Raw genomic sequence first — 141,582 nt, forward strand, 5'->3', positions numbered from 1 at the left:
CCAGGGAAATTCAAGTTCAACCTTCTCCACCAACACTTCTCTCTTTATTACAGTCCCTATAAATCTGATTTTTAGAAGAACACAGGAGTGGAAGGGCTGGGTTGGAGCCCTGTCTTTGTTGCTTGGAAGCTCTGTGACTTTGTGTGCATTGCTAACCTCTATGAGTTTCAGTTCCCCCATCCATAAAAGAGGGGTTGAAATACAAATCCTACAAGGTAGTTGCAAGGATTAGAGGATAACTTTGCATAATGTGTAACATGTAATAAACACTCAATAAAAATGTGTTCCCTTCTAAAATTGTGCCACTTAGACAGACCTGCCTCGGAGATATTGCGGGTTTGGTTCCAGACCATCACCATAAAGCGAATATCGCAATAAAGCAAATCACATGATTTTTTTTGTTTTTGCCAAATATATAAAAGTTATGTTTATACTATACTGTAGCTTATTAGGTGTGCAGTAGCATTATGTCTACAAAGTACTTACATAATAATTTTAATTTTTTATTGCTAAAAAAGTGCTAAACATCACCTAGGCCTCCAACAAGTCATAATTTTTTTGCTGGTGTAGGGTCTTGAGTCCACATTGATGAAAACCCAGCATCCTCAAAATGCAGTAACACAGAGTGCGGTAAGAACAGGTGTGCCTGCGTGGTCTCTACCGCCAACCTAGTACTTTTACTGTTCTCTGTTTTGTATGCAGAGACCCTGACTTCTTAACCAGGCGGAAATCTTCCTCAAGGTAAAAATTTTCTATATCCTCATATAACCTAGAACAGTTCTGAGAAAATTGTAGAATCCCAAGCTGTAGTTAATATGTTTTCTTCTTAATTATTTCTCAGTAGTAATCTGATTGATATTCATTGGTTGTCTGCTTACCAGTTTTAACCTTTTAATAAAGTCTGATGGAAAGAACAATTTTCATCCTTCTGCCAAGGAATTCGTAAAAATAGGACTTTATTAGGACCATGCAGAAGACAAGGCACAGAGGAGTCTATAAATAGCCCCAGTCCCAGAAGGCCAGCAGCAGGGCTTCAGTCAATATCAGCGCCAGCAAGCTCTTAGAAGGTCAAAAACGACTGACCCCAGCCAATGCAAGACTAGCACAAAGCATCTTCCAGGGAGGGCGTGGCCACCCTTAGCGTACATACATTCTAACATGATGGCTGCATTGGTAGAAAACTCTGTCTGAGTGAGCCGTTATTTTTACTCCTCAATCACTTTCTATCATCCTATTATTTTTGAATTCCTCAACATGAATTTTCCATCTGAAATTACACTGTTCATTTGTTTGCTAGTGTACAGTAGTCCCCCCTTACCCAGGGAGGGCACATTCTAAGACCCCCAGTGGATGCCTGAAACCAGGAATGGTACCAAATCCTGTATCTACAGATGCTCCGTGACTTACAATGAAGTTACATCCAGATGAAACCATTGTAAGTTAAAAGATCATAAGCTGAAAATGTGTTTACTACACCTAACCTACCAAACGTCATAGTTTAATCCAGTCTGCCTTAAATGTGCTCAGAACACAATATCCAAACATGCTGGCGACACAGTACTCTGTGGAGTATCAACTGTTTACCCTCATAGTCTCATGGTTGCCTGGTAGCAGCTCACTGCCCAGCATCACAAGAAAATATTGTACCACATATCAATAACCCAGGAGAAGATCGAAATTCAAAGCAGGCATCATAAAGTTAAAAAATGTAAGTTGAAACATTGTAAGTTGGGGACCATCTATACGATGTTTTTTCCTATGAAGTTTAATATATAAAGTAGGCACAGCAAGAGATTAATAATAATAACTGATAATAAAGTAGAATAATTATAACAATATATTGTCATAAGAGTTACGTGGATGTGGTCTGTCTCAAAGTGTCTTATGTGCTGTTCTCACCTTTTCACTTAAAGGGGCACTTTACAGCTTTCGTTTGGCATCCGAATTGCCAGCATTGGTATTTGGGGATCCTTGTGAAGTAAAATGGGGATTACTCGAACACCAGCACTACAATACCACGACGGTCAACCTGGTAACTGAAATGGCTACTGAGTGACTAACCCGTGAGTTATGTACATGGTGTGGTGACACTGAACAGAGGGATGACTTGTGTCCCAGGCAAGATGTAGTGGGACAACATGAGGTTGCATCATACGGCTCAGAACCCCGCATGATTTAAAACTTGTGAATTGTTCATTTCTAGGGTTTTCCACTTAAGATTTTCAGACCTCAGTGGACCGTGGATAACTGCAATTGTGGAAGCAAAACCACAGATAAGGGAGGGACTAATATATTCCATATCAGTCTCCCCCTAGACCATGAGCTCCTCAAAATCAAGAATGTATCTAACAGTTTACTGCTTTAGCCTCATCCAACAGTGGTGCTTGATGCAGAGTAGGCATTAAATATTTATTGAGTTGAACCAGGTGAATCAGGAAAGCTGGCCACAGGCATGGCCCTTTGTGGAAATCAGATCTCCAACGGACCATCATAAGCAGATAAGCTTTGTGGAAACTTATCCTTGTGGCTGGGTGTCCTTCGGAGGACAGCTCTCCGTTAGCCTAGCAGATGCAAAGCGGCACCGCAGAGCCTCCCTGGGTCCTCAGCCCAGCAAGAACTCCCACAACTGGCATCTGCCACACAGCTCCGCCCGTCAGCCTCAGCCCTCCGGTCTCTCGCTGTCATTTTTCTTCTAAGCTTATTTTATTGACTTTTAAAATGTGATTTCATTCTTAGCCTGTTGTTCCTTACCTCTGCAAAAATCCTGAGCATCCTTCAAAGCTCAACCAAGTTCTGCCTCCCCAGTGACAACAACCCTGCCCTCACCTCCTTACACGGAGCACCTTCTGGATTTGCAGAGAGCACCTTCCAGCGTTTTCCTCACATGTGTGTGACCGCAGAGAAGCGAGCCCTTTCAAGAAAGAAACAAGACATGTATTTGTTCTAACTCTCCCTCATGGGTAAGGTTGCTGGCAAGCTGGTATCTTAACGGAATTTACATTAATCTGTCAAAGAATACAGCATGAAGAACAATACACCCTTGTTAACTAAGGCCCCATTAATTTGGAGTGAATGATAATTCAGCCACGCAACCACTTTGCACTATCCTTGAAAAATCAGTTTGGTTGATTAAACTCAGCAATAATAATGAACACATGTTGAGATTCAATAATAGGCCAGGAATTTTCCTAGTCATTGTGGATGCAAAAGGAATGAAACAGCTTTACCTAAAGAAACATGAGTGAGGGTGAAGCACCTTAACTTATAGGGGAATAGCCCTTCTACAGAACTTGGTATATAATAATATCTAATAGCCCTTTGTATGTAGCCAGTGGACCAATTACAATGAATTTTCCCCATTCCATTTGAGAGAACTAATTGGATAGAGCATACTCTTGACAATTCTTTGTTCAGTTTGTGTTAAAATAAATATTTTATTACTTCTTAGTTACAGATAAAAACATATGCCATAATTCAGATGGAACCGATTTGGATTATTCTAATTCTGTAAATTTTCTGTGCCAAATACTCTTCAATAATTACTGAAATTCTTATTCTTACTAGTAAATGACAATATAAAGATTTCTAAGTCAAGTTTGCTACTCATTTGATGATTACCCAAAACCTCAAACACAGACCCATAAACGATGTTTGGTGTGTGGTATGCTGCTGAATCAGAAGGAAATAACTGTAAGCTCCACATGCTAGGTCTACCATTGTAAAGTCAAAGGCTGATTAAAAGATTTCCAAATAGAAGAGTCTTTCCAAGCCTTGAGGCACAGCGTGCCCAGAGAGCCTACCAACCATGGCGGTCCCCAGTCAGCCATTGTCCCAGCTGTGTTGGCAGCAGTCTGGTGGCTCACAGAATTGACTAGCATGCCCCTCTTTGAAGTTACTTATACCCAAAGCAATGATTAATTAAGGTTTTGCTCCCCTAAACCAATTTCCATTTCCAGCGAATGAGTCTAGGTGTCCGCAAGTCAAGTCCCCCAAATCAAGCTGTAGTGAAATGGGTCAGTGGGCTCCCAATGTAGCTGTCCACCGGGAAGCAGTCCAGGGCAAGGGTAAGAACAGGAGATTCAAGTCCTGGCTCTGCTGCTTCCCAGCCCTACTTAAATACAGATGTGTCCCAGTCTTCATAATCCCAGAGTCCCGTTCACAAAACAATACTTCCTGCCCTGTCCTCATCTCATGGTTGCTGCAGGGTTCGAGTGAGATAATATGGGAACATGCTTACATGTGGAAGAGCTATAGGCACACTACTAGTCTTTTAGAAGTCATCACTTTGTGCAAGACAACTCAAAGACAACAACTGCAAGACAGTACCCCGTGCTGTGGTGAGACATTCAAAGGAGAGGGCATATAGTTATTAAACACACGAAGTAAATCCAGCCACAGAGGCGGGCTTGGCTCCACCCCAGGATGGATGTATCCTCCTTAAGATGTATCTTCCTTCCCAATTGTTCCTCATGGGGCTGACGGGGCCCCAGAGGGACTCAGTGTGAACTGTGGTCAAATTGCCAACTCAGTCACTTGACACCTGAAGGCCTTGGTCAAGAACTTAACCTTTCGAAAGCTTATTTCTGGATCTATAAAATGATGATGAACATAGTACCTATCTGACAGAATGGTGGCATGACTCGATGAGACAGTAACGTGATGTCTGGCCCGTGGCTCAGTTGAGGGCAGGTATCAGGCGCACGAGAGGAGGGCTTCTCCAGCTGGTCCGCAGGTGAACGGCCCACTGCAAGGATCAGACCTGCTTTCAAGTTTCTACTTCCCCCTCTGACAGGCCGATTCTGGGTAGTTCGCTCGATATCTGCGGAGCTCAGTTACTACTCATAAAATGAGGATGGCAATGTTTCCTTTGTGGGGTCTGAATAAAGATCACGGAAAGCGGTGGAGATGAGCGCTCTGTGCTCATCGTGAAGCACAGGGCACACACACGGGCTGCTGCTCGGGTTACCCAAACAAATGAACACACCAGAAACAATGGCAGAGATTTTATTCAGCGGCTTTCTGTGCTTGGCACTTAGAAACAGAGTTCCGTGCATAAGGGCAAATTTTTATACACCTTTTCTTCATACATATTTTACATACCCTTTTTATTGCCCCCTTTTTTAATATTCATAATATCGAATTCCCCACTAGGCACATAAATACATTTATCTACAACACCTCAAAACCAAAAATCTTAATAATATCTGTATTATTTTAATTGGTATTATTTGCATTTCCACACCACTTAAAAAGTTTAGCTTGCACCAAACGCCACTTGCTTTTCTTATCATTAAAGGATTTGAAGGGGAAGGGAGAGATGAAGGCAAAAACCCAAACATCAAAACGCAATGAACTATCTGATAAAACTGGAGGTCTAAGGGCAGATGGAAGGATGTAGGAGGCCCATTGCAATCCCCTGGAACATAACACGATTTCTCCAGCCACAGGGACATTGGGGCAGTGGACCCAGGCCAGGTGTCTGGATCCAACACACAGAAGGCCAGGCTTCTATTCGTCACCTCTGTGCTTGGCTTCATGTGTCGGGCCCCAATCACTCTTCCGTCTTCACACCCCACCCCCCAGTGTCCCTTCCCTGCCAGGCTGCATGCTCTGGAATCAGCACTTCCCACGTGGTGCACCCTCTCCCAGATCACAACGGTCAGGGCTGTGGGATCAAGACGCGTTCCTTGCCCGGTCCCTCTCACCATTGCCCTTGACCATGCATAGTGTCCCAGAGATGTTTACTCCTCAACAACGCCGTGATCCTCTCAATAACCTTCAGGGGGGACAGGGAAAAACAAACCAAAACCAAATTTCCTTGGTGAATTAAATCTCTCAACATCGCTCACACCGCCTCTGTCAGTCTTGCTCTCCGCCTTTCTCTTGCCTTCTATTCTTTCTCTCTCTCTCTCTCTCTCTCCATCTTTTCACAGGACCACCGGAACGTCAATGCTAGCATGCTGAGTAAGGACAGCCAAAGTTTAAAAGCAATCTTCTTCAAGAAGCCAAGTCCAGTTGTTGTGCTGATGTCTTTCCACCCTCACAGATGGGAAGGAGTTCCGAGATACACGGTTCATTCCGGGAACAGGGTAAGCTGCAGGGGGTTGGAAAGCGGGCAGCTGCTGCTGGCCCGGTCCGTCTAGAGTTGTACACAGACATTGTCCATGAAAGCACCCACTCCGGGCCTCCCTCCACAGAGTTCACCCAGTTCTGAGTCAGTGTCCATGTATGTGTGTGTGTGTGGACATGTGTGTGTGCATGCACGCATGTATGTATGGGTAGGTCTGCATGTGTGTGTGGCTAACTTTTCATGGCTGCTAAATGCTAGCATCTCCTTTAAGATTATTATAAAATGATTATTCAGTTTCTTCAAAGGCCACTCTGGAGTAGACAATGCTTTATAAAACTAAGCTTTGGGAAGACAGGAGAATGGCCACTGAGTCAGAGATGATTCCACCGCAAGTATGTTTCAGTGGCTTAAATGTCTCCTGCTGTTCTTGGGTATATGCTATCCTCCTCCAGAAAAAAAAAAATGCAGTTCCTGTGTTTCAAAGCCATTGGGCTCCCAAAGAGGAGGATCTGCCCATGGAGGCCCCGGGGCCTTGGCTGCTGGAGGCTCCGCGGTGCTCGGACTGGCCATTAAACCATGTGTACGGACATCTGGGAGGAGGAGCCGGGGACCGCCCCGTACTGCCGGCCATCACAGGTGTTAGCCGCCTGCTGGTTATTGGGTGAAGGGCTGATCATATGCATGCTGTGCTCCATCCCCGTGGGCAGGTACTGCCTCTCTCCGAAGGCCCCATTGGAAGGCGAAGAACAAAGTAAAGTGCTTTGAGAGGCGCTCAGTTTCTCTGGGCTTGCAGCTAGCCTAGGGGAAGTGGGGAAATTGTATCCGTACAGATTGTAAGGGTTGTGGAGAGAGAAGGCATTGTAGGAGCTCTGCTGCATGTGGCTGCCCCCGAACATGTGTGGTGATGAGGAGGTGGAGGCTGCATTGCCTGCCTGCATGACATACTGAAACTGGGAAGTGGGGAAGGACCCCAGCTGGCCCCCGTAGGCTTCCATCTTGCTGTTGCTAGGCAACGAGGGCGGAGTTGGTATTCCTGAGATCAGGGATGGAGTCCTCTGAGGCATGAAGGTTTCAGAGGGCTGAGTGGCTGCAGCAGCGCCACTCTGGAGCCTGTTGTAGCCACTGTCACTCAGCCCCGGGTAGCTCTGCAGGGCAGCCATGTTGCTTCGGGCACAGGGTGGGTAATCAGAGAGGTTCAGGTTACACAGCTGGCTCTCTCGACAGCCCACGTTGAAAGTGTTGGGGGCCAGATGAAAGGTTGGAGGAGAACAGGATGGAGATAAAAGATGAGAAGAAGCTGAAGGGGATGGTGTGCCAGTGCTGGAGGTGGTCGGGGAGGTGCCTGTGCTGCCCCCTGAAAGACAAAACATGAATTCCCTTAAGACAGAGGCCTTTTAAGTTGAGTCTGTCTAGGCCAGATGCAAGCCACGCCGGAGGTACCCTCAGATGTCCAAGATGGGCCGCCCTGTGCAGAACCGTTGCTTTCTCTTAACTCAGCAAACTTCAGCTAAGTGATTCCACCTGTGTGTGTGCAGCACACCCTCCACAGGAGAGGATGGAGAGGGTGGCAGCCAAGAACACAGAACTCTTGTTTGTCTGTGAAGTGAGTCTTAGTGAGTCTTGTTTTGTAAAAATAATAATAATAAACCTCCTAAACTTTGCCATTTCTTGCCATCAACTTCCCCTTCCAGTACAGACCTCTGGTAGTCAACATTAAAAGCCACTAGCTCAACGTGTCCCGTTCTCAGCGGAAATGCATTAAATATGTCTTTTGACCTGGCACTGTTGCTTACTTCACCATATTTAGTCTTCCAGCTACAAATGTAGGATACCAAGTCCCAGGGTCTTAGTCTCAGAAGAAACACAGCACTTGGGTCAGGGTGGCCAAGTCAAGGTTGAAGCCTGGGAGGGCTGAGCAGAGGGGCCCAGGGGTGGGGCTTGGGGGGTGGGGTTGAAGTTCTGTCATATGAAAGACATTATGAGCACAATTACAGGAGCTAGATGAGGATAAAGCAAAACCAGCCCAAAATGAAATCATTATGACCTGTAGGCTCTGCCAATCTCATTTATAAAAGTCCGCCCCGTCTCAGAGACTGGGACAGATTGTGAGTGGAGTCTTCGGGTCTGGGATGTTTATGAGGACAAGAGCCAAATGGGTCATGAAGGCCAGAGATCTGCATTCTACTCACAGCTCAGCTCCGTGAACCAACCCCGCCATCTGGCCCTAGGTGCACAGCTTTCCCCTCTGGGCTTCCATTTCCTTCTAGAAGACGAGGACTTGGGTTTGATCAGTGGTTCTCAAGCAAGGAGAAGCTGCAGGCTTTAAAAGCTGTTCAAGTCCCAGAATCCCACCTCAGACCAACTACATGAGAATTTCTGAGCATGGGGATTCCGTGTCCATATTATCTTAAAACTCCCCCAAATGATTCTAATGTTCCCATTGAGAACCAATGGAACAAACCAAATTCCTTACTTCAAAGTACCCGAGTAGTGGCTCCTCAACTTGAGCATGCTTGAGAATCACTGGAGGGCTTGTTAAAACTGGAATCCCTGAGCCCGCCCCCACAGTCCCTGATTCCCTCGGTCTGGGGCAGGGCCTCGGAACGTGCACTTCCAGCAAGCTCTCAGGTGAGACTGATGCTGCTGGTCCAGGGAGCACTCTTTGGGTTAGAGGACCTCTAGGTCCCTTTCAACTCATGAAGCTCCTGTATCTGAAAGGGTTGCTCCCATGACCTGTGGATATAGACTTGGACTGGTGGCTGATGCTCCAAAAGACAAAGGGTCAGTTCAACACAACCTGGTTTAGCCTTCGGGTAGTTTAAGAAGGCCAAAAATGACCTTTGCGAGCATCCCCTTTCCTGGGCCAGGAAGCAACAGTGCAGCATCCACTTCCGGTCTCCCCACTGGAAACTCAAGACAGCAGCGAGTGCTGGGGCTGAGGGGTCTTTCATTTGAATTCTCTGGAATGAGCAGCTTCCAGGTCTTCCATGGGAATCTCCCATGGTGGAGTCCCTCCTTCAGGGCAAGACTGGGAGTTCCCCAGAACTACTGAGACCCACGATTCCCCACGGAACAGAGGGCATGGTGCCCTCCGGGTCGTCCACAATTCAGGAAGCGACTCTTAGAACCTGAGCTGCTGTAAAAGGGTAAAGGGCATTTTCAGTGAAGAGAAGTAGGAGTAAAGTTTTTATTATTGAGGGAACTGTTAAAAAAAAGAACTGGAAAGCTATCCAATATCGGGATTGAGAAGATGCCATCCCTAGAGTGCCCGGGAGGGGGGTCCAGACGTGCAAAAAGGGAGGCAGACACCTCAAAGAGAAGCCAAAGTTAATTTCTAGCAGGAAAACAAAGGCCTCGGCCTACATCTACAAATACAGTAGCAGTACTGGGTGCAGAAATACAAATTTAGCTCTTGATAGTTTTCTTAGAGTTAAATTTTTCAGAGCCCAACTAATATTTCTTCCTTGGTCAAAAGGATTTCCCCAATGACTTTCCAAGGTAGAAATGGATTTAGTTATAAATAGCTGCCGATTATAGAGTCATTTCAGGAAATTCTGCTTCCTTGTTTTTTGTTCATGCCTAATATTCCTTTAAGAGAGGTAAAAAGACTCTTAGTAAGAGATGTTCAACCATCTCTAGGCCACACTGGAGGAAGAAGAGTTGTCTTGAGCCACACAATGAATACACAAACATTAACAAAAACTGATGAGCAAAAAAAAAGGTTTAAGTAAGTTTATGATTTTGTGCTGGGCTGCACTCATACCCATTCTGGGCCACATGCAGCCCACTGGCTGGACACCTCTTACTAAGGTCAACATTGTAAAAACCTCCGGAAGACCTAAGTCAGCAGCTGGCCCTGGTAGGAAGAGCACCAGTCCCGATTCCAGGTTTGCCGGCACCCACCCAGCTCATGCCCACAGGCCAGGTGGGCTACCTCTAAGTCCTCTCATCTGTGAGGTGAGGGGCTTGAACTGATAAGACTTCAGTTTCTGTTTTTTTCAAAATCATATCTGTGTGTGAGGATTCAATGGATGCTAAACGTGTCAATGGCCAACAAGAAGTTCTTTCCAGGAATCTCAGTCTGGGAAGGGGAGGCTGAGAAGGATGAGAAAGAACTTCTCATGCATCTGGTCCCTCTGAATGCTCTGCCCACAGGGCCCTATGGGTAGCTTGGGAGCTCGTTTTCTGCAAGCCTGTGGTTCCTCTTAGAGGCATTCTACACATTTTCCTTGTCTTTCACCCTAAATGCCATGAGCTTCTGTGAAATAAATGCTACGGCACAAATGGAGAAACCTGACTCCAGCTGTAAAGAGAGTTGTGTTTTATGAGCTATGTATCTGGTCTCCTCGCTTTGAGAGTCCATCCTCGTGCTCCCAGAGCGGGCGTTCATGCAGTCCCCCAGGAGACCGCCTGTTCAGCACGCCGCACTGTCCCGTCACAGGTCCGCTCCATCAGCGCTGGGCCTCGCTCTGCAGCAGGAAGTGCGGGATGGGGCAGATGACTTTTTACAACTCTAAATGGTTTTCTCGGATGGCCCACAATGGAATGAATGGTACTGATTTAAGGCCTCAGTTGGTTTCACTACCCAAAAAAAAAATCATAATAATAAGGGAACTATTAACAAGTTACAGGGATTTCTGCTGAGCAGATGAGAGGCACATGTTAAAAAGTTTGTAGTCAGCTTGCTTTGGCTTTTAAATGACACTCACTGGAAATGAGACTTGGTGGCCTGCTGAGCTGCAGGGGGTGAGAGCCCCCCCACCATGAAGTAGTGTTTGAAGGGGGAGATAGCAAACCTGTGAGGACAAGGTCATAACGTTTCCATTCGCATTGAAGAAATGCTCTGATGCACTTGAAGTTCTCCATGCAGGTAACAGCGAGTTTTCAAAGTCCGCATAGAGAAGACTGTGCTATGCATTTTGCAGAGAAGCAAACAGAGAAACTCAGAAGTCTTTACTCTCTTGTGATCTAACAACTTGTCAGCTGCTGAACAAGATTGGGAGTGCCAGCCAAGTGCTAAGTACGCAGAAGGAGGCAGGCTGCCCTCCCTGTGCATTTCAACACTTGGCTTCCTGGAGGCTTCTCCTCGCAGAGGAGCTCAGGCAGAGGGAGAGGCCAGGCCGCCTGACACAGAGGGGTCAGAACTGCGTCTCGGAGAACAGCACGCCTCCCTTTCCTGCGGCTCATCCCCTCTCTACCCACCAGGTCCAAGAGCTCAGGGTCTCCATTTAAACGTCATTTAATGATGAACGTGGTTTACAGAGTCAAACCAACCCAGTTCCAATTCCAGCCGTTGTCCTGACCTTAGCAAATTAGCCTTTCCATATGAATGGAATTGTGAATATCTACCTGGTAGGGATTTTAAGGAAATAGATGAAATAATATATATTACAAAGTGCATATAGGTGTTAACTGTGTGTTTCTTTTCCTCCTCCTTTGTAGGAGTGAAGGGAGGTGAAGGGAATCTTGGTGTGTTTGGGCTCTGATGGGACGGCTGTCGGGTGTTGGCCTCTGTCCTGGGAGCTGAGCATCGTGGCCTTGCCACTGGTGAGCTGTGTCACAGGCGGATGCCCTGACGTCACAGGCTCAAGGGGCCTCTGTGGCTGGGAATGACAGAGCGCTGGGCACACAAGGGCTCTCTATGGGCCCACCAGGGCCATATTGCCAACTGTGTTCCCCCTCTGAACCATCTGCCCCTCCCCCCTCCCCTCTGCCCCTATGGACACAGATGCCCCACCTCTCTCCATCTCTCCTCAGATCAAGCAAAGCAGAACGGAACACAGACAGGCCGACTGGTCTCTTTCCCCAGCGGATTGGGACCACTGACTGTACTCAGAGGACTTAATCCACTTCTGGGAGGTGATCGCCATGTAATGCCCATGACTTACTTATTTTATAGCTGGAAGTTGGTACCTCTTCACCTTTTTTGCCCATCACCACCCCCTCGCCCCCAGCAACCATCAGTTTGTTCTCTGTCTCTGTGAGCCTTTCTGTTTTGTTCTGTTTGTTCTGTTTCACAGATTCCACGTATAAGTGAGCAGGGATACACAGCATAGGGAATATAGCCAATGATATCAGAATCACTTTGTATGGTGGCAGATATTTATTAAACTTGTCATGGCGATCACATTTGTATATGCAGTAATCACATTGTAAGGAATATAAATGTTGAATCACCATGTTGTACACCTGACACTAATGTGATATTTTTAAAAATATAATGCCCTAAGTAACCAAAACCTCTCTGGCATCCCAAGATCAATCCCTTACCTGTCCCACCCCTGCACCCTATTTTATTTGAGGACTGAAGTGAGAAGGTGCTCATTAAAATTCAAATTTGACATCAATTTGCTCCAATATTCCAGGCTAACAGCCAAAACAACCAAAAAGAATACATGTTTGGCAGTGATTCCACATGAGGACAACAGCCTAGAATATCCTTGTCCACCATGAAGACAAGCGAAATGTGACCATGCAAATCCTGAATAGCAAACCTGCTGACTTGTGCATCTTTAAGTTGATCACTTCCAGACTGTAATACAGAGGCTTTCGCTTACAGCTTCCTTTTGGGTTTATTTTGTTGTGCTGCCCCCTCACAAAAAAAAAAAAAAAAAAAAAAAAAAAAAAAAACACTTGAAAACAGTAAAACAAAACCCCATCTGGACTAGTAAAGAATAAATTTCCATGTAATTACTCGGTTCCACGAGCCATACTCTTTTCTCATATGACGTGATGGCATTTGTCCCTGAGGAGCGCTGACTCACTGTGTATCTGAGACGCCTTCTTTGCGGCTTTCGAACAGATAAGAGGTAAAAAGTCAGCCCCCGTGGGCTGATTCCAGGGAATAAACCCAGTAGCCGTGCAGTTTAATGATCCCAGCCCTGTTCGTACCAACCAAGGACCTATCTACCCTTCCTCAGCGCCCTTCTCAAACTGCGGGTGTGAAACAGTAGAGCACTAATGAAACTGGGTGGTCTCAGTCTTAGAAAGACTCTGCATGCATCCTTCTGCCTGAAGTTCAAAGGCATGCATTGGCCCAAACCTCTTCCCTCTAAAACAGCTTTTAACGTCATTGCCTGGTTCTGAATTTTCACTTTGGTCCCTCTGCTTCTTCTATGGCCCTACTCTATGCCTACCAAGTTCCTAAGTGGAGTGCCCCATTTTCTTCACTTGCCACAAACTTGTTTCTCTGCCTTCCCTTCTTCAGTGTGCATCTGCTGTTGTTATAATTTAGACCGAATCAATCTGCTTGCGTCCTGGCGTTCGTACCTGGTTTCCCACTGAGTAACACCCTCTCTTCCACTCTCACCCCTTTGCCGGATCTCCAGGGAAAGAATGTGACACATGCCAGGACAATCCAGGCATGGTGTTCCCTTCCTCCAGGGCCACAGCAGTTGGTTCAGGGGACTCAATTAGAGTCAGTGAGACTCCATGAGATTTTGCGAGAACCCTTAGGAAAGAGGCACATGACCTTCCCCATCAGAGTTAAACCTAAAAGGATGCAGGTCCAGGGCTGCTGGCAGCTAAGTTGCCACCCTGGGGAGCCTGAGAGTGAAGTGCTGACATCTCAGAGGAGGGTGGTGGCAAGGGAGGTCAGTGATGTGGATGGACTTAAGGACTCTTGATAGCTGGAGCTGGTAGGGGAGAGGAACCTCCAGGCAGACGGAAGGATGGGGGTGCCATCCTTCCAGGAGAGGGCGCCAATCTGTGCCATAATCCCTGGATTCAGTTTTGGACACACTGAGTTTAAGGCTTTGGGGACAAAATAGAAAATGCAAGGAATAACTGTCAGTTTCAGTGATGGAACTGAGAGTTCTCCAATCCCTGTCACGAGCTCCTCAAGGGCTTTATTCCTTATCTCAGTGATAAATGAAATTGGCTACTTTGGGATCCTTACAGTGATCGCACAGTCATTCAGAGACCGCAATCCATTCAACCGCCCTCCTTTCCCAATCTCTTACTAGTAGGAACATGCTCAGTAACTGATTCCTCTCACGACCACCAACCTCTAAGTAACGCCAGATCTCCAACCAATAGAGACCCTCGTCATTCTCACTGTTAACTACCTGACAGGCATTAGAACACCCGACGGTGGTGACAACTGTCTAGGAACGGCTGCTGCCAGGTGAGGAGAGGGAGGGCTTCTATCCATGGCGGGCCTGTCCCCTACTTTCCGCGGGTGCAGACATTTGCCAGCTCTGGGGTCACAGGTCCTGGCGGGCTCCTTTTAGCACAGCAGTTGTCAGAAACACTTTGAGGCACGGCTCACAAACGCTCTCTCGGTTTTGGCTGTACAAGTAGCTCCGCTGACCACATCAGCATAAGAAGAACATCTCAACCCCGTCAGAACAACAGAATGGGACTTGACAGCTGGCCTGGGCTGTTATTTCTTTTCTTTGGCCTCTGTATTGTCTTAGCAAACTCCCCAAGTGTAACTTAGTTGGTTAGTTTGCTTTGTCCCTGTCACGAGCAGCATTCAAGCAAAGCCATCCATGAATTATCATTTCTGTCTCTGACTGTCCACAAGTACAAACTCCCTTGCTAATTCTATGGGAATCTGTCTGAAGGTCAGACCATACACTTGACTTCATTAAAACAAAATATGGACTGATTTGGAGCTAATGCACAAGTTGTTGAACAAGAAACCACCCACTGGAACAGTCAACTAAATTGTATGAAGGTTAAATTTGTTTATTTTTAGAGAGAGGAGAAGGGAGGGAGAAAGGGAGAGAAACACCGACGTGTGGGAAACACATCGATGGATGGATGGCCTCTCGCGCGCCCCAACTGGAGACCTGGCTTGCACCCAGGCACGTGCCCTGACCCGTACTGAAACCTGCCAGGGCCAAACTAAAGTTTTTTTTTCTAGAAAATTGAAGTTGTACTAAGTACGAATGGAGGAAGATACTGTGGTCTGGTGGAAACTGTCCTGTCAAGTAAGAGATCCACTGCAGAGTTCTCAGCTCAGTTCTGCCGCCACTCAGCTGCAGATGCAGCACTAGGCTGCTCCGTGCCTCGGTTCCTTTTTGTGCAAAAGGCAGAGGATAATGAATCCCATGCATGCTTCCTATGAGCAAACACAACTATATAGAACACCCATTCAATATGTCTTTAAAATCAGAGGGTTTGGGTTTTTGCAAAAGTGTGGTTCATTCACCTAAGGATTTTCCTTGGAATTTTATCAACAGATGGATCTTAATGAAAGAGAAACAAAAATAATGCAAGGATGCAAGGGCAGGATGAAAAAAGCATCCTTAACCTCATCCAAGCAGAGAGCTCACGCAGCCCCCAGCAGCAGCGGCACAAAACCGTCTTGAGCCATGTATTCGACATGCCAGACGGTCCTGTGCATGAGACAACGAGGTCATATGGACACCTTGGTGAGTCAGTCCTTGCATGGAGGTCAGGTTCAGCGCCACCCCGCCAAGACTCTCCTCACTAAAAGGTGATTGCTACACCATCAGTCTGCCGCTGAGGTTTCCTCTAGAAGTTCACCACTGCCTACTTCTTCCAGGACAGAAAAACAGGCCCACACAGATGGCTGCACCTCTTTTCTTCATGTCATGAGTGATACTGTCCAGAGTTCCTATAACCCTTAGTCCTTACGGGAAGAGGGAATGGGTATTGTTACTTTTACCTCCTTTGTTAACGTCAAGAAACCAAGCCACATATTTTTTAATAATGAGAATCTGGATCAAGTTCAGTGTATAGTTCAAAAATGTACTTCAATTATACTATTTAATAGGGTCTTGGCTTTTCCTCTGGCCCATCCCACTGCCATATGTATCCAATAATTCAAGCTCATTCTCCCCCTGCGAGTTGCTGAGTAAACGTGACGTTTTATTTCGAAAGTTCAGTTTCTCTTTAACTACGGTTTGCCAGGTTTCACCAGTAAGTCTCCATATCAATAAATTTTCAGTGGAACCACCATGAAACCTGCAATACGTACACCTAAGCTGCTCCCACGCCTGCCCAGTGGCCCCCCAGCCAGGTGAAATGCTGTCAGCAGCCCCAACACCACTCCCCATCCACACCCACACACAGTGGGGGGTGGTGCCCCAAGATGTAATCACACAGTGACCCTGCCTCCCTGAGCCACAATGCCACCGTGTGACCTCATTCATCGTCCACTGGGTACTTCCCAGGTGCCAGGCCCTGCAGTAAGTCTTGGGACTCGGCAGTGAACACAGTGTTACCACCAGCACCTGTTCTCAGGAACTGCAATATCTCTGCCAGCGCCTTCACACCAGCCTCCGTGATACCGATGCTGCTTAGCGAGAGCTCGGAGAGCCCAAGAGGAAGGCAAAGGCCTGTCAGCAAGAAGCCATCTCAGAAATACACAAGGTCAAGTGTGTGTGATGCATTTTCATTTATAAAGCATGTTTATATGAGGGGCCTCAGAAAAAGATCGTCACTTTTTGGTGGGTGGGGCAGCTGGGGCCCAGACACCGAAATAGCTTGCCTGAGATTACATAGAGCTAGTGACCACCAAGGATAAGGGCCCAGACCTCCTGACTCCCCATAAAACCTCTGCCTCAAAAGGGCCACACAGGCCTAAAAGTGACACGCTGAATATTTACTCTCCTGCTTCTATCAAAGCTGTATGGGGAGCAAGTCACTTCCTGGGGGGGGGGGGGGGGGGGGGGGGGGCTTCCTCGTTTCTTCCACTTACGGAAAAAGAGATAGAAATTCTGAATTGTTTGCCTTACCAGATCCCAGTGAAGATGAACGTTTTGAATCATCAGAAAAGCAGTATCTCTTCACCCTGATTCACCTTCCCCTTAGTCTCCATACACAGAGACACAAGGGGATGTAGGTGATGGTGATGATGGTGATGACAACCACCGCTAGCATGTACTGAGTGCTCCCTATGTTTTTAAATGCATTATTATCTCACTTCATCTTCACAGGAATTCTATTACGTTTCCTCATTTTGCAGATGAGAAAATTAAGCAGCATAAAGGATGAGGGACTGGACCAAGTCCGCAAAGCTTGGGGGGAAGAGCAATAGGAGCCTAACCCAAGTGCCTATGCTCTTCATCTCTATGTTCGTCTTAATCCATGAACGGTGGCATTTTGGTGGAACAGAACAGGCTCAGTCTATCATTTTGACTGGTGTCACTTTTGAGTAGGACAAGACTGGAGAGGGGAACTCAGAGGTGCCTGACTTGGTGGGAAACTGTCACTCTGGTACCTGATGAACAGGGGAGTCACTGAGCCCTCTGAGCACGTGGCCACCGGTTCCCCAGCCTGCGCCGCAAGGGAAGAGATGTGAGAAACTGGGTGAAAAGCACGGAGCAGGGGCACAAGGGAGTCTACCTAGCCCATCACCTTGAGAGGTGTGTTCCACTGAAGTAGAAAAGGAGACAGCATGAGGTACAGACCCAGGCGGGTTTACAGAGCCCACTCCTTGCTTTCAGACCCAGGGCGATTTATTCCCATCGTCCAAAGCCAGGTTTTTTCTCATCCACAAAACTAAGAAAACCTATAAGGCTGCCACGAGGAATGAATGGAGTTATCATGAGGATCTCTTCAAACGCCAAGAGCATTGTGAACGGTTGGTGACAGAAATGATCCTCTCCCCATCGTCAAAATCGTGCCTGCATAACCTCACTTTTAGGAAGGCAGAGGGAGTGTGGGGTGCGGGGGGGGGGGGAGGCGCTGCCCAGAACTGGCCTGTTCGCACAAGTGGCGATGCTTTTGTTATTTGCAGAGCAACCAAGTTCTCTTCGTTTCGGGGAAATCCGGCTCGGCTGGGGGCCAGGTGCGCTATATTCAGTTCAGCTCTCACTCCCTCCCCGGCCCTACTTCTGAGCAGAGGCCCTGCCAGGGCCTTACCTTGCTGCTTCTGCATGGTGGTGAAGTCCTCAAAGGTGAGTGTGCGCACAGGGGGTCTCCAGAACGCATAAGTCTCCATGATGGCTTCCAGTCCAGTTCTGCAGGGAGAAAAGCCAGCAAAGGAAGTTGTAAATAACCCAAAGAAATACACTGACTTTTTTACCGATCCTGGGTGGTTTGTCTGGCAAGTGGTCTGGTACGGAGGCATGAGAGACAGCACCACCAGGAAATGAGTCTGGCAGAGCACAAGGCACAGATGACACTAGGTGGCAGGAGAAAGAAGAAATGAACCCAATTCAGATGATCTGCAAACAAGTCATAACTACGATGGAACTTCACTCTGACCTTCTTCAAAGGAGGTCTGGTCTGCATGAAAGAGAGAACACGTTAAGGTCAGGGTAGCTGATATCATGAACAGGGGTGAGCCCAGAGTAGCACGGGCCATCCCTGGCACAGGGCAATGTCATCATCACTACAGAGTGCACTGACCCAGCCTGTCCCAGAGTCAACCCCACCACTGGGTACGTGCAGTCCATGAAACTGACAAGCAGGGCAAGAGAAATAAAAGGTGAGGTAAGCAATCAAATACACCTGAGTTTCTGTTGGAACAAGAAATACCTACCTGAAGGTGAAGAGAGGGATTGACCCCAGAAATGACACCTCAAGCAAAGAGACCGATCCACTTCTGCAAATATTTATCTGTATTTCATAATCTAATAATCAAGCCGAACTTTGAGGGTCAGATACTCGGGACTGTCAGACTTCAGGAAACAACCAGGAGTTTGCAGATACATTACTTGAAGGCTTCTGTTTCATTGATATTGGAAACTCCATTCATTGAACTATGCACGCAGTCCTACTTTACCCTTCAATCAATTCTCTCTGCACCACATCAGTGAGGTGTTGATGGATATCAATTTAACATAATTACCCAAGTTACCTCAGACATACTCTTGCTGATACTCCATATGGTCAAAAGAGAGTATTGTAGTTGGGGTTTCCTGTAAAGCTTTGAACACATATCCTGACATTTGAGCTTTCTTTAACATTGACTGCTTCTACCTAAATGGAGGAAGGGCAAGTTCAAGGACAGTGGAGGAGGCTGGAGGAGGAGGGGAGAGAAGTGGCACCAGTCACTGGAATGTAACGTGCTGTCCTTTCCCGGAAAAGACAAGCTTTCACTCTTGAGATGAAACCTAGGCTGCCTTTCCAACTCCCTAGGTAATGCATTTCCAGAATTCTCTATAGTCTTGTGTACCGGGAAGAAAGTGAGAAGTTTTATTTTTAAGTGAGAACAAATACTCTTTCCTTATAAATGACTCTAAGATCCCCCGAGGTTCTTCTCAGATGAGCTCCTGATATACTGATTGGCTCTTTGTGTTGGAAAACCTCCTCTCTGAACAGGCCTTACGTGCACAGTTAACTTTCTAAAGTCTTCTCTGGAATCTTGGAGGCTTTAAATACACCGACGTTGGCAAATCGAACTCTGTATTTTTAGAAGAGGTGGAGAGAAGAGGGTGTTGCATGGTGTTTATTAGCTGTTAATCTGTTAAAAGTAGGAATAGAAGACATCTCCACCTAGTCACCCTACGTTAATGCTGAATACAGTAAATGAAACTATTTGTGGAGAGAAAGAGTCCCAGCAGTTAGGAAGTTCAGAATAATAAGGGGCTAGGCAGGTAAAGCCACACGGAGCCCTCTGTTCTGGAATGTTAGTGACCCATGAGAGTATCTTAGGGGTCCCTTTGGGGGCATGGGAGGCTCATTGCCAATGGCAACATATTTATTTTTCTACCTCCTATTCCATTCTTCCCAAGAGCATGCACTGGTGATGATGACAAAACATTAGCTCAAGGACAAAGAACAGTCTCTTCTCATTTCATAATAAGGAGGCACAAGATTGCAAAGTACCAGTAACACTGTGATACACTGCCAATATTATGTTCATTAAAGAAAGAGAAAATGAACTTGGATTTCATTTTCATAACAGGCAAAAAGACTGTGGCAAATGTATGAATAATTTTATTTGAAGCAGTCAGTTCTGTATAAGAGAGTGACCATTTACCCAAATCTAAAAATCCAACTGAAAGACTGCGTTGTAGAATCGTGGATTTAAAAAACAGAGATATTGGGTGTGGTCAACTTCTACTTTCTATGACACCATCTTGGGTGGTAATCCAGCCTGTGTTGAAGTATTTCCCAAGGAAACCATTCAACTTTTTGACTATTCTATTAGAAAGTTCTTCCTGACTTTGGGCTGAAATCTCTAACATAACTTTTACCCCCTGGTTCCATTCCCAATGGGTAAACAGTGAGAGCGCGCAACACTCCCACGCCCTCCACAGGAAGACCTGCCTCGGCCGTGGAGAATGGAATGGATAACATGCCACACAGGGATGCACCCACGACCATGCAGTTCAGGGACCTGTCACAGCCAGAGCTATTCTGATGATGGAACTGAGGGGCAGGGGCCTTGGCTGCCCAGAAATACTGGCTAAGACCACACATTCCTAACAACGCTTTATGAATCCATGGTGGATCCATCTCTCATAGATTTATCCCAGACTTTTGCTGAATCTATGTATTCAGAATGTATTTCTTCTTAGAAAAATGAATCATTATTTGTTTACAACATGCCACATCTTATTTGTCCTCAAACCACATTAAGCTTCACCAGCTAGATCTAATCATTAGCAAGGACCAGTTCTATATATCAGGACTCAGAAAAGCGCCACGGCGAGGTAAGTATTACATAATCCACCTCCCTCGGCACTCGCACGTCTGCCTGGGATCCCATGACTTTCTATGTCCCAGCGCTCAGCACACTGCCTGTTACATGGCAAGATGTCAATAAAGATGAGTCATTATTCCACAAACTTTAACCAGCATTCATGTTTCAAAGCCTAAGATTTAGGAAAACAACTTGATGTAAAATCAAGACTCTGAAGACAGAAGGAGTCCTCTAGTCCTGGGGACTTGGGGATTATTTCTATTGCTGATGGTACCTTTCTTGACTCAGGTCTCAGCGAGGTTTCAGTTTTCCTTTGGTTTCTCCCATTCCAGTCACAGAATTTCTGACCTTCGACAGAGTCTGAGTCCCCTAGCTACGCCGGTCAGTTCCACCCTCCTCTTCTCTTACAAGAGTCTTATTACAAACCACCTATTAACACCTTTGGCCACTTGGATGTCTTTTGTAACACACTGTTTACTTATTCATCATCATTATCTCCTATTTTTTATCTCAAGGTTTTTAAACATGAATGCCTAACATTCATGGTCTAACACATAAAAAAAAGTGGCCTTAGGTAACCACATATCATTAACATGCTCCACGGGATGAGCCACTCTGGGTTTGTTGCACCCCAGAGCCCTGATGTCATCGCTGAGGTTTCCAATCAGAGATGATCACGCTGGCAAGTGTCCTTCTCTTGCTTACTTTTCCCTGTTTTCTCCAGTGACAACAGAGGCCATATCCAAACTGTTTTTGTTCAGCCCTTTGGCTGTAATCACCTCTTTGCTTTCCAGGCCTTTTCTCTTTAGACTTTTCTTCAGTCTGCTCCCTGGCCAAACCAACAGAAACTGCTGAAGAGGCGGGAGAAAAGAAAAGAGAAGAAGCAAGCCAAGGAACTCTTGCAAACTTGTGATGTCTTGAGAGCAACTGATTGGGAAAAATAGCCAGACTACACAGAAATATTCTTCTAACCTTCTCATTCAAAAAAATTGCTGGGACCATCCATTTGCAGTTCAGCAAATATTTGATCATTATAACAATTACAACTATGGTCATGAACCTATTAGGTGGCACACCAATGCATGGTTCTGCTTCTTATTTGTCTTGAGATAGAGAGCTACTTTTATGTTTCTTCTGCTTATTTTCTCTGTAGTTCTGCCTCTTCCCCCACCTCTTCCCCCGTCCTATTTGCTGGTAACAAAGGGAACAATGCTAGGAGTTGATAAAACCATTGGTCATCTCTCAATAGAAGACAGTCAAGAGCTAAGGGAAGTCTACTGATCAAGATCTTGAAATCATAAGGAGTTATCTAACAAGGAAAACAATTATGCTAGGTTCAGGAGATATGAATGTAAAAAAGACACAAGATCTTCATCCTCTAGGCATGTCCTATTCAACAAAAAGAGCACACACAAATGACTAATTTCTGAACTATGTAATAAATGCTACACTGAAGATATGTAGATGCCATGGAGCACTGAGCAAGAAGTATTAAATATGCCTGAAAACCCAAGGAACAGTCCATAAAGTCCAGTTATTTAAGCTCCATATTAAAGGGTACTCAGCAGTTTTTTACACAGAGGCAGAAAGAACTTTCCGGGTAGAGTCAACACTGCATGCAAAGACTTGGAGGTATAAAAGAGAAGCCATGTTCTGGGAAGTGAAAATAGTTCCTGGTGACTGAAGCTGTGGTGCAAGATGGGGTGGGGGATGTGGGAACATCACGGATGTTTATTCCACATTAGCTGCTTACACTTTATCCCATGGGCAGCACTGTGCCTCTGAACGAACTTCCTTTCTCTTCCTGTTCCAACATTGAAAAGACACGAAACACGAACATACTGTCCTGTGAGATCTCATTACTGTATCTCAACTGCTAAATCCTTTTTCTGAGACTGCCCTTGGACCACCAAGGTGAGGTCAAATCTTCTACACAGCCTTCTCCTTCGCTGGCTCTGGAATCGGCTCCTACATCTAGATACATTCCTCTCAGTATTTGTTGTCTGGGGATATTCTTAAAAGACCACCCATCAGATGGGAGCAAAACTGGCACAACAAAACAAAGCAAGCCATCACTCAAAACTTGGTTTTGGATGGTACAATAAGTAAACCTACGTGATTAATTGGCTGTCCCTGATGTGCTTTGCAATGGTTCGAAAGAGCAGGTAGCTGTCCAATGGACAACCGCTCAGAGTTGAGTTGAAATAGCATCTTATGCAGAGATCCCGACTTGGGAACCCCATCCCTTTGAACAAAGTCAGTCCATAAAGAGTTCTCACTGCCTTGGGAAGCACAATGAAAAAGCCATGAAAACACAAAGCTAGCTGACTGAAATATTAAGTTTCTTTGCATTTGAATGAATTAGTCTAACTTGAATTTGGTGATGCTGACCCTAGACTCCAGTTGTCCTACTGAAGGAGGAGAAGCTCAGGGATGTCAAAATAGGGGAGCTGCCAAGCTGGATGCTGATGCGGATTTCACCCCCAAAGGCACTGCTGGAGCGTTTCAAAGAGGTCACTGCTGGTGTCACAGCAAGTATGTCAGTGGGAAGAAAGAGGGTGTCCCTGGGGTTTCTGCCATGCAGGCAGCTTCTGTCCCTTTCAGCTGCTGCCGGTCTTATAAGGAGCTCAGACATGAGCACAACGCAAGTACCACTGAAGAGGGCCCAGTGTGGACTCCACATTCCTGACCACGACTTTTGCCCAGCACCGCTGGGTCCCTTCATATTGTAATTAACTCCTCATAAAAGATGACAGGTGAAAAAAAGGGGGGTGGTAATACTGAATCACACGAGGGGCAGGTCAGCATAGTGGTTAAGAACAGAAGCTCTGGACACAGACCACCTTGGTTCAGAGGGCAGCCCGGCTGCTTATTAATGCCAACTCGGCCATGTGATGCAACCTTGCCACACCTAAGTCTCCTATCTGTAAAATGGGGGCCATGGTACTGCTCCCTCCTGTTACTTAATAAAAGCAGATTGATCAGAGGCAAAATACATCAAAATAAGAGAGAAAACAAGGAAAACTTGACGACCACTGGTCTAACTGGAGCAAAAGAAATCCCTCCAACGGCTCAGGTGGCGACTCACAACCAGAGCAAACACTCTTACTTCACTGGAATTCGAAGCTGTGTCCGCCCTCTGGCTCCGGATCTGATGCGGAGGGATCTGTGTGTTACCTCATTCCGGTTCTCATTCTCTCCTCCAAGGACCAAAAACGTGTCCCTCAAGCCTCCGTAGGCCTCATTATCTTGCAGATATTTCAGACTCCAATATGTTAGCCATTAAAAAGACGTCACTCTGTTAGATGACACCATCGCTGGGCAAGAGCCATAGATAATAAAACAGCTGCCAACCTTCCTTGGCAAATGCGCATGGCCAAAAGGACAATGGTGGAAAAGGTTCATGATGGAGGAGGGAGAACGAATAACAAGGCAGAGAAAAATGTTAAATACCATAAGCCAGGGGACATGATGAACAGCTCTGGCCTGGATGCACAGGAGGAGTCTGGCAGGGGGCAGCTGCCTGAGTCCAGTACAGGGCCAGCTACCTTGAACTGGAGATGCAGTTGCGCCGGCTGGAGAGGGAGTCCAGCGCTGATTACTCCCATAGCTCTGCTCAACGTCACTCGTGCCAGGGATAACAAAAGAGTATGCAAAATCAGCGGAGGCTAGAAAGATTGCCAGGAAAGAACAGGAGGAGATTGGCTGGAAAAAGCACAGCCAATGGCTCCAGGGAGAACAAATGAAAATACAGAAATTGAAAGTGAGAGGCTTAGAACGTCGTGCTGGTGGAAAGAAGACAAGTGGTCAGCTCATTGGCTCTACGCTGGCTACCTGAGCCTTCAAGAGTGACAAGGAATCCATGGTGGTTTTCTGTTTACTAGCAAGCTGTGACTAACAGAGGAGTGTGACATCATTCTCTGGATGCTGTCCCTGCTGGATTTGCAAATTCTGAAAGCTACGAACTCACTGTTCTCAGTTCTACCATCAGTAAAATGGGCACACTGATCCAGGACCGATCAGCTTGGAGATGACAGTGGACAGCTTGCACCGCAGATACTATATGAAGTGATTATTACTCTTATTTGTATACTTACAATTTAAATGACTAGAAATAAATACCAGGTTAAACTGTATAAAATTACTGCCATTTTATCATTTTGACCTACAAATGTAGTAACTTTTTAAAAAAATTTAGTAACTTTTTATGTTCAGCTCGATAGATAGATAAGAGTGTAGACAAGATTTCAGATACTTGGTTATAACAGAACTCTACTAACGGATTATAACTGAGATTCGCCCTGCACCCTTTCACCCCTGACCCCAAAGAAACGTCATTTCTTGTGGGATCTAAGCAAAGATGAGCTGGCCCAAGGCCGATGTCTAGCTGACTTTTCCTTTTCCTATCTTCGAGCTCCAGCCACTCTGCTCCCTCATCTCACAGGCCTCTCGCTGGCTGCACACTCCTCTCCAGGGGCTGTTGTGAGGGGAGGCTGGGCCTTGACTGGGGTTCCTGTCTGTGCCCAAGGAGATGGTTTCTTCCTCCATGAACACAGCCTTGGGTTAACAGCTGCTTAAGACGGAGGCACAGAAATGTTCTTTACTCGCAAGTGTTTTCCCCACCACCAGGAGAGACCCCTCCCTTTGGGTTGCATGTGAGTCTTGTTAAGCATCCTCTCCCAGCAAGCAAATCCATCCATTCCTGTAATGCAATTAATGGCTCCACTTTTAGATCGCCACCCCCTGAAACGTTATGTAACAGGATACCAGGCACCCGGAAGGGCTACCACCAGCCACGCTCCCCGCAAGTGGCAGTGTCAGCTGATGATCAGCTCAGGCTCAGGTTGATTCCTACATGGCATCCTTCGGACCCTATTGTTGTCTCAGTGAGGGGCGACCTAGTGACACTATTAGTCCATACGAACCAACCCCACCATCATTCAGGGCCTGCCACCGGCTCCTTTCTGATTGTTCCAAGTTGCAGAATTTAAGTATCCCGGCTCAAGCCTGCAAGGGTGGGCTCCACAGAGAAAAAGATGCCCTCATGAAAAGCGACACCAGCTCTCTGAACTACAGAGGGGCCGCTCCACCTGGGACCTACCATGAGACCATGGCAGTGGCTTCTGGGGCAGCATGCCCACTGGGAGCATGGGGAGGAAGGCACATCACGTGGGACAGTGCCCCTAGCAGTTATCTTAGAGGCAGTGAGGCTGGGAATCAGGGGGAAAGCCCAACGTCAAAGACCAAAGTCATATACTTGTGACACTTTTAAAACAAGTTCATAGAACCTCTCACTCCCCACACAGATCAAATTTTTAATCCTCTCCTTTTCATGTATGTGTTTGCTTTGGAGGAAGTCCCTAGGAATTATATAAAATTTCCCAAGCTGACTTGGGCTTTCTCTAAAATCTTGGCAGCCACCCCTAACAGGAACAAGGCTCTCACACTAGATGTGGGCCAAGGGCCCCCGCAGAGTCCGCTCCTCCGGCTGCCCCCTCGCAGTGCAAGGTCCGCGGTCAGAATGCTCCCTCTAGCTGAGCACGGTGGGCTGTCCAGGCGTGCGGACGGTGCACCTCCAGAGGCTGCTTCTTGACCACGGGACTCAGTGCAAAGACTGTTGCTTCTCTCCAGCTTCACCACCTTTGTCTTCTCTTTGGCACGGGTTCCCCATTGGGGTGGCACCCCCAAGGATGTAATCTTCCCTCTCAGCCTGCTATGGAGTGTCCTTTCTCAGCCAAGCCTTACTCTGCTCGGGCTCAGCCCCTAAGACCCCTTCTTTCCTGAGGCCCCCGGACTCTGAGGCAGACTGGGCATCCTCCGTGGGGCTGAAGGCTGCGTGTGTCTGATCCGCAATGAGGGTGAATCGGTGTCTCACAGCAGCAGTCTGGCTCAGACTGGGCTCAAAATTGCCTTTAGTCTTTCAAACTAAGGTTCTTTATAAACTCACTCCTTTTTCCCTCTTTATTTGGAGTCCAACACTAACTCCCCACTGTTGCTGTACCTGACTCGCCCTTGGCTTAGGGGAAGGCTTTCTCACTCTAGAGTTCCTGACTTTTAATTTCTCTGCTACGCCCCGACTCTGGGTGACTTTTAATTTCTCTGCTACGCCCCGACTCTGGTTACTGTTCTGTAACCAAACGAACAAGTATTATTTTACTCTGTACGCCTAGCACTATAGGAAAAAAGGACCTAAAAATCGAAACCTGAAAAAGGTATAGTCCCATTCCCAAGAGCCTATGTTCTAGCTGGGCCAGAGCCCCAGGACACGGACCACAGGGCAGAAAGTCACCGCAGGGTGAAGGGACCTATTTCCCCCCAGGAGCAGGAAGGTGCTGCAGTGTCCTCCTAGCAGGCGAGCAGCTCCCAGAGGGAACTCTGGGTACTGTGCCTGGTTAGAGGTCTGACTACAGTAAATATCATCGACCTGCTCCCCACCCAAAGCCAGTCTTGGACCACATCATTTCTCTATCCTCACCTGTGGACATATTATCATCGTTTTTAGAGAGAGAGGAAGGGAGAGAGAGAAATATCAATGCAAGAGACAAGCACTGATTGGTTGGATCACATAATTTCTGACATATCTAGAAGGAGGAACAATTTCCCTCTCATTGCAAAGACAAGGTCTGGAAGCAACATCGTTCAGGGTTTCCACTCCAAAAGGCCCAGGTGTCTACTACTCTCCCCCCCCCAACACACACACATACATGAACACAAACATGTACATGTGAACACACACGTGCACTCTCCTTTGGTGGAGACTTCTCATCAGGGACATAGTTACATGGGAATGAAACAGGTCGAAGCTCCACAAGTCAAGACTGCAGGGTGGTGACCTCTTACACTGAGGCGTGTGAACGACGCTTCCTAAAGAAGTAGGGAGAACTGTGACAGGCTGGGATGCTGGGGACGCCACAGGGCTGACACTGTGGACTCACTGGCGCTCCTGCTGGGGTTCTGGAAGGCCCCGTAAATAGCATCTCTTGTCCTTATTTGAACACAGAACAAATTCCAAGAGGGACCTAGGAGCCTGATGCAGTGGAGACCAGAACACCAGTGTGACTGCTAATGAAAGTGTCTGGAGACTACGGCACAGGTGTGAAGGCCGAGTGAGTGGGCCAGAACTCCCCTGGAATCAGTGGGCTCCCCCAAACTGGGGGCCTCCTCTGCCGGGCTTACCATACAGCAGAGAGGGCCCAGAAGGTCAGCTCTCTGCAGGCGAGCAGGTCCTGGAGAAGTCCTCCTCCCAGGCTCAGCAATGCGATCAGTCACTCTGGTCCCCATCGAGGGGAAGAGAAAGTGACGGGGCTAGAAGCCAGGAGCATTTCTCCAAGGATATCACTTTGCATTAAAATACGAAGAACAGGAACTAAGCATCCTCACCCCAGCCACCCTCAGAGGACACCGCCATCAGCCCAGCCGCAGGAGAGGGCTGGCACTGCCTTGACAGGCTCGTGGGCCAAGAGACTGACAGAGGGCATCTAAAGAGACCGCTGTGGGTGGCTGTGTCCTCCCCATCTGTCCCCTCACATGCCTCCCTGCCTGGATCACGCCGGGGTAGATTGAGATCAACAAACCTGAACGTGTTTTGGTTTGAGGTTTGGCAAATTCTGTAACTCCAAAGTATTCCACAAATGTTTTGTGTTCTGCAAAACCAAAAAAACACCAGCCAAGTGCTTTCCCCCCTAATTTTTAAGCCCATGTGTTTAAAAGGAAATGTAATCCGTATGTTTGGGGTACATTTATATGCAACTCGACAAACCATGCTCATCTGTATGAGTCATTTGATGTCTAACAGGCAGGGGGAAGATCACAGATTTGTAAGAACTCGATTGGCTGGTTGGAAGGCAAGGAACTAGGCTCTGATGCTGGTACAGAACCACCAGGAGATTTATAGACAATCCTCTACATCCCCAATCCTTCCCCCATCTGCGAAATGGCCTTGATAATTCTTGCCCTCATGAGACCCTGCAGGCAGCTAGCAAGGATTAAACTGGTATAGCCAGGTAATGTGGAGCTTTCCAAGGAGAAAATACAAGGGCCACTGTACTTGCGCCAACAAGTCTATTTTAGCCTGGCTTCCTGGAGGCCGGAGGATAAACTGGCTTCTACCTTTAATGATCCATCCTTGTTCCATTTAGTGAGACAGGTGACTTCAGTGTCATTGTTTCGCCTGTTAGGGAAGTTCGGCCTGACTTCCTGTCCCCCACTTGGGAACCCCATGTTCACGGGGGTGGAAAGAGAGGATGACAGTGTCCTGGGCAAGTGCGCAAAGACAGGCAGAAAATATTCGGGTGGTTTTATTTGGAAAATAGAAGGTTCTGGGTACTTGAATCATATCTTTAAACAGATGAAGGGTTTTTAGAGAAAGAATCCTGTTCTCCATATCTGTTGAACATAAAGTAAGTCCGGTTTAAACTGCTGGCACAATAGAGCAGGAAGTGCACAGGCTTTGAAGTTGGGCAGCCTGGGGCTCTGGTCCCTGCTCTGGCCCCACTGCGTGACATCGGGGAAGCCGCTTAAGCTCTCTGAGCCTCAGTTTCCCTATTTGTAAAATGCAGGTTGTTTGAAGATTGGAAGGAATAGAAGTAAAAGGTCTGGAACACAGTAACTGTTCAATCTCAGATAACTTCAATAATTACTAATATTACTTAAAATAGCCTGCAGGTTTTAATAGGATTTAATGAAGACTTTCCATACTCTCAGAAAAATAACTAGATAAAGCACTGAAATGGGCTAATGGGGATCCACAGTTCTACTTCCCTGGAGTCCTTATGAAGAGCCATTCACCAGGCAGAACAGAGTTGCAGAGCCCTAAGCTATTCATCAGCCTTAAGGGCAAAAACAGCCACAGGATGTTTGAAGGTCCCTTTTGCCCCCTGAGGACACAGGAGGACCTTGGGGTTTGAACCGAGATGTCATGACAACTTCCTAACCAGAGGCAAATACTTCAGGATACACGGCCACATTCTCAAGCCCATTAAAACGGGACTCCAACTCCCACAGCAGAGCTCCAGTGCTGGTCCATGCAGCCGATCTGTTCTAACTTTCTGTTGCAGGCCATGCCTCTGCAAAACAAGGACTCCAGTGGGAGAGTAAAGCAAAGAAAAAAAGAAAAACTTTGGTGCACCAAAAATAAACACTCCAAACGCCACTGGAGAGACGGAGAAAAGAAAAAGACCGTATTTGAATAACTAAAGACAGCAGGGCTGGCTGGCCCCAGGACACACAGAGTCAGGTGTTGAGAGCAGAAATTCTTACCTTCTAGTCATGGACCTTGTTGACAATCTGAAGGAAGGCTACACAGCTCTCCCTAGGAAATGCACACCTGCTCACCCACACACAATTTTACTTACAATACCTGGAAACTCACAGAACCCCTGAGACCCATCCCTGGACTCCAAGCTAAAGAGCTTAAACACCCTAGAGGGTTCGCTTCTACGGTGGCTCCTATCATGAACGAGGTCCTCCGTGAGCCCAAGTTCCCATCCTGAAAAGGATGCAGCAGGAAACAGCTCACAGGCACACAGAAACTCCTCAGCACAAAGAGGACTGTCCCTCTGAAATGAAAGGAACAGCTATTCGTTCTTCATTGGCTAAATTCTGAAAGCAAAGGCTTTTGTCTTATTTAAACAAAGACTCGTTGAACAGGAAAGTATTTGGCCTGGAGTCCATATGCCCGAGTTCTCATTGAGCTGTATCACCAACTAGTTGCTTGACCTAAAACATATTATTCAATTTTGTCATCTGCAAACTGGAAGTTTAAGTGGATTTTACTTCATTCAATGGGTGTGACCTTAAAGAATTCTGAGGTAAATAAAACTTTATAGACATCTAAACGTATTTCAAATATATAATAAGGGTTTCATAAAGAAGTGTCGTACTTTCATAAATCATTTTGTAAAGGAAATGATCACTACAACCAATTTTTATCAAAAATCTGGATTCGAATATAAGGGGCCACAGTTTATGAAGTGATTCTAAATATAAAACTAAATATGAAAACTCTTGCAGAGAAAATAGCAAAGGTAGCTCCTGACAACCCGGGTCATTCCAATATAAAGAAATGCCCCCAGTTTGGAAAATGTCTTAACACAAAGTACATAGTTCTCCCAAAGCCTACACCTTTGTAAGAATTGTATGTCACCTTTGCTGTTTCAGTGTGATGTATGTAAAATTAAATTTTCTGATTGAATAACCTTGGATCAATCTGGTTTCCCTGGCAATTCTGGTTCTCTTCTAACTCTCTGTGGGGAACCGGTTTTACATGTAATTTTAGATAGGAGGGATTCAGAGAGAAGAAAGAAGAATTAGCTAGAAAAACACTCTAGTCTCAAAGGCCATTGACAACAGGAGCAGAGTCCTATGCACGGCAGCCATTCCTAAGGGCCTCACTGCCCAGCAACCTACTCAGGACGGTGATGTTAGGTCACCCAGAGGGTGGTGCTGTAGAAACCCTCTTTATTAAAGCAGAAAACATCTAATGTGTTTTGGAAATATTTCCCAGAAAAAAAATGGTTGCTTTTTTTAACAAAGTTATAGTTCTCAAAGGTTAATAATTTTGTGAAAAATTTTACTTGTCCACAATTACGTGTTTTCCTGATAATGAGATATCACTGTAGGTGCTGTAGGCACATATAGATGCTTTTCAGAAAAAGTAGCAATCTTTTGATGATAATAAATCACATCAAATGTGTTTTAAGCAACTGGATTACCAAGTATGATATAGAGGAAACTACCATGAGGGATTTGATCTGCTAGTTTAATTAAGTGTGTTCAAGAACCTGGATAATTCAGCCTTTGGCAGGAGCGGCATTTTCCCTCTTCGATCAGCTGCCTCTTTCTCTGCACAGTGGCTTAACATGCAGGTGTTTTCCAAAAAGCAGGAGCCAAATGCCACCAATGGGATGTGGCAGGGATCATGTCATATAGGAAAGAAATGCCCATGAGTCTCTTTCCCAATTGTTCTTACCTGTTTCTTCCAGAATCTCTGAATCCTTTAGCAAAAGGGTTCCGGTCAATTTTTAATCTGGTGATCTGGAAACCAACAAAAAAACGTGAATTGTATTTTCATTAATGGACTTCCTTTTCAGTTGCTCCTTAAAAAAATAACAACAATCACTCTAGTAATAACAGCTAGTGTTTTTATTAAGTTTCTTTTTAGTTGGAGATTTACATTGAAGTTGATACAGGACTAGGGCCTGGCACACAGATGTCCGACCCACCTGACCCGTATCGCCCTAAAAAACAAGGTTTTCCCAATATGACTCCGTAAACTCTTTTTTTACTCACCTTTCTTGCCTCAGATGGTGATAAACAAAACAAAAGGATTGAAATAGAAAACTGGGTCCATGGTACATGACATACAGGAGGTCCCTGAAAAGTGTTTATTGAATGAAGGAGTAAATAAGTGAGTAAATAATGAATGAATGGATTCAGCCAACCCAACCAGGTGGAATAACCATGACAACTTGCTCACCTAAAGGATTCAAATCATTAACTGCATTAACCATTTTACTTCAGTTGTGCCATTCCATTACAGACCTGAAATGGTCTCATAAAAGACACAAGAAGTAGCTATTCTTTTGTCTAAAAATGTGTGACTAGATTGGGCAGAATGCAGTGTGCCTCTTCCAATCTCCAAGGCTCACAAGAGAATCAGGAGAAATGAAGAGGCAGCTTCATAAGGCTGAGCAAACCCAATGCAAACTGCATGGCCCAGCTTAAACAAGTCCTTAGGAGCCATCTGGTCAACCTCCACTCAGTGCATAAGTACCTATCTCCTCCTGTCCTAGCTCCGTCAATCTCTGCAGTGTCTGTACATTTTATCCTGGTGCCTCTAAACTAGAACAAGCCCAACCAACAAACTCCATATGCACTCTAGTGTCTCTACCTTCAGTCTTGGTCATGGGACACATTTCAATAACTTCATATCTAAACCTGATGTTAATGACTTACTACATTCAAGTAGTAGATATCCAAGCAATAGGGGTGGGGGCTAGGGAGCTCGGTAAAGAAGGGAAGGCACTCTCAATGAAAAGTAATTCTAGAAATAAAGGAATCTCCTTATTTGAGATCATCCTTTTTTCCCCAATAATTGCAGAACTTATCACTAGGATGTTCAAGTTTTTTCCAATGTTGCAAATCTTCCATCAGAATGGAATTTCCCAAAGCCACAGTCTTTAAAATTCAACATGAGATTCTGATAAACAAACTTGAAAGTACTAAAGTTATTTTTCCCCTCAACATTCCTTGCCTCTAGAATGGCATACTAATAATGTAGCACTAATAATGCAGCAAAAGCAATTTTACATCTATTTTATAGACCAGAGCAGGAGCCTGAAGCTTTCCAAAGTCCACTGTCTGCCACGTGGATACTGAATTGAGTTTAAAGGCTGTCACTGTGTTCTGTTTTTGACTTAAAATCAGTTCTTTCTTCATAATCCACAGCAATAAACCCCACACCACATTTTCTTTTCAAGTTAGGGTTATAATATTTTATTTTCTCTTTCAAGTTGGCTTATCCTGTCTGTCTCATTTATGATAGGGGTTTCTGATATATGATTGTGCTGCTGTGTTTCAGGGGCCTCCTAAGACCCTGTAAATATAATGACATTCTATATCATGGGCCTGGGAGAAATGGTTGAAAACCTATTTCCCACAATTCACTGGATCTTGGGCGAAGGGGCCTGTACAGAGATTTAATAGGCAAATGCCACCAAATGTTAGGAAAAACAACACCTCTATACTTGTTTCAAAGCTTTTAATGTGAGATTCAGAGAACTTTATCAAGAGTGTTGTTCTAGTACTCATTATGGATTTATTATCAAGTGTCTTTTGTGTGCAAAGTAATGTGATAGGTGGCACAGCTGGCAGAATGGTGGACAGTCAGTATGTGGTTGTGTATTGGCTTTCCCCCCAACCCAAGAAGCTTATAACCTAGAGGAGAAAAGCAGACATAGACACTAATAATCACAATGTAAAATAGGAACTGATTAGGTTTGCCATAAAGGCAGAGTGCCATGGGAGCTTAGAGAAGGTAGGGATTAGTCCAGCTTGAAGGGCTCTGAGGTCTCACTTTGGAAGTAGCACACGAGCTACATTTGAGTAGTTAATTTTCAACCCTACCCCATAATTACGTTTATCAATTAGACCCTAATATGCCTGTCTGTCTCTATCTCCCACCATAGACCTGGTCACCATCATTCATTGACTAAACTAAATAACCTTCACACTGATCTCCCTTCTTCCACTCTTGTCCCTGCCCAATCTCCTCTACACAGCAACCAAGATGGTCTTTGTTAACAAGTCACTGGACTGTGTCATTCTTTTCTGTGGCTACCGCTATGCTCAGAATGCAGCCCAAGCTCCGTGCCTGGCCTGGCAGGACCAGCCTGCCCTGGCTCCTGCCTACCTCCCTGTCCCCACCCACATTCCTCTGTCTCTGGTTCATAGGCTCCAGCCCACCTGGGCTGCTCTCAGTGCTGGAATATACCAAGCTCACTCCCTGCTCAGGCCCCTCACACTCACTCTCTCCAGACAAAAACATTCTTTTCTATACTCTTCATACAGCTGACTCCTCCTCTTCCTCCTAAGTCTCACTCTAAATGTTACCTCCTGAGAGAGGTCCTCCTTGAACACCCCTCCAAAATAGCATACCTCTACTCTCTTGAACTGCATCCTCTTTAATTCCATCTTGGCTCTTAACCCAGTTGGCAATTATACATTTATTTTATTGCTCACATATTTACTATTTGTCTCTCCCCTGGTCTACTGGTAGGAACACTGTCTACTTTATAGACCATTTTATGAGGCAGAATATAATATGACGTGCTATTCATGCTCAGTAAATATTTGTTCAATGAATGAATGAGTAAGTAAAGGATTATGTAGGAAGCCGGGATCGCCAATCCCAAAGCCATATCAAGCCTTAGAGACTATACACCAAACAATTTCCTCAATCCTATTTGCTTTCACCATAGGCAATACAGACAAAAGTCTTAAATGTCCTTCCAGTGAGAACAAGGTCTATTAGCAGCTCCCTGTGCAGCCAAAGATTTTCTACAGGAAAATCATGCTGAAACTCGGTTCAATGATAATGAGGAGACATAGAAAATACAGAGTTTGTGAAAGTAGTTTTCTTCACTAGTTTTATTTCCATAACCTTGCACTGATTTGTATTATCTGACTTATTGAAGACTGTGACCTGTGAGGGGGTGGTTGCTGGCCTGGCGCCATTCATTTTAATCATTTTCACTGACTTTTTTGCCTACTAACATAGAGGCAGTTAATAAATGAGATATTATCCCCCAGAATGCACAATGCAGACATAAATTGCACAACCCACAAAGCAAACGAAATCTTGAGTATGATTTTACAGAACCAAGGATGCAAGGCTCTGCCCTAATAAACACTCTCTTAGTCTTACTTTTTGCCATATTGTTTGAAGAGTTTAAATTCCACTGGAATTTAAGAAACCAAACCTTAGCCTGTGTGAAAAAAAAAGTTTTTACACTGATTTGATTGGAACGTTAGGGTGAAACTGGCTCACTAGTTTAAGATATAATGAGTGACTCAGAAATCCTATTAGATTTGCTTACACAAACCTGGCTGTGGTTGCTGACTTTCTAGCTGGTTCATGGAGCCAATTCTCATCAAGAAATAAGACTGTGTTACCTGAGGAGAACGGGGCTGTATCTTTTTGAAATCTAGTTTCCTGTTTGGGGGGGGGGGGGGACCCCTCAAGGTTCAGCAGGCTTTTTCCCTTAGAGAAGACAAAGATTCTGTAATGGAAATTTCCTGCTAATTCCAGGAGGACATGTTGGCGTCAGCCTCTTCCAAGAAAAAGCATAAAGTGTGGAGTCACCTTTATTCCAACTTCTACCACCTTATTCTCCACGATGAGATTCTGGGCACAGTGCACCCTCCTCTCTGCCGCAGGCTGGCCAAGTTGGCACTCTGAGAGCAAATAACGGTAATAATAACTTCAGTATGCTAGCAGCCCCAGGAGTCCATGGGTCAGTCAGCAAGGGTGGGAAGAAGAAATGGGAAAGGGGGAAAGAAAAGCATACGATGTTTCATGAAATAGAAAGTCTTTCTTCATACTTCACTATTTATACCCAAAAAAGCAGAACCACAGATACATAAAGAAACTGGTAGTAGAAGAGTGTCAGCTAATCATTCATTCAATCATTTTCTACGGATATATCCAGAGCTCTGCACTATGGGACAGACACAAATGTCTTAGAATGATGGAGATGAAAGTGTCCTTCACCTTGACTGGTGGCTTCTGGGCTTCAAAATTTCATAGGCCAGCCCTGGCTGGTATGGCTCAGTGGACTGAGCACTGGTCTGTGAACCAAAAGGTCATCGGTTCAATTCCCAGTCAGGGCAAGTGCCTGGGTTGCAGGCCAGGTCCTCAGTTGGGGATGTACAAGAGGCAACTGACTGATGTTTCTCCCCCTCTCTTTCTCCCTTCCTTTCCCCTCTAAATAAATTAATAAATCTTTAAAATTTTTTCATAGGCCAATTCTACTTTCCCCCTTCCAATTCAAATATCTTCTAATATTTGAAAGATCAACATTGATATTCCATTTTTTATTCTACCAAGTGAAGAGAGTTAACACCTACTCTCTCCTGTCATCATTAGTTCATAAAATACATGAAATTTTCACATCAAAAAAGTAAAAAGGGCAAAATTTTTAAATGTAGGGTCCACTAAAGTGAATGTTTGCGCATATAAAATGCTTGCATCTATCTATACTGTCTTTATTTTTCCTCACCTTTTCAGTGGACCATAAAAATCTTCCTCATTGACTGGTGACCAAGAAGCTCTGACTCAGACCAAACCACCAACTCGCAAATGAGAATACTGAGGCAGGGGGATTTGTGAAAGGCAATACTCTTGACCTGGTGTTTCCCACCATGTTGCATTATTTTTTTATTGAATGTGCAACCATTGTTTTCAAAAAGCTTAAAACATTAAGAGGAAAACTGGACACACACAGGTCAGCAAGTGAGAGGGTCATAGGAAAGGTACCCTCACTAATAGTTCCACGAGGAAAGCTCATTTGCAGCTAAAAATGTAAGGAAGGTGGTACGAGATTGTTTGTGCACCAAACTGAAAGAACAGAAGGAATCTAAACAGATAAAGAGGAAGGGAACGGGCATTCCTGCAGAGACGACGGCACACACAAAAGTAAGGCAACTACGAAGTACAAACAGTAAGATTCGGACCAGATTACTGAACTCTTGGGGATACCTAATGAGAATTAATGAAAAATGAGCCTAGACATGTAGTTGGTAATCAGCCACAGAGGACCTTAACTGATAGGCTCAGGATCTTGGTCTTGGCTCCCAAGGCACTGAGGATTCATGGACAATTCTTGATACAGAAATGATGCAGTCAGAGCTGTGCTTTTGGAAGACCCAAGTGTCAGTGAATACATGTGATGGCTGGGGAGACAATAAGCTTGCAGCCCAGGCGACTCTGCTGGAAGCTATCGCAACAGCCCAAGGTGGGGCAGGGCCAGAGGGGTAGGCCACGGGATGGGGAAGTAAGGTCCAGGACAAGAGCAGAAGCAATGAGATTAGAAAGGAGCAAATATTCCATCAGTAGAAGAAGCAGAGTTTAATGGTAGGTTGGATGTGGGAGAGCCCGGTGTCCAGCCTGGGTGACAAGACAGAAGTCAAAAGGAAACACAGGCTTCAACAATGGAGAGGACCAGGAGGAGTCACAAATGAATAGTATAGTTTGGAGTATTTTGTTTACCAGCAACCAAACACCATGCCCTCACCTCTCAAGTGTGGACTCACTAGAACTGCATTGGTCTAGGGTATTGTAGAGGTTTAAGCAAGTGTACAGACATGGACGTTCATAATTTCCAATACTGGAAAATTGTGTGTCAACTACCTCTGTTCGATAACAACAAATTGCTCCCAACCCACACTAAAAGCATGCAGGAAAAAAGGAAGGAGAAATGATTGATTCAGAGGTAATGGAGGAGACCTTAGAAAGTAGAGGCCAGCTGCTCATTTTCTTGAAGAGTAAATCTGAGCCCAGAAAGAAAACGTGACTTGCTCAGAGGGGCACAGGTAGCCAGTGGACAATTTAGGACTAAAGCCCAGGCTCCAAATGTCGGGCGCACTGCTGTGTGCGGACAAGACTCTGCCTTCCCTTAGGAAACTGGTAACCTTGCCTGCCTCCCTCTATTGTCCTTTCTTCACTGTGTTCCTCCAAGCAAGCTCCTGAGAACAATGATCCGACCACTGGCGTTTTTCCTCTTTACTCTCATAGAACTCCTACCCACCCCCCTAAAAAGACGTATAAGAAGTAAACAATTTTGCCATAAAATATTAACTGTCCTCATGCTGGAAGATCGAGGGCAATAAAACTACAGTAATCAGTGAATGTAGCTCACAAAAGAGAACAGTTTATGCTACCTGGCCTCTTTGAGACAAGCCTGAAAATGATTGTTTAGCTCACAGTTCTGACTTACAGGATTCAGGCCTCGAGGTTCCTGGGGGAAAGGGCTGAGGCTAGTTTGCTTTGTTACAAGTCACTGCATTACATTAAATCATATCTACACAGCCAAAGGGAATGTTAAACAATCATGCAGGTTGATTTATCCAGGGACAGGAGGCTTGTTAAGCAAGCTGTTATCTTGACTTCAAAATGGGCAGAACTGAGTATGACTCATCTATTTTGAATGTCTGCATATCATGAATTCACCAACCTGACATGAGAACGGAGAGATCAAAGTAGTTACCTATTGATTATAATTTCTTCAAGAGCCAAGGCGGCTCCTCCAATTCCCGACAATCCCCTTTCTCTTTAATGAGCAATTTCTTTAAAACAGCCTCTACTCCCCACTCTCCTTCAGGTCTGTGTGGACCTGGTCATTCAGCAATGTCAGCTGACTGCCACTAATTAGATGCCAGGCTGGTGTCAGTGACTTTATGCATGTTCCCTTGTCTAGTACTTGTGGGGCTGGGACATTTCAGACCAGGAAACAGGTTGAAAGGGGGTAAGAAAGTTGTTCAAGGTCATATAATTCATCACTAAAAAAGTCAGAAATTGAACCAGGTATGTCTGTTGCCAAATCCCATGATCTAATCACGGTTTCCTGCTCTCAGAAAGCTGCCATGGCCCCACCCCAGTCCATGTATAGACAAAATATTTATACAATAAGAATGTACCCAGATGCAGGAAAATGCCTATGAGAGAAGGCCAAGAAAGAGAAAGGGGTTTTGGGTACCCATGTGTGGTTTTCTTTCATTGTCACTGTGGGCTGTAGCTTTCTAGGTTCAGCCTGAGTTACCCTAGAGACCCTCCTAGCCTCTAGAACTGATCTCAATGAGCTCACTCGTCACTGTTCTAGTTTGTCCTACAAACTAAATCTAAAGTTGTAGAATTTATTGCCACATCTCTGCCTTTGGGAATAGTCTTGGAATAAAATCCAGTCTGTTATTCAGAAAACTGAGACTTGTATTTTCCCTCTTCCAACCACAGTTAATCTCAAGGTTCTAGTCACTCCAAAGACTGAGTCTATGTTGCCGCTCTATCTTGTGTCAGAGCCTGAAACACCTTGATGGTTTGAGTTTTCTGTAAGGATCCTCCACAGCCTCTGCAATTGTACCATCTAAGGTGTTCGAGAGTATTCAATGGCTTTTAAATAGTGCCCAAAGCAAACTAAAGCTCTTCTTATACTTTAGATCAAACATGGCATTCACAAGGGAAATCTGAAAGTTGGAATGCGTTAGAGCTGCTGGGAAAACTTAACATTTACCAGGCTAAGGGGTGGTTGTATTTCAAACTCCTCTGAAGGTAAGAGCATCCAAGGACCCTTATTGAGACATATCATGAAAGATAGAAACACTCTTCCTGTATGAACCCACTATATAACTCGCCTTCATATAGTAAGCACTTGATAAATACTCAGTAAATAAGTGCTTTTCCTCCACTTCTTTCTTTGTCAGAGCACTACACAGAGTATTAAATACAAAAGGGAGTGAGTATCATAGTGTGATTTCATTTTGCTCTAAGCAGGTCCAAAATAAACGTACGCAAACGTACGCTTCAAGCAAAGAAGCAAAAATATTTTGTTTCAAGGAAAAGGATTCATTGCAAGATCCTACTAATTAGGCAATTTGCCAAAAGATGGAATGCAATTTAATTTTTAAAAATGATATTCATATGTACCGTTTAGGGAATTGCACTAAATTAGATCATTTGTATATCCAAAAAAAAATCATTGTTCAGAATGCCCAATAATTCCAGACTTGGTCTCTCTCCCCCTCCCCCACCCACACGCCTCCTACCATAGTCTGGCTAATTCAGAAATATATCTCAACATTAGAAAAAGCATAGCTCATCAAGGAAAACTTCCCTCATTCTCCCCCAAAACAAGCAATACCTTGTCTACATCTATAGAATGTAGAATTGTTAAATTACTCTACTGTATTATCATTATATACATACATGTCTTTCATTCAACTAAAACTCTGTTTAGGGAGAAGTCTTAACCTGCTCAACTTCTCTACTAAGCATGGAATATTATCAGTTCTCACTCAGTATTTATGGAATGAATGGACATATTACTGACATTAAAACATATAGATATTAGGGTGTAACTGGTGATCACAAATAAGTAAATTTAGACTGAAAGTGCAGGTGAAGCTGTAGGTCTTAAATAGAATTTTAGAGGCCTGGTGAGTTTAATGCAGCCAGGGGCAGAAACCCACGAAAAAGGGAAGGAAGGAATCAAGCCCCAGTACTAGCCCGTGATGAAGAACACGTGCCAGGACATGGCAGAGATTGCGAACACGGGTACGAGTACAGAGAGATATGAAGATGACTTAGGAGGTTTGCTCCTCTTGGGCAAAGATCTTGTCTCTGATCTAAATCTAGACCATGCCAGCTGCCACTAGGCATTCCTGCCTTGTCATCACCAGTGCCTTGGGAGCCCTGCAAGCCCGCTGTCTCTCATTCCCTGCTCCTCGGTGCCATGGACAAAGACTAAGCATTTCTTACCAAAAGCCTGAATAAGCTCATTTAAGAGCAGATACAGCAGGAGACTCTCAAAGGCGGACTCTTACCTGCTGGTTCTGATAGGCTGTGACTGTGGTGAACACCGTCTCGGGAAAGTTGAACGTTTTCACTCCATCCCCAACGGGGACAGGTTTGGTGGGTGAAAGGTCGCTGCTGAAATCCTTGCGAATCACATGAACTCGGGGCTGGTATTTGTGCATGGAGTGCAGAATGATCTGAAATGAGAAGGGGAAACATGAAGCCAGCGTTGGCTCTGAGGTCCCTTCGTCTTTTCAAGCTCTCATGCAAATAAAATCACAGAAAAGAAGCATTATACAAAGAGCACAGATGGGGGTAAAATGGACAGAAAACCAGAAACCGGTGTACTTGCCCACAGCAGGAAGGACTCAGTGAGCGGGGAGCATTGCATGGAGCGGTACAGCACAGCATCCCGATCACGGGATGTGGAGGCAATGTTTGCTTTATCTGAGTAAATACCGAATGACTGTGCTGCTACCTGTAGACATCACTCCATTGAAAGGTCTCAGACGCTCCACCACATGACAGTGACTCCCTCCTGCTCTGAATTTGCAGCACGGGCTCATGCTATCTTTAAATTCTATGGGCCATCATTTGCACTTTGTTAGTGAATGAATACACAGTCCCTTATGTCAGGCAAGACTGAGTACTGTGTGTTCTTCCTTCCTCAGAAAAATGTCCTTTTCTTCCAGAGAGGAGCTACGGTTTTAGCTGCCCCAATCTTCCCATTGCTCCCAGTGTGGACCCTGTTGTTCAGTGAAAAGTCAGTGGCTGTTTTACTGCAAAAAGTAAATTAGTAGCACCAGGTGCTCCAATTACGCCTGGAAAGCCTTAGGGCCTATTCCTCCCTTATAAATGCAGCCAGAATTGATAAATTCTCTTGACAATCAGCCAGAACTGTCACATCAGTTGTTTCCCTGTGAATTGTTCTACTGCATGTTGTGCTTTCCTCCACCACTCTCTGATTCGCCCCGTGTTTCTGTCCCCGAATGCCCCCCCGCCGCCCTGACTACACCGTCAGTGCCGGGAGCAGAAGGCTCCTGTCTGACAAACACCACCTGATGCGTAGCAGACGTTTGCCAAATGTTAGATGTGTGATGAATGAAATTTCATAGGAAGCAAAGAAACATTGATGCTTACTTTTTAAAGGTGACTCAATAAAGGCTTTTATTGTATCTGTTTGCCAAAGCCTGGGGCCAGTCAACTCTAAAGCAAAAAGGGGACGAGGGAGGAAGAGGCAATTGGGATTCTTTGACTCACATGTCCTTGATCATCCAGTTCATTGTTGGTCAGCTTGAGTTTGTCAAAACTGACCACCTGTCTCATCCAAGTGTCTCCAGAAGCTAGAGAATCGGGGTGTATATAAACTCTCGGAGGCACGGGGGAATCGGCGTTGCCGGCCACCATCCACTTGGAGCTGTGATACACATATCTGAGAGAGGGAAAGAGGAGAACTCAGACACATATGCAGAGAGGGAACAGGAACCCAGGAAACGAGCAGGGGCGGGAGAGAAGGGACAACGAGATGACAGGAATGGAGAAGGAATGGAGATGAAACAGAACACAAAGGAGAAAGGGAGAAGGGCAGGTCATGAGGCAAATGAGACAGAGATGGAAATGGAGGATGAGGTGGGGCGGAGAGAGCAGAGGCGTGTTGTGGTTAACGATCAAAGCTGCAGCTCTCACAAGGAAAACATTCTCACAGCCTTGTTCTTTCTTCTCCCTCTCCTTGCCTTGCACCCCTGTGTGCACACAGGCAGCCTGAACCCACGTGGCCAGCTATGGAAATGGTATTTTACTGCAACCTTTCACCTTTCAAATGCAAACCATATAATCCGTTGGCCACTTGTTCAGGATTTGGTTCCTTATTAAAAACATCTTCCATATTGTCCTATAAAACACAGCCATGTGCAGAGACCCTCCAAGCAGCTCACTTGTTAACCATTTCCTGGCTGAAGATCCCAATGTTGAAGCATTTCTGTGAACATGGAGGGCCTTTGCCTTAGCAACCACCCCCAGAAGCACCGCCAAGTCTTCCCAGTGAGTATTCCCTTTGATGAACCTCATTTTGAACATCATTGTCCACCATATTATTCCCCCCCCCCAAAAAAAACACTGGCAATGAGATGTTGTTGGTAGCAAAGGAGGTCAGTTTTCCAGACTTTGCCAATTCCCCTGTAGTTCTGAAGAGTGCTCTCCATGGATCTGACCCACCCTGTTTCTCAGCAAGGGGGCACGTGGGCCCTGCACCCTGGCAGACGGAGGCACTCAGCCCAAATCCCAACACCCAAGTTCCCCTAAACCAGATTAGAAACCTCTCCGCTCCTAAGTCTTGCAGTCAAGGCCACTCCTCTCTTGGCCAGCTCTCTCGCCCCAGCACGTTAGCCCTGGTCTTTGCCATCCACCTCTCTCCTCCAAATTCATGGGTTTAAGGCCAAATTCTCAGACACTTCAAAAATAAGCCATGGCTCATTGTTCAGACTGAGATCTCAAAGCATCAATTAAGCCACAACTTGTTTCAAACAAGAACTACATGTAAGCCATCTGAGAGACACAGAGACTATGTTGGCTTTTCATGACTTTGAAGGAAAATTCTTTAACAAACTCAATCACAACCCATATTAATGAATAATAAATCACCCTAGTTAGATGTTCTTCTTGACCCAATTCTCCTATTCTCCTCCACCCTCCACAGGATAATCCACCGGATACATGATTGAATGTGCTGCACTGGTTCACTTCTCCTGCCCCTCTTCAAAACAAATCCTTTTAACTCACTTAGAATTCATAAACCAAGTCATTCAATATGTGAATCACTTTTGATGTTAACTGAATTCATTTTAGCCTTACAATCCATTTGATTTTTGCTACCCTGGCAGACACTACACAATCCCACTCTCCCCAGTGGGATTCCAGACCCACCATTACTGAGTCCCGATTTCCTGCCTCTGGTGAATTTTCCTGCCCGGTGCTCTGCCACAGGCCACTGGCATGTCCTCCATCCTTATTCCCTGTACAGTGCATTATACAGTGCACTGGTACAATGCTCCATCAAATGAGTTTAGGGGATAGTTATGGAATGTTCACGATACCCACAATTCCACATCCCAGAGCCCTTCGTTACCTGTATCTTTTATTGTCCACAGGCACAATGTCCATTGCTATGTAGTACTGCTGGTGTGGATCCAGACCGGTGATTTTCACTCTCATGGCAGGAAACATCCTCCTGTGCAGGGGAACACAGCAGGACGCTGAGCAATCGGAGGGGCAGCAGCAGCAGAAGTGAAAGCTCAGCAAGTCTCTTCTCATTAGGCACTTTAAGCACAACGAAGTCCAATGGCCTCTAGCTCACAGTGCAGGCTGATTTTTTTCACTTTGGAAATTATCACTATACAATATGCTGAGGGCTTACCTTACCTTGACCTATTTGATGATTCACACACTCAAAGGGCTCATAACATATCCCGCTTTATAATTGTGATTGGGTAGGCAGGTAGGTAGGTAGATAGATAATGTTGTATATCCACCCATACATTTCCTATTAGACTATAACATTCCTGAATATACTTATATTCTTATACTTAACACACTTGAGTAACTTATAGTCATCTTACTCTCTAAGTAGCTAATCAGAGTTGATTGGTTGATTGTTACTGATCATGAAATATTTCTGACTGATTCTATTTGAAAATGACCACTCTAAAAATAACGTCTCAAGACAAAGAAGAAGGGAGGCGCTACCAGTTTCCAAACAAAGGGCCATCGAAGGCTTTTTTTTTTAATGCATAAAACTGTAGAAAAATTTCTGCAAGTTCTCAGGCTGTCAACATGTGTGTCAGAGGAAGGACCCTGTGGAATAGGGAGCAAATACCAAAGGAATTCTCGTGGCCTCTGGGCAATACCTTGTTTCTACCACAATGGCTTGTTAAACTTGCCAAAGCAAGCAAGGTCAGGATATGGCACTTTACAACTACTCTCATAATTGAAGAGGGAGCAACCCCAAAGAGGTATTGTGTTTCAAGGAGGCTAGAATCAATTTCACTGTTCTTCTTTAACCATAAGAAAGAAGAAAAATATCAAGCTCCTTTCTGAATGTCATTCATTTAGGAGCCAGACATAAAAAGTGCTTGGTTCAAAAATTTGGATTGCCCTGAATGTTCTGTAGGGTACTTGTACACAAAATGCTATGTTAAGCTTAACCATCTGGGGCCATTTAGTCGAGCTGGGCAGAGCACGGTGCTAATGAGGTCAAGGTCACAGGCTTGATCCACATACGGCCTAATTGGCTTTGCTCCATTTCATGACCATAGACCATACCCTGGCCCCAGACAGCCATCTTGCAAATGTGCACTGGTTGTTTATATGAGGGGCTTTCTGTGCTAGTCACACATTCTACCAAAAGCAACTTAAAAAGCAAATGCCCTCTATAGTAGGTTAGTGCCATCATAATCATATTTAGGGACCGCACAAGAGGGACTATAGACCTTTAATAGGGATGGTGGCTAATTCTTAAACATTTGCAAAGAATAATATATAACGATTCCTTCTTTCCCACTTTATAACTTTTCAGAAGCTTCCATTGGTATGCTATTTTAGATTTTTCCCTCTACCCTCACAAATTTAATTAGAAAGCCTTACATTTCAGTCTTACGGTGGGCTAAATTTGATGGTGGACTACTCATAACTGCTAAATCTAACGATTAAGCATAGGTTAGACACCTTGACCCACTAATTCTTTACAAAAATTTGAGAACCTTCATCTATAGATCTAAATATAAATTAGTGATTCCTTTCTTAATAGAAATGACTTACAGTTGCCCAGTATGTATAAATGGTTGGAGAGCATTTTGCTAGGGATGGAGAGAAAGTCCTCTCACTTGCTATCTGAGATAAGAAAATGTGGTTCCCTTCGTCTGTGGAGGTTTGTCACATTGAAAGACATGAATTTCTTTGCTTGTTGACTTCAAGGAAAGGGATTAGATGTTTTTAAGTCAGTAACCTGTTTTGTCTGGAACATTTATGTGACCTTGGGTAGAAAAGGTACGTGTCTCTGCCCAGTACCCAAGTTCTAAAATGAATGAGCTATGTGACTTTGGATAAGTCATTTAACCCAATCACCTACAACACAAATGCAAGAGACTAGATAATCTCCAAAGTGACTTCTTGCTTCAAAATTCTAGGATTATATTTGAGTTCTTTTCTTAAAAATGTATCAGAAATTATTTTTTCTTTTTGTATTTTAGCCCAGAATATCAAGTGAAGTTACAGCACCCTGGGGAAAAATTAATCTTCCATATTTACAACATGAGACGTGTTTGGTTTTATTTTTCTAACTAAATTTAGGCCAATTCTTTTGTCTTCCAAACCCATTAATCTGTACAAGCACCTCTGTCCATGGTGCTGATTACACAGATTATGTTGGTATATTCAAATTAAGAGCTTTGTAGACAGCAGTGGTTCTACAAACTGGAATCAACAGGATTCCAGTTTGAGGTGTGAGGAGTAGATGGTGACTGAACTCTCCTGAGCCACAAAAGAATAGAGAGTCACACATAACTAACATTAACTAAGAACATTGAAATTGGAATTCAAATTGAAAAAGACACTACGTAGGAAGGAAAAGGAGGTAAAAAGGAAGAAATCAACTAGGGGAATGGGGAGGGGGTGAACAAAGTTCACAGAAGAGAAAGCCTTCTTTGCATGTTTCTGAGTTGTTCCAGAGTGACTTGAGCAGAGTTACATGTAGCAACAACAACACCTGAGGCAATCCAATATGGAAGCAAAGAATGGGATTTCTAAACCTAAATAAAGGGATATGACTCAAGAACAAACTGGACGTCTGTACTAGGAATATCTGGATATAGAGAGTAGTATAGAAAGACAAGAGTAGACTGAAACCCAGGCAGCAAAAAGGAGATGGTACCAAACATAATGCTCCTTCAAAGTTGCTCCTCCTAAGAAGCTTTCTAATAGTTTTATTCACTGCAAACACTTAGAGAAGGAAGAGGGTGCTAGAAGAGAAAGAAAATGAATATGATTTCAGGTTCATTTTAACCTCATGTTTTTACGGTGTCTCATTATATCGAGAGGTTTCTCTATATTCATCCATGTGCACTGGACCTAATCAAAATATTCTTTTACTTTAAATGTCCATCTTCACAAAGACAGCTTATGAGCACTGAGGTAGGTCCTTCTGGTCCCCATGACACGAGGCTGTGTAGGTTGGCTTGGAAAATGGGAAAGCTGCCTTACTGTTTTAATTTCAATGAACTATCCCTATCGACTCAAGAAGCACAGCCCCCATTTATCTTTATTTAAATCACTTTTATTTTAATCCAAGAGGCAAAAACTACAACTGTTTCCTAACAGTGGAGAGTTGTAAGTGGTTGAGACCGTAGTTGTAGAGCCAGAGAGAGTTGTGCAGAATTCTGGAGCTGCCCTTTATTGCCCGTGTGGCCTCAGGCAAGTTAATTAGCTTCTTCCAGCCTTCGCCTCCTCATCCACGTATGGAATGGTCCTCTCCTACCTCACAGGATCCCTGTGAGTTTTCAGTAATGCAGTGTATGTTGTGAGTATCCAGCACAAACAGATCCCTAACAAAACAGCGTCTTTCAAGAAAATTAAAAGATTCCAATGAAAGGGGAGCTTCATGAAAAGTTGATTTCAAGAGAAAAGTGTTTTAAAAACTTTTATTATGCTACATAAATAGTTTTGCAAGAGTTTCCACCAGGTTGCCATTAAAGTTTTGTAAGAATCTCAAGCCCACAATAAAAAACAATGGATTGACGAGCGGGGCTCAGAAGATAAACCAAGGCCAATTCTAATCAAAAACAAAATTCTTACAAAAGCATCTGGCTGCTTTAAATGCCTTAGAAGGTGCAAGCGGTTGCTTGGGAGCAAACTTTTTCTACGTTGAAAACGTTGAAAACCTTGGATGGCCAAGCAACACTTGCTCCGGAAGTCAGTTTGGCTGTTCCACACTCCGGACCTCCAGTGTTAACTGAAGTACATTTGTAGACAGAAAACGTCTGCAAGAGTGGAAGTGATTTAGGTCCCAGTGGCCCTTGGAGGAAAAATTGCAAAATCACAAAAAGCACAAGACCCCTCTGCCGGGCTGTCTGGGTGTAAAAAATGCAAGCGCACGTGCCTTTGGCTTCACTGATGCTACCTACCACAAATGAGTGAAAAGAAGCAGTGTAACAGCTCCAGCTTTGGCCTCTGTTCTTTGATGGTGGCCCTCCAAAGGAATGTGTCCTTACCTGCCTGCTTTGGTGATGATCATCTCAGTGCCAATGTCATGGAACCTCTTCCAGAGGTCAGCACACTGCAGCTCCACCTGAATCTCCTCCATGGAGGACATGGCGGCAGGCACAGGGCCCGCGGCCCCAGGGCCCAGGTCGGCGTGAGTATCAAAGGGGCAGGAGGTCCGCTCAGTGAGCACCTCGGAGTCTGAACCAGTGCTCTGCTCGGAATCTGCAAGACAAACCATCAGGCCTCAGGTGAGAAGCTGCAGGGCACCCCCACGACACCCGGGCCCGAGAGGGCGGGAGGCGGAGAGAGCAGCATCACGGAGTGGGCGAGGGGAGAACAAAAGGAGACTTAGAGCTGGGAAGCTCCAGAGCGCAGCACGCTCAGGGTATTTTATTATTTTTTTTATGGTTTGTTTTTGTGATTTATGACCTTCTTTCAGGTTTCGTGTTTCCAACATGACATCTGGCATTTTAGTAAGTTTTAGCAACAGCTGAAGAAAATTGGTCCGCAACAGGCAATATAAAGAGTGCTAATATCACCGTGTTGCAGGGCTCGAAGCCAAACTGAGGCAACAAAATAAATAAAGGCCATATTTTAACAACAACAACAACAACAACAACAGACTTTAGCTCCAAATCTACATTAGACTATTTCACTTGGGGTGGGGTTGGGGGTGGGGGCCAGGGCAGATTCAATGCTAACAACGACATGTTCTTGAACTCCATCCTACTCAGCATCTCTGCCCATCAGCCAGTTACTTCTAAACACAGCAATTTTCCCTCCACGTACATATATCCTGGTCATCAAAAGTAATGAAACGTTGTTTGGGATCTTTAGAAGCATTTTGTTATATATCTGAGTAAATGGCTTTTCCTAAGAGTTCAATCAGGCCATTTTGGATGGAAAAAAAAAAAAAAAGTCCATTGTGAGGCAAGGATATAAGCATATGGAAAAAGTTACCCAAGAAGGCGGTTGAAACAAAGGGAATAAATGAGTTCAGGAGACACCTTGATTGGTTTCTGAAGTATGGGCAGAGGGGAGGGGTGATCCAAACAGGAAGGTAGGATTGAGAGCAACCAAATAAAAAGCTGGCATGCTGGGCCAGATGGTCCTTTCCGCCTGTGTCTTCTGTATGGCTGGAGGGGGAGGGGCGGAGCGGGTAGACTGATGGAGAAGGCCAGCATCAGATCTACCAGAGAACTTTCTGTAATTTTAAAACTTTACTTTCAGGGGCCCAGTGCCAAGAATTGTATCTCTTAAGATTTTCTAAACTTGGATTAGCTAGGACAATCTTCTTAGGTCACATGATACTTTGAGACAAGCCTAAGATCCTGTTTCTCTCAGCCACCCTTAACGTCTGATTGCTTCCCCCGGAAACAAACACATTCATAAATAAAGGTTGGAAACAGCAGTGTCCTATGCTGACACCTGACTTTTCCATGCTGTCAAAGGTCATGACCTCTTGGGCATCAGTCCTGGACACCAGCAGGGTGGGGGAAGGGTGGCACAGAACTCCAGGCCACCTTGCTGCTGTGCTCACTTACCTGTAGCAGGTTTCCAGGCCTGGGGACAACCCAGCCCACAGTACCTTTATTTTTTTTTCCCTTCTGGCCCTGTGAAACCTAGGCAGCATTTCTGGCAAGAATCTCCTGCAGTTTCGCCAAAGCCCACAGAGAACAGAGTGCCATTCTCTGCATCCTCCCCAATCCCTCGTCCTTTGCCTAAGAGAATGAACCAAGCTCCTAAATAATAGGGAAGTCTCCGGCCACGATCTTTAGTGCATCCATAATCACTAGTCCTGTCACCATCTCCACCAAAAAAAAAAAAGTTTTATAACTTAGTTTTACATGTCCAAGCATATAATCTTATACCCTGGACTTAACAGGAGCTACTAATTTTGGTCTTCTTCAGGCGAAAGTGGAGCTACTTGTCCCTGAGAGCTGCTGCAGTGGGCCCGAGGCCTTCCTAGCCAGGTCGCACAAGCTTTTCAATAGCAGAACCATGACGTCATCACGCGCCCGGCCAAGCGCAGTGATCCCCACCCTCGGAGACGTGGACTCCCAGATCCCATTTTGTTTCTGTGATATGCCAACAGTTTTTCACTTATCACAAACATTGTGAATATTAAAAAATTGCTCAGCAAGAATTTTTTAAATAGGCTTCTCCTATTTTTTTCTTCTTTTTTTTTTTGGCTATGAAATCTCCTTGCCATAGAGTGCTATGATTATGAAAAAGTTGGAAACAGACATGGTCAGTGGGGCCCAGGAGAAATTTTGGACCTTTGATTTCCCTACTGTGTGTTTGGGAAAGGGGAGGGGAGGGAAAGATACCACTGCGCTAATGTGATAAATATTTAATGGTAGCCAAACAGGTCAGGGTTGGAACCAGGGCTATGGCTGGAGAGCTAGGAAGTCAGAGGCTGTACTCTGAATTCACTGTGTCATCTGGAATAAAATGGACACTCAAAATGTAACAGTAAACAGATGAATGAATAACCTTGGATGAGTCCCACAACCCACAATGGACCTGTTTCCTCTTCATGCAACTAGAAGGATGGAACTGAAAAGTTTTCTAATCTCTTCTACTACTGATGACTTGCAGAACTATGAATCTTCTCTAATGCAACTTTCAGTCATAACCCCGGCAACCTCAGTTAGAAGCATCACATTTAAAACAGTTTTGGCCAGATGAGTCAAATGAAGAAAAAGACTAAGGGCCCAAATCACATCGCCATAGGAGTTAAAGAATTGAATGGATATTCTGGTTACAGTTTCAACCAAATCAGACAATAAGCACCTATCAGCACGTGGCTTCCTATGAGGTACCGTGTAGGTAATCTGAAAGAGAACCCCAGACCTTGAGAAGTTTCGCAGCTAGTGTGGGTCAATTACATGTTTACTGAGTGCTTACTATGTGCCCACTACTGTGCCAGCTTCTGGGAAATATCGAAGTACATGATGGGGACCAAGAGGAAACTGGCCACGCTGACGAATAATCAGAGACGAGGACAAATACTATCATACAGTTTTCCACATCATTACATATAATCTTGTAAGTCTTATAGGAATGGAGAAAAGAGACGGACCCAAGAAGACTGGAACAGTCCTGGGCACCCGTGGTTACTGGAAGGAAATGGACAAGTCCGTGGAGGCACAGGCAGTGTCTGCCCACGAGGAAGATTTCCAGAGACAGTTATCTGTTTCCCAGGAAATACTCTGTGCTCCTATCCCTCCCAAAATAGAGCCCAGGTGACTGTTAGACACAAAATACAGGCAACAGCCCACATCTGCAATAACACAAATGCACCATGTAATGTTCCATTCTCAATTGTTTCTTAGATATCATAAATTGGAAATAAAATTAATATCATATTTTATACATTTTTTAAAAACTCCCAGAGTAGTTAGGGCTACTGTGACAGAAGCTACTTACAAAAGCCTTAAAATAGTAATCTCAGAGTCAAGACCCACAACATAGGTAAAATAAAGTTTATAGAAGTAAAACACATTTCTAAATCAGGGTTTGTGAAATATTTAGGCTAATCAGATCCATTATTTCAGCTATCAATCAGAATGTATAATCAAGTAACCTACGTCATGAATGTAAGAAATGCACAGCAGGTTATTTCAATCAAATCGGGGCATCCACTCAGAAATATAATCAGTCCCCCGAAGACCAGAAAACACTTCTGTGCTTTCAAGTTCTTTTATTCTGGGCAATTTGTGACTTCCTGCCTTCAAAAAATAACCATTAGGAACTCACTGGAATGACCTGGAAAGACTTTTCAGTTATCAGATGTCTCCTGTGAAAAGTACTTTAACAAGGAGAATTTCAGAAAATCAGGAGCATAAGTGATAACATTACATGTAACTAAAGAATTTCAAGGAGAAAACTTAGGGAACAGGCGCTGCACCGGTTACAAGTCACCGGAGGGCATTGCGTGGCTCGAAGGGTCAAACCAACATATTTATAGCCATCAAAACAATCCCTAAAAAAAGAGATTCTAACCATCAGTTCATAGTGTCATTCATTCTCTACCCCTGACCTATCTGGTACGATTAGAATGGATACTCAGCTCCCACAGAAAGTGGGGTTTAGCTTAGAGCAAGTTCAAGTCTCAATTCATGCAAAATACTAGCAATTATAAAATAGTTTAATTTATATCTTATACATTATCTAATATGTCCTTCCATTTGATGAAGTAGACGTGGCATATATTTTTATGTCCATTTTGTGAATAAGAAAACTGAGATTAAGAAAAATTGAAAACAAGCCCTGGCTGGCGTAGCTCAGTGGATTGAGCTCGGGCTGCTAACCAAAATGTCACAGGTTCGATTCCCAGTCAGGGCACATGCCTGGGTTGCAGGCCATGACCCCCAGCAACCACACATTGATGTTTCTCACTCTCTTTCTCCCTCCATTCCCTCTCTGAAAATAAATAAATAAATTATTTTTTTAAAAATTTGAAAACAGCATGGCCTAAAACAGCGATTTTCTACCTGTGTGCAGTGGCACACTGGAGCACCTCAAGAGTTTTTAAAACATACAATACCTGAACATTTAGTTGGGGGCACTGACCTACTTTCCCTTACATTGTCAAATGAAAGAAATGTCAACAGTCCACACAACAAGAGCCATGCAGTGCAAATGAATCAAAATTATAGTGATTTTTTTTTGTCAGATTGGCAAAAAAGTTGCATTTTTTTTTTGGTGGGCCACAGAATTTTAGTAATCAGTTTATGTGTGCCATGAGATGAAAGAGGTTGAAAATTGCCAGTGTACAAGGTAGGGCTTCTGTCTCCTGATCCCACGATCAGGTCTCCCCGAGTTCACACGAGGCTCAACCCTCGCCAAAGCAGCCCACAATCCTTAAAACTTCTCAACGAGTTTGACCCTCCTTACAACTGAAATGGCTGAACATGTTTGACCTTGGCCAAGTCACATAGCTATTCTGGTCCCCACATTCCTCGAGCTTTATAATCCAGCACAAGCACATTTAATTAGGGGTGTTATAAAGCCCCTTTTCAGTGTAATATTTAACGATGGACCAGCTCCAAGACCAAGTCTAACAGCAGGGAACAATCCACAGGAAGTTGACTCGGTTGACATGTATAGAAAATGCCTGACCTACATATACTTTGATTTAATATCAACATTAGACATTATTAAAACTAATTTCATGGTCTTCCAGATGATTTTCATCCCCGCATAATGAATAATTTTGAAGAATCACTCATTACAACAGCACATGGCACACATTTCATCCAGAGGCCCGGCTTCCTTGCCAGGCTTGGGAAGACACATCACGAGGTCTTGGTTCCCTTGCCTTTACTATTTACTTATCTTTAATTCTATGTCCTTATCTTTACTATTAGGGACTAGGGGAAGCTATCTTCCTGGGCAAAAAAAATATATGTTTATGTCTTTATGATAAAATGGAACCTAGTGACTCTGTTGGTAACAATATGAGTGACTTTGGACAGGGAGATGAATATGAGCTCACAAGAACTATCTCAACCGAAGAGTTAATGGTCGGTATCTACTGAGCGTTTACTATGCATCCGGCACTCTAAGACTTTCCATACGCAACATCATTGACTAGAACAAATCTAAGAGCTGTTATTATTTCCATTTTATAGACTATTGACAGCCAAATCCAGATTACATCAGTTCAACCTCCTAAGGATTGCAGGCATGTGAGACTGTATTTAATTCTATTTTTATTTCAACAAACATTTCTGCTTTGTGTAGATCAGGTTATATGGTAATAGACCAAGACAGATATAACAGGTACTTGCTCTGAAGGAGCTCACCATCCTGTAGGAGAGACACAAAATGATTAAAGACCAACTGTGATAGGTGCTCTGACAGATGTAGGAGCAAAGCGTTTATGAGCTTTGAAGAGCAAGCAGTCAGTGATGAGACGGTCAAGAAGACCTCACAAAGTGACATTTGAGGATAAACTTGAAATGTAAGTTCAATATGAGCAAGCACAGAAATTATGAGGACAGAACTTAGGATAGTGGAAGTAGTATGAGTAAAGATTTGTCATTTTCAACAAACAACGAGTGCTGGCGGGGATGTGGAGAAAGGGGACCCCCTGTGCGCTGTTGGTGGGAAGGCAGGTTGGTGCAGCCAGGGTGGAAAGCAGTATCGAGATGCCTCAGAAAATTAAAAATGGATCTGCCTTTTGACCCAGCTATCCCACTTCTGGGAATATATCCAAAGGAACCCAGAACACTAATTTGAAAGCACATAAGCTCCCCTATGTTCATTGCAGCATTATTTACAGTTGTCAAGGTATGGAAGTAGCCCAAGTGTTCATCAATAGATGAGTGGGTAAAACTATGGGGCATTTACACAATGGAATTCTACTCAGTGATAAAAAAGAAGAAAATCTTACCCTTTGCAATATATGCATGGACCTGAAAAGCATTATGCTAAGTGAAATAAGCCAGTCAGAGAAAGACAAATACCCTATGATTTCACTCATATGTGGAATCTAATGAACTGAACTAACAAGGAAAATGGGGACTCATAGATGGAGAGCAGTTGACAGCTAGTGGGGGTGGGACATTAGGGGGTAGAAAGATCGAGCAAAAAGGAAGAAGGACTCATGGACATGGACAACAATGTCGTGATTGCTGGGGGGAGGGGTGTATAAGGGGACTAAATGGTAATGAAACAAATTCAATAAAGATTAAATAAAAAATAAAAATAAACACATATGTGTATATTTAAAAAACAAGATTTGTCATTGTTAGGGAACTAATAGCACATTGATATGGCCAGAGCTTAAAACACATAAGGGAACAGGAGAGGTGAGATAAGCAATGAAGGTGGAAAGTCAGGTTTGACTCAGCTCAATGGCTACTTAACATTTACTGTGTACCAGTTATTCTTCTGGATTTTTGACACATCATCAGGGATAAGAACAATAATCCCTGGCCACATGGAGTTTATATTCTAGGAGAAATTTGGGTGTCATAATACGGAGTCTAGACTTTATTTTCCTTATACCAAAGTTTTCTTTTAAGCCAAAGGGACGATACTTCTGTCTTCCTTTCCAGCCATGAGTTCCATAAGCTGAGTCGAATGCTTTGCCACGTGCCCTGAATGATTGGCATATGATCGCCTGGTTTCACTGTTGAAGACGGGTGATGGAAAATGACTGTAGAGTCAGATAAGAGATGGAGAATTATCTGAGATTAGATGCATAGTGCCCCTTCCATAAGACTGAACCTCAGCATCATTTCTTACCCCGAGGAGAAAATAGTTTGAAACCAAGGAGAAAGACCCAACCCACATGATAAACAAACAGTTGTGGTGTTTTTGCTCATTTCTGTTTTTTGCCGATACCTGGGACCTGACCACATTGAGTGGTACTTCCTATCTGACATGGGTAGGACAACCACTCCTCAGTCTACTTCCTAAGTCCCAAAGTGTCTAAACCAACACCCCCACGGCCATCTCTGGGCTTCCCTTCATACCTGGACAGACATCAGAAGCTTGTACCCAGACAGTACCCTCTGTACCAGGCTCAAGGGAACTCCTCTTTCCAGAGGACCTCTGCAGTGGAAATTGGTTCTGGAACGTCAGATTGTATCAGGGAGCTTAGAGCAATCGGGTGATGAAAGTTTTCATAGAGTAAGTCTAAATATGGCAGAAGCAGAGCATTTGGCATTGACCTGAGTACGGACTGAGCCCAAATTTGATACCCCATCCAGAGCTTCATGGGCATGAACTATAACCCAGGCTGGATTAAAATAAAATTATGATGATAGCAAACTCTCAGATGAGCCTGTTAGGTGATTAGTAATGGAATGAAGTCTCTGAGCTCTCCATGCCCTCCGAGTTCTATTTGGGAAAAAGGGGGAGGTAACCTGAAGCCTTCAATTCCCGTGCCAGTAAGCCAATTAAGGGGAGTAAGAGCACATATCTCTCCACCTGACAACCAACACCTCTCTCGGTGACACACAGAACCAGAGGTAGGGCCCAAAAGTCATCCCCAAGGTCTAGAAAGAGGCTTTGCAAAGAAGTGGCAGCAGTCATTTTTATATCTATTTCTGTCGATCAGATGACTTAGTGTCATTAAAGGGTCAGCCTCTCGAGCTCCAGCATGCTTTGAAGGTGGAAGCAAAAAAAGGGGGGCAGGGGAGAAGCAACAGGCACTACACCAGACAGTTATCCCCGTTGTCTCAAGCAGTTTTCACAGGAACCCCTAGAGCGTGGGCACCATGCTGCCATTTGAGAAATGAGGACACGGGTGCTTAGCGAGATGAAGGTGCTTTTCTCACATTACATAGCTGGGAGGTGTCAGGGTGGGACTGAGTTACTCTGACACTAGAGGCGACACTCTTGCCACTGTACACTGTTGCCCATTTTCAGAACCAGGTCTGCAGAGCTGGGTGCTCCACTGACTCTGAACTTGGCAATGCAGAACTAATGTTTAGGCTGCTCAGTCAGAAGATAGCTCTATCGAAATGAAAACACTGTCAGTTCTTTTGGGACAGGAGAAACTTCAAGCCAAGGTCATATGGGACCTTGTCTTTCTCAGTAGCGTGGTAGTTATGTTCATGAATCACTGAGGTCTCTTCATGAAGTTAACGTAATTTAGTAAGTAAGTACAATGGTAAAGGCCCTCTTTTGCTGTATTTCATTTCCTGTCCCCAGGTCCCCCTGGGTAAAACATCCAAATGTGACAGATCACTGGAGACCACAATCAATGTCAAATCATTCTTTTGCTTTATATTAGACCATAAGCAAAATAACATTGGAAGGTACAAAATCACATCGGAAGATGTTTGCACTTGGAGAAGTGTGTAATGACCGCACTGAAAGACACAAAAGGAAGCTGAAATACTTCCTACTTGTGCAACATTTAGTTTGTTTAGGCTTAACTCAGGTCAGAGTTCAGGGCCCAAAAGTTGTTGATCATTTTAAATGGATATCTGTGCTTAAGGAGAAGTCATCTGATAGTACTGTATGTGAAAGTACTTTATAAACAGTCAAGTATCAAATTAACATATAAGGTAATCTGCCAATAATCAAGTTAATCAGGAAGACCGAGAAAAATTGAGGATACCTGTAAGTTCTTGAATTTCTCAAATGGTCCTGATGTCAAATATTTTATTTCCTCCTCCCCACAAAATTTAAATTCTTAAGATCAACCTTTGGTTCAGAAAACATTCCTGATGGAAGCACAGAAAGTGAATAAATGGAGTAAACAAGAATCGGTCACAAGCCACATGGCAATATTCTGTGTAGATACGTCTTGCACCAGAGGTCCTCCAAAAGTCAATGCTAACGGACTGGGTGGTCCTCAAGATTTACCTGCCAATTTCAGGTCAGCAACTATCAACACAGGCCCCTCCCAAGGCTCTTGACATTTTTTTCTGGAAGAAGTGACACGTTAGCTCATCCCCAAGCCAGTGCTTGTTTGCTCTTGGTGAGCACAACCACTTGCAACCTCCCAACACCATCCCGACAGCCCCGCCATCAGACGTCTACCACAGTGGTGCTTAAATGGCCACGAAGTGAAAAGGAAGCCGCCCCCAAGGCCATAGAAGAACTTGCCCTACACCTTGTAAGGATATTCTCACTGTGCACCAATAATAAATAAACAAATTTATGCTAATAACCTAAAAGGAAGAACTAAACAACCAATTGCTAAGCAATAAGTGTAATTTAACCACGACTTCTGGAGGCAGTCCCCTTTGGGGGTGGCAACTTCAAACATGTGAGTAGGACATTGGAGCACAGCCAGGAATATGCAGTGCCTGTCAAATTATTACTCAGGGGACCACCAGCTGCACGTGGTTTAAAATCCACTCAATTCATGAAGCCAAACCTTGAGGACCATGCTGTTTAATGACTATAGGAGCTACATGGCCGGCAACTATATAACTGCCTCCCCAGGATATTTTCAATTCCTCCACTCAATCAATCATTTATTCCACAAATATTTACTGATTATGTAGTCTGGGCCTGGCAATGCATTAGGTACTATAAGGGGCACGACACTGAATAAAATATGATCTATGTCCTCAGGAACTTACAAAACCCACTTAGGAGACAGCACAAGTCAATAAATAAGCTAAGGAAATTAGAACTGTCAAAACCCAGCATGGCACATAGCACGTTGAGGGTCGAGTTCTAAAGTGCGCCTCCTCTTTCCAACAGTCTAATCTTGAACAAGTTGATGTTCTTAAGCCTTAGTTTGATTATTTGTAAAATCAGATGAGTATTTCCACTTTGTGAAATTTTTATGAGTCACTAACAAAGGATGTGTCTGTGCATTTATATAAATACTTTATCAGTAGGGAACTTGTATAAAGGACCCATGGACAAAGACAATGGTGGGGAGGAGTGAATGTGGGAGGTGGGGGTAAGTAGGGCAGGGGCGAATAATAGGGGGGAAATAGGGACAACTATAATTGAACAACAATAAAGAAATACATTGTCAATAGTAAAAGGACTATATGAATGCTAATTTTCATGTATCATTATCTAAAAGAAGTATCAACAAAATGCTATGGGAGGGCTCCTCTTTCAGCCCAGGGTCTTCTCTGGGCCCGATGAAGGGATGTCTGCAAGATGAAGAGGCAGAGGTGCCGAAAGACGGAGAAGGATCTTCCAGGAAAAGGGAGTTTTACAGCAGAAGCGTGGCAGTCAAGTCTACCAGATGGGTTTAGAGAACAGCAAGTAACTCAGACCATGTCTGTGTTATTCCTCTTGTATCCTCAGCACCTGTGGATACTGGTACAAAGGTATCACTCAATAAAATGTACTGTACACTCAATACACTCAATAAAATGTTGTTTTTGTTGAATGAATGAATGAATGAAATGCTGTGTGCTTGGTCAAGCAAATTAAGAGGTATAGGTGGAGAAGAGCTGGGAGGGAGGGTAAGCCGAGCCAGATGAAGAATCTGCAGCGTTATTCTTCTTCTGACTTTCTATAGGAGATCAATACATCCCTAATAATGAGGCATCTTCACTGAGTGCCATGTTCCCAGTAAAATCCCAGAAAGGTCACCTGCACACGCAATCTAAACTACTAGAATCCCACTACCCTTTCCTCCCTCGACTGTGAGTTGTGTTAAAACTGATTGGCAGGGTCTGCCCTGCAATCTTTCAGGGACGTCAAACGAGTTCAGTGAATTCCGTCACTTCCATGAGTAGGAGTCAAGGTCAATCATCTAGAAAATTCTCAGATAGGTGCCTGTGGTCCTGAGGGTAATTTGGACTTTCTCCCCGAGTGCTAGAGCTGGTGATGCTGTCAGGGGTGTGGCGGAGAGGGTGGCGGTGATGTCCTCTCCTTCAGAAACCCAGTGATGCTGCGCGCTCTGTACCCCTGGGGTCCCTACTGTCTGCAGGGAAGCTGCCAGGAAGGGGAAAGGGCACACAGCTGTGTGACCCTGGGCACGTGATTTAACCTACCTGAGCCAATCTCCCCATCTAAACAATAGAAATGCTGACGGCTCGCAGTAAAGCCCCTGGCACACAGTAGGAGCATATTAAATGTTTGCTCCTTCCACATTTGAAAAGGAAGGTGACCACAGGGGTTAGATCTTTCTCAGTCATTTTTCTGTCCATATCCGAGCGGGAAAAAGAAGATTTGTGTTCTTTTAGTGGAGAAAAGCGAATCTTAATACTGAAACATTTAAACATGGAACTGGAAAAGATGGTATGCTGAAAGAAATAATTATGGGCCTGGAGCAAAAACTGTCAAAATTGAGTGATGTTAGGAGGAGAAACAGCAGGAAGGCAGGAGGTCAAGCAAAAACATAGTGAAAATGGCAGCTAGGGACGCCTGTTCGTGAGTGGGTCTACTTAAGTGACGCTCTTCGGGCTCATGGCGGCTGCCACACGGTATGAGAAGGAAAATGAGTAGAATCTGCAAGAATAGAGAACAGGGTGGTCCACTGAAAAAAAGCTGTATGCTGGATCTTCAGTGAGGAAATGGGGCCAGGAAGCAAACCCCAGCCTTGAGCGGAGAAGCAGAGAGGTCAACCTTGGCGGATGAAGCAGCCCAAGAACCCTACTCCATGAGAGATGGGAAAGATGGGCAAAGGGCTGGGAGGCTGCAGGGTCCCCTGACTCCAAATTGACAGTCTTGTCAAGAGCACTCACCCTCTGGCTCAGGAGGGGGTAGAAAAGGTCTAGTACCTAAGGGAGTCTCTGAGAGCACGAGGGTGAGGCCTGACCGAGAGTCGGGCAGTACAACCCTATTTGACAAGTGAGATCCTTGAGCCTTAGCCAAGATAACATGCCCAGTAACACCCACCTAGAAGCATCAGAGAGAAGAGAAGAACCATGGTCTTACTCCAAGCCTGACCTTACTCACCATCCCACGCCACCTTCAAAAACCCTGAAATCAAATGCTTTGACAACAGAAATGAACTCACGTTGGGGGCACGGGGCAAGTGTTGAGAGTGAAACAAACACCCCAGGTGGACTGTATTCATAGCGGTGTCTTTCTATTTACAACTCACCAACCCCAGCTTGGGACGCTTGCAAAACTTAAGACTCCCACCCTCACGTCCCATGTCACTGGACCCTTCCAGGAAAAGCCCGCCTCTAGCCTCTCCTGCCTCCTTCCTTTCTTCCAAAGCCCTCCCCAGAAGAGAATGAGTTGTCCAGGGAAGCCAACGCCCAGGCAGAGTTTAGGTGATGGCCAAAAAGAAAAGGGTGGAGCGTGGTAAGGGATTGCCTAGCACTGTCTTCCGTGTAAAGACTGATCTGGGGATCCCACAGTCCACATGTCACTCCTACCTCCTTGCCTGGAGTCATCGTGGTCAGCTCGCGTACTTCCACTCGCTCCTGACCCAACACCGTGGCCACTGCATGACTCTGTTTGTCCCCCGGGCCTACCTACCTTGAAGGGTCAGAATGACCATGGAAGAGCCAGTGTCCTCCAAGTGTGTCAGCGATTCAGAGACTGATCACTTCTAAAATAGCTGAAGCGCGGTTGGGTGTCGGCCGCCTTCCGAAGGAGTGGCGGTGTTGCCGAAGCAGCAGCAGGAGCTCCTTGCCAAAGCTGCTCCTACCCTCCTCCCCATAAGGCTGTGCACTGCCTCTGCCTGTCCCGGCTCAGGAAGATGTCGAGGCCAGGGGCTGTGGCATTTAAGCACTGTCACAGTTCCCACTCCGACCCCTGTAACAGTGCCAGTTCAGCATCTGTCATGATGACCCAGCCTGAACTGTATTTAGAAGCTTCGGGCATGGCACCGTGTCCCGGCCCATCTCAGAATGACAGGAGATTTCCTGAGCACCTGGGCTCATGCGAAAAATCCCCGCTTTTCATAAAGCTTGCAAGGCAAGTGAGGATAATGGGAAAATCAACCAGAAAATGGGTTTAGTGCTCTCGGTTCATGGCCTATTCTTACAAAGATCAATTTCCCTGGAATTACATCCAGAATCTACCAGATACCGCCAGTCAACAGAAGACAGCCTGCCCGTGACACTTGGCTTCCAGTGGGACAGTGCAGAGTAACTCCCTTCATCTTGGCAGCCCCTATGCCAGCCTTGAAAGTAGCTTGCTGGAGGCCAAAAAAATTGATAAGGGATTCCTGGTTAGGGGTGAGAAATAAAATAAAACCCCATTCATTTGCATTTTAAGGTAACCTCCACCCAGGCAAGCAGACTGACAACCACACAAAACTGATGGTGTGGGCTCTCTGTGTGGAGGGGCGCTGCACACAGTGGGTCTAGGGCCTTGGCTCTGTGGACCCCAGGAGAAAGAAGGGCTTTTTCCCAATTGACCCTCCACTCTCAGCCCCACCGTCCCTGACCCGAGCTCCCTGCAGATCCCCTGTCCTGTAAAAGGCACCAGTGTTTGGCCTCTCCCCATTTCTGGGCAAGGGCCCAACATTCAGAGAATGTGGTTTTAGGATCATGGCATCTAATCCATTCAAGGATTATTTTCCCCCTTACTGCTCAGATGGGCGTGTTAATCATCACCTCCCTTTGTTCTGCAATAAATTCAGCCTCGCTAATTCCAAACCTCTATGCATCACTGAAGTTTAAAGATGGCGTTTTGGCAGGTCAGATATTTAAAATCAATAGACCACCAACCAGTCAAAAATCTTAAGTAGTTTTAGGAACATGTGGAAGTAATTTTTTTTTTCCAAGAATTCACAAGTCTGGAGGATGAGATCTTATTGATGGTGTGTGGGCTGTTGTATATATTAAAGTATTACTCATATACCATAGTCTACATGTAATCAAAATGGACTCAACAGTGAGGGCAGATCTTCCTTATCATACCAAACATCACCCATGTTATCAGATACAAGTTGCCGTGGAGGACACACTACATAGCATCTTTAAAAGAACCCCCAAAAGACTGAGAAAAGTGTTAAGCGATTAACTACATTTGTAAAATGCAAATGTGATAAGCTAGGGAATGTCATAGAAGTCAGAACTTTTGTGGGACATTGGCTATATACCTACATCTTCAATTAAATCATCTCACCTGCATGCAATGAAGCTTTTGGAAAAGGAAAAATTATTCTACAAAATATTAATTTAAAAATTTTTTAAACAAATTTCTTATTAACCTAAAGTCAATGGATGGGCCTTGGGAGTTTCTAAGTGGCCTAAAGTCTTAAGTTACATTTATAGGAGCTGGCATCTGGCTGGGAAGAGGGTTACGGTGTTTCCGGGGTTCTCAAAGGAATCTCTGACTTGAAAGAGGTGAGAACCACCGGCTGACGAGGCTGACGAGGCTTCCTTCCCTGGGACAAATGTCCCCTCCCCGGGCTCCCTTTTGCTCTAATGTAAAGCATTTCTCCTCAGCCAGATATTTCCCATGGAAAAAAAATAGTCCAAAGAATACAACACAGAATATAGTATTGTATCTTAATAAAAATATATTCTTTGTCTCTTTCAAGAAGCAAGAGGCTGAGTTTTCCAGTGGGTGTGAAATGGCGCTAGCGGACCACCCAAACCGTCTCTGTGCGCTCTCTCAGTTCCTGCTTATCTGTATTTTAACCACATATGCGTGCACGTATAAATGGGCTTGGTTTTTTTACTATAATCCATAGCAAGTCATTTGGGGAAGTAGGGGGTTATTATTACTATCTATAATCACTAATGAAAATTATTCATAGTTATGGATATAAATTATCTTGAAGTGAATGCTAATTGCTGCGTTCACTCTTCCTGACACCCTCACCCTCCTTCCCTCTGCCTTTCAGAAAACGTCAGCGGCCCAGGAACCTGGGGCTTGCCAGGCTGTCTGTCTCCATGTGTGAAAGGGGCGTGCAAGTTGGCTATTGCGGACACACAGTGCAGTCCCCTCACCGGGGATGTGCTCTCGGTGCCTGGTCCCCACACCTCCCACCTCTGCCCCATGCCAGGTCCTCTCGGGCAGCTCCTCCAGGGAAGCTGGGCACAGTGAGAAGGTGACGCCACCCGTGGTAGGACTGCCAAGGCTTTCCTAAAGGCCACGCCACTGAGCCTGCCCTCGAGAACACTCTGGTGAGCTCAGTTTGTTTGCTGCTGAGAACCTCCCTGCCCGCAGTCTATTTTTATCACACTGTGACGCAGAAGCCTCTACTGTCATAATAAATAGGGGAAACGCTCTGTTATCTATCATTCTATGGTGAAAGGAACCCTGCATTCGGAATCACAAGGTAGGAGTTTGAGCCCCGGGGCTGACCTTGGTCTGACCTTGAGGAAGCCTTTTAATCCAGCTGAGTCCCAGTTGACGCATCTGTGGAAAGTGTTTAAGGAATCCTACTGCTTACCCAACTCAATGAGTCCTCAGCAGGGCGAAATTACGGAGATGAAAGCACTTGGAAAACTGTAAGTGCCTTAGAAATGTACGTTATCAGCACTACATTTAATCATTCAACCCACAGAGACTCCTCCCTGTGCTCCAAACATCATGCTAAACCCACACTTACTTCACGGCGCCCATTAAAGACAGGAAGCTCAGACACACAGAAGCAAGTGGTGAAGTGAGAAGGCCTGCCTGCTTGCAGGGAGCCTGGATCCTCTCCCTCCCTCCTCCACGCCTCCCCACAGAGCTCACTTCATCTGCTCCCACTGAGCAACTACTGCCTCGCCCTTAAAATGAAGGTTATAGCCCTGGCCGGGTGGCTCGGCTGGCTGGGGCACAGTCCTGTACACCAAAAGGTTGTGGGTTCGATCCCTGGTCAGGACATGTGCAACAGGCAAACGATTGATGTTTTTCTCTCACATTGATCTCTTTCCCCCCTGCCTTCCTTTCTCTCAAAAAATCAATGAATATACCCTTGGGTAAGAATTAGGAAAAAAATTTTTTTAATGAAGATTATAATCCCTAGTTCTTATAAGACAAAGAGCTAGACAAAATGGCTTCCCCAGCATCTCGTTCCATGACCCATGATTCTGCTAGATGTGACCAAGGTCACGGGGCACCTAGTGGTGAAGTGGGGGCTAGCACCCAGGTCCACTGACCAACTGGACGCCATCATGTCATTGCTGCCATGGCCTGAGCACCTGCCCAGCCCCCATGGCAACCCTATGGTATGACAAGGTCCTCAATTATCAATGAGACATTGCAGAACAATTAGGGTCTCTCCCACGGTAAGTGTATTTTACTGTATCCTGATTCTCTGTTCATCAAATTATGGAGCATCTCTTCACTGAGCAAGCAAAAGCGCCCATCCCCTAATGGTGGAGGCAGATTCATTCTTACAATGGTCAGATCTCAGTCCACTCCCAGGGATCTGCCCAATCACACACCCCTTGATATGGAGGCTACTAGGCTGTAGGATACTTAGCCAAATCGCTTTAATCATTACCAGAGACGGGAGGCTCTGTTCAATCCCATGGCAAAACGCTTTTGTGCAGGGCCCCTGGGATTCCTTGGCCTTTCGCTCCTTGGGTGTGAAATAAAGGCTGAGCCCAGCAAAACCTCAGGTTTCCCATCAAGTTACTCATTGTCCCGAGGGTCCAACATCCCTGTTTCACCTCCCTCTGGGCCTCCATGTAGCTCTTCTCTCAGCGCTCACCTCACATCTCAGCCCCCCGGAGTCGCTGCCATGGAGGGACTCGACTGTGTGTACACCTTTCCTGAAACTCTACAGGGACACGCTGGTGAAGCATGGGGCTGCTGGTGCTCCCCTTAAAGGACCTTCTGAAGCAGGCTGCCTCTTGCCTCAGAGGAAGTGACTTCCCTTCCTTTCCCCGAGACCCTCCCATGGCTGGGGCTGGGGTTACACATCTGGATCCAGTTCTCACAAAACTGCTGTCCCTGGAGACAGCTGTTCTGCTAACTCAGCGTTTAGAAGAAGGAATGTGGCATGTTTCTTCTCATGCTCCCAAACCAAAGTACCTGTGAAGGACTTCCTTCGTGTCATTATTTACAGTTTAATTATGAGCCAATATGGTCCAAGATAAGATATGTCCTCTTAGGCAAAGAGACTGAGTTTTAACATATATGTCAACTCTGGTCATCTGATGGGAACAGTTGAGAGCACAAAATTAGAGTACGAAGACCAATCCAAGCTTTGAGAGAAGAGTGCCAGATTGATTAGTGATGTCTGCCATGGGCACAGGGGTGGGGATAGCACCCTGCATGTTACATACTCACTACCTGACTCTTTCCAAGGTTCTGCTGAAATGCTGCCATGCATGAACTGCTGCGCTGTCCCTCTTACCTGTTTTAAGGTGATAAAAGCTATTGTGTCGCTGTTTATATTTTGTGCCATTCGTTGCAAGTGGGCCAGGTTCTCCGGAGGCAGCAGCGAGGCCACTAATCCCTCCCCTCCAGCAGTAAGGTCATCATGTTCTCGGACTTCCTCTTCTCTGACACAGTTGTGGTTTTAATGGAGAACTAATGTCTTCATCAGTATCTGTGCTATTTCACACTTCATTTCCTTCCCCAGCTCTTGGATGAAAACCATCCGGTCCTGGTGATTTACTTTGTGAGAGTTTCTTTCAAGTTTGTTCCCTTCTCTAGCGTGCCACGCAAGTGTTTTCAGGGCTCCAGCTGGGGAACACCCCACCTTGAACCATCAGTGTGTGATCAAGTCACCCAAGAAAGCCCAAGGCCCTGTCAGGGCCCTGGCAGGAGGCCCTTAGCTGAGGCCTTTGCATCTGAGGGCCACAGAAGCAGGTGCTACCTTATCTGCCTCTCAGTCAGTCCTGGTTCAGTGGCTCAAGGTGGCCCAGATCGCCAGGACCCACAGAACTGGCAGCAAATGGGAAGAAAACATAGATGCTTTGAAATTGTGACCCACAACTGTGATCCATCTCCAGATATCTCCTTGAGTTTCACAAACAATCTCAAAGTAAGGACGGTCCTAAACTTCTTTTACACATCCTGGAGTTGTAGCAATCGCCCAACCCTGATTCTCTAAGACAGCCATCATTTCAAATATTCCATTCTGTGGTCCTTGAAACACACTGGCCTTTAAAAGATATAGACAAGCCCTGGCTTGTGTGGCTCGGTGGATTGAGTACCGGCCTGTGAACCAGACGGTCACTGGTCTGATTCCCAGCACAAGCCAGGGCTGTGGGCCAGGTCCCCTGTGGGGGGTGCATGGGAGGCAACCACACATTGATGTTTCTCTCTCTCTCTCCTTCCCTCCCTTCCCCTCTCCAAAAATAAATCAATAAAATCTTTTTTAAAAAAAGATATAGACAAGAGATGATATCTTAATATCTTGCTTGAAATACCATCCGTTAGCATAAGTACACAATAAATGCTTCTAATTTAGTATATTCTGGCCACACAGCACGACTGGAAGAAATGAATAGGGAGAGAGTAGAAATAAGTGTCACGACTTTAAAACAACTGTAGAGGGCTGTCCTTGTGGGACAGACACAGAAAGTCGCCCTCCACGGTAACACGCAGCCTAAGTAAGGGCTGGGCACACGTGGCTTGTGACGGAGATTTTCTCTCCTGGTCTCAGCTCTGGGGCTTCATCAGGGCAGGGCCCTATGTGACTTGTCCTCCACTGGCAGGGGACATGCGGGGACTGAGGACAAAGGGCCCAAGATGAAGCTGGCTAATGCAGAGCCAGGACCCATGGGTACAGAGAGAACCTCTCTCTTCCTATATCCGTGGGGCAGAAGCCCCCATGGCATGGTCTCCTACTTTTGGCCTTAAACCTGGTTCAGATGAGGACTGCTGAAGCATCTGCCAAGAGCTGTAAAGGAAAATATATAAGCACGTTCCATCAGAACAATCCCCAAACACAGGGCCAAGCTGAGGCCTTCCAGCGAAGACTGCTCAGCAGACTGGCCTGGGCTGCGTGAGCTCCAATGTGGCTTCACTGTTACTGTTTTGTTTTGTTTTTAATGAATACCTGATACTTATACCTTGATAGCGAGGGGTATGCTTTACTCAGAATACCAGGGAAAGCTCAAACACCATTGCCAAGAAAAGCAGGGAAAAGAACAGCCTCGGTGTCTCGCAGCTTGCTGGCGGGAAAGCACGTGTGCCCCCGTTTCTCAGGGACGGGCAGGTGGGTCAGTCTCGACATGGGCCCGCGACCTCTGTTCCTTGTCAGATGAGACAGGGAAAACACGCAAGCCCAGTGTGTTGCGGTGGCACTCGAACAGGAGCTGGCATTTACGCCCCACAGCGCAGCACACGTGAGCGGTTTTCATTCTGCGACAAATGCCAACTTTTAAGGACAGCATCACAACCAGTTCAGAGGTCACAGAGCCTAGTGATGTACAGTAAGAATAGAATACTCCAGAAAACAGATAACTAGGGGGAAAAAACCCTCATCTGAAAGATCATCAAACACCTCATTTGGAACAAATGTTTCCTTGACAGTCAGAAGGATAACAAAATGAGGGGGAAGAAGCTGAATCTCCCCACAGTAGAGGTACTGACCCCAATCAGTTTGGTATTCCAAATTCTTAGCCGAGTCCCACGCTGAGTCCTGCGCTGAGCACCACACAGGCCGTTGCCAGGGTGCCAGCAGTGGGGACACATGCCTGCTCAGGAATAGCGATACACCGCACCGCTCCTGCATCTGTCTCCCTGCTGCAGAAAGGCCCCTGGAGGGGTTTCAGTAGCAAACCTAACAGTCACTGGCTCCGAGCCTGGGGCAGATCTGTGGAATCCCAGGCCCTGGTCCTCCCCCGTGGTCTCCGAATGATGCTTGAGCTCTCTTTGGCTGTCATTAAAGTTCACCTGCTGCAGCCACAGGTGCTGTTTCTGCTTTGCCTCATGGCCTTGGTTGCAACATCCCGTTGTTCCTGATCCCAGTGCTGAAACCTGAAGGTCACCACTGACCTGGGCCAGAGTTGCTTCCTGCTCCCGTCCCTGCCAATCTGTACCACTCACCCCGAAGGTCACCAGCCTGAGGTCAGTGTCCCCTGTCCCAGCACTGGCCTTGCCGCTTCTCCAGACCCATGGCCTCCACAAGATTCCCTTTCTCCCCATGCCATCCCTACCGCAGGTGTGAGAGGCCCCTGTCCCCACCAGGGTTAGGGATGTGACTCCAGCAGGGCCTTCAGCTTATAGGAATGTAGCACTGGGATGGAAGATGCTACAAGGGCACAGCGAGGAGTGTCATTTTTAAAAATATCTTTCTGTACTTGAAGCAAACCATGTCTTCCAAGAATTCCATTCTCAATTCCTTTCAGTGTGAGCTCTCTTCTCACCCAGGGCCCTCACTGACAGGCAAGGGTCTTAGACTCCCTCTTTTTATAAGACTTTTACAACCTTGGAGCCGACCATCAGCTCCAGGTGTTTAACCCCTTGGTCTCCTGAGCAGCCTGCCCTAATACAGCCTTAAACACCCACCAAGGCCCAGACTGGGCACGCTGCACTTCCACTGGGTGGCTGCACTTCCCCAGTGGGCTAGCCATAGGAGGCTCAGCAAAAGAATCAGAGCTATCTTTGGCTGTGGGGGGACTTTTTCCCAGGCCAAGAACCTGCATTAGAGCCCACGAAAGCCAGAAGTCGAGCACTTCTTCTACTTGAAATCCTGCTGTCTCAGAAAACTGAGCACAGGAAACCACCAAGAAAAAGCCGTTAGCACTTGAAGGAATGGTGCATCCTATAACTAAATCTACACTCAGTTTGGGCCTCTTAGAGCAGCCTGGAAATAGAGAAGGCAGCCACAAAAGGAGGCTGGAGGAAAGGGAGGTTTGGGGGTGGGGGTTTAATATACGGACCCAATGCTGACATATTTTTCTATATGGCCACGGCTCGTTTGTGGCCTGGGGACAGCTGAGGATATTCTCTTCTGAGACTTCACTTTGTGACAAAATTCATTAAGGCCACTGACTCTAATCATAAGACACGCTTAAAATGAATTTTCATGATTTCACAGTTCACACAATAGGATTTCAGGTGGGAATGGGAGGTACATGAGAAAGGCTGTGTGCCCGTAACGTGGATAATGCCACACACACGGGAACTGCATCTGAAACTCACGTCCGCTCAACCCGGCACTGATATTTTACACAGAGGGTTTCTTCAGGTCCCCCCTTTCTATTTCAAGTTTATTGGTCTGCACGCTCAAGAAAGTCAATAACTTTCCTCTTCACTATGTGAAAAATGTTTTAATGAATATTTTCTTGCCCCCTACAAAGGTAGATATTATGTCAGCAGAGCTGAATTCATTCTAAATAAACCTTCTAAAATCAACAGGGCCAAGGAGCTGTCTTTATTTGGAATAGGAGTAAACTTCACATAAATATTGGAAGTTGTCTATATTGGCTCTTGCCCACCCTTCGAAGTTCTCATAACCAGGAAGACCAAATAAAGCCCCAGTGTCCTATCCCTCAAGAATGGTCACATGACCCCAGGTGATGACTGAGAGACATACTGATCTTCAGTGCTCACTTGGCAAAGCCGCAGTCTGATCAGCCACCTTCCAGTAGACCGTCAAGTCCTTCTTTTTCTCCCACCTACAATCAAATCAAACTATAATCTGAAGACTATATGTCACAAACTGACAAAGTCAGGTGAACCTTTGGGGACCACAGAAAGCTAAGGAGTTCCCCTACTTGGCTTGCCAAGGAAAGGATCAAAGGAATCAAAGGAAGCTTGCAGTGGGTGCAATATCACAGGCCTGGAACGGAGGTCAGGTATTTGGCCTTTTCCCGGCTTCCAATGATATTGAATACAACAGATAAATTAAGATCAAGGCACACGGCAGTTCTAAAAGCACCAGCCTGTCCCCAGGAGATCCCAGGGGAGAGCCGTCATCCACCACGGGGCAGATGTTGTCGTCACTTGGAGGGATGCCTGTTCACATGGGGATGGATTACAAACAACAATGTCTAATCAAAGCCCTACAACCCGATCACAGAGGGGAACAGACGCATCACGAGCATTCCCTTGGCCAAGGAAGAGACCCTAACACAGCACAAGACAAAGTCGACAGACTCGCTGTGCTCCGGCTCCCGATGAAGCAAATGTGTGTGGAGAGGTGATTACCCAAAATAGCAAGAGAGCTCAAGTGCTTACAGGAAAATCCAACCCCTTAACTTAAGGCAAGCATGGCCTACCGGCAAATCTCAAAGACAGGAAATATTTCTGGGCTTAATAACTCAAACCGATATTCATTTCAGGTTGGGGGATTTCCTTAATCCAACTGTTGGTTTACACAAGCGATGCTCACCAACATCCCAGCTGGGAGCACCGCATGGGTTGATGGGTCCAGCACAGCCTTCGAGTTCCGCCTGCGCCTACCCCCGCCACTAAGAGAACAGAATTCCAACACCTCCTGAGCTGGAGGAATTACATGAAGCCAAGCTTCCGGCATCTTCAGGCCCAAGAAGAAAGCCCAAGATGGAGTGTGAAGAGTGTAAGCCATCTTTCCAGAAGGCGTCCTCATGGGCAGCATAGAAGTCACTGACACAGTGTCCTTTTAGGGTGGCTGGGGAGACTTCTCTTGCCCTAAGTCTGCTTACAACTCAACACTGGAAATTATCTAGGCTATGGTTTTATTTTTATTCAAAAGAGACTTCTCAAGATATAGAATCCCCCCTTCTTTTAAAAGGTCATCTGTTTTTTGAATAAGAAATATTGCAGTAAAAAAAATGCTTAGGAAAAGTAAAGTTTGGAACTGCTATAGTGATTTTGTTTCTACAAGGAAAAGCCTAGAGCCACTCCAGGGCTACAAGGTTAAGCTAACACAGCAAAAGCTTTGTATTGCTACAAGTTAAAGGGAATCTCATCACTGTGTCTCCCATCCCACACATCCCAAAGCAGTCAGGGATGTTGCAGAAAACCAGTCAATCAATGAGCACATACCATGGGGGGGGGGGGGGGGGGCGTGGTGCCAATAGGTAAATGCCTCCAAGGCATTTACAACCTAGAGTATAGATGTGAAAATATAAAATTGTTGAGCCAGGAAAAAAAAAACCTGGTATGCTTTTCTGCTACACGATACTCTTTCTGCACAAATCTGAAAACACAGCTCACAGAGCAATTTTACAAAGAGCAAGCTCCCTGCTCTAGCACCATCAGGGAGTGAAGAGAGGCAGAGAATCACGTGAGGTCATGCTCTCCTGTTCCTTCCAGATCCTGTTCTAGGCTCTAAGGAATGCACGTGTGTGGACATTGAGTGAGGCCCAAGGCTTAGTTACAGCAGCCCGCTGTGCCCTGTGTGTGTCCCACTAGATTTATAGCTCGGGGGTGAAAGGCGACCTATAAAAGAGTTTACCTTCCCAGACAAGGTAAATGGGCACAGAGTTCATGCTGGGTCTGCAAAGGCCTCCTCTCCCGACTGTCATGACCCAGGGGGTCCTGCCTGTCTTCTCTACCCCCACCCACAACCTCCTGCTCAGAATTGGTAGATGTACTGTTGGCACCCACAGAATACGGTGATGCTTTATACGCTTTCATGTGGTATTTGCCATGGCTTAGACTGTGGTCTTCTTGTCTTCTTTACTAGTATACAAAACTTCTTGAGATCAGGGACCATCTTTCATGCTTGACAGAATCCACAAGGTCTAAGCACAGAGCCAACTGTCAGTAGAATAGAAGCTGAAGTTACCTGGGGTGTTTATGGCAGTTCTTAACAAACATACCCAAACAAACCCATCGCCTAAATCAAAATGATACACCCAGCACTTTTGTGAATCATACCCTGGCTTGAAATGCCAAACCAAAGGAGAGCAACGAATTCAAAGAAGATTAACGGATGACACCTTTTCGCAGGAAATGCTGATGACATCACATGAAGAATGTGCTGCAAAGTACCGTGGACACAACAAATAACATCCAGTCAGGATTCCACATCCAAACTCCATCCTCAGGAAGAACACCTCCCCGCCCCCCCAAAAAATAATGAATTGAAATTTAATCATATTGTTTGAGTGGTCAGGCAGGAAAAGTACAAGACAAACTTGGAACATCTTGCTGCATCGGAAAGTAACGAGGTCAGAAATAATAGGAACATGTCAAAGCACCTGGAGTGATATGAGTATCAAAATAAATAGTGATAAGAACAGATGATAATCTATTAAGAATAATAGGTCCATGAGTCCCTCAGTCCATTTAAAGAGATACCTAGTTTAAATATGGATAGATAAATATTTTAATTAGCTAAGGAAATTAAAAGGTCCTGCTTATGGTAGAAGGTCAACTAATAAATATAGAAGGGATGACAGCGACAAAAATACCATCCTCCGTGGACTTTCAGTTTCAGGTCCAGCATGTGAGGAGCTCAGGAGTCATCACTCCATCTCAACAACAAGCAAAAACCCAAGCAAACGGAAAAATCAACAACTCCTGGCAGCCGTCCCAGAGAAGTGAGGCTGCACAGCACAGCGAACCACTGAAGACGGACAGTCAGGCGGATCCAGGACTCCTGACTGCCTGGAGTGGAAACCGAGCGGCACCAACCCCTGCGGGAACCAGAGCCCGGCCAGAAAATCTAAACTGCAGCTGACCAATCGCTACAGGCTTGGCATGGACAAGTCCAAGAGTTACAAACTCTAGGGGGACTCAGTCACAGGGGGATCCCAGACTTGGGTGAGTTTTACCTCCAGGAGCTCTTCACAGTCAAAATTAGACAAACCCCCTCATGCTTCCATTCCTCCCCGAAAAAAAAAGGGGGGGACAATTTTGAAACATGCCAGAGCACACCTCTCCACAAGACCTGCCCTCAGAAGAACTACTGACCACCGCCTACCATACCCTATCAGACCCCCCTCTAGCTACCCTGTCCTACCTGAGTGGGAGGGAGGAGGAAACTGAGAAGCTCAGGTGAAGCTTAGAGCCCAGGAGCCCCGCTCACCTGGGCCGTAATCACGGAAGTACAGAACACTTCCCCCACCCCCACACTCACCCCCCCACACACCTTACCACCACATCACCAAATGCCTATTTTACCGCAGTTCCTTTCATGGGTACATCGTGCCCAGATTCCAGTTAAAAATTACAAAGCGAGACTTCCGGCAAGATGGAGGCATAGGTGGACGCACCGTACCTCCACGCACAACCAAGATTAGAACAACAACAATTTAGAGGCAGAATAACACCCAGAACTGACAGAGGATTTATCTGAATGGAAGTCGGACAGCCAAAAAGTTGAAGTAGAACCGTTCATACAGACCGGTAGGAGGGGCGGAGACAAGCAGCAGCCGGGCGCGGGTCTCGGAGCGTGAAGAACAGGGAGAACCGGGGGCAGAGGGCAACTGGCAGAACGTGAGCCGTCCGTAGGCCATCCGGGGAGCGCAGGATCGCAGCGGGTGGACCCTGAGTACACAAGCGGCAACTGGCGGACCCAGTGAGGCTGCGATTGAGAACCAGGGCAGAGCGCGTAGCCCAGGATCCCAGGGAGGGGACTGGGATCCTGGGAGAACAGAGCTACCGCCATCGTTCCCTCCCGCCCCCGCCCCCACATATGACGTCACAACCTAGCGACTGGGGTGCCCAGCCCCGGTGAACACCTAAGGCTCCGCCCCTCACCGAAACAGAAGCAACATGACTCACACAGAAAAACAGATCAGTGCTCCAGGGCTCATTCTTTTGAGCGACCAAGTGATTGCCAATCTATCAGATGCACAGTTCAAAACACTAGTGATCAGGAAGCTCACAGAATTGATTGATTTTGGGTGCAAATTAGACGAAAAAATGCAGGTTACCATAAAAGAGATGAAGGAAGATGCACGGAGAACCAATAGGGATGGGAAGGAAACTGGGACTCAAAACAATAGAGTGGACCAGAAGGAAGAAAAAAAAAAAAGCAGGAAAGAATGAAGAAATAAGAATTCAAAAAAACGAGGAGAAGCTTAGGAACCTCCAGGACATCTTTAAACCTTCCAACATCCAAATTATAGGGCTACCAGAAGGGGAAGAGGAAAAGCAACAGATTGAGCACATATTTGAACAAATAATAAAGGAGAACTTCTTCATTCTGGCTAAGGAAATAGACTTCCAGGAAATCCAGGAAGCTCAGAGAGCCCCAAAGAAGTTGGACCCAAGAAGAAACACACCAAGGCACATCATAATTACATTAGCCAAGGTAAAAATGAAGGAGAGAATCCTAGAAGCAGCAAGAGATAAGGGGACAGTAACCTACAAAGGAGTTCCCATCAGACTGTCAGCTGATTTCTCAGAAGAGACCTTGCAAACAAGAAGGGGCTGGAAAGAAATATTCCAAGTCATGAAAGACAAGGACCTATATCCCAGATTACTCTATCCAGCAAAGCTTTCATTTAGAATGGAAGGGCAGATAAAGTGCTTCTCAGATAAAGTCAAGTTAAAGGAGTTCATCATCACCAAGCCCTTATTTTATGAAATGTTAAAAGGACTTATCTAAGAAAAGAAGATAAAGAAAAAAACATATATAGTAAAAGGACAGCGAACTCACAATTATTAACAATCACACCTAAAGCAAAACCAAAAGAAACTAAGCAAACAACTAGAACGGGAACACAACCACAGAAATGGAGATCACATGGAGGGTTAGCAACAGGGGAGTGGGAGGAGGAGAGAGGGGGAAAAGGTACAGAGAATAAGTAGCATAGATTGTAGGTTGAAAATAGATAGGGGAGGGTAAGAATAGTATGGGAAATCTAGAATCTAGAAGATAAAAAACTTATAAGTATGACACATGGACATGACTAAAGGGGGGGATATGGGTGGGAGAGGGGTTTCAGGGTGGAGGGGAGTGAAGGGGGGAAAATGGGACAACTGTAATAGCATAATCAATAAAATATATTAAAAAAAAATTACAAAGCCAACTAAAAGGCAAAAAACACAATTTGAAGAGACACAACAAGCCTCAGAACCAGACTCTAGGGCAGGGATTTTGGAATTATCAGACCAGAGATTTAAAATAACTGTGATTGATACACAAAGGGCTCTCATGGAAAAAGTAGACAGCACTCAAGAATATATGCATAATATAAGCAGAGATGTGGAAGTTTTAATAATAAATTTTTTTAAATGCTAAAGATCAAAAATACTGTAACAAAAATAGAGGATGCTCTTAATGAGCTCCTCAGTAGACTGGATGTGGTGGAGAAAAGACTCTCTGAGCTTGAGGATACAACAATAGTGGCACCTTCCAAAATGAAAAATCAAAGAGGAAAAATAAAAAAAAAAAAACAGAATATTCAGAAACTGTGGGACAACTACAAAAGCATAACATACATGTAATGGGAATACCAGGAGAAGAGAGACAGAAATAAAAGCAGTAATGACTGATAATTTCCCCCAATTAATGTCAGACGCCAAACTATGGATTGGGAAACTGAAAGGACACCAAGGAAGATAAATGCAAAAAAAATAATAAGAATAAACCCCAAACATACAAACCTGTACCTGGAAATACCATATTTTAAAATCAAAGATAAATCAAAGATAAAGAAACAATCATGAAAGGAACCAAGAGGGGGAAAAATATTACCTATAAAAGAGCAAAAATAAGAATCGCTCCTTACCCTGGCTGGTGTGGCTTAGAGCACTGGCCTGCGAACCAAAGGGCTGCTGGTTCGATTCCCAATCAGGGCACATGCCTGGGGTGTGGGCCTGGTCAGGTCCCCAGTGGGGGCACCCGAGAGGAAACCACACATTGATGTTTCTTTCCCTTTCTTTCTCCCTCCCTTCCCCTCTGTCTAAAATAAATAAATAAAATATTTTTTTTAAAAAAAGAATTACTCCTTTTTCTCAGAAATCATGCAAGCAAGAAAAGAGTGAAGTAAAATATTTAAAGAGTTGAAAGAAAAAACAACCGACCTAGAATTCTATACCCTGCCAAATTATCCTTCAAAAGTGAAGGAAAAATAAAGGCTTTATCAAATAAAACTTGAGAGGATTTGTTGCCAGTAGACCTGCCTTACGAGAAATGTTGAAAGAAGTTCTTCAGAAAGAAGGAAAATGACAAAGATCAGAGACTCAGATCAACATAAAGAAAGGAAGAGAGAATAAATAAATGAAGGTAAAATAAAATCTTTCATTTTTCTTATTAACTGATCTAACAGATAATAATCTGTTCAAAATAATAATAGCAACACTGTATTTAATTATGTACCTTATATATTTATGTCTGCTTATGTGTATATATACATGCATAAGCATACACAAGCCACATGTAAGCATACATAAGCATATATACACGACACACACACAGAAAGCAAATAAAGCAAAATATTAACAATTAGTGAAACTGAGTAAAGGATATACAGACACAGTTCCTTGTACAGTTCCTATAACTTTCTATAAACTTTATATTATATCAAGATCAAAAGTTAAAAAAATGTTTAATTCAATGAAAAATATTGAAAGGACTGAAAAAAGTCACTATATTATCGGAGAGCTGAAGAAACATTCATAGTCTTTAAACCACATTAAATCTGCTGGCTTGCCCAAAGTACAGAAGTCCTAACAAAAGTTTGCCTTGCAAAGCTAAAGGTGCCACATGGGTTCTCCAGTTTCTGCCTATCTCCACTCTTGTGAGAAATTTAGGAAATTAGACTTGATTATGGAATACTATATTTGAGTCATGGCAGCATTGTTGGATAAAATGCAAAGTACTATGAAACAATGCAAATAATTAAGTGTTGAAAAATGCCACCAAATACTCGACAAAAATCAAGAAGGAAGAAGAAAATGAAGGATTTGGTCAGCACTGGACCCACCCAGTGAGTGGGCAGACCTCGGTCCTTTAGCTGATGGTGGCACCATGGCCCAGCGCTGCAACCCCACACCCAGGAGCTGGGGCTGCCCTAGGGCAGGTGCGGGACTAACTCGAAGTGAGTGGCCTGGAGCGCAGCATTTAAGGAGGCATCAAAAAAGTCAGTAATCGAGATCAATAATATTGAAGTGCAATGCTTTTTAAAACCAAAATTCATATAAAAATCAGTGATGAACAAAATATCCAAATGTTAAATAAATACAGTTGTTATGTCCTAAAGGTTTGTGTCCCCTAAAAAATAAATGGGGCATTTGGGAGGTAATTAAGGTTAGATGAGGTCATAAGGATGGGGCCCCTCTGATAGGGTTAGTGCCCTTATAAGAAGAGACAGCAGAGAGTTCCCTCTCTCTCTCTTTCTGTACCCCCCCTTACCTCCCTCCCTCTCTCCCCCCTCCCTCCCTCCTCACCTGCTCCCACGATGTAAGAGCACAGTGAGAAGGCAGCCATCTGCAAGCTGGGAAGAGAGCTCTCACCAGAAACAAACTCTGCTGGACCTTGATCTTGGACTTCCCAGCCTCCACACTATGCGAAAAAAGTTTCTGTGGTTGAAGCCACCCGCTCTGTGTATTTTGCTAAGGCAGCCCAAGCCAGCTCATACAGACAAGATCAGCACTGCTCACTTTTCCATTTGCCTCAGATGCCAATATCACTCCCAATTTTTACATTTAGTTAACTGTGGATTATTTTCACATTAACCTCTTTGATATTACCTATCTTGATTAGTGAGGAAGTTTTGCCTCCCCCTAGTCCTGGCCCTGCCCTAGGAAACACAGTCTAAGGCCTACTCTTCCACTCCCACCACAATACCCTCACACATCACCACCAGCTCACCCTCCCCCAGCAAAGGGGCCACATCCCCATGCTTTCTGGTCTGCGTTTTACCAATGTCTTGCCTTATTAGGCAACTCCACCGGGCCTGCCCTGCCTCTTCTGCTTTCCAATGGCCTGGTTCCAAAGAAGGAAAATATTAAGCAGATGTTGTAGCACAGACGAGGCAAAGATAGAGGTGGAACAGTAAGTGAGATGGCCAGAAAGTGATAAAGGGTGATAGGCCATGGTTAGTGTCCCAGGATTGCAAATACTATTTAATAGGAAGTCTAACTCAGAGAGATGATGCCTCACCAGACAGCAAAAAGCATAACATTTTCCATTATATATGTAATGGGAAATTAAGTGCAGGGTCTGGTAACTTTCCTTGAGGGAGAAGGTAGATTCCAAATGAGGAATAAAGGGAAGGTAGAACAGAGGAAGGAAGGTCAACAATTAAGTGCCTGTTCTGCACCGGGATCTCTGCTCGATGCTTCTTTCACGTGACCTCAGAGTGCTGGGCTTCCAGGTGAAAAAGAGCACATATTTACAGACCTCTGCGAGGGAGACCATCAGCTCTGCCCGCTGGGAGGCAGAAAGCTGCAGTCTGCCAGGTGTGCAAGGCTCTTGCATCTGAATGGAAAATATACAAACTGCCTGGGCCGGTGCCTGAAAGATAATGATCCTTGAGACTGCCAGCACCTGACCTCTGTCAGCACTGCGGGGGCTCCAGTCTCTGTAGCAGCAAAAAAAACACGCCACCCCTGCCAAGCTGAGCCGAGCGCCCCTGGAGCTGCCGCTGCCACAGGACCTGTTTTATTCCTAGTGTGCTTTACCAGTCTCCTAAAACCTCCTGAGCACTCTGCAAAATACAGAGTTTCATTTTCCAGAACTGTGTTCGTCCTGCTCGAGTCCCTCAATTCATTGTTACATTATCAAATAGAGAATGGACTCAATTCCATGTGCGATGAGAGAGCTACCTGTAGACCGAATGAGAAAGATGAATCCTGACTTCCAGACAAGAATAAGCACAAGTATCTGCAGTAAATTCAACACATCTAAAAGCATGGGTTACAATTGGAGTTGGGACACAATATCCCCTCCTGTACCAACACCTGGACTCCATTGCCCTGGGGTGGAGCAGAGACGCGTGCTCCCTGTGGCTTCCCAGAGAGGAGGAGCCCTGAAGGAGGAAACCTTCTTGTGCATCTCTCTGGCGCCTCAAGAAGAGCCCCAGCTACTCAGAGACTGCAAGACAACTGCAGCCTGTGGGCTAGCTGGCGAGTCCCTGGAGCAAAACAAAAGTTGGAGAGAGAAAGAGAAACAAAGAAGAGAAAGAGGGGAGGTGGAGTCAGGCAGAGGGGTGTCTGGCTGGGGCTGGTAGGCTGGAACGAGGCAGGCCAGGGACCCCTCAGTGGTTTCTGCCTTTGCTTTGGGCAGCCTCTCCATCTCACTGGGTTTACGGGCCTGATGTGACTTTCTACCCAAGTACACTCGCTGGGCTTGCGGACCACGAGCCTCCTTCCACACAGTTCGAGTTTCATCTGATTCACACCAGGAAGCTCTGCTTTCCAGAGCCCAACACATTTTTGCTTCTGGATGGAAATGACAACGCAAATGACACCTAGAGAACACCTGCAGCTCCTCACTGCACTTGCCACCAGCTCCCCCATCTAACCTTGGAGGTGACCGACTTGAGTGACCAGATGCAATGACTGACCTTCTCCAGGCTTCGGTGTCCACAGCTGCCAGCTTCCCAGGACCCCAGAAGAGAGAGCCAGTTCCAGAAGGCACCCAAGTTTGTGCTACAAGATAGGGTGACCAGGAGGCCTGAGGGAATGCGTGTCAGAGCAGGAAGTACAGGGGTGTCATTTATAGGACATGACACGGCCTCCCAAGCAGGCTAGCGTGTGAGCCGGCAGGCTGTCCCTCAGGATCATGCCTCGGTGTTCCGAAGCTGAGCAGGTGTGAGGAAGCAGGGACAAGTGGCCGTTCTGACTCAATCATACAGAATTTTTGCTACTCATTGCTTTGAAATCAGGGTTGGGAAGGGCAGAACCAAGGTCTGGTCATCCCAGCAGTGGCTCAAAGTGCTATTGCATCATCCTGGGCTCGACCCACTCCTTCCTCTCGGGGTGAGGGAGGGGCAATTTGTTACTGCTGCTGGCGTGGACTCTGGGCAGCCATAGCCAGAGACCCAAGACAGCAGCAGCAGGAGAGGCCGCTGGGCGGTGGGGGCAGCAGGAGAAGGGTGACAGGGACTGGAAATTCAGGCCAGGTTTTCCTTCACCCAGGCCCAGCTTCCAGGAAACCTGGTGGGAATCAGGAGACTAAAAATCACTCCATGGCTTGTTCCCAACCCGGACTGGGTCAGGTGTCCTTGCTCTGTGCCGCCCCCCCCCCAGGCTGTCCATGCCCCGTCGGAACACTCATCACCCTATATTACATTAGCCTGTTTACAGATCTGTCTTCCCGAGAGCAGGGAGGTGTTCATTCACCTTTCTGCTTCCTAGCACCTAGTAGCCTGTCTGCCTAGGTTAGTGCTTGTTGAATGAGTGAATGAACTGCTGTGATAAAGTGTAAGTCATTCCCTCCACTGAAACGGGGCTGTTGCTGCTGCTGTGTTGGGGTGCAGTCCATGTTTGCACAGCACGAGTTGGGGTGCAGGAGGATCGCCCAGGATTTGCCTGTCACAGCCGCGTGGCCTAAGCTGTCCTCACCAAACTGTGATCGTCCCCTTCTCGTCTTGTCTGGCCCGCACTCCATCCTCTTAGCTCCTACTGTCACGTGGCTCTTCCTGAGGCACAGCCCCCAGGACAAAACATCTGCTAACAGTGTTGAATCACTAATTATGGGGGACTTTATGCCATTCTCATAACAAACCTTTATAGGTGAGGAATTGGAGTCAAGGAAAGCTAAGTAACCTGCCCAAGTTTTCAGATCCAGTAAGGGACAAAGTCACAATTCAAACCCAGTCTAAGCTCACGACCACCATCCCCCTAGAAATCTTACAGGGGCTCCAAATACCTACCTACTCATTCTGTGTGTGTGTGTGTGTGTGTGTGTGTGCGCGCGCCTAGATTTCAAAGTCCATAGAGCAGAGGCCATTCCTTACTCGTCTCCATACTGTTAGGTGTTCAATGAATAGTTGATGGATTTAACCAAACGGACTATTTGTCTTAGGCTTCTTGTGAAAACCACCAGAAGAGCTGGTACATGGGACAAAAACGGATTGGGCCCTGGGATCAGTAAGCAACCTGGGTCGTCACTGCTCTCTGCCCCTCTCTGGAGAAGGTGGGCGCTGTCGTGTGGGAACCATACTCTGGGCCCGCCCTCCAGGCCTTCCCAGCGGTCCCAGTTCTTTCCTACTACAGGAAGGGATAAACACCCCGCATATATTTCCTCTCGCCCCCGACTGCAAGGAAAACAGTAACACTAATTAGTTGTAACAGGGTGTTCATTTCACACAGTTCTCAGCAGGTTGCCCTGCTGTTCTTTGAAATGGTCTGGAAACAGCCTTGATTTTAAACATCTGAAGATAATTGAACCAAAGTTGCGCCCAGAAACCCTGAGTGACATGCCTTTTATTCTCTGCCTCACTAACAAGAACTGTTTGCTGCCATGTCTTATTTACTCAGGACCTTGAAAGCCTCCGGCACCGAAGGCTTACACCCTAGGATCCTAAACGAATAAGTTAAAGTAATGATTGGTAATAAATGGAGGAGCAGGGAAGCCTGAGAGATTAAACAAAACCCTATGCCTGTTTAAAGGGAAGAAAGAATTGCCCGCACAGACCTATAAACGTGAGCTCTGTACCTGGAAAGCACAGGGACGTGGAGGTAGAGCTGCAGAGAACTTATGACAAGATCAGTTTTGCAAACATTTGTCAAAGACAAGGAGAGTAGTTAGCAAAGGTGGAAACACTTCCTAATACATTGCTGGCAAGTGGGTGGGAAGATAGGTTGCCATGCCCTGCGGGTGGACATGGTGTAAACTGAACGGCCTCTTTTGGGGGGAACTTGGAACATTCCTCAAAACTTTACATGGCCTACCTTCAACTGCACTAGCCCACTTCTAGAATTTATTCTATAAATGCTATCACCAATGTGTCCAAAAGTAATCATGGAGCTCTATTTATAGAAGTGAATGCTTAAAAACAACCTAAAGGCCCATTAAAATGGGTTCCATAAAAGTTATGATAAATCCACACAATGGAATATTTGGTGCTTTTAAAACAGCGGGAAGCAGGAACCTATAAGTATGTTGATTTAACAATCTCCAGTATAACAGTTTGAAACTGAAGTCATAAAGTCCAAAGTACTATGTTTATTATGCCACAATTTGTGTTTTTAATTTTAAAGTCTGTATGTGGATATGCAACGGCTCATGCACCCCACATAATATGTCTGGAAGGAGGCGAAAGAAACCAGTGGTGGCAGTTCATCCTGGGACGGCCCACTGGGAGACCGGAGTGGGAGGTGACTTCTGGGTGTACGCTCTTCGGTGATTTGTGAATTGTTTATATATGTGCAAATTGTCTGAGTTTTTTAAAAGTTATAAGTAAAAGAGCTGGACATGTAACAACTGTCAGAACTCTTAGAGGATGGAACCTCAAGGTCAACATGATGTTCCAACACGCAGAGGTGGGCCTGGTACCTCAAGGGGAAACAAGAGGTGATTCTGGGTTCGGTCTTTCAGGGAAAACCCATTGACTCACTTGCAGAGTGGACAGCGATTTAACAGGTATAGAGGTGACCAGAGGCACATCCCCAGAAGGAGGTGCCCAGTGACCACTGTCACTCAGCAGGGACTTAACTAAGAGTGCAGGGCAGTGCTCCTGGGCCCAGTGGGCAGAGTGGAGGCCACGTACAGCGGACATCCTGGGTCCAGGAACACTGGTTCCTCAGAAAGAGTAAAGGGAACCTCCCCTGTCGCTGCCGCCCGCCTGTTGGCCCAGCGCTAGGCCAGACCTTTGTAGGACAAGAGGAAAACCCACTGCACAGTTGGAGGCCTTCAGAGCGTGAAACAGCATTCCACCTTCCGCCAGCCCACCACTCTCCCAGCCACTACTTGCTCAGGGCAAGGGAAGTAGGGTGTCCTGAGGCTGGAGTGGCGGGAGGTGTTAACGGGAAACCAACGGTTCTGTGAGATCTGTTCATACCTGGCTGTGATTTGGGGGCAATTTGCTTCATTCGTTTTCCTACTTCTGAAATAAGATGACTGTTGGCTCCATTTGGTGTGGTTTTGAGGGAATCAAATGAGGTTATCAACATGATATTCCATCCTAAGACACGCAGTGCTTTGAAAGAATAGACTGCTGTATAGATGTAAAACATGAGCAGTGTTATACAGGTGGCCTTTCCAGCAATTGGACTAAATTGTCCAGTCCATCGGTTCAGCTGTTGAAAGAGTCATTCTGAGAGCTCAGCACAAACCCAAAGCTATGATTAATTCACTCATTGCCACACACATTTATTGAGCATTTATTAAAAGCCAGGGGCAAGGTAAGGATTTGGAAATACAGAGTTAGAGAAGACAGACTCCTGACCTATAGAAAACGCCAGGTCTGGTCCAAGGGACACATGAGCAGATAACTGTACTCCAATATCATCGTTACAGTATGCTATTAAAGGTACGCGCAAAGTGCCACAGCAGAAAAACACGAGGAGTGACCCCGTGATACCTGCAGTATCAGCTTTCAGATGCAGGCTCACCAAACGCCAAGGCATACAGGCTAGTGAGGAACAGCTGTTTATTAAACTGTACACTTGTAAAGAAATCTGCGGGTGGCTCGTAGTAATGTTTGTAACAGCATATCAACCAACATATGTATTTAGCATTGTTTTGACGGAGTCAGCCCCCTGGTTGAGTAATTTCAAAACCGAAGGACCAAAAGTAACCCCATAAGTGGTGCTCATTTCAGATTTCACAGCGATAGGAACACTGGGTAATTAAAGAAATGACCTGTACACGGCAGCATTATTGGGCACTGTTTTAATCAAGACAACTTCACATATTATGTTCACCACCACCAAGCTCCGGTTCTCCTCATGCCAGACAAACACGGGCTACACGCCCTCACAGCACCAGTGAGGAGGGTCCCACCCGCCCACCGAGTGGGGGAAAAAGACAAGTCAAAAATAAAATAGACAAAGCGGTTGGTTTAAGCCTTGTAGACAAAAGAAAAGGTTAATGAAATGCTTTCCGTTTAAACATGTGTTTTATTCAAGTTGGTGTATCATTCCGGTCTCAACAGCAGTCTGAGCTGCGAATGTTAGGCAGGGCTCCCTGAGTTAACCTGCATAAAATTAAATTTAATTCCAATTTAACTCACTTCCAGAATGGTATTCTGTTGCCAATGTGAAAACCCTGGAGGAGTTTCATTTTCCGTGACCCCTGTGAAATAACAAGTTGTATTTGCCACAACCAGAAAAACATCCTGAACCTCACTTGCCTAAGGGAGCCAGTAAGCAGGTATTACCTATTGCCCCCACGTTATTTCAGTCGCCACGAGTCATTCCCATTAAAGCGAAAAGTAATTTTCTGACCTTGCTACAATAAGGAATGTTCTCTGTTGTGACATTTTTGCGGGTGCTGGTAGAACGGTTACAGTAATTTTAAAATACAGGTTCCAAAGCATTCTTATCATACGCCAATCTTGTACTAACTTGCCCCGTGTCTCCCAGGCATTCCTAAGGAAAAGACAGTGGTCTCCTGAACCTGGCTGCTCATCAGAATCATCTGAGGACTTTTCTAAAGCACAGACTTCACCTCCCCCTTCCTGTCCAGACCTCCTGAAAGGAGCTGCTGGGATGGGGCCCCAGGATGCATCCTGGTAAAGTACCTTCAGATGCACCGGGCAGTCAGTCTAGCACAGAACCTTGTCTGGTGCAAGGCATCCTTGAAAGGTGAGCAAATCAGAGGAGACAAGTTGGTGGCAATGAGGGCTTAACAGCCTCGGAACATATCAAGGACACTTGACTATGGATTGACTGAGATGATATCAAAGAATTGGTATTAATCACATTATATGTGATGATGACATTGTATTTAGGTCAGAAAATGACCCTAAGTATTTAGTGGTGAAACGACGTAAAGTCTGAGGTTTGCTTTAACATGCTCCAGCAAGCCCTGGGCAGTGTGGCTCAGTGGGCTGGGCATCATCCTGCAAACCAAAGGTCACCAGTTTGATTCCCGGTCAGGTCCCATGCTTAGGTTGCAGGTTTGGTCCCAGTCGCAGGGCATAGGAGAGGCAACCACTTGATGTTTCTCTCCTTCTCGTTCTCCCTCCCCTCCCCCCTGTCTAAAGCTAAATAAATAAAATCTTTAAAAATAAATAAATATAAATAGAACACTCAAGTGAGAGAGAGCAAGCAAGAATACATGAGGCTATTATGGATGATGGCCTTACAGATGGATGAACTATGACCCCAGTCCACCAGAGGTCCACCAGGGGTCGTAGTGTTTTCTTGTTGAGAGATTTTCATAGGAAATGTTTTTTAATTGTCTAGAAGAGAACAGCAATAGTAACCAGAGCCTGTCTCTGCCATACAAGGCTACTTTCTACCACCTCTGAGATGAGGCCAGTGGGCAGGCTGCCTTCCCCCCCATTCCCATGAGAAACCAGGATGCAGAGGACCTGCCTGTGTCGCCAGCCACCTGATACAGGCAGGTTCCTGCCATTTTTCTCTTGTAGGACTTTCCATTCAGAATTTCACTCTGCAGATGGAATCGGGGCCTTTTCCCTAGCAATAGCTTAAGCCATGTTTTAGAAGTTGATCTTTGTTGAATCTTGTGAATTTCTCTTTAAGAAATTCCCTGGAACTAGGTGCTTTGGTTTTCAGTGAGGAATATGCCAAAGTGATAGAAATTTGTCTTCATTTTATCAGTGGAATTTTTTTTGGCCCTAATAGTATTTCATGCTGGAACAACCAAAGGGTTTACGCTGTGAAAACGGTTTATCACCAAAGAGTCGATGTACACATTTGGTGACATTTTCCTAATTCCAAAAAGTGAGATATAGCACACCTAGCTCTAAGTCCCACTGGTTCAAATTAAGGATAAATGTCTTTACAGAGTCTACTCAGATATCAAAAGTGGTGGGGATAATATGTTGCACTCGTAGGTACACAAGCTGTTTCAGAATTTGCCTCCTACCAGATAAAGAAGGAAAGACCCGGATGTTCTAAGCCCGGGACCCTGTTGGAGGGGCTGGCGGTTCCAGGCTGGCGGTTCCAGGTCGGGCTCTGGAGGAGGGCATTGGGGCCCCACTTCCCTTCCACAGCGACGCATGTGATGTGGGTGTTGGCTTACAGTCTGCAGCGAGTGCAGGCCCCGAGCCAGGCACAGGGGCTTCCCTGTCTGACCAGGCACAGACACCAGGCTTCAGGTGCAATCTTGAGGACTGGGTGCTTCATGATGTTTTGAGAAGTAGAAACGTGGATGAGATTAGAAAGTCAGTTTTGGGGTTTTCCTAAGACAAAATGGCCCGAATGTCATCATCACTATGGCAAGGACCGTTAACAAGATCTGGGCTGTGCTATTTTACAAGTAATGAAAGGCAACAGGCACGGTGGTCAGAACATTTCTTTCCCCGGCAGATCTGTACCAACTTCCTCGGCATCCTGGACAAAGGCACTCACTCCCTGTACCTGGCAAAGCTCAAAGGAGAGGCTTTCCCCAGTATCCTGCAGCTCAAGGTCATCCCATGCTGTCCTTCACTCACTAGGGCTCACGTCTTCGTGAGACAGAAGAGAGCTCAGTCTGTGTAGATATCACAGGGACCAGGAGGCAGGGACCTTCTGGGGTGACTGTCTGTGGTTGTTATTGATTCTGACCTTCTAGAACCTGGGGTCAGGGGTGCAGCCCTGTGGACTCACCTGGCAAGCAGAGTTTCCAGATTTGTCCTAAACTCAAGGTCGTAGCCCAGCTGGCTTGAGGGAGCATGGGGCAAGGCTACTGAGGATCTTTCTCCTACTTCAGAGAAATGCATGCCCCCAAGCTGCTCCAGCACCCCTGAGATCTAAATTTTTATACTGAATATAGATTAGAGGACTTAAATCAGATGACATTTGCCTGCAAAAATGTGTATAAGCACTAGCTTAACCTCCTTACTTACATTTTGGTATAAAGCTGTAAACTCCATCGCTTTGAAAAGCGAGATATAAAGCAAATACAAGAGGAAAGTACTTTTACTAATTGTTAAATAAAAAAGGATTTAGGGGCCCACAAACTCATCTTGAGGACGTGTCCTCACAATTCAGGACCAAAGACAATCAATCTTAAGAGAGAGAGAGACTCGGAGTCACCCTGGTTGTTTACTTACGTGGTGCTGAGAAACTCTCTCCTCGCTCGGCTTGGAGCTCAAGGCACTAACTCACCCCCGTCCGTCAGCACCCTGTAAGTTGGTCTCCATTCTGCCGTGTTTGCAATTTAACTTTGGCTCGGACGCCACCAGCCCTGCAGAGCACATGACAGCACTGGGTGGGGCTCAGCCATCAGCCCCTGCTGTGGGCTTGGTAGCCGAGGGCCCACACAAAGACACGTTTGGAGGGCGTTCTCCTCCAAAGCAAGTCCCAGCTGCACAGAGCAGCAAGGCAGGCCACCAGACAAAGGACCCCAGGAAATAGGCAACTGAGGTTCTTTTTCGCCTGGACCCCCTGAGCCAGACCCAGGGCAGTACTAAGGATTTCACAGGTAATTTGACAGGTACCTAATAGTAACTAAAACTTTGTGTATCTCGGTCCCTGACTCTTCTCTGTGACTGTGATGTTCTGAATGCATTCCCATGGGCTGTCCCATCTTCCTCAGCCCTCCGTCCTGCTCAGAGATTACCTTGTGTTTCAGAGGGTTTTCTCTTTTCAACAACATGCTTGCTCCCTCATCATGGGGCTGAGCCCTACACTGGGACACCCCACACACACTCACTACCCCCTGCCCCGCCCCACCCCCAGTCAGTTCACTCACATAATTCCCACTGCTCATGGGAAGGCAAGAAGAATTTCTATCCTTCTGCTTCAGCTTAACCCAGCTCCATGTTCTTAGGCAACCTCAGGCAATCTGTCTTCCATTTAGAGATATTTCTGCACTTCTGTTTAACACTGGGGATTTTCAGATTGCCTTTTACTCTATTTCTTTTTCTCCCTTGCTGGACAGAAAACAGAGGCTGCCATGAACATAAGGTCTGAAACAACTAGGGAAAGGTGGGGTACAGTTACTCCCACAAACTTACTGCATTTCTAAATGCAAACACCTCATTAGGAGAGAGCTCTGAAAAACTCCATGAAGGAGGCATTCAGCAATTTCTAGCTACAAAAAATGTCTTGTTAGTAGTATCACTGGATCTCCTAACCTTCTTCCTAAAATCCACTGGTCTTATCTCCATTAAGATAAAGACTTGAGACTATAAAGATATCAATTGACATGTCCAAGATCACACCTAGAGGTAACTGGCAGACACCTCCTGCTGGCCTCCAGGACCATCCTGAAGCCAAATCATCTGTAAAGTGGCTGTAGAGGCTACAAAACCCCATCACTAACTTCTGACAACGACTGGTTGAGTTTAACAAATGTTCACAGGGCACTCACAGGGATTCTGAGATGAGTAAGACACAGTGCTCTCCAGGGCTCCCCAGTATCCTCAGCTCATAAAACAAATGCACCCTCTGGAAAGCTTTCACTCAAGGTAAAACGTGGTCCATGTCATAAGAAAGGTACAAAGGATTCATTTTTATAGGCTTTACCTTTACCCATTCTTCAGTGAGTGGATTGATCAAAAGCACTGCATGAGTTCAGACCAGTGTGGCTCATTTGGTTGAGTGTTGTCCAGCAAATGAAAGGTCACCAGTTCAATTCCCAGTCAGGACACATGCCTGGGTTGCAGCCCCGGTCCCCTGATGGGGTGTGTGTGAGAGGCAACTCATCAATGTTTCTCTTACACAATGATGTTTCTCTCCCTCTCTTTCTTCCTGTCTTCCCCTCTCTCTAAGAATAAATAAAATATAAAAATAAATAAAAATTATAAAAACAGCACCATGTCAGCTTGTCTGTGCGTGTACATATGCACAAAGGTGGCCGCAGAACAGAGTCGGTCAAAGTCACTCTCTCCTCAGCTACAGGCCTTGACTGTCCACGAGCCTGCAGGTTAATGCCAATCTAATAGGCTGCAGAAGAGAACAGGTGTGTATCCAGCCAAGGAAATAAAGGGCTAAAGTCAAATTCCTAGTCTGCTGCTAATATGAAGCCCTCGGGAATTCTAGGAAGCTCAGGGCAGGACAGGAACCTCACTCAGAAACAGTCTACTCAGGTTGCCTACTGAAGACCTCCTCTCAAGAGGAGCTTCTGGTGATGGTCGTCTACAGGGCACCCCTGTACTTTCACCATCTCGGCTACACCTTTGAGCATCGCGGATTACCTTGTGACTCTAAAATCACAGAAGCACACCTGGCACCATTTTGAGAGGAAACCACAGACCCCTGAAAGATCTCCCCCTAGCAGGCTCCCGGTGAAAATAAAGTTGGTGACAACGAGAACCTTCTCCCATCGCAGCAGCAGCACCCCAACTGCATGTGAGCTCTGCGTGGGCACACGCGGGTTCCTTCGGAGTCCTCTCGTGTTTGACTCTGTACATCCCGTCGGTTAATATTTCTACCAAATTTCCCTTTTTCATCTTGGGATATTTCTGTCGCATTGGTCTTTAAAACAGGGTAAACTTTCTTCAGAAGGAACTTAGGGGAGGAGAAGGAGAAAAGTGCTCCCAACAGAAGGAGAAGCAGAGGCAGCTGCGTGGAGGATGACACAAAAGTCATCCAGGAAATGAAAACGGGATCTCGAGCTCCCGTGTCTGTTGCAGCATTATTCACAAGAGCCAAAATATAAAAGTTACCCGTGTCCGCCAATGGATAAATGGATAAAGAAGATGCGAGATATATATGTATGAACACACTCATACACAATGAAATATCGTATGGCCATGAGAATGAGGGAAATCCTATCCTTTGTGACAGCATGGTAGGCCTTGAGGGTATTGTGCTAAGAGAAGTAAAGCAGACAGAGAAAGACATATTCTGTATGGTATTGCTTATATGTTGACTCTAGAAGAGCAGAACTCATTAAAACAGAGCAGAATGGTGGTTGCCACGGGCTGGGGGTGGGGAAGGGGGAGATGTGGGTAAGGAACACAAACTTGCAGTTGGAAGCTGACACTACGCTGTACGCTTTAAAGTTGCCAAGAGACAAGGTTTTCAATGTTCTCACCATAAAAGGTGGCCATCACATTGTCACATAGGAATGTATGAACCAACACATCGTACGCCTCAACCTACACCTCAACCTTATACAATGTATCTGTCAATTATAAAAAGAGTCAAACTGTGTGAGGGGCTGTGCTATGGGTAGGCCATCAGTGGAGATGAGCTAAGGAGGGTAGTTAGGAACAATCCTGTGTCTGACACTCACCAAAAGGTTTCTCATCACAACACTGAAGGGTGTCTGAGTTTTCTCAGTTTACCAAAAGTATAATTATAAGCAAGGTAGACAGGTGAGGACACTGGGCACTGTCTATGCGACTGGCACCACACCGAGCACTCTGCTCTTTGTTCTCACGACAGCCCCGCAGCCGGCTTCAGTGCCTCATTTTCTCTGCGCACGACTGAGGCCCAGAGTTCACTCACCTGCCCAAGGTCACACAGCCAGAACTACATCGGGAAAGCCTGACCCAGACTTCATGCTCTCCGTTGTCCCAGTTTCCCACCCCAGCCAGTTTCTCCTGCTTCCAGGATATGCAGGACCATCTGCTTTCTATAACAAGTCATCCTCAATCCCCAACAGAGGCCATCCAGTGCACGGGAGAACTGGGACTCCGCCAACAAGATGGACAGAACAGGACTCAAAGTTCAGGAAAGTTGCTGGGTGAAACCCTCTCAGAAGTCTACCTAAACGCATGCCCCAAAACGGCCCCTAAAGCCAGATCTGTCATGCTCAACATTCACCAGCGATGAGCCACACAGCTGTGGAGGCCTAACAATTTGGGCAGGAAAACAGGCAAAGAAAAAGGAGAATGTAGTCAAGCCCCAAGCAAAAAAAAATGTTAACATCCGGAACCAATTCGCCCACGCAGGCTGGGGAACCGTTACACCCAACCCTTCATAACACGCCTCCCCTGGCCCTCCCTCTCTCTCTCTCACACACACACACACATACACACACATACACACACATGCCTGGGCTCGGTTTACCATTTGTTCACCCCTACAGCAGTCAAACGGTCTCGTGTCTGCAGGAAGCGCCTCCTGCGGTCCCTACCACCCAGTCAGAATATCAAGGAGATGTCTCAAATCTCTATGGTGTCCCGGGGTAATCTGGGTAATGCACCGTTGCAGCAGATGAGACCCAGCGTTCCCAGGATTACTGCTGGGCGTGCAGCGAGTGCTCCGAGCACTGCAGGGAAAACCAATGGGCCGGGTCTGGCTGCTTTCCTATCTTGCGGAATCTACATTTCTAATTGGACAGATCTCCTGGGTAAGATCCAGTAAATCACCCTAGATTGCAGCATTCACCTCATCCTCTGCCACACTCTATATTTCAAGAGTCTGGCTCCACCTGGGTTCTTTGGGAAAGGAAATGGGCCCAGAGATTCATATGCTTCTGTTGCTACAAGAGCTTATCAAATCCCATCAATCGTTGCCTGCACAGAGCAGGGTGGGCAAGAGAAAGCAAAGATTTAAAACAGACATGGACTTTACATCTTTTTCTCTTTAGTTCTAAAAAGCCACTCTTCTATCACTGGGCACAACAAACATGAATATGATAGACTTCACATCGAGAGAGCCAAGAAACACATTAATGCTAAAGTCCACCCACCGAAAGCTGGGGGTTTAGTTTTTCTCCAAATCCCTGCTGGAGACACCAGACTTCCTAAGAGAGGAAGGTTGGTTGGAGTGGGAGGAAAACTGATGGAAAGACAGTGAACAGGTGGACCCAAACCCCCTGAAAACCAATGTGCCCCACAACTCACTGCCGGGATCACATCCACTTATGGCGTGTCAGGAGAGCAAAAGCACATGGGCTGTAAGTGTTTAACGAGATGAGAGATTTCTGCAAATAACTGATCCCATACCAAACAAGGCCGCTCTCAATAGAGCTGTTACAAAATAAATGAATCAGAGCAGTCACTCAGAGGTTAAAGTCGAAGCCGCGACTCTGAGAGAGGGTGTACTTGCTGTGGGTCCTCAAGGCGGTTTCCTAATCCTTGGGCATTAAAAAGAAGCCACTGTGGAAATCAGAATCTCTTCCTTTGTAAATTCAATCCATGGCAAAGGGATTTCAGCTGTGATTGCTGAGTTTGGAAAGGAAAAAAAAACAACAACCCAGCAGTACTTAGAAATGCACGAATTGCTCCTCACTGCAACTGATACATTTCTAAGCTGTTCCATTTTGAATCAATTACCAATCAGATTCTTTCCATCCCGTGGTGAATGGAGAAGGGAATGGGTAAAACAGAGCACTCTGCATTTCACTGCACAAGGGGATTTAGGATGAGGAGGCTTTAGATCAAATTCAATATGTGGCCACCGCATTTCAGACACTGAGATTTCTGTGCATCCAAGGCAAAGCGAGTCACGCCGGGAAGACTGCGTGCGCATGCGCCATTCCAAAGCCACGGCTTAGAAACTCAACCCCGTGTGGTTCCTACTAGCTGGTAGGGAGAAGGCACTTGAGGATTACAGGGACTAAAAACAAGGAGAAAGGAAGATAGAGACCCAGAAACTGTAACCAGCTCTCTGACATTTGTGACTTAACAATTTCTGTTTGGGGGAGCAGAATGAACAGCAAGCATACATTTTCAACCAAGTAAGTTCAAAGTTCCCCCTAGAGCCCGGAAGAGCCATCTGCAGGGGGAGGCAAGTGGTTAAGGACCTTAACTCTGGAGTCACAGGGAGCTGCACTTCAATTCTGGCCAGTCCCCTTCGAGGGGACTGCAGCTGTGTGTCCGTGGGCAAGTTACTCGTTCTGCTTGAGCCCCAATTTCCTCATCTATAAAATAGGGAAATAATTACCTCGTTTTGAGGACTTTGGGGGCATGCAATGAGAGAATGGGAGTGAAACCATCAGTACAGTGCCTGGTTCAGGGTGCACCAGTGGTCCATGGGAGTTCTCTCATGCCGGTTAGCATTGTGGGCGCTCTGAGATAGATGATGCCGGGCAAGTGTGGAAACATCTGTCCTGGAGATAAAACGTGGGGCAGAGAGGCTGTTTCGAACCTGAGGCCTGAAATCCAGCTAAGACAGAGCATCAGCCTCCTCCCCTAGATGGGCGGGCAGGGCCTGAACGCTGCTGATGACGTGCCCTGGGCTCCTCGAAGCGGGGAGACCTTGACAGGTACCCTTCCTCTGATCCTCTTCCCCAGGGGATGCACCTTCGCCCTCACAAACAACACCTACAAACCTTTTTACCGCAGCCCCACCTAATTGGTGCAACTGGCTCCTCTTGCCCAGAATCCCGGGGTCCATACAAGTCCAGGCCTTACAAACAAAGGCCTTACGCAAATGAATCTTCCTTAGTTCCTAGACCTGACTTTTGGGGGATTTCTGGGCTTTAGGTATAAATATCAGAAAGTAACCACAAAGAAACATGCGTGTGTTCTTTTACTTTCCTGCATTCAGAAAGGCCCTTCTGTCTTCTGCCAGAGCCCAGCTGGGGAGCTGGTAAAGCTGGGGCTCCCCAGCACCACCCCCTTTTCCTACCTTATGCCAGAGGCTGATCCCCACCCTTAGAAGCCTCTCTCCCTCCCCTAGGTGCTCCCTGGGGTGCTGGCACCTGCCTCAGTGAAACCCTGAGTAGCAGCAGCTCTCAAAGTTCTATACATTTGACCTGATCAGCACGAGCACTCAGATTCCGCCTTCTGCCTCTAACCACAGGCTGCACACCGAGGGGGACCCCACTCCCAGTCCAACATCGCCTTTAAAGCAGAAGACTGGGGGCGAGGGTGGGGGCCCCTGTGCATGACAATCTGCAGCAACATCTTATGTCTTATCTAAGGTGGTCACCACGGTGAGTAATCACGATCCACTCAACTGACAGGAATAATAGGCATGGCGCTAAGTTCTCTGTTTCTTTATGTACACTAGCTCAGTTCATCCTCACGACCACCTTTTGACGAATACGTTTTTTAGTACAATTTCACAGATGTAGAAACTGGGCTCGGGAGAGATTCAGTAGCTTGCCCAAGGTTATACAAGTAGCACGTGTTGGGACCCAGCCTCAGACACGAGCAGTCTCACCCCAAGGACCCGAGCCTTCAGCCACTCTATCCTATCACTCGTTCATTCATCACACCAAATAGAATGATAGTAAGAGTATCTATTTCATTAGTGTGTTTTAGAATTTTATGCATTATGTATAAGTAATTACGTATACAAATATATAGAATTATATATTATTTGAAATATATAATTGTTGCATATTATTATTTAGATATATATTATATAGATAGATATATACTTGGAATATATATATAATAGCCCTACATATAACTTAGGACAGTGGCTGGCACATAGTGCTCCATACATGTTACTACTTGTTATCATTGTTTGTGTTGTACACCCACTGTGTTTTTATTACTTACTTACTAAGTGCTAGGCTCTGGAGATACAGAGGCAACGAAGACAAGGCCCCGGCCCCACAGCGGTTATAGGGCAGCAATGAGAGTGGATGACCGGTCCATCCACAAGCTCCACGGATGACAGAAATGTGCACAGGGGAGGGGGCATCACCGAGGGTGGGGAGCTGTCACTAGGGTGTGAAGCCCAGCTGTAGAAGTCTGCAAGGAAATAAAGTCCCCGAAGATAGAAACCTGAGAAACCCTCCTAGGTGAATTCGGGGGCCCAGCTTTTTTGTCTGACCCTGCCTTCAAGTTCAGCGGCTATGAATAGAGGTCTTGAATGCTAAGCTGTCTTCTGATCTATCTTGTTGACAAGCGTTTTGCCTGTTACTAAGTCATCCTTTTAGCATTCTCGCATCTCTGCCAGATCCAGATCTCAGCTTAGCAGACTAGACATGGAAAATAGTCACCAGTGCTTTCCACTGGGCTCAAATAGTAATGAGGGGCAACTGATCGTTTGAGGGGCGGGCTTCCACCAATTCAATTTACCAGTGGTGAAGTTGGCTTTTCTCAGTCTTCGTTTTTCAGATCCAGAGTTTTTCAGCTATTTGTGGGGGTGGCACAAAAAATGTTCAGAGCATAAAATAACCTATAGTTCCTTTAAATCCACTGATGCCATAGAATTGTTTTTGGCAGTAGGGCCCTGGGCATTCACACAAGCAACAATAGGTTACATCAAACACAAAGGACTAGAAATCACCAATTCAGGACTTCTGAACATGTGATATTAATCTAAAAACTTTTCAAGAAAAAAAATCTGTTTTCTTTTTTTTTTTCCTCCTGGCTTTGTGTTGCTGTACTGTTGCTTTCTACCACTGCAGGAAAGCTTCCCTCGTGCCAGCAAAGTGCAGGATGAGACAAGGGACGGCCAAGGTGCATTAGGAGAAATGGTTGTTTTTTTAAAAAGTTTACAGGATCAGATTCTTACAGCTAAAGGGGCCTCAGGTGTCATTTGAGCATCTGCCCCTCATTTCGCAAACCAACAACTGAGACCCTAATAGTGTCCACTAAACAACTTTAAAACTTTTTTTTTCAATATTTGTCTGCCTTGAAAACAAACATCCCTAGTTCCAATATGAATGACAAAGCTAGCGCTAGAATCTAGGTCTCATTTCAGCTGGTCTAGCCCTCTTCCCACCGTCATACATGGATATAATCTAGAGTGTGAAGGCCTGTGTGGAAAGCTTTGCAGTCAAGACTTATATCCACATGAGCAGTTAAGGTTTCTGAAATGTTTTACAATTCACTATTCCTCTGCAAGCTTGCCTATACGATTCATTTTCTAACTAAACCTTTTTTTCTAAATAGTACATAGATTTATAGTATTTTATGTATAATATATCCCTTAGCTTTGCCGCCAAAAATACACACATACATACATACATACATACATTGTTAGGCTTCCGAGTGAAGGAAGCTTTGTCAAACCCAGAGACAGAATCGCTGTGTTTACAATCACTCATCGGCACAAACGCCTGCCCCTCCACTGGGAAGATCAATTGTTTGCTTTTCAGAAGCCAGCACGGAAGCTCTAGCCCTGAGCCACCCAAGTCACCTGGCCCCCAGGTTTCAATTCTGGTGTGATTGACGCTTTGAAGCGAGGATGCCCGGGGGCAGGACTTCCCTCCGTGCTCCCGCTCGGCTCAGGAAGGGAAGCCAGTACCGCCGGCTTCTGGCCATTTCTCAATTTACTTTGCAAAGTTGGGCGGTTTCTTTTCTTTTCTTTCCTTTTCTTTTTTAAGAAATGAATCACTACATTGTTTTTCATCTGCAGAAGAGTGTGAAGGGCGATCGTGGGCTGTCCCTTTGTCTGGGGGGTGGGTGGGGGGCAATGCCGGTTTCTGGGCGTGGGGCGCCTCGGCTGTCCGGGCCCCAACACTCGGGGTTCCTCCGCGCGTCTGCAGCCGTCAGCACGACTCTCCTTCCTATCGGACCGGCTATGATATTTGCGGACGTAGAATTACCCATTTGGAAATGGTTAGGGATTAAAAATTCCTCAGTCCCAGGGATTCTTAGTTCCTAATTGCTAATGTTTGAAGTCGGTCTGATTCCTCGAAAATTTGTTCAGTCTGATGAAAGCAAAAGCTCAAACTCCCCTCCGGGCGCGAGGTGTAAGATCCACGGGTTCCGTTCGGTGTTTGGTTGGTTTGGGGGTTTTCTCCCCGACTTTGGGGGAGGGGGAGAAGGGGGTCTTTCACCAAGGCCTTCCCGATCACCCCTGGGTCTCTGCATTTCACCAGGGCCGAGGGCGCCGCGGCCCCGGTTTCAAGGCCCGGCGGCCGCACAGACGCGCAGAGACGCAGCGGGGCGCGGGGGGCCCAGCGCCGGGAGGCCGCGCCGCGGTTCCCGCCGCCAGACCCCGGCGCGGGCGGAGGGCGCGGGGCGGACGCGGCAGCGACCCGAGTCGCCGACTCGGGAAGCTTCCCCAGAGCTGCCCGCTGTCCCCAGGCCTGTTTCTCGGGAAGAGACGTAATCCCGATTCCTTCCTCGGTGAAACGTCATCTGAAATTTTTTCGAGATTGGGGGGAAAAAAGGGGGCGTTTTCAATGTGTGCGTAGGAGGCTGGGGGAAGGGACCCGGACAGGATGCGGAGGTGAGGGGAAGTGGGGGGGGGGGGGGTGCGAAGAGAAGGAGGGTCAGCGGCTTTCTGAGCCCCGCTCCGGGGCTTGGGCAATCCGCTCCGGGCCGCGGGGCTGCGAGGACCGGGCGGAGGGGGTTCGGAATAAGGACTTCGATTCACCTTGTGGAGAACTAGGCGCTGAAACTCCAAGGCTGCCGGCTGGGTAATGACAATGACCTCTAGCGATGCCCTCCAAGGAAACCCAACTGTCGTCTCTAGTGTTTTGATTTTTAAAAGCAGGCTAAATTAGGCTCTTGGGTGTGCAATCCAGAATTAAGGGTTTGTTTGATTCTTTTTTTTTTAATCCTCTAAAGTGTGTGGCCGTTTGGTGACAGCCCACTGGAGCCTCAGCAACTATAGTTTTGCATATGTTGCCTACGGTCTTGAATTATATTCCCGAATCACAATGTTTTACTCGTTACTTCTATTACTCGTAATTATTATCGCGGTTTCTCTCAATGAGTCCCTTAACGTGGGAGGACATGAAGCTAATTACTCCGCAGAACACTAGGCAGCATTCCGCCCCTCCAAAAGGAAGAGGGCATTCTTCACAGAATTAAATGCCAAGCTGAGTTAGGAAAACTCTCACTCTCCCTGTCTTTTCAACTGAATCTGTGACGTCCCTGTTCTCTGCCAATAAGTGGAATTTTCAAATTTGGGATTCTCTTGAATTGTCAAAGGATGTCTAGCGATGACAACATTTTTGACCCCCAAATTTTAGGCATTCCCAATTTGTTAAACTGGCCACACACACACACACTCAAGGCTCTTTCTTTTCCCTGAAATATTCTCTGAGTCCCATTTCAGAACCTGGTGTCCCCACACAGACTTGTGCACAAACACCTGCACTCGTGTACACAGTCTTGAATGCTTCGAATGCTCGTGCACAAAGGGCAACCAACGCTCGACACCGGCTGACACGGAGCACAGGACGAGAGGGAGTGGTTTCAAGGCCTATTTTCACCGCTGGTATCCAAAGCTAGTCACCAGTCTGCAGTCAGCAAGACATCCTGCCCCCAAGTGGAGCCATTAATGGCACCGAGCAAATGTCGGTTTGTCGTCACCCATTGCGCGAATTCTCCGCCTCTCCCCATTTCACCTCCGGTCCTCCCTGCTGAGTCTCCTTTTCCAGCCTGACACTTAGACCAAAGGCCTCCCTTAAATTAACTAATGATTATCCTTGCCCCCCAAAGTGTAAACAGACCCTAATTTATAAATTTGCTAATTGCCGTTCCCAGTACAGACCCTTGGGTATCTCAGTCAGGCACATATAAAATTCAAAGCTCTCTGGAAACCAGGAAAACGCAAAGCAAAAATAAACCACATGGAGGAAAGAGAGATTCCACATTCCACCAGTTCCCTGCTTCTCCCTGTGGAAAAGTATCCCTAAAGGTCAAAACTAGAAAACCACTTAAATAGTCTCTCCTGCTGAATGATTTCGTCTTTTGGGAGTAAGAAAGCAATAACCAGCTACACCCCAGAATAATCATTGGATGGATTTCTGTATTTCCAGAAAGGAAAGCGAAATGCCAGCCTGCTCTTTATCCTGGAATTTGCAGAGTTCGGCCTTGCTTTAAAAAAAAAAAAAAGAACCTACAGTCCTACAGTCACATAGAGAAGGAATGTACAGACTTCAGGAGTAATGTAGTCATTTTCCTCCCTAGTACAAGAAATAAATTTTTATCAGAGTCCATAATCAGACTCTCAAAAAATGTTCTCATCTTCTTAATATTATTTTTTGGCAATAGAGAGGATGATTGTAACAGAACTGGAATATTTCACTCAGTAATATGAGCAATGCCCTTGGAGATGCTTGGAGGAATAAACTGCTTTGGTCTTGGGAGCCAGAATGTCCTTGTTCCTCTCTCCTTGTGGCCTAATACGAAGGATTAATGACGAGGGACTTGCTCCCATTAAACACTAGTCCACACACGCGAAGGCAATCATACAAATCAATAGGGGAACGCGAGCCACCCACCCCCATGATTGTAGTTTTGGCCCCCAGGTTAGGCATCTCCTACCCTCCTTCAGAAGCTCCTCCTGTGCAGGGCGTGTTAACTAAAGAGATCTCAAACTAGTTTTCCATAATAATTAAAAGACGCTTATGATGCCATTTGAAGTCACTGGTATGGGGGGGCAGGAAAACGACAGCGGGTGCGTGTCAACATAATTTCAGTCCAAACTCCACTTTAAGAAAGTGAATGCCCCTGTCTCCCTGCGTGAGCAGCAAGCACCTCACGAACTTTTCCTTCTAGGAGTTTTACCTGTAAAATCAGAAAACCCAGAGTGGCCAGCTCTGAAGCCCCCAAAACGTGTTTGATGAGAAACAGCGTTGGGTGGGGCGTGGGAGATGTCAATTCAGAATCGTAGAGTGCCTGGCCTGCAAGCTGCTCTGTCTAGGACTGCCGTGGTTGCCCATTAGGCTTGCGGTCTTCGGGCGGGGGGCAAGGTGGGTGTCGTGGGAGCCCGGCAAGGGGCTGCCCTGCACTTCGTGGCCAAAAATCCCAAGACTGTTCTCCCACCCTCCCTTGTTACGGCCACACCTTCCACACCCATCGCACAGGTTTCGGAACACACCTGGGGGAGATGAGGTGCAAACCACAGCACACTAAACCTTCTTTCCACTGCAGTCCAAACTCTGGCCACCATGGTCCTGCCTCCCCATTGCCTGTCCTCCCACTGCCCTCCAGCACTTCGCTCTGTCTTTGGGATGGAGGGGGTTAGAATTACCTCCTTCCTAGTGGCTGCTACTGTGCCAGGGCCTCAGTGTTATACAAAATGTCTCCATACCCTCCCCCAAGCACTCAGGCCACGGTGGTGCGGCCTGAACGTCCCGCACATCCACAGGTCGTCTGGTTTAGCCACTGTCCCACGGTGCGCGAAAAAATCGTTTGGCAGTCATCCCAAGAGACCACCATCCTTGCCGGTACAGGACGAATTAATTCAGCATCTTGCCTATCCTCCACTCCTTCACACAAGGTCACTTACCAAAGGAACAACCGCCGCGGAAGGCCATTCGGACCTAACAGGCGGGAACCTTGCTCACGTTCAGCAGGCCCCCCACACTTGGCTTGTCCGCGGGGCGTGGGCCCGGCACCCTGGAGGCCTGAACGGGTGCAGGGGCGCGCGCAGCACCCGGGGACCAGGGTTTCTTGCGGGGGACTCTACCCCAGGCAGACCCTTGCGCGTCGCTGCCCACCGCTGCACCGGGGTCCCAGCCCGACCTGCGCCCTGGCCGGTACTGGCCCCGCACAAGTACATTCTCCCCACCGGTTTCCAACTCATCGCTTTTTCTCCCCTTCCTGGAACGTCAGTCAAGAGTCACTTCCTCCGTTTGACCTTGTGTTTCCCTATTGGGGGTTGGGGATGGGTAGAGGGGTGGTGTCAAGATTAAAATCTCGGAGCTCCACTCTGAGCACACAAGCCATAAACGGGCACATTAACTCTCGGGACCAGCTGCTAATGCGAGAGAAGAAAGTGGCCTGGGGCACTGAGGCAGCTTTTCTCGTCTCGTTTCACCAGGGGTTGCGTAGACCGGTGCGGGGGAGACGCGAGCGCCAGTCCTGTGCGCACGTGTGCGCGGAGTGCCGCTCTCCCCGCGTGTTCCTGCGTGTGCGGCTTTGTGTGCCCACCCGCGTACTTCGCCACCTCCTTAGGCCGCCAGAGCGCGCGGCTGCAAGACTCGAGACCGCGGGCTCTGTTAAGGGGAAATGCCCCCGCAGAGGGTTTAAATTATTTCGCTCCGCGGGAGACTCGGCCTCAGCCGCACTCGAATGTGGATTTGGGCGGCAAGGGCCCAAACCCGAGCTGGGGAACCGGGTGGAGACTGGGTTGCGGTAGGAGCACCGTTGGCGCCGCCACGTGCCCGAAATACACTTTCAAGGCCGCCGCAGCCCGAGCAGCTGTTCCCGGCGAAAGTTGCCTCAGTTGCTTTGCAGGAGAGGCGGGGGCGAGCGTGCCCGAGAGCCAAGCTCCTCCAAGACGGGTTTTGAGACCTTCCCCAGCCCGCGGACGCAGAGTACTGGCGGTCTCTCCAAAGGACTCTGAGTGCCGGCCCCGGCATAATAATGAGGGCACCTCGCAGGCTCTTCTCCAAGGCCCCGAGGGCCCTGAGGGGAGTTTTTGAGACCACCAGGCTCCGTGGAAAACTTTGAAATACATACTGTGTGTCCTCTGATGTGTGAGTGCCTACAGTGCGCAGGCCCGGCTGGTCCCCCGCTGCTGTAGGTCGGCGCCCCAGCCTGCGGGCACTGGGCGCGGACTAAAGCCAGCTCAGTCGGTACTCGGAAAGAAAAACGGGCTGCGAAAAAGCAAAAGGCCACGTCTTTGAACAGAAGCGAAACATTAAATCTGACCCGTGGATGGTCCGAGGTTCCCGAAAATTTGAGGCCAGGGCAGGGAGGGTGGGAGACGATGGTACCCGGAGAAGGGAAGGGATGGGGAGAAGGATGAATACGGTTGCGCTACGCGGTTGTCCCGAGCGTTTAATCCCTCCCCAGCCCTGTGACAATTTGGGTTTTGTTGTAGTTTTTTTGCTTGTTTTGATTTGTCTTCTGTTCCTGACTCTTATCGGACTCTGTGGGCGAGCAACGCAGCAGCCCCCACCCCCCTCCGGTCCTAACTGGGAAGAGAGAGTTAAACAGAATTGCAAGAGGCCCAGCCAGGCAGAGACACGGCTCTGGGCACAGTGGAGTGGCCGGGGCCCCACCTCCCACCTTCACCATTATACACACACCATTAAATGTGGTGCTGTGTGCGTCTGTCAGAGTGCTGTATCAGAGACAAAAAGAAAGAAAGACACGCAGAAGACCCCGAGCCCTGGCCCTGCCTTCCACTACCGTTCCCCGGGCAGACTGAGCTTGCAGCTCCGCCTCCTGCGCTCCCGGGCCTGCCTAGTCTCCAAGCCACCGTGCCCTTTTTTTGAGAGTTGTTGTTCTTTTTTTTTCTTCTCATCCAGCGCCCGGTTCCTACGAAAGCATTGGCCACTGCGAACTCCAACTTGGAGATCTCCAGGGGACAAGATCTCCCACTGGGGTCCCCTCAGCCTGCGACGTGGCCAGGCCCCGCCGGCAGGCCGGCTCCGCAGAAGGCCCGGGAATGCTCTACGTTTCCGGCTTCTTCCTCGGCCCCAGTGCCCCACAAACATATTTCGTTTTCTAAAAACCAAATGCCCGTTTTTTTTTTCCTTAAAAAAATGACGAAGGTAATAAGGCCAGGTCCACCGAACTCTCTGGTACGTAAAGTTCTGTTAGGTCGTCACTCTCTACCCTCAAACTGCAAGAGCGAGGGAACAGCATTCTGGACACCAGGTCCTCTCGTTCACGACCCTGGACTGGTCTCCCCTTGCCCCAGGCCCTCACTGTTCTCTCCCTGCTTATGGCTGAAAAGACCGGAGGAAAGAAAACTTAGAGCTGAGTTTCTGATCGTGACCCTGCGTGTTGGTCCTTTTTGAGCGTGCGGCCTTCGGACGGCTCTGGGAGTCCTGGCCGTTCCCTAGAGAATAGCACTGGAAACCGGGCGTCTGCCGCGCAGTTCAATAACGTGCGCTTTTTCCACCGCGGGGAAAGTAAAACAGACCCGCTCCCCGAATCGGGAGTTGTCCTAAGGCCTGGAAGAACTTCCACTAAACTGTGTGAAGGCCCAGCTGAGATGCTGACAGCAGATAAACGCGGTGAGGAAACAGGGTCTGGCCAGAGGTGGGAAACACATCAACCACGCGTTCCTTTCCGGGTCGCCCACACAGTGGTCCGTGTGGACGGGCACCCCCATTCAGATACAGGGGAAAACTCGAGCGGAGGAAATAAATCCCCTTTTAATTTTCTTTTCATCGACTAATAAAAATAATTCCCCAGCACTAAACCCAAATACCATAACGGGCCACAAGAACACGAATTCATAAAACTCTGTCTCTGCAGGTCACCCGCTAATCGCGTTATTATTAGCCTCGGGAGCATGGAAATTGAACTGTCACTGCCGAAAGAGAAAATGTAAGCGACAGCTGTCCCTCCTTGGGCCGGCCAGTTTTCCAGCCCCCAAGTTCCTGAGCGCGAGGCCTCCCCATCCGCGTGCAGGCCGCCGCCCCCACCCGGGCTGGCCTGCGCGCTGACCCAGGTTTCCTCCCCAGCCCTAGCAGGTCAGAAGGAGCACCTCCAAAACAGTTTTAGAAGTCCTGGCTGGAAAATTTCTGAAGCCGATAACCCAAGCTGCAGCCTCCGTGTGTGTGTGTGTGTGTGTGTGTGTGTGTGTCCGCGCGCGCACGCGCGCGCGTTCCCGCAAGATTCCTCCGACAACAGCTGTTCCCCGGGACTGTTTTGCACTGTTGAAATCTTGGCACTTAATACAAAACGCTAAATTGTCCCCCACCCCACCCCACCCCCCGGGTTATGCTAAAATACTGACATCGACACCCTCCCTGTGTGTTACGTGTTGTGTGCGTATAGATCCAAGATACAAATTAATTGCACCGCGTCAACCCCAAATATACAGACATGTGGGCCCTGACGAGTAACCCAGGGAGCAGGGTGAGGGGTCTAACACACATTCCTCTTTCCATAAACGCCGACAGAGTAGAAATATGACCGTGCTCTCTCGTCTCTAGTCGCCAGAGGAGAGGAAATTCAACAACTTTAGTCGCAGAAAAATTGGTGGGGGAAGGGCGAGGGACAAGGCTGAAAGCAAAATGGGGTAAACGGGGCATTTCTCTAGGCGGGGGTGTCGGGCCAAGAGCACCACGCTCGTCCTCCGGAGCTCTCAGAAGTGAGAGCTCTCCAGTCGTTGCCTGCGACTGGCGCCCCTCCTAACCCCAGGGCCCTGCAAGCCCCTCAGCTGCGGGCACCAGGAACGCTGCGCTCCGCTCCCAGAGAAGGGGATGCGAGCAAGACCTCCTTGCTCGAGGTTGGCGACGAAATGCAAGGCTTGGGCCAGTTCTCCCAAATTGGTTCCGGCGAATTTGGGGGAAGGCTCGAGGCATTTGTGCAAAGGAAAAGAAACCCGAGTTGGAGCAGGGCAGGGCGTGGGCGGCCAGGGCCTCCCTCCGCACCACTCGGCCCCCGGGCTGGCCGCCCGCCTCCCGCGGTCTGGCCCTACGCACTCACCCGGGTGAGGCTCCAGGCCGTGAGCGGCCGCGTCCTCCGCGTCTCCGAGTGGGCCCGCGGGGCTCAGCGCCTCCATGGACAGGTCCAGCCCCTTCTCCTCCCAGTCTCGCAGTTTCCGTTTTTTATTTGAGCCGATCAAGGCTTCAACGGAGAAGGCATGTGCTCGCGAGCTCAGGGCGACTGCAGATCTTCTCCTTTCACTCATCTTAGCCGCCCGCACCCCAGTCCCCGCTCGCCCCCGCTACTGAGGGAGCAGCCCGCGCCCTCACGCTCCGAGCGCCCGCCGGGCCGAGCCCGGGAGAGGCGGCGGCTCCGCGGGTCCTTGGCACCCTCCCTCTGCGCCCTCCCCCGCCCTCCGCCGCCGGCTCGGACCGGCGCCCCTAGCTGCCCCAGCGGCTACGCACGAGCGCCCGGAGCGCCGCCCGCTCGCAGCATGAGCGCCCGCGTCCTGCTTCCCACCCACCGGGGCAGGCGCTCACAGGCTGTGCAGACTGGACTTCATCTTTTTTTTATTCTCTCTCTCTCCTCCCTCTCCCTTTCTCTCCTCCCTCTCCCTCTTCCTCTCTCTGTCTTCCCGTCCTTCCTCTAATCCAAACTTCTGGGAAACTTTTTTTCTAAATTCCTCCCTTCCCGAGGAGCTGGGGGCAGGCGGTGCACTCCTGTCCTTGGGGCGAGGGAGAGGGAGGGGGGAGGACGAGAAAGACTGAGGGGGAAAAAAGCCAGCCCCCGACCAATGGCGAGGAGGGAACAGGAGAAACCCTGAGAGTGCGGGCCAATGAGCGGAGGGGAGAGACTGAGGCTCGGGCCAGGGCTCAGCGCCCGTCGTCCCCGGGATGCTCCTGGGCCGGCTTTAACTCCTGGCTTCCCGGTGCCCCGCGGGCTGCTGGTGGTGGGGCGAGAGGGGAGCTGAAGGTCGAGGTCAGATCTGTGCCCTTACAAACTCCTGCCAGTCCCCAACCCGTACCTTTTCCTCCCAAATCTTCTGGGTTTCAAAGAAGCTGCAAGACCAGAGTCATTTTAATCACAGATCTGGAATTGGGGGGCTAAGAGAAAATGACAACCTGTCCAACACGCCAGAGGACGGCTGTAATAATCTCGCCCCTGCCCCCAGATGGTTTTAGATCTGCTGGTTCCGTCCGGATTTCGACATACAGGTTCTTACTTTCCTGCTGAACGATTTCTAAACAACTCTGGTAAACGCAAAACGAAACAAACAAAAAAGCAGCATTACTACTCAGAATCTTGTCCTTGAAACTCTCAAGACCTCCTCCTCCTCCCAGCTTTACCTGGTGGAGAGGGCGACGAGGAGACGTAGGCCCCTCAAAGCAGGAGGCCGGCTGGGCGCCCGGCTCGCCGCGCGCTCTGCAGGCGGATCCCGACTGGGCCCGCACACAGCAAAGGCTCGCCTTCCCTGCAGCGCGGATGCTGAGCCGAGCTGCGCCCGCCCGGGGCGCTTGTTCTGGAGAACCCACGGAGAGGGGCTGGGCAAGGGCGGTCAAGAACTTGCTAGCGGAGGACTTATTCAAAATTCCCTTCATCCTGGGCGTCCGGCTCTTCCCGCCCCACTGATCCCCCCACCACCCTCACCAAATATATATATATATATACACACACACACACACACACACACACACACATATTTCAGGGCAGTGCAGTCGCTAGGGATTTCTAAGGAACTTAAAGGCCATACTTCTGGCCATTCTGATTTCCCACACTCCTTCCCAGGTTGAGCTACTTGGTCGCGGGGCCGCAGGGAAACCCTGAGCCCTGCCCAGCGCAAAACAAGTTCAGAGGGGCTCAGAAGTTGATCTTACCAAGCTGGAAAACAGTCTCAGGTTTCGCGGACGGGGACCTCGCCACAGTCTGATCTTCCCGTCCCAACGCCCTAGTCGAGTCGCTTCTATGCCCCAAGGAGGGGCAGGAAAGAGCCAGCTCCCCAGAGCGAGCAACAGCAGATGGAGAGGCCCAGCAGACTACTCTCACGGACAGCCAGGCCCTGATCAGGGTCTGAACCTACAAGCCCAGGGCAGACCGGCCCAGGCATGTCATAAGTCCCCCTGGAAGGGGCGCCCAGCGGGTCCTCCCACCCTGGGGTGAGAAGGGAGGGCCTGTGAGGTCTCTGAAACACCATATTCCCCTCCTGACTGCCGAGAGGCCCCGGAAATCTGGCCCTTGCTATTGTATTTGGAAATGCTCTGTCCTGGAGGCTGCAAACGAGTGTCCTGAATGTACTTGGGTCTTTAGGCAGGACAACAAAACAGGCCACTTCGGGGGGCCCCTCAAATTCGGCTCCAGCTCAGACAAGACACAGGTAGCAGTGCAGCAAATGCAGCAAGAATGACGGGAAATGCCACTGCATGCATGTGATTCAGCCAGGCTTGGCCTCCCAGGCCCTCCAGCAGCCTGGTCTCTGACTTGCACTCTAAGAACCCAGGGATCCGGACGCCGGCTGCTGAGCCCCTCGCTGGCTCCCACAGGCTGCCTAGCAAACTCTGGGGAGCCGGGAGTCGGGGTGGCTAGGCACAGTATCCCCACGTCCATCACCACTTGGCATTGCTTCCAGGAGCCACTGTCTAAAGGGATGGAGTGTTCACCGCCACCAGGCTTCAGCAAAGGAGTTGGAGACCACACCTGCCAAGAAGACATAGGGGCTGGGCCTCTCTTTGGGTTCCAGATTCTGGTGTCCCTGCTGGTGGCTGGAACCTGCCAGGACCAGGCCTGGTGGGGCGGCCATAGGGTGGCCTCTATCCTTCCCTGAAGTTTCCTTCTCCCTACCATCTGTATCTCACACCTCCCTCTGGCAGCCTCTTGCCTTGGTCTTCCCACACAGTCCCCGTCTGGACTGAGAAGTAGGTGCACCATAGGTCCTACACTCTCCCTGAGGCTGTAACAGTTTCTCAAAGAGAGGACTGTGTGGCTGTCCGCACGCCTAGACACAGGTCCAGAGGGCCTGCTTGATGCGGGTGCCCATAGACACGCGCCCCAGAGACACGCCTGCAGAAGGCAGCAAAGCGCTGGAGGGCAGGCGTCTGCACCCGCCCCCAAAGCACTGGTCCAGCACAGAGTGCTCAGCGGAGCCTCTGCCTCCTTCCTTCAGGTCCCACAAGTTGTCCCCACCCCCATTCTACATACAGTCACATCCTTAAAAAGTAAATTAGGCCATGAAAACAAATCAGATGGTAATGAAGCCAGGCTGATTCGAAACAGCCAGGAAAATAGTTTTCCTCCAGGTAAATGGGAGGGGAAGGAGAGTTTTCTTTTTGCGACAATAGGGGGTCAATCTAAGGTTTTCCCAGAGGCATGCACTCTTTGGCATGTGACTTGTGCCGATGGGGAAGAAGGTCTGGGGGAAGAGTAAGCAGGACAGTCTAATGTCTGTGACTCAGGGGTGTAAGTTTAGGTGATTGGCAAGAGGAAGAGGGTTAGGGAATTAAAAAAGAATCTGGGAGTAATGGGTGCATTTTCCTTCCATAAATTACATCAAAAGGCTTTCAGATTTCCCTCTGGTTACCCCAGTTTCTCTTCTAACCGTAAGGAACAAGAGCAGGGTCCCCTGTGTGTGAGGCTATGTGCAGAAGCAATCCCCAAGTCTTGCAGCTACAGGCTTCAACCTAGGGGCCCGGGGTTGGGGTGGGGGGTGCAGGCTACAAATCCAGTTCTGGTCTGTTTCAGGCCTGAAGCTGATTGTCAAAAATCAAGCTGCAAGCCCCACCCTACCCCCTGCAGGGCCCCCAAAAGGGTAATTTAGTCTGATAAGCACCAAAAGTCAGGGGCAGGATGTAGGGTGGGGGGGCAGAAGAACTCACTGACCACCTGGAAGGACGCAGGGGAGGCGGATGCCCAGGCCTAGCTTCGGTAGGAGGGAAGCCAAAGAAGGGAAGGACCGCAGAGCGCTCACCTAAAACTGACTGTGTCCAGATATTGTGAGTTTTCAAAGAAACCTGACACAATGCTGCAGCATGAGGTCAAGAGTCTGGAGCCCGTACCTCCTCCACATACCTGTCCTTTCCTGCCATTTCTCTCCGAGCTAAACACCACCCCAAATACCACCACTACCAATGCCGCAGCACCAAGGTGAGCCTCCACACGCTGTGTGTTTGCAGGTTTGAGTGAGTGTTTGAAAACAAAGTCAATAAGAGTTGGCCAGCAGGCCATATTAGGCTGCCCTTAAACATGTGGGCAGGATACCCTTTGGGGGCTTGGAAATTACAATGAATTCCGCGTGAGTAGGCAGGTATAAAACATTATGAGAGAAGGGGCTGGGAGGAAACCATGGAGACTCCACGGAAAGCAGAGCCTAGCAACCAGCTCCCTGCTAGAGCTCAACCCTGACCTTGGGCAAGCCACTTAATGGCTTGTGCCTCAGTTTCCCTGTCGGCAGGGTGAGAGGACCCTAAATACTTTACAACCAAGCAAAGCAGGCAAGATAGTGGGTGGGAGGCTGGACTGGCCCGGGATCTTATTATTGCTGTGATTGAATATTCCGGGAATGTGAGGCCAAGTACCCACTTTTCACTTCTTTTCCCAAATTGGCACCCAGTTATGGGGTGGCTCAACTGGCCTCGAGACCTCGGGCGGACGTGGGAGGGAGCTGATTTCTGGAAACGCCTGCTCAGTGCCAGTGCCGTGGAGACGGCGCGGGCCCACTTCTGCAGACGGACTGCGTCCCCAGTCGCCGGGAGCCGCGGGACCGCCGTGCGTCGTTGGCCATTCAGCTGCCCCCTCACACTTTAAAATAATAAAAGCCCGTGGGGGCGAAAGGGTCATTAATGATGTTTTTTTGTTTTCGGGAAATAAAATCTTTTGTTTTTATTTTAAACCAGCAGTGTGCCCTCCTCTCGGTCCTTCCAGATGTTTGCAATAAAATCGCAAGTTTTGCCTTTGGGACTGGAAATAAAATTTAACGGCCTTCACTCTGTAATTATTCTCTTAGCTCGCCCTTCATAAATTTATCTGCTTTCTATCGGCGTTGGGGTAGGGGGTGAGCGAAAGGGGAGAAAGCCCCAATTTTATATTTGTGACTATAAAAAAGCGCCACCCGGTTTCCTCGCCTTCGGCGGCCGCGGTGTAGCCCGGAGAGCCTGGCCCGGCGGGCGGCAACATTGCACTATTGTTCAGGGGCTTGGGTCTGCGCAGGAGCTGGGCCCTCCACAAAGGAGGCCTGTGCGGCAAGGCCCGGGGCGGCCGCGCCCAGGGGGCGAGGAAATCCTGTTCCCCCAGGCCCGGCTCCTCTTTCCCCCGGGCGAATCTTGCAACCTGACCTTGGCCTCCAGTGTCCGCCTGCCTTGTGGGGCGCAGCTCCTGCCCAGCCAGTCCGGCGTTGCCAACTTTCGCAGGAAGCGGAACCTCCAGCCTGCGCTGAGCCCGCTGAGCGCAAGGGAGGAGCCTGGCTTTGGATACCCAGGCGCTGCGCAAAGGCCGGCCGGGGGCTTGAGGCAACTGGGCTTCTGGGAGGGCCCACTAGCCCCTCTCCCTCGCCAGCTTGGGCTGGTCTCCTTCTCCTTCCCAGCTTGGGAAGGTAACATTCCGCGCCCTCATCAACTCAGGATTGCCGCGCAGCCCAAGGCAACTCAATCCAAAACCAGAGGATTTTGAGGCCACCAGCGTGCCACTGGTGAAATAAAGGTGGGTACCTTGTATAGTAAGCTTATAAGCACAAGGTCCATGTATGTATTTTGTGTGACTACACAAAGCCATGGTTATACCTATCCACCCAGCAGCATGCACACACATGCACATACCACGTACAGCTACACTCATGTACATACATACCTTTCTAGAATCAAACATGCAAGGAGAAACAACACATGCTTGGGGACACAGCGTCACACGCTGGCTTATGGGGAAACATCCTGGCCACACGCTCCACTGGCCCTAAGTCTGCAGAGACGCGCACGAACTTTGCTGCCTGCGTCATCTCTCCCGACTCCACAGCTCCCTCTGGCTCTCCCTGGCCCCCTGAAGCTTAATCCATGTGACTGTCCGCTGACGTCCTCTCCTTCATTTTCACAGAGCTACCTATGAGGTCAAGGTCTCTTAGGTGGGAAGGGAAACATGCTAAGCACCCAGCATTGCACCTCACCCGCTGGGAGAGCCACCCAGTGCCTGAGAGAGACCAGGTCGTTCTCCGAGGCCTGGGACACCCAGCAGGGACTGGCCGACTGGGCAACGAGCACCAGGCAGCAGCAGCAGGGTTCGGTCTCATTTTGTTTTTAAGCGCATGCAGCCCCTTCCAGCCTCCAGCCAGCAGGCCCCCAGCCAGCAGGCCTCTGGCCAGAAAGCCAAACTCCTGGAGCCAGACATTTCCTAGGCAGGGCATTCTTTCTAGTTCCTCTGACACAGAGTCCAAGCTCCTCCAAGTTTGCCCCCTAAATGTGGCTCCATCTCCCCCTTCCTGCTGGGTTTGCAGGTGCTTGGCTAAGCAAAGTTAAGAGTTCCGTTTGGTTTTCCCACTGAGAGGAAGGATTATCTAAAGTTTATGGGGTCAAGAGGGTACCAGCCAGGCCCAGCAGTCTAACACAGCCGGCTGGAACCCCAGGGACCTAAAGGAGGTCCCTGGGGTCCCCGGAGGAGGGGCTGGTAGGAGTGAGGCAGGGGCGAGGGGTGCCTAGAGCACTGCCCTGGGCCCGCCCCCGAGGGCCAGTAGCCCAATGATTTGAGGCATAGGGCCTCGATGTGATGATTTTTTTTTTTTGCCAGAAGTGTTTTGATTTCGCTTGTCACTAATAAAAAACGGCCACCCAGGAGCAGAATGCCCTTGGTAGAACTATGCCAGCTGGCCCAGCCCTGAGCCGTTACCGGCAAACGTGGGTAAGTAGATTTTTACAGCCTCCTTGTGGGTCCATCGTGCCCTCTCCACGAGAACGAGTTGTCCGTTATGCGAGGAGAGAGGGAACCAGCTCTTCCTCGGCACAGCGCCCGGGAGGGCCGCGGACTTAACCCTCGGGTGTGCTGGCCACTTGTCCTGGGACTAGCGAAGCAGGAGCTAGCGGAGGTGAGCTTGGTCACAGGAGGCTTTTCATTAGTTTTGGCCCATAATTCTCTCAGGCCGCCTTCTCGACCTTTCTTAGGCAAAAGCAAATCAAAGAGGGTGGGAAAGAATCCAGAACTCCTGGCTGATGGAGTGGACTTTCTGGTGACACCGAGACTAGCGGGGTTGGAAGATCTCAATGTGGGGAGCCCTGGGTGGCTGGACAAATGAGCCCCCGAAACAGGTTTTTATGTATTAAAAACCCATTGTATACTATACATATGCTATGTATATGCTATGCTAATGTATATTATATACCACATAATACAGAACCAATTATATACACTCATACACATAGCGTTGTTTCATAACTTGACCAGTCTGTCGGAACAAAGACACGTTGGGTGTCTACCGAGAGGCCAACGCAGCCCGGGCCCGGAAAGAGGTGGGGGAGGGGAGCTGGTCGTACTCTAACAGCTGCAGGAGACATTGCTCTCTGGCCCACAGCCAAGTACCCCAGAAAGCCAAGAGCGAGGAAAGCTCTCTATCCCTAATCAGGAAAAATACTCACTTAACTTCACATACTTTATAGGACAGTCAACAATTCCAGGCAAAGGAAGGCGTTCCCAGGGCAGAACAATGCGTGAATCCACATTCTCCTGATTCCCAAAGGTGTTAGCAGCACCGGGGGCCCAGGCGGTTTGAGGGCTCTGCGGAGCAAGAGCACCCGGGTGGGCTGGAACTGTACCACGGACACGGGCCCCTGTACTGCTCTCCTAGGCTGCCTTCACAGGAAGAGAACTTTCCACCCAGCTCAAAAGACAGCAGAAGGCCGTTCTACCCAGAGGCCCCGGCTTCCAGGAAAGTCAGAGAGAGAAAAGATAAGTGCTTATTTTCACAACTTTCCTCCTTTGCCACCAAGTCCCAGTCGGTATCCCCTCTCTTTCTGGGCTGCACCACTTACGAAGAATTAATATTTATTAAGTCCTTTATTCTGTGTCAAGTCCCGTGCTAAGGGCTTTCCATGCACTAATGCATCCCTCCCCCTCCAAGTTCTATGACCCAAGAGCCAGGGTTACCAGCCCCATTTTACAGAGGAGAAAACTGAGGTATAGAGGGGCTATGTAACTTGGTGTGGCTCTCACAGCTTTTAGTGCAGATAATCTAGCTCCCGAGTCAGAATTCTTAATCCCTACACCTCCAGTCCCTCTAGGAGAACTGCACTTATGCAGTTTGCACACCTGGGTTCTCTCTGCCTGCAAGGGACTCTGGCAAAGGGGAAGGAGCTGGGGAGAGAGCACTGATGGGACTGTCTAACACGGGCGAAAAGAGCTTACCCCCCTCTAAAATGCACACACGTGGGCGGCCTCCCCAGCTTATGCGCAGCAGCTCTGTCAGCAAGGAGACAAAAGGGCCAGAGTTCCACAGCCTTTCCTCAGGGAGGTGTAGCCCGGCGCTGAGCAGGAAGGACAAAAAGCTACCGGCCACACTGGTTGCTTCCAGGGAGAGGACTGTCATCCCTGGTTGGGGCTCAGTCCACTGAGATCAAGGTGCCAAGCTCCGCTGGGCTGCAGTGATTCTGTGACACTCACTTCTAGCTGGCCTCTCCCTGAGGACTCTCCAGTCCCGGCCCTCCCTCGAGGCTTGGGCCACTTTGCTCTAAAGCGCGGGTTCACTGTGGCTCCGACTTATTATTGGTTCAACCCCCAAACCACCGATTCCCTTCCGGAAGGTTTCCTGCCTTCCACCCAGCCCCCCCCCCCTTCCCCTGGCTGCTGATCCTCCCCACGGCATCTGTGGGCTGGCACCTGAGCGATTAGACAGCAAATAAGCTGAGTCCTAGCTCAGTTCCAAGCACCTGTCCTTCTCCGGTGGAATTTGCACCCCACCAACCCCTCCACTCTCCTTGAGGAAGGTAACCAGTGCCATGCAGACCATCTCCGCCCTCCGATTGGGAGCTTCCTGAGTACGGGGTGTGTGAATCTGGCCTGGGGGCCATGGTCCTAAGCCCACTAGAGAGAAATGGCTCCCTAGGATGGGCCCTCAGAAGTTTCTATACTGAGTTCCCCTCCTGCCCTCTTGCCTCCTTCACCCGTACGCACTGTCACAGGGCTCCACTTCCAGGTTCTTCCAGATCCTTTGTACGTCGTAATCCCGATTGCTACAGCTCCCACCCACTTGAAATGCAAATGAGAAACAGGTCCTGTGACCTGAGCACTGATTTCTAGCGGCCGTTTATTCCTCAGAATTGCTGAGGACTCAGAACTCAGATTGGTTGTGAAAGAGCGAACAGAGAGGGAAACCGCCTAGGTCCGTGGGGCCCAGGGCGAAGGAGAAAAACTTGGGCTTGGGAGAGAAAGTTTTTTGGCTTCATTTGTTGAGATGGGTTGGGGGGCAGTCAAGCAGAGGTCCTGGGTGCCCAAGAAGGGCTTCCCTTGAAGCCACAGACCAGCCCCAGAAGCGGGACTGTGCAGGAGACACAGACTTGTCATCGGTGTCCCCATTTCTTAAAGGGCACACCTGGGCAGTGATGCCTCAAAGTCCTGTGCCACCTTCGGGATCTGAGAGGCTCAAGTTGGGTTTGGTCAAGTTTCCCGCAGGGGTTGCTGCAGACCCCTCCCTTCACCCAGGTCACGGGCCTGGCTCAGCAACACCCCCCACCTCCCGCCCCTGTGGAGCCCAGCATGGGGGCTGGGGCTGCAGGGCGTTGTGAGACCCAGAAACAGGTGAAACTCAGGAAGACCTTCCCTCTTCCTTTTCCCTGTTCCTAAGTTTGGTTTCTCAGCAGAACGTGGACAGCCTCTCTTCTCGGGCTACACTTTTCCCCTCCCTCCCGATGGCAAGTCCAGTCTCACCGGCAGACTGCTCTGAGCAAACGCCACGTGAAGCTCCTGTCCTGTTGCCCCAAGCGTGAGATCCATGCGGCTCCTCAGCCTTTCTCCTGTTCTCACTAGTAACCTCCGTCCATGGTCCCCCAGCCCCGAGCCCCCCTCAGTGCTGAAGATGAATTTTTTCACCTAACCAGCTAACCCCATCCTCTCCCCTACCTGCCCCGGATACCTACTTTCCATCTTCTCCTCTGTTTTTCCTGGCTTATACACATTGTAACTGGAAGTCAACCTTGCAAGTGTCTTTTGGGGAAGACTGTGGGGAGACAGGTGAGTGAGTGGCGGTGTTGGGCCAAGGAGAGGAGAGGCCTATGCTGGGAGGACCATGAGCCCCTCTCCAGGCTGGAGAGAGTAAAAGGCAGGGAAACAGAAGAGGGAAAGGAAGGCTAGACGGGAAAGACAAAAGTTAGGGAAGAAGTAAAGAAAAGAAGGGGAAATAACAAAAGGAAAGGAAAGAGAAAATAGAAGAGGCCAGGGCTGCTTCAAGTCCTCTAACCCCAGTCCCATTCCTGGTCTTGGCCATAAAGCCGGGGGCCCGCACTCTGACCCATCTCCCCAAAGTAGGATTTGGGGTGAGTCAGAGCAGGGGTCTAGGGAGGGGGCTGGAATGGGTCTTCTGAGAAAGTGCCTCAGGTACAGCAAAGCCCCTCTGGCCAACCACCTAGGGTCTGCAGCCCTCAGCTAAGGGTTCTTAGCACAAACCAGATCCCTGCAGAGAGGGGCCCTAGTGGTGCAGCTGGACCAGCCTGCGGGCTGAAGGGCAGGGGCAGGGGAGTGTCTTGCACCACTTGCTCAGGCACTGGTGTGTTGGATAGGGTCCCCAGGTCTTGAGAGAGGAAAGAGAAGAGATTCCACTTAGAGAGCAGAAAAAGAACTCAGGTGTGGGGAGAAAGCGCTTAGGGCCTCAGGGAATCAGAGAGACTCCACTCAGGCCCTAGCGGGGTGGGGGGTTGGCCAGGTGGGCCTTGGCAGAGGAGGCAGGGCCTTTCAGCCGGGTGTGAGGGTGGGAGGAGTTGCTGGAAAGCCTGCTGTGTTTGACTAGTGCTGTAGTAGTTTAATATTCTCCTAAATTTTAATCCAATTTGAGGTTATTAGTCAAAATGCCAGGAAGGGTTACACATCGGTTTTATTTCAGTGTATCCCCTGGCTGCAAAGACGCACGGGAACGGGTCGACATTGCCCTCCACCCACCGAGTCTGCAGCTGCCCTCACTCCTCACCCCTTTACTGGAGGGGAGGGGGGTGGGGAGCAGCGCTTCCCCCCTGGAAGGCAGGAGGTGGTTTTTCTCCCTGAGCTCCTCCTCCCGTCTTCCAACTCAATTCATCCGACGTTGCTCCTCAGTCTTAGTGTTTCCTACCAATTACCCCACCCACCGCCACTGCCACCCCCTCTCCACACCTCTCCCGGCATCTCTGGGTCAAACACGAATAAAGCCCAGCTTCCTGCCTCGGGCGAATCACAGCGACCGGTCCGCCGGGGGAGGGGAAGAAAAACCCTGGCGAAGAAGAATGCGCTACAAACCCGGGCAAACAGATGTGCCTGGCGCTCGGGCCCACCCTTGGGCCGGCCCAGAGAGCCTCTCCTCAGCCCTGCGCCCGCGGAATTACATTATTTTCTCCCCGGTCCAATCATCTTTTTACAGAAAAAAAAAATTTAAAGAAATATAAATTGCTGCTTTGCAAGATCAAAGTGCCGCTCTCTGGTGCATCTGGCTGAGCGGCAGATGGGGGAGGGAGAGAGAGAGAGAGGGAGAGTGGCGCAGTCACAGCTACCCAACTTCAAAGTGTTCTCCAGAGTGAATTTTGGCCAGTGTATTTTAAATTCTCTTCCCCTTCACGTTGCGGGGTGCGTAGTGGGGGACCGCGTAACTGCGCGCTCTGGGTGCGCGGAGAAATCTGGCCGCGACCAACCAGGTGCGCGCACTAGATTCAGAGCCCGGGGGCTGCGGTTGAGACACTGACTCAGAGATGGTGCGGGGTGCGGGGCGGGGGGGGGGCAGGGCGTGGTAAACCGGGGGAGGGGGAGAACGTGGATAATCACGCACTGCGGGTCGCCAAATACCCAAACAAACCGCGGAGACGCCACCAAATCGCTACGTTCTTACTCAAGTAACTGCCTGAGTCTCAGGTCGGCCTCCGCGTAGGTGAGGCTGTCAGGTCACTTCTGCTCCGCCGGGAGGACTGGGGAGAACTAGTTTAGGATTCGGATTATTCGGGGGACCCGGGTCAGTCCCAGGCTTTCCATGCAGCAGATAGCCAGGCTCCTGATGGCGGGTTTGTTTCTATGTGACAGCCCCTGGGGCGGCTATGCAGGCCTGGCGGATTAGGCCGGAGTTCTTGGCCCCCACGCGCTTCCTTGAGCAGAGCTCAGGGCTGGCAGCCGCCACGCCGAGAGCTCCGAAGGGGGCCGGGGCTCTCGCGCCTGCAGTCGCCAGGGGTGCGCTGCGAATTCGCAGGGCTCGTGGGGTTTTGCGGCCAAAGAAGTGAATCCAGGGAGGGGGCGGCCGCTCACCGCTTTCGCGGGGAGGTTATCGTGGAGTCGGAGGCAGCCACCTCCGGGGCTTACGGGGCCCGCCACGTCCCCACTGGACTCCCAGCGCCCTCTGGGGCGGGTCCAGAAGACGTGGTCAAGCCAGAAGACTGGGCTTCTGCGAAACCGCGGCTGTCTTTTCCTTTCCTGGAAAGAAAAGCCACCCCGATTGCACTTGGTGTGAGCTGCCCTGCGCTCGCCATTCCTGACCGCTTCAAGTTCAGATGTCTCTGCCAGAACAGGACGGGTTAACGTGGCCGACAGCGCGCCTGCTGTTACCTGCCCTAAATTCCGAGTCCCCCCAGCCGCCCGCGGGATTGTACCTCCCAAAAGAGAGCTGTCACCGCCCTGAGCGGAACAACGAGGTGTGATCCTCTTCATTTGTGGATGAGAAAACCAAGGACCCAAAACGTCGTAGACTGGTCCTAGGTTCTTGAGCGACAGAGTTAGGACCCTTTGCCCAGATCACCAAAAGTTGTGTGTTCTTCCCACTCCCTCGCGGGCGATGCCACCCTCCTCCAACACCCTTCTCCCGCCCATCACTCGAGGTCGTCGCCCCGCAGCTGGCGCTGTGCGCAGCGCTCTCTCGGCGCGCGCCGGGCGTCTCACCTCAGCCAGGCAGGTGCAGAGGTGGCGGGCGCGGGGCAGCCGTGGGTCGTCCGGCCGGCCGAAGGGCAGGAGAAGCCTGGGCGCCTCTTTCTGCTGCCCGGTGGCTGAGGGGGCAGAAAAGGCGGGGGGGAGCAGGGCTGGGGAAGCCGCCGTCAGCGGGTCTCGGCCCCGCCTCCCCAACACAACGTCCAGGAAACCTCAAAACTTTCCATTGTTCGAGGAGCTTCCCTAAACAAAGTGTCCCTATAACTAAGGGGCTACACAGACACACGCATCACTAGGGCTTAGGGAGAAGAGAGGGCCGGGAGGACATTGGAGGAGCCCGGTGCCTGGAGCCTGCCAGCGGGGAGGTGTGACCGGAAGCCCTGCACCGCCTGGGCGCCTCGGGGAGCGCAGAGCGCAGCGCTGGGTGCTTCCCGGAGCTGCTCTCCGCGCGCCGAGCCCCTGGCGGCGAGGCCCGGGGAGGAGGGGGGTCAAGCCCTGGCCTCTCGGGTTCGGGGTGAGCAAGGGGCGGGAGTCAGGCAGCGGCGGGCTCCTGGGAGAGCGTGAGTTCCCAGAAGGACCTGGTGCCAGACTACGTGCCCCAAGCGCCGGGTTTCTTAATGTAGGTCAAGATCCCCATCCTAAGGGTGCTGGTGGTGAAGCTTCCCCTTCCTTCTCTGCACAGAAGTTACACGCGCTACAGCACGCGCTACCCTGAACCCGGCCCGGTCTTTGGAGGCGGATCCTCAAGAGACCCGGGGACTCTGGCCACTACTCCCCTATTCTCACCACATTGAGTAACTATCCGGCAGCCTTCCCTAGTAAAACAGCCGCGTGTGGGCGTCGACCCTACTCATGGGCCATCTAGTCAGGTCTCCAGACGACCAAGTCGACATTTCTCATGTGTTAAACTAGGGCGTTCGGGGCAGCCTGCGAGGACGTCATGGTTCCCGGGGCCCGTCGGCGGTGGCGCCCGGCGGAACACAGCGACACGTGTGAGCGACCGCGTTGGGATCCCAGCACCTGCGCCCCTGAACTTCGGCGCGCAGAACCGCGGCCTCTCCGTCCCCCTAGCTACTTTTCCTTCTCGCCGGGCTGGTTTCTGCTGGGTGATTAACGACCCCAGATAGTGTGAGGAATTCGGCTTCTCAAGCTCAGCATTTTCAATTCCTTAATTTGTCCCTAGGTGACCGTTAGCGATCGCGGCTGTAGATCACATCGAAGGCGGGTCAGGGAGAGTGAGCAGCTGATTCAACACTGTTGAGTTAGGGTCTGGCTTTTTTTTTTTTTTTTTTAAGGCGAGTCAGAAAGCGGCCCCTGGAGAACTTCACGAAGGCGTCAGTCAGCAGGCTGTGGAGGTCCCTGGGATAGACTAGCCTTTGGGTTGTCACCACGTTCATGCTTTATAAACTGTAAAGCGCTGGCAAGTCGCAAAGCTCCTCTGGGCCTTAGCCTCTGAGGTAGGTGGGGCAGACAGGTGAGAACACGGAGGATCCCCGGTGTCCCGCCCCAAGTCCGAGGCCTCGCTGGGAGAACCGTGCCCTGTGTCAGGCCTGTTCCTGGAAACTGGTTACCACGGAGCTGCCCCGGAGGCAGTGGTGCGGGGCAGCGGAGGGGCAGCAGGCTGTCCGCGGGCCCAGCTGCCCACGCGCACCGGCTTTCTAGCTGTTCAGGTGAGAAACAAGTCAGACCGTCTCCTGCCTCTGAAGTGAGTTTGCTTCCCCTCTCCCCGCACCCCGCTCGCAGTCCTGATCACAATTCATCTCTTTCAAGAGGGGATACTGTCCCTTCCAGGGTGGGGTCTGAAACTTTCCAGATTGCCTCAAAGAACTGCCACGGTTTCCTTGGCAGCTCTGGCTTTAGTGGAGCTTTTCAAGTACTTTTCCTGCCCCTGCCCCCCTTCCTGATGATGCAAGCAGCTACCCTGGGGCGAAGGCTTTAGGGACACCTCACTTCGTGGACCTGCAGACTCCCAAATGCTAGGGGGAGTGTGAGGGGAGAAATGGGAGCTGAAGAAGGGGAGAACAGAGGGAAAGAGAAGAATTTTTTGCTCTTGTTTTCCTGGGTCTTTCTTGCTGGGGCAGACTTTGTTCAGAGGGGACAAAAATTAGTTGGTTTCTCCCCCTGCAGTGACGGGTTGGCTGATCCTTCCAGACCGCAATCCCTCGGAAGGGTCTGTCGGGGGCTGGAGGGACTGGATATCAGCATCCTCTAGGTGGCAGCAGGCTGGCTGGGGCAGAGAAGAGGATCCCCCAAGTCCCTCAAAGGGTTGAGGACTTGGGGACTGCGGGGTTGAAAGAGAGAGACCCAGTGAGCTCCAAGGTCCGGGTACTGGACTCTCTGCTTGGAGGCGCCAAGTCTGTAATGTCTGAAGTCACACACTATTGTGATTAAATACGTTTTTGTAAAACAAACCTAGAGTGGCGAGACTAGTCTCAGCCAGATCGGGAACACTGGCTTCTGTCCTTCCTGCAACTGGCAATCCTCTCCAAAATTAAGACCCCAATCTCTCCTGAGAACTTTGGCCACTCTGTGGAAATGCTGACTGAGGCTGGGTCGGTTAACAGGGGCAACCTGCCTGCTCGCAGGCCTGTGAAACCCAAGCAGTATACCACCTAGAGAGAATGTAGAGGAATGTGGGACTGTGCAGGGTGAAATCAGACGAAGAACTCTTAGAGAAACATGAGTGTGATCTGGGAGGGAAGTGAGGATGTGGCCAAAGGAACGCATTTGCTTTTACTGGCCGAGTGACAGGCTTTGGTAGGGGCTGGATAAGTTTACCAACTGGTTGCAGAGACCTGCGACTCGGGCAGGGACATGGGGGAGGAGGCTGCTCAGAAAAGCTTGAAGGCAAAAAGAGACAACTACAAAAAAAATTCCCCTGTATTCTCAGCACAACTCTTCATCACATATATATTACATATGCATATACCAGCTTATTTAGTGAAAAAAAAAAAAACTTGCCTCGGACAGAATACATATACATATGAGTTCATTCATTCTCTCAACAAATAATCACTGAATGTCTACCACATGCAAGGCATTTTACTAAGCTTTCCTTTGGAAAAAAAAAAGTCTGTGCCTGATTACAAATTCATCCAGCAAACTCTGATTTGGCTTCATGGCAGGTTTGTGGGACTTTCAGCTCAGGACCATTGGAGTGATGGGGTTTAGACCTCAGGATACGCACACGCTTTGGGTCATTGCCAGAGGTGGTGAGGTCTTCAGAGTCTGTGGGTGCCCAGGGAGTTCACACTTTTCCTCCTGTGCACTTGTGGAAGTGGGGGAGGGGCAGCATTGAGCTCCAACTTCCAGTCCTACTACCTTCAAGGGAAATGCTGAGAAGCAGAGTATGCTAAATCCCTTTTAATACTTTCCATTCCTAAAAGCCTGCTCCCCTTCCAGGAGTGTTCTAAGAAGCCTGGGAATCACAAACTCTGCGACCAAAGGGTTTCTTTCCAGTGCATATTCCAGAGAGGAGAGGTTGACTTGGAGCCATTTCCACGGGTGCACACTCCCATAGCATGCTCACAGACATGCATGCGTACAAACAACATGCACTACTACACTACTGTACAATGCATTTGCACAGTGTAAGCATACCTAAAAATAAAAAAAAAAAACAGCAGAGTGGGAAAAGGGTATATTCAGTGCCCCTTACTTCCGCAATTCAGAAACCCTACAGGTAGGCTCAAAATACCACTCAGCTTGTTAATAGTCATGTTCCCGTGCCCTTACCAACTTCTCTGCTCTACCAGCGCACAACCAGCCGAGCAGACACTAGCCTGGGTGTGTATCAGCCAGTGACCACTGGCTTCGTGGCACAGTTGGTTACAATCAGATCCACACTCCCTGGTATGGAATGCTCAGACCCTCTGAGACCTACCGGAAGGCTCAGCAGCCTTGGGCATTTGCATGTGCAGGAATGTTCCTGGGCAGTGACTTTGAATTCTAACATCCAGGCCAGGCAGAGAGGTACCAATCTAATGAGTGCCTTTTGGGGGGTCTGATTTAGGGAGGGGGTGACAAAGCGGTGGAGAGGAAGGTAAAACGACCCAAAAGAAAGAGAAGCTGCCATAGAAAACACCGCCGCCGGCGGGGTGCGGGTCGACCGCCACCCGGACTGGTCCAGACACCGCTGAGCTCAAGCACACCCGGGCCAACGGCCAACGCGGGTACAATTTTCTCAGCGCAGAGGCACCGCAAACAGCAGCCTTTCCTTTCTGGGCTCAGAAACGATGCAAACTGCACACCACCTCCCTAATGACCCTTCACCTTGGCTATGACTAGCGAAGGGGACAACGGAGAAAATTATCCAGCTGCATCGAGCTGAAAACCTTTTCACTTTCATCTTGAACAAGTGCAGCAAACGGCTTTTCCTTTTCTGAACATCGTCCCTATTTTTCCATCTAGACTTTGGAAATGTGGCCTCGGGCTGGAACGCGTGCAGTCATTTCCACTGCACCTGTGCAGGTGAGACAGGCTCACGCCCCTGCAGCGCTGGATCGCTCAATTACCCAGCCGGGCGGCTACCACCCAGGGTGAGCGGTGGCCGCTGGCTTCCCTCCCCGGCTCAGGTTCAGCAGCCCGCACTGGTGAGGGCCGGCGGAGAGGCAGCGAGGTTGCCCGCGGGCCGAGCCGCCCGCCCGCCCGCGCCGGGGCCAGGCGGGAAAAGGAGCTCAGCCGCCGCCGTTCCAGCGCAGGAAGTGGCCAGTGCCAAGCGCACCCATCGCAACTCTGCTCCCACCCGTGGCGGAGAAGGTGGTGGCTTTTTCGTCCGGCGCGGTCCCCACCAGCGAAGCGCAGGAGCTCCGTGCGCGACTCCGGCGTATCCGCAATATTCAGACGCAGACCGGGCTGCTGCGCCTGCCTTTGTCCCAGGCGGGAAGCCGCGGCGCGCAGCTCGGCCGAGGCTGCAAAGGGTGGGGGAGACTTAAAAAGAAGCCTCGGGCCCGAGCTCCCGGCCAGGGCTCCCTAGGGGGCCAGCTCTGCGTCCAAATGCGCCTCTCAGTTCCGCGGGCTTCGGCTTTGACGCTTCCGGAGAATCCTCGAATCCGCGAATCCGCATGCCTGCGGACACCGGAGAGACTTCGACGTGCGGCTCCTGGGGCCCTGGGGCCTTTCGCGACCTGTCCGAGGTGAGACTCGTCCACTCCCAAGACCCTCCTCCCGAATTCCCACGCGAGCGGGCCGCTGGGGGTGCAGCCCGCAGGAGCGTAGAGAAGGCTCCCTCGCCTTGATTGCTGGGGGCTCGGAGCTGAAGAAGGGCTGAGGCGCCCCATCCACCTTAAACCAGGTACTGTCCTCTTCCCTCTCTTCTGGAGGGGGAAAAAGCCCTTTGGAACTTTATTTTTTTTTTCCTTCGGAGTTTGAAAAGCGACGGCCTCCCCCTCTTTTCCAACAAGGGCCTGCCCCGCCAGACACGACTTCCGGAGAAATGGGCCCGCGCGCGAAATTCCGTGGAGGCTGCGGGCGGGGCCCCGGCTCTCCAATCGGCCGGTGGGCACCGCGCGTACCCACGTGGGGTCCTGGGCGGAGGAGGCCTGCTCAGCGGGCTCGTGGTGAAGGCCGAGGCCGAGCTCTTCAAGAGCCCATTTGCTCCGGGTGCTTGGCGGTCCTGTCGGGGCAGAAGGTAAAGCCAGAGCGAATCCCCGCTGCTGTTTCGTGGAGCAAAGATCTAGCTTCGTTTCGGGCGGGCTGGGTGATCTTGGGTTTACTTTACACGCTTCCAGCTCGCAAGTCCGGCCGCACGCGCACACGCGCGCACGAAGGGACGCGTTGCGTAGGAAGGACAGATGCACGCGAAGATACAAAGTCCTCCAGGCCCGGCGCTTTCGCCCAGGGTCCGGGGAGGCCGCGGTCGCCTTCCCTTTGGCGGGCTTTATCCGAAGGCACGTGCAGGTCTTAGGAGTCCCCACTGCTGAGGCATTATTAACCTGTTGAGTGGGAAAGAGCACGAAGGTTTTGGACAGCCTAACTGTGAAGGGTGCAGCCAGCGAGCTGGCATCCCTCCGTGCCGCCCCCCGAAGGAAGTCAGGAGTGCGCCCCTGTGAACCAGAGCTCAGAACTCCTGTGGGCGCAGCGCCCTAAGGGGCAGGCCTGGGAGCTGCAGCCCTTGTCGCCCCGGTTGGGGTCGAGCAGCGCCTTGCAGGCCTAGGCCCCCGTCCTCCCATTGCTGACAAGTCCCCGCGCGCAGTCGTGGGCGGGAGCGGGGCGTCTCGGAGCCGGTGGGGCTGGCTGGTCGCGGCGGCGCAAGGAGACAGGGGCGTGTGTGGACATTCGGGGTCGGGGTCGGGGGTTGGGGCTCGGCAAATTCCCGGAATGCGGGGAATCCCGGCCTCTCGCTCTCGCCATCGCGCTGAGGTCTTTAGTATCCCAGGACCCGACGTCTGCGGCCCCCACCCCGCCGCCTCTCAGCTTCTGCTGCTTCCCATTTCAAAGACCCAAAGGATTTTTGTGGCTCTTCACAATTCCCGCACATTTTCGTGGTCTCGCCTCCTGGCTGACTGAGGAGGTGTAAGGCTCGGTTCCTGAGCCACCTTCCCCTTTAGCCCTTTTTTCTCACCCTCAACCTCGGATAGAGAAACGGAACACATTTAAAAAAAAAAAAAAAAAAAAAAAAAAGTAACATTTGTGCTAGAGTGAAGCAGAGGACACTTAACAGTCACAAGACTGCCCCCAGGTGATGGTTTTCGGCAATAACATTTGCACGCAATTTGCAGTCGTTTTCTCTCTGTTGAGCCAATGTCATCTGTGGTAGAAGTGATTGAATCCAAAAGTTCACATTACTCTCCCAAGAAAAGGAGTAATGGCCTCGAAAAAACTCCTTCCCACAGATGCTGAGAAATTGTTCAATTTGTCTTTCTAGTGTCACTACCATTGACATTTGATAACTGCACTTTCAAAGTCAAACTCGCCTCTCCCCAAGGCGTAGCCCGACTTCCACCCGTCCCCTTTCCTTTTTCTTCCTCCCCCCAACCCCCATCTTCGTTGTTTCCTCCTCTGAAAAAATAGCGCTGGGCTGCTGGAGTCAGTCTGATGATATAATCCTTAAGGCATTCACGGGCAGACCAAGGGCCAAGCTATCAAAGGCTTCAGCTTCTTCTTTTTTTAAGCTGTTTACTATTCAGGAAATTTGGTAATTATTTTTTTTTCTTCATGTAGTGGCATTACCCTCTTCCTTTTGATATTAGATCCTCTATAGGACCCTAGCTTCATGCTGTAGAGACAGGAGAAAGATGAAGGGGCTGAATTCTGCATCAGAATGTAATTTTCCTTTATGTCATCATTGCTGCTACAGACCAGCTGAGGGCTTCCAAAAGAACAGGAACCCGCAAGGCAAGCAGGGCCCTCGTATTTCCGGGGGCAGAGGAGAGTGCCAACTTAATGCATTCTTTTACAACACAAACCTGGGTTTTTTTTTCTACCTGTTCCACCAAAATACTTTGAGTACTTTATAGTAGAATGGGAAAGGCACATCAGGAGGGGAAAGGGAAAACAATAACAAAATTGTAATAAGTCATTTGTTTAGAAGGCTTCACAGTGAATCATGTCTTTTTCAGGGGGTGTTATTGATCAGTATTCATATCCTTGATATGTTTACCAAGGTTTTCCCTGTGCCCAACGTAATGCCTTGCTCATAGCAGGCAGTGCTCAATAAATATTTGTAGAATGAATGGACAAATTATTTGCGGAGCACAAAGCAAAGGAGTACAAAATGGGTTGGATGTTTAACTCCATGTAGTTAAAAATTCCTCCATGATCCATTTGTTGAGTGAATGTGTCCTATAAGGCAAGACTATTTTTGCTACACTGTGAGGGACTGATGGAGTTTAAATGGACTGAAGTTTTGTCTCCCAGATTAAACTGTAACCTACTGAGATCAGAGAGTCAATGTTAATGCTTCCATTATGTACAATGTTTGCATTTTACTGGATCCATCCATCCACCATCTCGGAGTATGGTGAAGGGGAAGACTGACTCAACCTGGAAAATGTAATGGGCAGGCACCCCTTGGGGCAGTGCCAGGCCTCCTAGGAGAGGGGCAGTAGTGGTCCAGGGACAGGGAAATTTCTGTTCAGATTTCCCCTTCATGTAGATCATATGCCCTCCTGCCCATATTCTAGAAGCAGCATCCTTGCCTCCCCCACCTTCCCTCAGTAGGCTAGGAGAACAGAGGGTGAGGGTGAGTTCAGCTGAGGATGACTTGCACATTACCTCCCAACCTGCTCCCCCACTCATGGCTTTTTTAGCTGCTCCACTGGAAGCTGTGAAGATTGGTTGGCTCAGTGGGTTTGTGTGGGTACTAATGAAATCATTACAAAGTCCCACCCATTTGGGTGCTGGTTAGTTTAGCCTATCGCAAGCAGATCCATGATAGCCTTTCCTACAAATATGTTATTTGGCCAAAGGAAAATAGGAGTCACTCTTAATCTTCTCACAAGAGATTACATTTTTTTGAAAATATATACTAATTGGATTTTCCCATAGGCGCCAAGGCATCACATAGGTTTATATGTCTGTCCGATTATGTAATAAAAAAAAGACATAAAACTCACTTTCAAAGAGCTTTCTGTTTTCTACCTCTTTTTATATTTTTTGTTTAAAATTTCCCTGAGGCAAAGACAGATGCTGAAAAAGCATTTGATAAAACAAAGTGCCTATTTATGATAAAAACACTTAGCAAAGTGGGAATAGAGGCTATATACATCAACATAATAAATGCTATATACAAGAAACCTCCTGCCAATATCATACTTGAAAGGTAAAAACTAAAAGCTTTCCTCTCAAGATCAGGAACAAGACAAGGGTGTCTGCTTCCACCACTTGTATTCAACAAAGTACTGGAACTTATAGCCACAGTGATCAGACAAGAAAAAGAAATAAAAGGCATCCAAATTGGAAAGGAGGAAGTAAAATTGTCATAATTTGCAGATGACATGATAGTGTACATAGAAAATCCTATAGACTCCACCAAAAAAAACTACTCAACCTAATAAGTGAATTGGCAAAATAGTGGGATACAAAGTCAATATTTAGAAATCAAAGGCATTTTTGTACATCAACAATGAAATACCAGGAACAGAAACTGGGGGGGGGGGGGGAGTCCCATTTACTGTAGTAACAAGAAAAATAAAGTACCTAGGAATAAACTTAACCAAGGAGGTAAAGACCTGTACTCGGAAAACCATAGAACACTGAAGAAAGAAATTAAGGATGAACAAATAAATGGAAACCTATACTGTAGTCATGGATTGCAAGAATTAACATCATTAAAATGCCCATGCTACCCAAAGCAATCTATAGATTCAATGAAATCCCTATTAAAATGCCAATGGCATATTTCACAGATCTAGAGCAAACATTTCACAAATTTATATGGCACCAAAAATGACCCTGAATAGCCCCAGCAATCTTGAGAAAGAAGAACAAAGTAGGAGGAATCGCAATACCTGATATCAAACTATACTATAAGGCCACTGTGATCAAAACAGTCTGGTACTGGCATAAGAACAGACACATAGATCAATGGAACAGAATAGAGAGCCCAGAAATAAACCCATGTCTCTATGGTCAGTCAATATTTGACAAAGGGGGCAGGAGTATAAAATAGAGTAAAAACAGCCTCTTCAACAAATGGTGCTGGGATATCTGGACAGGTTTATGCAAAAAAAAAAAATGAAACCAGACCACCAACAACACCAGACACCAGAATAAACTCAAGATGGACAAAAGACTTAAATATAAGGCATGAAACCATAAAAGTCCTAGAGGAAAACATAGGCAGTAAAATTTCAGATATCCCACTCAGCAATATTTTCTCCAACATATCTCCTAGGACAAGGGAAATATAGGAAAAAATAAGCAAATGGAACTATATCAAATTAAAAAGCTTCTGCATGGCTAAAGAAGCCATCATTAAAATGAAAAGGGAACTGACTGTACAGGAAAACATTTGGCCAATGATACTTTGGACAAGGGTTTGATCTCAAAACTATATAAAGAACTCATACTACTCAACAACAGGAAGACCAACAGTCCAATTAAAAATTGGATGAAGGACCTGAACAGACAATTTTCCAAGGAGGACACACAGAGGGCCCATAGGCATATGAAAGGATGCTCGGCATCACTAGCCATCAGAGAGATGCAAATGAAAACCACAATGACATACCACCTAACACCAGTCAGAATGGCCACCATAAACAAAGCAACAAACAGCAAGTGCTGGTGACAATGCAGAGAAAAAGGAACTCTTGCACCATTGGTGTGAATGGAGACAGGCACAGCCACTGTGGAAAATATTATGGAATTTCCTCAAAAACCTAAAAATGAAAATGCCTTTTGATACAGTGATTCCACTGCTGAGATTGTACCCTAAGAATCCTGAATGCTCCATTCAAAAGAACCTATGCACCCCAATGTTTATAGCAGCACAATTTACAATAGCCAAGCGCAGGAAACAGCCCAAGGGCCCATCAGTAAATGAATGGATCCAGAAACTGTGGTACACTTACACAATGGAATTCTACGCAGCAGAAAGAAAGAAGGAGCTCCTACCTTTTGCAACAGCATGGATGGAACTGGAGAATATTATGCTAAGTGAAGTAAGCCCTGTGGTAAAAGACAAATACCATGTTATCTCACCTATAAGAGGAACCAAATGAACAAAACAAACAAATGGGCAAAGGCAGAACCAGAGGCACAGAAACAAAGGATGCACTGGCAGTGACCAGAGGGCAGGAGGGAGGGGGGTAAGGGTGGAAAGAAGGGGAAGGGCCTAGTGGAGGAACACGTGTGAATCGCCCATGGACATGGACAACAGGGTGGGGATTGATAGCATGGGACAGTGCAGAGCAATAGGCAAAAACTGGGACAACTGTAATAGAACAACAATAAAATATTTTTCAAAAATTTCCCTAAGGCAAAGATAGGCACTCAAGAGTAAGTTCATCATTTCTTTGTGGCTTTCCAAATAGGCTTTCCACTTTCTTGGGCCATCTCATTAGCGCCCTTTACTTAGCTGTAAAGCACAATTCACCAATGTCTAAAATGCCGGCCTTCCTAACACTGAGTAGTTCATTTTCTGATCCCTCATTATGTTTCTGCTTTAGCATGTCCAAAAGTCTCACATATTTGAATTGAATGTTGGCTAAATTAGAAGGCATATGATGTTAGGATTGATCCTAAATGCACCAAATCAGAAGTATTTTCTATCTTAGCCACACACCCTGTGTGTTATCTCATGATGGTGAACAGCAGCTGTCACTAAGGTAGGGCTCTCTCTTTTGATCACTTAGAAGAAGTTGTTTTAAAGGATTCAAGGATTGAAAGCTGACTAGAAAGTAATAGAGCTCATTTGTATTTTTAAATACTAGAAGTTATTCACATTGGAGTTGTCCTTCAAAGAAGTTACCCTGGGGCTGTATATCTTATTCAAATGATTGCTGAAAACATTTTTGGAATGCCTCTTTTGGAAATGACTTCAGGGAGAGTTACCAGCCACACAGGAGACTGTGTCCTCACTTGCCCCAATACTCTTTCCTCCTTGCCAGCCAATGTGGGTGCGCTCTGGAAACGAAGCTGCCCATGCCAAAGGACTGATGCTAAGTTAGGCGTGTCAGGTGCAGAGCAGCGTGTTTGCCTAGAGAAAGTGTGCCGACTGCAGTGGCTTCCCTGTGACAGAACACACAGCAAGCAAAGTGGTGACCCAGAGCAACCGTTGTGACCACATCCAGTGACTCCAGACTGCTGGGACAGAGCAGCCCCGGGAAATCAGAGCGGATTCCTGGAGAAGGTGCACCTACCTGGGAGCCCCGGGTTTTCTGGGCCCTCGTTTGAGAGAGAGAGCTTTTTCCAGGACAGCATCCCCACTGCAAGTTTTTAAGATATTCTAAGGACGCCCCAGAGCAATTGGGCTAAATTAGCCGTCAGGCCCCCGATCTTCCCAAACTCTCTAAAAAACAACAACAAAAATAAATGTTTTAGACTAGGGAATCATACTAGTAAGGCCAAACAAGCAGACTTACAAAAGTTTGCTGATGGGTTAAATGATGATGGAGTATCTACGGGTTACGAAGTAACAGTCCAATGCTTCAACAGTTCTTAATGTTCCCAACATAATCCTCCAAAGTGCAGGCTGGGGAGACTCCATGCTCACCAGGCAGCCCAGGCCTGCAGCCCAGGACATGCTGAAGATGTGGGCAATCTCATGCTCTAGCCCAGACACGATACTGGCAGCTGGAGGTGGAAGCAGTGTCCCCTTTGCTCCTCATTGTTGCTTCCACATTGTTATCCCTTTTTCATCCCTAAAATCCTCAGGTTTGGGGCCCTGGCAGGGTGGCTAAGTTGGTTGGAGCATCGTCCTGTGCACCAAAGGTTGTGGGTTCAATCCCTAGTCAGGGCACCTACCTAGATTGCAGGCTCAGTCCCGGTTGGGGCACATATGGGGACAACGATTGATGTTTGTCTATTGTTGATGTTTCTTTCTCTCTCCCTTACTCTCGCTCTAAAAATCAATGAAAAAAAATACCCTTAGGTGAACCTCTGGTTTGGGTTTCATGTCATCAACAGACAGACTCCCAAGACCACTCCCCTTAATTTTTGGATGATTTTGTTCCTGGCTCGTTCTATCTCCAGTGCTACTCTGGGCACAGAGAGTCTTTGTGGTTGCACGTTGCAGTAAAGATCTTTACAATACCCTACTCTTTTTGACCTTCCCTCCTCCAGGGACTATATATTCCACCCTATTTCAACAGCCATTCCTCAGGCCACCCCTCCAACTTTGTCAATACCAAGAGTTGCATGTCCGTATCTTGAATTCAAGCTCAGACCAACATCTGTGTTTCCAGCTCACTCCCTCATTTCTGTTTGACACCAGTGGGACCACTGGAACCCTCAATCAATTGATTTCATTTTTTTCACTGTCTCCATACCCCTCTCATCCTCATTCCCCCTGGCCCCATTCAGATGTGGTGGCTCATTATTATACGCATTTAGTTCCTTTGTCCCTTTGCCCTTTGGTGGCAATCACTTAGCAAAACCCAGCTCTGGGCTAATCCAACTTTGCTTACGCTCTGCCTACACCCACACAGCAGAATGTGGCTGGGGCAAAACAATCAACTGGTTGACAGCTCTTCTAAGTTCATGTTTTCTAGCCTCGAGAGAGCCCTTAAATGCTGCCTGCCAGTTCTACATGACCCCTGGTCCTGTAGACCATTCCCCTTCCTTTCCCTAGATGAGTGTTTACACCTCCTTCTCCTCCTCCTCAAACCTCCGACATATCTTCCTTCATCTCACTTCTCTGCCGAGCACCTTGAGTCCTATTTCACTAAGAAAAACTGAAGCAACAAAGAGACCTGCTTGCTATTGTACCACACATAGCAATCCATCTGTGCCTGTGTCCATATATCCTTCTCCGTGCTCTCTGGTCTGCCATCTAACTCCAGCCTCTTCCCGTGTGCTCCGGGGCCCATCCCTCCTTCCTTCCTCAGGGACACGCATCGGTGACTGTTCTCTCTCACTCTGCATCATCAAACTTTCCCTTTCTTCTGGATCATGCCCATCAGCACACAAACGTACAGCTATTTTTCCCAACTTAAAAGGAACCAAATTCTCTCTTGACCCTGTGTCACTACCACACTGTCCCATTTCTCTGTTTCTCTTTACAGCATTACTCCATTCAAGGGTAGCCAAGTTCCCTGTCTTTAGCTTCTTCCATTTCCTCCTAAACCTATTTAGTTAGACTTCTGACCCCACCTCTGCCGAAACTGCTTGATCAAGGTCACCAATGAGCCCTACGCTGCTACAAACCAATGGCCCTTCTTCCAGTACTCACCATGACCCGACACGCATTAGTCCCTTTTCTGGGAAGCAGCTTTTTCACCTGGCTTTCAGGGCAACACTCTTCCCTGGTTTTTCCTTCTGTCCGTTGGCTCTTCTTTTCAGTTTCCTTGCTGCACATTCTCATTCCTTTCCTCTCTACGCAGCGTCAGCCCTGGGATGCCTCTCTTCTCTCTCCACACTCACCCCCCTAGAGATGTCATCGAGACTCAGGGCTTTAAATGCTGCCTCTATATCAATGCCTCCCAATTAGTATCTCTAGCCCAGACCTGCCCTTGACCTCTGGCTGTAAATATCCTGTTGCCCATGGAACGTCTCTGCATGTCCAAAACCAAACTCCCCGATCTTTCCAGTTTTGCTCCTACTAGAGTCTTTCCCGTCTTCGTAAACAGCAACTGCATCCTTCTAACTCCTCCGGTTCACAGTCTTGAAGTTACCCTTGACCTCTTTTTTATTTCGTCTCTCAAATGTCACTACCAATCTGTTAGCAGATCTTTTTAGCTGGATGACAAACGTTGGAAGCATGTGGGAAAAAGGGAATTCATGTACATGGTTGGTTTGGATTACAAACTGGTACAAACTGCAATGGAAAACCAGAGGGAGATTCCTCAAAAATTTAAAAATAGAACTACCATATGATCTAGTAATTCCACCTCTGGAAATACACCAGAAGAAAACAAAACCACTATGTTGAAGAGAGATGTGCACCCCCATGTCCACAGCATCATGTACAATAGCCAAGACACGGAAACAACCTGAGTGTCCACCGATGGATGGATGAATGGGTAAAATGGCTGTGGTACATATATGCCATGGAATATTATTCCTGCTGTTTGCAACAATATGGACAGAACTTGAGGGTATTATACTACGTGAGATAAGTTAGAGAAAAAAACTTATATGTGGAATCTAAAAATAAACAAACAAAAACCTAAACTCGTAGAAAAGAGATCAGATTTGTGATTACCAGAGGTGGGGGTGGGGGCAGAGCGTGAGGGAATTGGAGGCACGTGATCAAAAGGTACAAACTTCCAGTTATAAGGCAGGCACATACTGGGCATGTGATGTACAATGTGATGACTGGCTAACACTGCTGTATGGTGTACTTGAAAGTTGTTAAGATGCAGGTTCTGAGTTCTTTTTTTTTAATTTATTGTTGTTCAGTTGCAGTTTTCCCACCTTCTTGCTTATTACTCTCCCCTGCCCCCGTCCCCTTACCACCAGGGAAAAAAAAAATTTGAATCTCTGTGAGATGATGGAAGTTAACTGAACTTATTGTGACAATCATTTCACAGTATATCTAAGTCATGTGATTGTGCATACCTTACACTTTTAATGATGCACGCCAGTTACATCTCAATAAAACTGGAGAAACAGGCCTGTTAGGTCTGCTTTCACAAGTGGATCCCAAATTTCATCACGTCTTACCGCTTCCATCACTATGACCCTACTCTGAGCCTTCCCTCCTACTCAGGTGATTAAAATACCTTCCTATCTTGGTCTTCCCGCTTCCATCTCTTATCCCTATCATTTATTTTCCAACTCCGTGGCTGGCATGAACCTCTTACAACTTAAGCCTGCAAATGGCTTCCCAATGCCACTGCCCTAAAGTTAAAGCCCAAATCCTTCCAACGACCAGCAAGGCCTTAATTGCATTATAGTCCTGACCCCACTCACCACTAGCCCTCTCATTCACTCGATTCTAGCCACGCTGCTCTCCTCGTTGCTCTGTAAACAAATCAAGGGTACTCCTGCTTCAAGGCTTTCATGGCTGATGTTCCCTGGGTCTGAACTAGTCTTCCCCCAGATATTACATGGCCATCTTCCTCACCTCATTTAGTTTTCTGCTTAAATTTAATCTCAGCAAAATCATCCTCTATAACTCTATTTAAAGCAAGTATTCTTGCCCCGGCCGGGTGGCTCAGTTGAATGGAAGGTTGCCCTTGACAGGTTGAGGGTTGGATTCCCTGTCAGTGCACAGACGTAGGTTGCCTGCGGGTTCAGTCCCTGGTGGCCGCACGTACAAGAGGCAACTGATGGTTTTTGTCTCACATCAATGTTTCTCTCTCCCTTCGTCTTTCTCTAAAATCAATAAAAGATAAAAGATAAAGATAAAATCATGTATCTTCAAAAACAAATAAACTAAAAAAACCCCAAGCACCCGGACTAGTTTTGCTAGGGCTGCCATAACACAACAACACACAATGCTGAAGCAGACAGAAATTTATCTCCTTACAGTGTGCAAGTCTGAGATGGAGGCGCTGGCAGGCTTGCTTTCTTCCAGGGCCTCTCTCCAGAGCTTGCAGATGGCCACCTTCTCACGGTGTCCTCACGTGGCCTTTACGCTGTGCACACACACTCCTGATGTCTTAATCTCCTCTTCTTTAGACGTCAGTCAGATGGGATTAGTTTTTTCTTCTTTTTTTCTAATTACCTCTTTAAATGCCCTCTCTCCAAATGTAGTTCATTCTCAGATACTAGGGGTGGGGGCACATTTCAGCCAGTAACACATGCATCCCGACCCTCTTTACATTTCTATACTCATCACCACGTGACCAACCATGTACTCTCCTTGTTGTTTTAATTGTCTGCCTCTCTCCACTACAATGTAATTCAAAGAGGGCAGGGATTTTGTCGATTTTGTTCACCCCTGTATCCCCAGTGTCCAGAGCAGTGCGCAGCTCATAGTAAGCACTGAATACATATTTGGTTAAGTTATTTTAAATTACACGTTATCTGTCTTGCGAAGCCCTATGAATTTGCAGCCCTAACCTCCCTTTCTCTTAGGGTGGTTTTCAGTCAATAAGCATTTATTTAGCATCAACTCTGTGCCCAGTCTTATGCTACAGACTATGTGTGATTACAAAACAAAAAACAATAAAAAAAATCCCCAGTCTTCTGCAACAGCACATTCTAAATGCACTTACAAACAAGTACATATATGGTACAGACTTCAATGCAATAAACGAGTTACCTGGTGACAAAGTAATCAGGGAGAACTTATCTGTAAAGTGGGGATATCAATTCCTTTTTTAATGCAAAATTCAAAGATTTTATTTTATTTTATTTTCATTGTTGTTCAAGTACAGTTGTCTCCATTTTCCCCCTGGGGATATCAATTTCTTATGCTTTGTGAAGATGAAATGTGGTTAGGGTTACCCAACACTTAATATATTAAATTAGAAAGAGACTAGAAAGTTATGAAAGACAGAAACTTTTGGGGGCCACACGAGCTCTCTTGCGGAAGGTTCACAAGGATCAAGAAGGAGTAACCTGCCTGGCAGCGCCCAGGGGTCCTTCGGGCTGGCCAGCCAATACAAGCAGATCCCAGTGATGTAATTCTTGTAAACGTGAGTCCTTGCAGGGGTAGGGCAGGGGGCATGCTGGAGCCTCGCAGAGGAGCCCCTCGCTAGCCTGCCCACACAGTTCAATTTACTCTCAATAAAAATGCAATAAAAAGCTCACTTGCCTCCAGACTGTTGAATGCTTTTGACTCCCAAATTATTTGGAATAGAAATCCTGACTGACAGTATTTGGGGAAAGAAGATGGATGAAGTATCCTTAAAGGGATAAAGGAGGGGAAGAAGGATATAAAGTGGTTGTATTTTACCAAACTGGAAGGCAGTTTAAAGATGTTGCAAGATTTAAAAAACATATAAGCAAGAGCTAAAATGATTTCTAGCAGCAAATGGCAGACCTACAAAATGACTATGCTTCTAACAGTGGGCCGGAAATTAAACTTTCTTCTAAAGATGCGTATAGCTTTGGGGAAGATGGGCAACACTAACTGCTACGTCTTTTTTTTTCAAAGATTTTATTTGTTTTTAGAGAGAAGGGAAGGGAGGAAGAGGGGAAGAGAAACACTGAGGCGAGAGAGAAACACCAATTGGTTGCCTCGCATATGTGCCCTGGCCAGGGTCTGAACTTGCAACCCAGGCAATGCCTGACCGGGAATGAGAGTGGTGCCCTTTTGCTCTACATGATGATGCTCAACCCACTCAGTCACACCTGTCGGGGCTAACTGCCACTTCTTCATTATCACAAGTGTAAAGTTTCTAAGTCTCAAGTCTGGCAAGTTTGGAGATGGGCTAGCTTTCCATGTTAGCACTAGCCAAAGCATTGAGCTCCTGTGGTAAAGACCTAAGAACTGTTCACTGTGTAGGAGGGTGAGGGGTCAGTGGACATGGCCCTTCCCCCTCCCATGACTGAGAGCTGATCAGGGGGCCCCCCGCCGAAGGAATGTGTATTGTTTGGAAATGGATGGTAACTTCGTCCTTACCACTTTTGTGAGTGGCTTCCTGTCCTGTGACTGCTTCTTGATCTTTTCTCTACACTGAGGTAACGTAGTTTAGAGTCATGCGCAGGACAGGTGCCTCCTTTGTCTGGGACCCTTAAAACAAGCCTCGGACACAGGCGTTTGGTCGGGCTTGCCACCTGCCACCATTGGAGCTCCCTGTAATGTGAGTACTAATGGCAATGTCTGTTCCACCCAGTCCTCCTTGTGGATTTTTCGGCTTATCCAAATGAACATTCGAGATTCCCAGGCTTGACCTCCTGTGTTACAAGGTGGTTCCCCGCCCCCAAATGGAATTATCTTCTGGCAGGCGGGCCCCTTGTAGTACAGGCTTCCCCCATTAGGTGAGTGTTCCAGGACCCATCTGTGTCAGTGTGCCAGCTGGTGTTGTTGTGAGAGGCTGCATTCGGCTTCAGTGAGTTGGTTTTGAAGAGGCAACACATTGGCCGATTTCATGGTGGGTGATTTACAAGCACACCTGCCCACACCACGCTGAGTGCTCAGCAGTTTTGACTAAAAATGGCATGACCCCATGCCCCACCCTCCCTATGCGTCCAATCTCACCCCATTGTTTTTTTTGTTTTCTCAGATGAAAAATGTCCCCAAAGCAAAAGGTTTTGCCTATGTGGAGGGGTGAGACAGAAAATGGCTGAAGCACTAAAAGGCATCAAAATCAATGAGTCCAGCTGTTTTTGAGCAGTGGAAAAAAAGGTCTCAGTAGGTGTAGTGCATCAGATGGAGAGTGCTTTGAAAGTGACTGAAGTTGAAACATATAAGAATAAATACACACTTTTTATAAATAAATTTCAGGGTTTATAAATAAATTTTAGGTCCCCCCCTTGCATGGTATCAATAATATTTTATTTAGGTTTTGGATTGTTTCAGTGACCTGGGTTGTCTCTTGTTAATAAGAAAAATGGCACATTGGTGTAATCAGATATCACAACAAATGCCTTTAATAATTGTGTCCATTGTCTCCTTTATTTTGTCTACCGTTATTACCGGTTAAATCCCAAGTGTGTACAGGTGTGTACAGATCACACTAAGGAGCAGTCCTCACTCTCCGGCAGGCTCCGTCCCGGCCCACCACCAGTCCCACTCGGCTCCCCTCCGGTCTGGCCCGGGGGCTGACACTGAGGCCATGAGATGGGGGCGGTGACGGCAAGATGGTGGTGTCTATATGACATCACACTTTCAAAAATAATTCGAATGCCCTTAACTGGTGTAATTTTGTGACTTTCTTACTTGTAAATTTAATCCATGCCGAACTGTTTTTATTCCTGGGTCACACAACCTTTTATAGGATATTAAGCACTATAATTTTACTACCCACTGTGTAAAATAACTCCCTCCTCTTCTTGTCTCTCTTGCGTTCAGAAGATCCTTACTCATTCTAGTATTGATGAGCAAATCTCCGTTTACTCCATTTACAAATGTAACTTCGGTCATTTCCCTTTTTAGGATTTCCATCGACCCAAATGACATCAGTTTTTTAGCCTGACTATAAATAATCACATATGTAAGCAGAAACAATCTAAGCGACACTGAGTGAATCTGATAAAAAGAGAGACAGACAGGAAATAGCAGGAAGCCAAGACAACAATTATGTTTTATGACTGATCATCTATTTTCTCCTCTTTCTCATTCCTGTGAACTCCTGACAGAGGCCGGGTTTCATTCCCCTTTTATGCCCCAGCACAGTGGTTCTCAACACCAGTGTGCATCTGAATTAGCTGCGCCCCGCCCCCAGACTTTCCCATTCAGTCAGTCTGTGGCTTTGCATAATAATAAGTTCCCAGGGGAGGATTGTGCCGGTCTGGGAACCACGCTTGAGAACCACTCCTCACCGCACACATGGTTCTCACAGATGCTGACTTGAATGGAAGTGACCCAACTGGAGGGAAGACATTAGACAAAGAGGCTGGCAGGAACACTACATTAGCTGAGAGAGTAGCTAAGGTACTATAACAAAGAAATCTGGAGATAAAGAGGCTTAAATGATGAGTTTATTTCTCACATACAGTCCAGAGGGAGGTTGGGCAGCCTGGGGCAGAAAGGCAGGACTGCTTGCTGAGTCCAGGGGCCCAGGCTGAGGGGTTGACTCTCCCCATCTTTCCCTTGGGGTTTCTGTCAAAGGGCCCAACGTGCTGTTTGCAGGAAGTCAGGGGTGGGGGCAGAAGAGCAGTTTCCTTTAAAAGAGATGTGCCTTGGAACTCGCACACATCACTTTCACTCATACCCCATTGGCCAGAACAAATTCACAGGACCATGCCTTGATCAAGGGTGGGCTGGAAGATGTAGTCCCTACTGCGGACTGTATGCTGTACTAAAATTAAGAGTGAGGATCCCATTAAGTAAAAAGGAAGAAGGAGAGACTGGATACTGGGCATCGTTAGCAGTCTCTGCCACAAACAATTGATGGCAAGTCCACGTAAAAACCTGAACCATAATTCAATAAGGCTTCTTTGGGTAGCTGTACATACTGTTTTCCGAGGGGGAGACGGGATGAAGTGGGATAGCATTTAGGCTTAACACAGGGGTTGCTAATTTAGATTTTCATGGATCAAAAGGCTGAAACCCTTCCATTTACTTTGACAAGTCAATACGCCAGCCTATCAGAGGGGCATCAGAATGTGCTTTCTACAGAAGAGGGATATGGACAAACGGGTGGTTGATGAACCTGAAGCTGCAGAAGTGTGAGAAATGCACAGAAGTCAAGAAGACAGTGGCTGAGGGGAAGGGACAAGGGAGGAGCTGAGTGGACAGGAATAACTTACACACGGTCGCTTCTGCAGGGCCGTGGGCAGGAAGTAAGGAGAACCCAGAAGCACAGACACAGAGGAGCCCGGGGAGGTGGCTTACACTGGCTGCAGTGACGCTGGACGTCACGGGGGGACTGGGGAAGAGAGAAATCAAACCTACGCAGGGAAAGGCACGATCCTGAAGCAGTCAGTGGGAGCGGAGTTACAAAGCCCTCAGCTAGGAAAATGCAAAGTTGAAAAGGTCTCAGGAGAAGGCGTGTTTTGTTTGTTTCTCTAGAAACTGCATAGGAAAAGCAATCCGCAGGTAGGAGCAGCAGCAACACTAGCTGGTTGGGTGTCAGTTATGGGGTGGGGGGAGGAGATGCCAAAGAGCAAAGGCCCATTATGCGTGAATGTGAGGGCTCACTAATCAGCGGGGAACGCTCTGTGTGCTGATCTTGCAGGAGCTTTAAGGATGACCAGAGACCTGGCAAGCAGAAGAGGTAGGCATAAAAACAATGAAAGAACAATAATTGACTGAGGAACTCACAGCCTCCAAATTCCACTGTTTGTTAATCCCCAGGAGAGGAATCTCTGATAAAACAATGCTGTGACTCTGAAATCCCATGGTGCTCACCTCCCCTTCCAGTACAAGACCTTCCTTCCGGAACACGGCTAGGGACGAACACCCTTCCGGCTCGCTGGCTGTCTGACTTACGGTGGGAACACGTCTCTCCCTGTCCAGGCCTCATTCCCATGCCCACGTCCAGATAAACCACAGTGCGCTGTCTTCTTTGATCATCCTGGGAGCTCCTCTTTCTGGGGGGGCGGGGGCGGTTCCTGCAAACTCAGGGAACTCTCTGACAGCTGTTTGAACTGACAGCTGTTCTCAGTGGGCTTCTCTGTGGCCAGGCTAGTGTGGGATCCGGTGTTCAATGCCTCTCGCTTCTCCGTCCTTGCATTCACAGATAGGAGCGGTCTGTATTTTAAATCTTACTTGCAAAGGGATTATTTAGGTGGATGTGATGAGTAAGGCAGTGACTATATAAAATCAGACCAGTATATTCTAAGTAGAGTCATATAATCACATTATTTGCTTTTCAGAAACACTTTTATTGTATTTATTTCTTTTTTTTTTTAAAAGATTTCACTTATTTTTAGAGGGAAGGGAAGGGAGGGAGAAAGAGAGGGAGAGAAACATCAATGTGTGATTGCCTCTTATGTGCCCCTCACTGGGGACCTGGCCCACAACCCAGGCATGTGCCCTGACTGGGAATCGAACCAGCAACCCTTTGGTTCATAGGTCAGCACTCAATCCACTGAGCCACACCAGCCAGGGCTCAGAAACACTTTTAGAAAATGATGACTGTTGGCCTGGCTTACTGTGTGTGTATGTGGGGAGGGGATATAAAAAAAAAAAAAAAAAAAAAAAGACAAATTTGCATTCCTTACAGCCAATACAATTATATCAAATATTAAATATTCTACTTATTTGAGAACCATTAAGTGAGCATACCATTGGGAAGCCATATTCTAAGTAATTAAGAACTAATGCCACAGTTGATGTACCCAGGAGTGTGACAAGACTCAGAAAGTTTTGGTTCTAGTTCCTACTCTACCCCTCACTGGCTTTCCAGGTTCATTTTTACAAAGACAAGGAGGCTGAGGGTGGAGGCTGTGGCTCATTTCTGATTCTCGGCACTTAGATGGTGCCTGCAAAATAGGGCTCTTGCTTGTTCATTGGATACGCATGTATCAGGTTGATCCACGTGGAGCTACTGGTTTTGTTGGTAAAAAGATAATAATAATCCAATCTTGACAATTTCATATGGTTCAGTCTGATATTTCCATTCTCATTTTGCTTATATACTACATGGATTTGCTTTTCCCTAAACGTTTTCATGTCTCTACGTCCTAGTTTCCAATCGGAAGGCCCTTGCTCCCATCCTCTACAGTATTTCTTTCCTAAAAATCTTGGTTCATCACTCATTCTTATGCTCATCAGCATTTGCTAGCTGTGTGTCCTCCTTTACTTTAAGTGACAGGCATATCTTAGTACCCCTGTGCCTTTCACGAAATAGGCCCTATGCAAACACTGCCATAATGCTGAATTATTGACACATACCTGAGGGTGAAGTCACTACAGCCCAAACACCTTTCCTTCCTGGAGACAGAGGAAATCCCTAGCCAGAAAGAATAACAGGATTGTGAACATTCACACACAAAGGCTTTAAATGGTGAACACGAAAGCCTTGGTGTTCTCCAGGTTGTTCTGCCTGTGGGGGTGTGTGCAAATGTCACGCTGCTGAGAGACAATCTGTCTTCAGCTCAGTGTCAGGGAGGGATGGACTCCTCCCAGCCTAGGAAATTTCCGAAGACCCATTCGGTTGACACAGTGAGAAGAGTATATTGATCACAGGGAGAAGACACAGTCAGTGAGGACGGAGTCGTCAGGTTAAAGGGAGAGAGACCAAGAGCTGCCCGTGACACAGGCACCAGCACTCGGCGGGGTGAGCTGGGGCACACAGGCCGTGGGAGAAAGCAGCCTGAACGCTGGGCTGTGTGCACAGACGAAGAGCTGCTGGTGGGTGATGGGGGGAGCCCTGAAGCGGGGACGAAGGGAATCACGGAGGGAGCTGGGAGGGCGAGGCACACAGCTGAGGGTCGCAGGTGCTGAGGGAAACACCTGCTGAGTCCTGGAGGGGCAGTCCTGTCCATGGGCACACTGGTTAAGGGGAATCCCCGCCAGCTCCTAACTAGGAGAAACTAGAGACTAACAAACGTGTGACTTCAGGCTGAACCTTCGGTTACTCATTTCAGAAGGCAGCACTAGTAGTTTAGGGTGATACAGCTATTACATGAGATATGGCATGTAAACACACAAAGTGCTCAGCATATAGCAAATACAGAATACACGCTAGCCCCTATTATCTAAGTATTGTTGGGGAAATGATATGGTCTGCCACTCTCAATAATCCTTTTACTATCTTCGGGAATTCTCTGGCTGAAGAACTGTGCAGGGAAGACCTATTGCAAGCAACCTCTGTGAGCTGAATGCCTCAAAGCCACGGTGTCCGCCCGACACTTCGGTGATTACAGAAATATCCTGCATCTGCACCAGCCACCACACTAGCCATTAGCCACTGAGGGTGCTGGGCACTTGGAAGCGGCTGCTGCGGGAGTGGATTACTTAGTGAGGTATCCCTAACTTAAATTTAAGTGGCCACGCACCACACTGGACAGTACACCCTCAGAGCACATCACAGCACACCCACGGGGAGACACTGTGTGGGAGCCCATGGTGGCCCTGCTGGGGCTCAGATCAGATGCCCTGACTCCGCCTCTCAGAAGCTGAGCTGTCTTAGGGAAACTGTTCAACCTCCTGTGCCTTGTTTTCACTCTTAGTAACGTCAGACTGATAACAGCCTCGCTTTACTAGTGGGGTATGAGGAAATGGGAGAACATGGTGGTT

General features: G+C 47.6%; 1 protein-coding gene across 2 annotated transcripts; it reads right to left on the reverse strand.

The window, feature by feature from the left end:
- Window positions 1-4,988: 4,988 nt before the first annotated feature.
- TBX15 (T-box transcription factor 15) lies at window positions 4,989-104,952 on the reverse strand. Of its 2 annotated transcripts, none has more exons than XM_028503019.2 (8): window positions 104,256-104,952; window positions 47,964-48,177; window positions 43,829-43,930; window positions 41,965-42,136; window positions 40,734-40,901; window positions 31,609-31,673; window positions 17,909-18,006; window positions 4,989-7,424 (listed from the first exon to the last, which is right to left on the reverse strand). In XM_028503019.2, exons 1-8 carry the CDS (start codon window positions 104,458-104,460, stop codon window positions 6,640-6,642), a joined length of 1,809 nt encoding a protein of 602 aa, XP_028358820.1. In that variant the 5' UTR covers window positions 104,461-104,952; the 3' UTR covers window positions 4,989-6,639. The 2 variants fall into 2 exon arrangements, with proteins under 2 accessions (XP_028358820.1, XP_035870857.1); XM_036014964.1 differs by lacking the exon at window positions 104,256-104,952 and adding an exon at window positions 60,835-61,011.
- Window positions 104,953-141,582: the final 36,630 nt, after the last annotated feature.

The sequence above is a fragment of the Phyllostomus discolor genome, chromosome 14 (genome assembly GCF_004126475.2).
Source record: "Phyllostomus discolor isolate MPI-MPIP mPhyDis1 chromosome 14, mPhyDis1.pri.v3, whole genome shotgun sequence".
In the NCBI taxonomy this organism is placed as follows: domain Eukaryota; kingdom Metazoa; phylum Chordata; class Mammalia; order Chiroptera; family Phyllostomidae; genus Phyllostomus; species Phyllostomus discolor.

Coding starts and splice junctions, on each gene's coding strand:
- TBX15 (XM_028503019.2), bottom strand. CDS start 104,460: ATGAGTGAAAGGAGAAGATCTGCAGTCGCCCTGAGCTCGCGAGCACAT. Junction 31,674..40,733: donor CAGCCTATCAGAACCAGCAG/GTAAGAGTCCGC, acceptor GTTGGTTTCCAG/ATCACCAGATTAAAAATTGA. Junction 7,425..17,908: donor CACCATGCAGAAGCAGCAAG/GTAAGGCCCTGG, acceptor TTTGTCTTTCAG/GGGGCAGCACAGGCACCTCC.